Source organism: Diadema setosum, chromosome 16 (assembly GCF_964275005.1).
Source record: "Diadema setosum chromosome 16, eeDiaSeto1, whole genome shotgun sequence".
Lineage (NCBI taxonomy): Eukaryota > Metazoa > Echinodermata > Echinoidea > Diadematoida > Diadematidae > Diadema > Diadema setosum.
The window spans coordinates 5,370,259-5,514,437 of NC_092700.1; the positions used below are offsets into that span (position 1 = coordinate 5,370,259).

The 144,179-nt window shown below is 38.1% G+C and overlaps 2 protein-coding genes across 2 annotated transcripts; one reads left to right on the top strand and one right to left on the bottom strand.

Annotated features, from left to right (window-relative positions):
• Positions 1-1,878: 1,878 nt before the first annotated feature.
• On the bottom strand, positions 1,879-13,795 carry LOC140239909 (exosome complex component MTR3-like). Its single transcript, XM_072319725.1, has 7 exons — positions 13,590-13,795; positions 10,983-11,040; positions 9,925-10,178; positions 9,268-9,328; positions 8,315-8,400; positions 5,037-5,207; positions 1,879-2,944 (listed from the first exon to the last, which is right to left on the bottom strand). The coding sequence occupies exons 1-7, from the start codon at positions 13,674-13,676 to the stop codon at positions 2,810-2,812; spliced, it is 852 nt and encodes a 283-aa protein (XP_072175826.1). The 5' UTR covers positions 13,677-13,795; the 3' UTR covers positions 1,879-2,809.
• Positions 13,796-24,250: 10,455 nt separating this feature from the next.
• LOC140240223 (glutamate--cysteine ligase catalytic subunit-like) lies at positions 24,251-66,497 on the top strand. Its single transcript, XM_072320016.1, has 16 exons — positions 24,251-24,360; positions 26,092-26,283; positions 27,049-27,158; positions 33,137-33,256; positions 35,982-36,053; positions 37,467-37,583; positions 38,709-38,767; positions 40,000-40,214; positions 41,233-41,349; positions 46,322-46,460; positions 57,189-57,301; positions 59,483-59,575; positions 60,413-60,517; positions 62,213-62,294; positions 63,888-64,124; positions 66,262-66,497. The coding sequence occupies exons 2-16, from the start codon at positions 26,134-26,136 to the stop codon at positions 66,495-66,497; spliced, it is 1,965 nt and encodes a 654-aa protein (XP_072176117.1). The 5' UTR covers positions 24,251-24,360; positions 26,092-26,133.
• Positions 66,498-144,179: the final 77,682 nt, after the last annotated feature.

The window sequence follows — 144,179 nt, forward strand, 5'->3', positions numbered from 1 at the left end:
GAAGCTTTTTCTACAACTTGTCATATGATTCCATGCGGGCAGAGTCAAGTTACTGGTGAAACAATCTTTTTATATCTACTCCCCTAAATTATGGAAGAAACTGCTGTTTACATTGTTAAAAAAAAATAGTAGAAAAAAATAAATGGTATTAGGGAAAAAATATACAGGAAGGACTATACAGAGTCTGAATGATTAGACTAAATTGTCAGTTACTGCTTTCTTCCGTGGGCTTTGTTAGTTACTGCTTTCTTCCGTGGGGAAACTTGCAAAGTTGAATCAACTGGATGCAGTTACTGCTTTTTGCAAAAGTGAAAAATTGCATTTTTGGTCACTTTCATTTTTTTTTTTTGCAAAACTGACCTATTAACATTGGAGAGCATTGGGTAAACTATTCATTTTTGCAAAAAAGTAACATTGATAAAAATGTCAGTTACTGCTTTTTTCCGTGGGGGGGCAGATATATATATATGAGTAGCTTTATTGCAAAACGAGCTAACTCCACTCTTGTTCAGTTGAGATATTTGTTATCAAAGCTGCCAAAAGACAAAGAAAATAATAAGAAAATCCAGGATATTTTCAATCATAACTTCTAGAATATTCCTTGTTATGTTACAAGAGGGGTATTACTGGAAAGGTTTAATTTCGCTCTAGTGATGACGGACTTGCTTTGAGATGTTCCAAAATGGCGCTCAGCTCATTTTGCAATAAAACTCTTCATATATTATTATGTTTGTATATGTACATATATATACTTATTATACATAGTGAAGTAAATTACTTGAGGCAGATTTTGCTCTCCTGTTCTCCCTTTTAATCGAGCTTTCGGCCTTTCATGGCCTTCATTAGGATCTGAGGTGTACAGTGTATATAATTTGATTGTGATGACCTGCATCACAGCAATGTGCTCATCTTCTTATTTGGCTACATATTGTCCTGTGTGGTCATGGCTGAGTATTCTGCTCTGAGTCTGAAGTCATATATATATATATATATATATATATATACTCCTAGATGGGTCATTTGGAAGACATTTCCATTTGTTTTATATGCAAATTTATTATATACATGTTCAATGGCAGTTTACGCAATGGAGACACGAAAATTGTCTCCTTAATGACCAGTTGTCTCCCTAATGAAGACACTTCCCCCCAATATGTCTCCCTAAGGTGCCAACTAGGGATATATATATATATATATATATACATGTATATATATATATATATATATATATATATATATATATATATATATAAATATAAATATAAACACACACACACACACACACACATTATTGTTATTACTATTATCATCATCATTGTGTAGTAGTAGTAGTAGTAGTAGTAGTATTAGCAGTATTTACATACACACACATGTATGTCTATATTAACATATATCCCCGGATTGGCCTTGTTTTCGAAAGCATGCCCGATTCATAACACTAATATAATTCTTTTGGCAACTAACGAAGAGAGGGGGGCCTAAACAGGTTTGGCTAACTCCTGCTGGGTGTCGGATGAATAATTTAAAAACAATTTGTAGAACTACATTGTGGTGCATTCAGATGAAAATAAAAACTTTGCCGTTGTTATGACACATTTTGAATAATTGTGCATACAATGCACTCCCGTTATAACGAACATGGCTATAAGGAAATTCCGGTTACAAGGAAGTAAAAAATCAGGTCGCAATATTATACGCTCTATGTTTTTTATTATTTGTTCAGTTAATAATGAAATTTCGCCATAACGAAAAAAAAAATGCCTATAACAAGAACTTTGTTATAATAGAAGTCCATTGTACACAACACACACACACACACCCCAAACACATGCTTTTGAGTCATAGGGATTTAAATAGGGATACCTGGTGATGAGGTAGTACTGTTGTACTAGGTCTGCTTTATTCCTTTTTCATATTCAGAGACATTTCTCGTAATGGGAGGTGGTAATGATTACAAATCTATAGGTATGTTGTCATGACAGCATTGGTTGTCTCAAGCGATAAATGGTTTGGGGATGCCATCACTTTTCCATGGCTGGCGCAACGTGGCACCAGAAGAACATGGAAAATTGCGGTGAATGAAGCCTCTTTTTTTTTTTTTTTTGCTTGTCAGGTGATGAAACCTAGAAGTGGCACCCGAAAAGTAAGTAAATAGCTGCCTACAAGTCCTTTGTTTGTTTCTTTGTTTGATTGCTTGTCAGGTAAGTAAATAGGGCCTATTTAAGTGAATCCTTTTTTTCTTGCTTGTCATTACTTTTATTTTTATCATTTTTTTTTTCTTTTTGCCTGTCAGGTGATTAAACCAAGAAGTGGCACCAGAAATATAAACTGGGCCCCCTAACTTTCAAAAAACGTGGCACCGGCCCTGTTTTTAGGATGGATGTGAAAAAATACTTTGAGGAATTCAGAGTCTGAAGTTTTCCACCTAAAAGCTAATAATGGAAATCAACTTTAGAGTTGTGCCATTCACATCCACTTAACCCGTTGAGGACGGTTTGATTTTGCTACAACACGCATTTTCCATAGACACCTGCCCAAGCGTGCTCCGGACTCATCCTAAACAGGTTTACTGCAGGTCTTATTATGACAGTAATCCTTCTATGGCACAGATGGAAACTAAGTTGCAAGTATGAATAGGGTCTCCATGAAACACATCACATCTCAGCTCATTTGATCTATCGAAAGGGAAATTTCCACGAAGCTGTCCTTTGTTGGAAGATTGAATCTCAGAAGCTGTTCCCTTTCCAATGTCCACACCAGGAATGTCTTTGTCACGGGTCCATGACGTAGGACCAAACTTGGGACCAAGTCATGTTGGGCTCGCTAGGCTGTCACTACTGCTGTCAGGAGTCGGCGGAGGTTTCAGTTTCTTGATGGATTTCTTGAGACACTCGTAGACGACTGGATACATTCTCTGGCTCCCGTCCACACACTGCTGTAAAGCCTGGAGAGTGCATTATATTCCCACAAGTACATAGAAAAGAGAATTGGAACCAAAGGAGAAAAGTTAGGAGAAACCCTTTTTCTCATTACTGAGAAACACATTACATTAATACTATATTATTAAACACAATTGACACCTACTATAACCATGGGGGGATGACAGCTTAAACCCCCAAAAAATTAACAATGTGGGATATTTCAAGTAATCTATGTGATGTGTCAGTGCCAGTGGTACAAATATCCAAACCTCCAAATATTTTGTTGAACAGATTTGGGTAATTGATATTACACTGTTTTAAGTACATGACATTATGCCAACTATCAGTAATATCAATATCATTCTTACTTACCCTGTGAATGACAGATTTCTCGAAGATGTACATTTTTTGGTGATGTTTTTACAGCACTTCTCTGCCTCAATGTGATGGTCAAAGTACCTTGCAATGTAGTACAAGCCTGTTCACTGGAATCAGCCTATAACTAAAGTGTACACACATCCCCCTTCCTACAGATTGTTCAAGCCAGGCTTTCAACTCTCAGTGCAAACAGAAATACATCCCTCCATAGTAACGTGCTGCTGTCTTTGAGGGAAATGTCTACTGTAAAACAAGGAATGTTCGCGTGCATTTTAATTTCGCGAATTTCGCGAGCGCCGAGATTAGCGAAGTTAAAATGCACACGAAAGTTCTTGTCCACACTATATGCATTGAATGCCAGTGGTAGTTCGCGAAAATTTCATGCCGCAAAAAAGGCCGTCAGCTCCAATTTGCTAAAAATTCATGTCGCGAATATATCATGTTTTACAGTATACCTTAGGTCAATAAAAAAAAATTACAATGAGACTCCACGCAATGATAACTTTAAAAATAGTGAATCAGTCCAAATACCATTTCAGGATATATAAACTACAACTTATTACAAACGTTTTGCAGAAAACCCCATCTGATTTGCTTCAGTGGTTAAAAAGAAATGAGGATTTTGTAGAGCATGTCAGGAATCCCTTCCCTCCAAGTTCTGACTATTGTGCTGACACATTATTATGCAGTTCCAAGAGCATCCACGTGCTAAACTTGGAAGAATCACATCCACGACATGCTTCACAAAGATCCACATTTCCCTGTGACCACTAATAACCAAATTGAATGGGGTATTCTGCAAAACGTAGGTAAGAGGTTATATTTTTAGACCCTGAAATAGCATTCAGACAGTTTAATCATATTGGAAGTTATCAATGCAAAAATCCTATTGCAATCTTTTTTTCTTTTTCTTTTCTTTTTTGACTGTACATCTGGGTAGATAATTGTAACTGATGCAGGCCTCAATTACTGTAGTACACAGAGTAGCCTCTTTAGTTTAATATGAATGAAGCATCCTGCTTAATCCTTTGTTGCCTTGAGTGCAGTTTCACACAAAAAACCCCACAAGTGTTGTTCACATTATTCAAAGTCTGTGGCACAGAGAGGGTTTACAGTTAAGCAGTGTGGCAGGGCTTGAACCTTGACCCTTCTCACTGAAAGTGTGCGGTGTGCACTTTGATAGACCACAGCACCTCCAGTAATAATTGTTCCTTACAATATAGTGACTCCTAAATACGACTAATGGCATGTGATTGGTCATCATATGCGACATGTTTATCAAAAAATTCTGAAGGAAAGAAATCATCAGAGTGACAGTCTGCATCCATGACTTGAAATACCCACCAGCCATCGGCCAGCCAGCCATCGGCAATTTGCTGCCATGGCAGCAAATTGCCGAATGCTGGTGGGTATTTCAAGTCATGGATGCAGACTGTCACTCTGATGATTTCTTTCCTTCAGAATTTTTTGATAAACATGTCGCATATGATGACCAATGGATGACCAATGGAATGCCCCTTTGAAAATCAAACCCTCCATGGCCGCAATTTTTTACTCACTTGTGCCCATTTGAGCGGATCTGTGTCCCCTCAAAAATGTGGTCTTGACCCAAATGGATGAAATTTAAGGCTTGTGCATCTAAATGCTAGCTAACTATTAAGCCCAGGAAAAAGGAAAAGAAAACCACAAGATGCAAAGCCAATCCCATCGCTTGGACAGATTGGATTGTCCACAAACCTTGATGGAATCGTCACATTTCAGCTGCCCTTTCTGCACAAGACCAGAAACTTGATTCAGAGATGGCAAGACGCCGGCAGTGACCGACGCATGACTTGGTTCCTTCTCACAGAGGCCGTGATACTCCTCCACCTCCGTCGGATCCAGCAAGATGCTCTTTCCGGCTTGCCTCTGGTGGGGAAAAGGGAAGAGGAACAGAAGGAGGGAGTAACAAGGAAAAGTAGAAATTACGCGGTGCGTAAAATATGTCCCCGCCGGAAGTAGCATTTAGTAGCAAAATGTACAATATCGGTAAAAAATCAAGGTCAAAGGTCAAAGAAGTCAAAGGTCAAAATTCTGTGTAGAAGTTTTGAAGCCCTCACCTAGTGCCATCACAAAAAGCAAACGGAATCGAAATCGGGTTTTGATAAAAATGGCGAAGGAGTAGCATTTTGTAGCCAATGTACAATATGGGTCAAAAATCAAGGTCAAAGGTCAAAGAAGTCAAAGGCCAAAATTCTGTGTAGAAGTTTTGAAGCCCTCACCTAGTGCCATCACATAAAGAAAACGGAATCGAAATCTGGTTAGAAATGGCAAAGGAGGAGCATTTTGTAGCCAATGTACAATATAGGTAAACAAGGAAAAGTAGAAATTACGCGGTGCGTAATATATGTCCCCGCCGGAAGTAGCATTTAGTAGCAAAATGTACAATATAGGTAAAAAGATCAAGGTCAAGGTCAAAGAAGTCAAAGGTCAAAATTCTATGTAGAAGTTTTGAAGCCCTCACCTAGTGCCATCACATAAAGCAAACGGAATCGAAATCGGGTTAGAAATGGCGAAGGAGTAGCATTTTGTAGCCAATGTACAATATAGGTAAAAAATCAAGGTCAAAGGTCAAAGAAGTCAAAGGACAAAATTCTGTGTAGAAGTTTTGAAGCCCTCACCTAGTGCCATCACATAAAGAAAACGGAATCGAAATCGGGTTAGAAATGGCGAAGGAGTAGCATTTAATAGCAAAATGTACAATACAGGTCAAAAATCAAGGTCAGAGGTCAAAGAAGTCAAAGGTCAAAATTCTGTGTAGAAGTTTTGAAGCCCTCACCAAGTGCCATCACTTAAAGCAAACGGAATTGAAATCGGGTTACAAATGGCGGAGTAGCATTTTGTAGCAAAATGTACAATTTAGGTCAAAAATCAAGGTCAAAGGTCAAAGAAGTCAAAGGTCAAAATTCTGTGTAGAAGTTTTGAAGCCCTCACCTAGTGCCATCATATAAAGCAAACGGAATCGAAATCGGGTTAGAAATGGCGAAGGAGTAGCATTTTGTAGCCAATGTACAATATAGGCAAAAAATCAAGGTCAAAGGTCAAAGAAGTCAAAGGTCAAAATTCTGTGTAGAAGTTTTGAAGCCCTCACCTAGTGCCATCATATAAAGCAAACGGAATCAAAATCGGGTTAGAAATGGCGAAGGAGTAGCATTTTGAAGCAAAATGTACAATATAGGTCAAAGGTCAAGGTCAAAGGTCACAACTGAAATTCTTTATAGAAGTTTCAAAGCTCCCATGTAGTGCTATCATATAAAGCAAACAGAATCAAAATCGGGTTAGAAATGGCGAAGGAGTAGCATTTTGAACATTTTGATCACACACGGATGCACGGACGGACGCACGGACGTACACACAGACGCACGGACGCACGGACGGACACACGGACACACGGACACACACACGTACGGAGCCCGTTTCATAGTCCCCTGCTCGAACTCGTTCGGCGGGGACAAAAATCGAGGTCAAAGGTCAAAGAAGTCCAGGGTCAAAATTCTGTGTAGAAGTTTTGAAGCCCTCACCTACAGACTGTAGTGCCATCATAAAGCAAACGGAAATGAAATTGGGTTAGAAATGGCAAAGGAGTAGCATTTTGTAGCAAAATGCACAATGCAGGTCAAAAATCAAGGTCAAAGGTCAAAGAAGTCAAAGGTCAAAATTCTGTGTAGAAGTTTTGAAGCCCTCACCTAGTAACATCACATAAAGCACACGGAATGGAAATCGGGTTAGAAATGGCAAAGGAGTAGCATTTTGTCGCAAAATGTACAATATAGGTCAAAAATCAAGGTCAAAGGTCAAAATTCTGTGTAGAAGTTTCGAAGCCCTCACCTAGTGCCATCACATAAAGCAAACGGAATCGAAATCGGGTTAGAAATGGCGAAGGAGTAGCATTTTGTAGCCAATGTACAATATAGGTCAAAAATCAAGGTCAAAGGTCAAAGAAGTCAAAGGTCAAAATTCTGTGTAGAAGTTTTGAAGCCCTCACCTAGTGCCATCACATAAAGCAAACGGAATCAAAATCGGGTTAGAAATGGCGAAGGAGTAGCATTTTGAAGCAAAATGTACAATATAGGTCAAAGGTCAAGGTCAAAGGTCACAACTGAAATTCTGTGTAGAAGTTTCAAAGCTCCCATGTAGTGCTATCATATAAAGCAAACAGAATCAAAATTGGCTCATAAATGACAGAGAAGTAGCAAATTGAACATTTTGATCACACACGGACGCACAGACAGACAGACAGACAGACGGACGGACGGACAGACGGACACACGGACACACACATGTACGGAGCCCGTTTCATAGTCCCCTGCTCGAACTCGTTCGGCGGGGACAATAAAACTGCATCAAAAAAAGTAGTTATCAGTGAAGTGGCTTACTTCAGAAGGTTTACTTCAGAAGGCTTACTTCAGAAGGTTTTGATTTTTACTGATTCACACTCACCCTGAGCCATGTGTCCTGTAAAGTCTGAACGCATTGCTCAAGCCTTGTATAGTGTTGTATAGTGTACCGGACGTATGTTGGGGAAAAATTTTGAATTTCATGAATTTACGGGCTCATTTCATAAAACAAATAATGCAGAGGCCAATTTTGTTGATCAGTGAGATTTGGATGCTCTCAATTAACTTTGGAAACAGTCTAAAACCCACTTGTCCTCTAAATTGTCATTGAAGATTGACAAATGACTGGAGATGATGAAAGAAACATAGTAATTCTTTCCATGTTTTCTCTCCAATCATTTGTCAAGCTTTCATGACAATTTAGAGGATCAATTCGATGCATATGTAGTAAAGCACCAATCTATTTATTTGGCATACAGTATGAGGGAGTACTATCAAGCAATGTTTTTAACATGAATTGTACATGTAGCTTTCATGTCATCTTGTTCCCTTCATGCATACACAGTATTTCTTCTTCTTTTTTCACATGAAAATAAAAAAATAAATATTGAAGGATGAAAATACTAGAACTGCCCTTACCACCGTACAGCCAATGACGATGTCATACATCTCTATGCCTGCATTGGCCACTGCAACTGAAGCACATGTGATGGCAGCAGCTAAAGCTGAAGAAGGGGTGAAGAGATGAATACAAAAGAGGAACTCCATGATGTAAACATACATCATTATCATTGAAATGAATATTAATGATGGTTAGATGAATATAGTATCAGCAGAAATGGTGATAATCATGGCATTATCATTGTTGTTATCAGCATTATTGTAATTATAATCAGAATTATAAGAATCTATTATCCTTTTACACTGTTTTAGTCAGAAATGTGGATCAACCATATACACATACCATTGAAATGACAACGATTTGAAGGGTCCAGATGGAAATTACATAATAAATCTCTTCTACATCATTCTACAGTTTGGAATCATGAAATGAATGGGAAATTGCATTTTTAGCAGTTTTTCTAGAACACTTATTTTGGGGCATAGCGTGACTAGGTATGTCTTAGAGACCCCTTTTCAATTCTTACAAATCTTTTACACACTCTTCACTTTCAACCTCAAAACTTTTGAAAAGATAATGCCACTTCTTTGAAAGTGTACTCAATTTGAGTTTAATCTGATAAGCCCTTCCTGGTTGTTGATATGTTCTTTTACATCCTGTTTTTTGTCCCATCTACTGCACAGTTACCAGGGCTTGGTATCAAATATTAAGCGCTTGAGTAGACCCTATACTTCTGAGCCTCTTTTCTCTGTGCACACTTTTCCAGAGTATGTCCTTTTCTTTTTTTCAAGATTTAGATAGGATCGGAGAGTCCATTCGAATTGAGTTATACATCACTTTAAAGCTGAAAGTTTGCTCTTTCAGAATCTGCCCTTAACTAAACATCCATGTTTAGTGACTTTTTGTTGCTTTTGTGATGCAGGGTCACATATAACCTCTCTTTTTTTTACTGGCGATTTCAAACACTTACCACTGCCATCATTTTCCAGTACTGTAACAAAGACGTCCACTTGAGATTTTGGAATTTTGTGCTGGGAGAACAAGACACAAAGACAAAATAATACAGAAGGAATCTTGCAAATGTGGCAAACAGCTGCCACCTGCAAAAGTAACCATATACTTCGCACTCAATGAATTTTATGCAAGCAAATACTTTGGATGGCACTATCATCTAAAAGCATAATAATAGTGGAATGACATATAATGTAACAAAAATATCATTACACATTCACAAACCACCAAATATGAATGAAAAGTATTGTTTCTATTAGCTAAAAACTCATGGCTATGCTGGTGTTAAAATAACAGGACATACTTGAAATGGAAAAAAAAATGTCCAATGTACAGTTGTAATACACATCACACTTTAAGTACTTAATTTCCATTTACAGTTTCCCTCATAAACGAAAACAATAATAAACCACGACATCAGAAAGTGTTAAAAAAGAAAGTGACCTCAACTCTTCTACACATTAGCAGATATTTTAACAATGTATCAACTCAGCATCCTGCTTTGGAATTGTGATGGTAGGTTTTTGTTTTTATTTTTATAGTCATTTTTGTAACACTGTTTATAAAAAAAAAAATAATAAAAATGACAGAACAAAAGTTGACGAGAGAGACTCACAAGACATACAGCTGGCTCCAGGGCCTGCTGAACTTGCAGACCCAGTTCCCTCTCAGCACTGTCGGTGACGTGGCTGCGCCTGTAACGGCAGGAGAATGAGGCGAACTTGAACTCGCAGCGGAGCTGGCCGCTCATGCTGAACCCCTCGCGACGTGGAACCTCGCGCGGTCCGTAGACGGCGCATATAACTTTGGTGTTCCTGGCTTCTATGTAGGCAGAGCCCCTCGCCTGGCTCACTACGCCAGCCTTTAGGACTTTGTTTCAATGACAAAAGAGAAGAAAATGTTTTACAGACACTTTTCAGCATTTACAAGGTGTAGGTGACTCAGTTTTTAAAATTTTTGACCTTTTCAGACAGAACTTTAGGATAATGTTCATACGCATGAAACAAGACTCCAGTATACAAAAGCTCGACAAACAAGGCGCACTGCTGAGGTATCTATTATTATGCACAGCCGTATCAGTAAAAAGTGTACTATACAATTCATTCTAGCACAAATGTCTACGCAATTTGGTGAGTACATGGCGAATCCTTTCACTCACAAATGTTCCTTTTTAGAAGTATTTAATATTTTGGGCTTTTATTTAACCATTTTCTTTTTTTTTTTAATTACATAGAAATTATAGCAGAGACTCGGTCAGATAGCATGTAGAACCATCTAGATATTCTATTTAAAATGTTCAACAGTGCCTTGATAGGTACACAGATGCTCAAACACACAGATACAATGGCAGCACACATACATTGTACAGCACCCACACTCACACACAGCACACACACATCAAACTTAATGTTCATCTTCTCTCTTTAATCTTTTTCCTTTCTTTTCTTCATGATTTCTGTTATTAGTTTCACAAGAGTGCAAAGAATCATATGTTATCTACATGACACCTGAAGGTATAAAGCATGAAATATAATTCCAATGCAATTAAATAAAAGGCCCAACTGGCACAATATTTTTCCATATAAATATCCTTTGATATTCAGCAACAGAAACAGAACACAAAATTGCAATCAGAAGAGACATCAAGAAAAGAATGAAAGATGTTGCACTCACAAACAGGGCGAATTTCCTGTGGGGTTCTTCCATCATGTCTTTTGCCTGTTTTAGCAATCTGCAAGAGATGCATTAAAGAGAAATAAAACCAAAATGATGTACAGCTGTACATACATTGTACATGGGCAATACTGCAGGTAGTAACATTATACATGATGTACTTACCGGTACCGGTACTAAAATTTTCATATTTTCTTTTACCACTACAGCCTGTATGTCACCATCTACATGTATTTAAAATCATGTTATAACATGTTCACCCTTCCCAGGATTATGACACAGAAAAGAATGAATACAATAAAACAAATAGAGATGCCATGGTAAATTAAAGGGTTGATTAGTAACGTTACAACAACAAAAGAAGGACTTTGAATGAGGAAAAAAAATCAGTCTTACGGCAAAAAGTTTGCAAAAGTGAATGTAACTTACATGTTCTACACTTTAAAGTGTTACATTTATATCACTTATACAATCATAGCAAACGTTCCAGCAAATATTTTTAGCAGTTTGACCTATAATTTTTTAGTTAGATCCCCAAACGCATTGTTAGTAACAATTACATGTATCATTAGTAACGTTAGATTGTCCACAGCAACTCTGCGGTTCATTAAGCACTTTTCAATTGATTACAGACTGTAAATGTCACATGACCTGTGGAATACTTTAAAAGTGACATCTGTATTCATCTTTTTCCCTTTAGCAAAATTTGGAGGAAAATATCATGGGAACCCACTGTAATTTGCTTTAAGTTAATCCAATTGTTTCCAGTCCCACATGTACAATAGGTCCGAGTACCTACAATGTGTACATGTACATTTTATGGTTTGAGATCTCGCAAAAATTAATGAAAATGAAAAATACATTTAACGTTATTTGAGAGATATTTAAGATTTCTGAAAATCCATGGCATTTATTAGGCGATACCATAATCAAAGACTGACATTGTACAGTGTGTAGAGGCACATTTCTTTTTACAGTTTGGTAGGATTAAGTGCTTGAATAGACCCACCCTATTTATACTTCACCGAGCGTGGCTTTCTTTCCAATATTGATAGATTGTAAGTGATCTACATTGTAAAATAGGAGTCCATTTGGTTGGTTAGAGTAGACAAACACAACATTGCACACTCTATCGTCTTGGCGAGTATTGAGCTATCTACAGTAGGGCCCAAAGTAAAACCACCAGTTTTCAGACACTGAAACATTTCTGCAATAGAATATTTGACCATAGCACAGGGAGGTCGAACCTTCGCATCTTTGGCTTTGCTTTAATGCCTTAGGCCTATGTGAAATTATGTCATATGCGTGTGTTGTGACAGTAGAATTTGCTGGCTTGCAGCAAGCGATGCCGACAATTGTCCGGATTCTGGAGGCCGGCCGTACACCAGATTAACAGTCATTAGAGAAAAAACTGGGCTGGGGGCTTTACTCATGTCACCACACTGACATCATTTTGTAATTTAGGCCTTCTCCTCTTTCAGAATCTGCCCAGCTTTAAAATTAGAGCTTTATTTAATATTTGTGTACATTTCACTGTACTTAGAGTAAAATATCCCGTTTGCGGCAGTTTAAGCATTGTTAAGAGTTTTTCCAACTTGTAAACAAATAAGGCAAATTATTTTCAACCATTTCATATATCATAGACAAGATTATTCATTAACGCAATTGTTTTCATGAAAGAAATTTACCATTGACCAACGCAGTTTTCATGATTTACCAGGGCAAAACCCGGCACAATTTTCGCCGATAAGGGCGATATGCGACGTAGTATTTCTGCTTGCGGCACGATGTACAATCCCTATGCAATACGCGCGTCCTCCGCGATCTTTAGCTGAACGCCTTCACACGTCTCGCGAACATTGCGTAAGCGCCAATTCCCATTGCGAAAGCACGTGAAAATAGCATGTGCACATGCATTGGCCGCAAACAAGATCGCACTTCTGGCGGTGTTGTTGATGTCTTTCTCGTGTTTTTCTCATTTTTTTCGATGGTAACATCCACTTTCTGAAAAAAATGGCGGCCCACATCGGCTCGCGAAAATTCTATTTTACGTGAGGATATGTTTTCAATATCCATGAACATCGAGAAAACGAAAAAAAATCCAGTTTCTTGGACCATTGTTTCTTAACTGTTATGTTAAGAAGTACTGAAAATTTCATTTTGGATGCGATATGTTGTCATTTAGGTGAGAAAATTTCACTTTCGTCAGAGATCGTGCCCATTTTATCAGTTGGTTTTTGTTGATTGCTAGTGTGTTAGTATATGTGTAGTGTGCATGTAACAGTGCAATGCTGTGTTTAGCTGTATATTACCGTGTATGTTGTACCTGCCGCGAACGGCTGCACGGCCGCGTACTGACGCAGTTACTCTAACAAATTTAACAATAATAGAAAAAACACAAAATCAATGTCGTCTGGCGACTTTGGTTGGTTTTGTGATGCAGGTTCACATACTTTGCTAGAAATGCCGGTTAAATTTTAGTCCACATTGGTCTATTAAATTTTACTGTCAAACATTAGACGCCTATTTTTTTTCTTTCTTCTCTGCCACCACTAGGCTAGCAACGCTAACACATATCACTGCATATGGGACTGAGCTCTCCCTTACCAACGGTACTTTCTCCTCTGCTTCTCTGTAAAGGAGTGGACTTTGAGATATTTCAGGTCCCTGAATTCGCTTCGTATCAACTGGCATTGTACCTTCAATTCATCCAGTACAGGAGCAAGAATTAGGATAATAATATCGTTAGGCCAGGTGGATACTGGATAGTTCACAGTACACGAGAGGTGAGTTTATCACAAACATGCCTCTCAGCTAGGTGTGCTTGTGGTCCATGAACGTAGAGGACAGCAAACACAGAAATGACTTCCAACCAAAGAGATTTTCCCCAGTGTGGGGGAGGAGAAAATCTCTTTGCTTCCAACCTACTGACAGAGAGAGATCATACAAATTTGTAGTTTACTTTGTGAATTCCCTCGATATTAAATATAAAAACAATAATTATGATACACTCTCGTGAAATCTCAGGATAAAAGAAGACACTCAATCAGTTTTGCCTTGAATGTGATTGTGTTGTTACTAGTTGCTGTCATTGATTTTGCTGTATTTTGTTCTTCTTGTTCTTCGAACTTCTTTTCTTCTTCTGCTTCTTTTACTACTACTTCTTTTTTCATCATATTCTTCTTCTTTCTCTTCAATCCCATGTCTACCATTCCATTCATCCACATGCGTTATTCGTTCATGAATCATATTCATTCATCCATTCATTCCAACAGAGGCTGTCTATGCATGTACAAAATATGGCATACAATCATTAATCTATACATAGCATTTTACATATCGAAATATAGGTACTGTAGTATTTATAGCAATAAATTGGGACTAAATTTAAGTACATAAATTCTTAACCAAGCTCTTCCTATATCTTTTCCAGTTTTTTCTTAGACTATTGTTTTCTTTTGTTTCAACATGATGCACAAATTCACCACTATTATAGTACTACGGTAATAAGATGATTCGGGAATAATTCAATTCAATTCAATTCAATTCAATTCAATAATGGTTTTATTTCGATCGCATTGCAGTCAGAGACTGAATTGCACGATGTTACAAAAGTATAACACATACACAATATAAATAAGATAATGATAAAATTACAAAGAGCATTTCCATTATGAACACATCATATTATATTCAGTCGGATATGGACTCGAAAGGAAGTGAGGAAGGGAAGAAAGACAAACAGACTGATAGGGATTATGGTGGCAGAAATGAGGGTGGGAGAAAAAGAGGAACGGGAGTCCGCGTAAGAAAAAAAAACAAACCTATACATCATCAGTTAAGATACATAAGTTCAATCATTTGTATGCAACTGTTCATTACTTCAAAATGCTGGAGCATTAAAAGTAAATTAACAATTCCATAAAATGAATCATATCATAATAAAGATATAAACAGTCCGCGGAAGAAAAAAATGGAATTGATGAAAATAATTATCAAGTGTACAAAAAACTAGAACAATTAACAGAATTACAAATATACATATTTTCATAAAATGAATCAAATTCCTTTATAAAATTTACACTCTTTCATATCAAATAAAATATTTCGCATTATATCGAAATCATCGTTAAAAAAATAAACAAAAACAAAAAAAAAAAACCACACACACACATTGGAACCCATAAGCCCAATTGAAACAGTAACCGTACCATCCTCTTGGAAACAAAAGATACAACCGTAATTGAATTCAGAAAGAAGAGAGAGAAAGAGAGAGCGCGCAAAAGAACGAAGGGATAACTATGCAGGGGAGAAAGAAGGTGAGAAGAAGAGGAGTGTTACATAGTCTAGTGAAGAGTAAGAGGAATCAATGTAACCAAAAACTATAGCGGATGCGAGGGAAGATATGTGAGACTTGGAAAAAAAATACCCCGAAAACAGAAACATAGCGGTATTGACATAGGGGAAAAACAACAACAACAACAACAACAACAGCAACAACAACAACAACAACGGACCGTGCATATCTGGAATAATAAAAAAAAATACCACGTATACACACATATGCATTACATATTTAAACGGACGTATTGCTCAAAAGACATTGATAAACCTCAAATGAGAGCACTCGGTTATTGCAAAAGTGTTGGAGGTTAAGTACAATGTACAATAAGTACAAGTATTAATAGTCACGAAAGAAAAGAAGGAGAGAGAGTGAGAGAGAGTGAAGAAAAAGAAATAACAGCTTGGTTATAGACGATTCCATGTTGGAACCGCACGTAAATACAATGCAATAGAGCACAATACAATACAATGTAAAGCTTAGAAAATGAATATTGCACATTTTGCATCCAGAAAGAAAGAAAGAAAGAAAAAATACATAAAGAGAGTGTGACCAATAAACCATTAGGATTGATATGCTAAAGCTTAACTGTGATTTTGTATAACCGGACCATGTAGGGAGGAAGGGAGAAGAAGGAGAGGGAAGAGAAGAGAAAGAAATAAAGAAACAAACAAGACGGCCACTTGGCACACACACAAAGAAGCGAATTATTGAAATCCATACTATATTAAGAAAAAAAAAATATTGCACATCTGCTTTTTAGAATAGATAAACATGAGCAAGGTCGTAGTATTAAGACCAAACAATGAATATAAATGGAGCTTTACTGAGAGTTGTATAGCCGAACCAGGTATGGAATAGGACTTCATTCTATTGGTTTTGCATCGTATCTCCTGAAAACTACGAGTGTGTCGTAACTGACGTTCAGTTTGACGATAATATTATGTTACCAGGTTTTATACGTTCAGTGAGGTTTGCTTTCCCTATCTGGAAGTCCATCTCCAGCTCGAAACAACTCAGCATCACTGTCTCAACGGACGCGGGGGGGGGGGGGAGTGGACAAGTGAAAAGTTACAGGTCAACGAGTACGGACAAGACTAGTCCACTTCCTGGACTGTATTCGTAGTGTGCCCGCGTGTGTACGGACGTACGTTGATGGTGTCTGTATGTACACTGTATTACACAATTCACCCCTCGGGAGTACCAATTGGTGGAGTGTCGCAATCAGCGGTTGGGCGCATTGGGTGGGTGCCGAGTGTGTGGGGACTACGGATGATAAAAATCGTCCAGTATCTGGACTAGGACAAGACAGGAGGAGTGAAATGGTGGAAAAATCAGTGTTAGCAGCAAAATAAGAATAACATTATTTCTTGAACAAAAAATCAACTTCAACGGAAGACATTACAAGACTCAAATTGTAATCATGACTCTTGTCCTACATTATTCCTTAGTTCATTAACCATTATTCGTTTTCTTATTGTGTTTTCTGAGGGTCCCATGATCGTACAAGATTTGGTAGGTGTCTTAGGTCACTCATTGTCTATTCAATATAGCAAGTTACAATGATCAGTCTGCTATTATGTAGATTATAGCCACTGATATCTTCTGACATTTGAACAGGGTATATAGGGCCTTTGTTCTAATGTTTCATATTCCTATTCATTATGTATCATGGCGTTCAATGCCTAGAGACGAAGATACTCTGCTAGGATCGAACGTGCAGGCGCCATGATACTCAGTTTTACCTCATTTTGATTCCATTGGCTGGATTCAATTACTGAATATTTAGCAGTCTTCAGCAGGTTTTTGTCTCAATCACTTTGTGCAGTTGTCTGTAGGCTCAAGGAGGCAGGCCTATTGAATAGGCTATCTCCTCGGTACAGTTAATGTAGCTCGATCAGTCCTATACCCCAGTAGGTGCGTCTGTTAAAAATCTGTAGGGCCTATTAGTAAGGAGATCAATGCTTGTTTCATTCGGCAAGTTTATGCCTACAATGTACAAGGACATATTGGCGATGCCGCGGTGGTCCTGTGACATAATAGGTCATTGGTTGCATTATTATGAAGAGATTCATTGCAAAACGAGGTGAGGATTTTTTTTTTTTAAATAATGTTATTGAAAAGCAAGTTCATCATCAGATAGAGCAAAGATAAACCTTTCCAGTAATGCCTCACTTGTGACATAACAAGGAATCTCGTCAGTAAGTTATGATTAAAACATCCTGTATTTTCTTATTATTTTCTTGTTTTTTTAGTAGCTTCAATCACAAATATCACAACTTAACAAGAATGAAGTTAGCTGGTTTTGCGATAAAACTCTTCACACACTCCTTAATTCTTAAAGGGCCCCTGAAAACCATATGCATGTTGATTTGTGTTGACTTATGATTATACCCTCAACATCCGGTGACTTTTGCGGGGAAACGAATGTCTAGAAACATTCCATATATCTTTAACGATTTTTTTTTCTATTTTTTTTTTTCAGATTACTTGGGAACGCTCACAAAAAAAAAAATCCTTCCAAACCAATATTCCTCAGATGACCTCATCTGTCAATCATTGCTAAAGTACTCATGTTTAACAAAAGACATTGGAATGCACCTTCCCCTCGACTCAGCGGGTGCTGTTCGTTATTCCGAAGGTTCGATATTCCGAAGGTTCGTTATTCCGAAGGTTCGTTAATCCGAAACACGCAAATTCCCTAAACCTAGAGGTTCGTTAATCCGAAAATGAAAAAAGGGCTCGTTAATCCGAACATTTGTGGCGTTATTCCGAAGGTTCGTTATTCCAAAGATTTGTTCATCCGAAAATGAAATTCGGAAAAACGAACCTTCGGAATAAGGAATCTTTGGACTGAAGAGCGTTCGGAATAACGAACCTTCGGAATAACGAGTTGTAACCGACTCAGCATAACTTGCATTTTCCCTCGCCATGTCTTTTGTTAGTCACATTAATATCACAGAAACGTGCAAGTTATGCTGAGTCGAGGGGAAGGCGCATTCCAATGTCTTTTGTTAAACATTAGCAATGATTGACAGATGAGTTCATCTGAGGAATATTGGTTTGGAAGGATTTTTTGTGGGCGTTCCCAAGTAATCTGAAGAAAAATAGAAGAAAAATCGTTAAAAGTATATGGAATGTTTCTAAATATTCGTTTCACCGCAAAAGTGATGTTGAGAACACAAATCAACATGCATTTGGATTTCAGGGGCCCTTCAAAAGAAAAAAAAAAAATGCCTGTGATACAGTTACTGTCAAGGAGCACTTGTTTGGGGGTTTAAAAATACGTCACCGCTCAATTATTTCTGTATTCTCTCCCCTGAGACTAGCAATGACTCGACAGTATACGCAATTGTTTATCGTCGACGAACGATCGACCATTGATCGATCGCTTTGACCGAGGAATCGCTTTTGACAAAACACTAGAAACACGCCGCACCGTGACTTTGCGATTTCGATTTGAGAACGCCATATGCATCGCTCGAACGGAGGGAGGACCTTACAGTACTCAGATTCGCATGGCCGGCGGAAGGGGGGGGGGGGGTGTTGCAGGGGTGGGCAGCCCCCCACTTTTTGTGCTCCATACAAAGGAATTATGCATAAGATGTCATCACTTTGGCTCCCCTCCATTTTTTTTTTTTTAACCCGGAAGTACGTAAGTGGCACTAAAAAGAAATAGGTAGAGATCTTGAAAGCTGAAGAAGTCCAAAAGGGGAAGGAGAAAGATGAGATGAAGACCTTTTTTTTTAAATTTATTTATTTATTTATTTTTTGCTTGTTAGCTCATGAAACCCGGAAGTCCCCCCCCTCTCCCACACACACACACACACACACACTTTTGAAATCGCTCCTCCGGCCCTGATTCGAGCACGACGAAGGACTGATGACCCGCCTTGGAGCCGGACTCCGGCCTCCTGCCCTGATGTGGACAGGTGCGTAGGGGTGTCTTCGGGTGGTCAGAGCAGAGCGTGTAGTCTTAGGATGGTGCACATGATTCCGGCTGCCATCACTCTGAATAAATAATAATTCACGACTATAAAAAGAATTGGAATGTTTACATACTATATAGCATTTTTTTCAAGGTAAACTTAATAGTCCATCGGATGCATGGATGGGCAACCAGCAGAGGTTAACATACCACCAAAAAAAAAAAAAAAAAAAAAAATGACAGAAAAGTCTGCTGACTCATCCTTCGATGATTAAAGGGGATGGCTAGTAACTGATCAGTGGGAATCAGTGGGAATGCTGGAGGATGATTGTTCCAATCCTTGTGGGTTATATTATAATATATCTACTGTTGTGTGAAAATTATTTGCTTCAGAATGGTCTCATATTCAAGTAATGTGCAGTTTAATGTTTCCAGGTTAGCGTGCCTGGTCAGTGACGGGGCATTAATCTGCACAATACTTGAATATGAGACCGTTCTGAAGCAAATAATTTTCACACAACAGTATAGATAATTATATGAATGTACTCTTAAATGAATCCCACACGGATTGGAACAATCATCCCTCAGCATTCTCACTGATTCCCACTGATCGGTTACTAGCCAGTAGCCATCCTCTTTAAACGTCAAAGCAAAGTATTAAAATTAAAAGATAATATACCTGTTGAAATGGTCTCTCTCTCTCTCTCTTCTGTCTTTGTCTTTTGTCGTTCAAATATGACGGGCCTCATCGGATACATGACACAACTCATGACAATGTGATTAACGAAAGAGAAAAGGTAACATAATAACTATACTCTTCAAAGCTGGAACCAACTCAAACGGTCCCTTTGCAGGGGGTTCTATAAATGGTTCCCGTGTGGATGAACGTCAAGGTAAAAAGATAATAGGCAAATGTCATTACAAGGTAATTATGATGTGGTGGGTTTTTTTTTGTTTTTTTCTTTGTTTCTTGTCTTTGCGTGTGTTCTTGCGATGTGTTCTTTGTTCAACATCATATAACATATAATATTCTTATTCTATATAAATAGATGGACATCATGGTTCTTTATTAGGCTCTGTGGGCCTTGATAGGCCTACTTTTTATATAACAGTTTGTTATACAGACATTGACCATTGAAACAGTTTGTGTGTGTGTGTGTCCTCTCTCGTTAAATTATTATTATTATTATTTTTTGTTTTGCATTGTCGTGCTGTATGATTTGGCTTGTAAAATTCTTCTGTTAAACCATGGGATTATAAGAATCCACACATCTTTTCAAATTCAAGCAATACTGACAGTGTAAGCCTTGAGGACCTAATAATTGGTGTGCTCATAGTAAAATTCTGAGATCTATATGCCTTTTATGGCCCCATGGATGGTCTTCATCCCCTAACCAGTGGCGGATCTCCGGCGGGTAGTGCACGGGGCAGATTGTGTAGCAAAAATTGGTCGAGATGCTCACTGACATCCGGCGGAAAGTATGAAAATTTGCATATGGGTATTTGGTTGCGCTGATCTGAACACGGGGTCGACGGCCATTTTGCATTACAATATGGCTGCCATCCCTATCTTCAGTTCTAAATTACTTGTGGCACCAAAATTTGGTACACAAGAGCGTTTTGACGTGTTGACTTTGATGACAGATTATTTGAAGTGCATGTCTGACAAACATCGAATGGCCGCCATTTTGAATTCCTATATGGCCGCCTCGACGAAATATGCAAAATGTTCAATGTTTGTGATGGCGGCCATATTAGAATTCAAAATGGCCGCCAACCAAGTGGTCAGATCTCTCGGATCCGGCAATTTTTTTGAAATAAGCCCTCCAAATACCCCTCAACTACATGCAAAATTTCATACTTTCCGCCGGATATGCATCTTTTTCACTTATCTGCTCCACTATTGGGGGGGGGGGTGGGGTTCACAGGGCGTGCGTCCCTTTAATTTTTGTTAAAACAAGAGAAATGAAAAAAAAAGAAAACAAATGGGAGCGCATGTGTGCCCCCTTTGATTTTTAAACAAGCGCCCCTGCCTCCAGTATATACGGAATTCCTAGATCCTCCCCTGTAAAGACATCATAACATAATTAATTATGTACATTCTGAAAAAGAACACCAATTTGTAGTGGTATTCAGTAAAATACCAAAACCAAACAACAACAACAACAAACATGTATACAAGCAAACCATGATATGATTTTCCTTTATGGGGGAGGGGGTCAAAACATTTTGACCCAACCAACCTTGAGCATTTGTTTATAGGCCTTACCCCCTGCCGGATGACCCCTCCCCCCCCCCCAAAAAAAACCCCAAAAACAAACAACAAAACAACAACAACAACAACAACAACAAACAAACAAGCAAACATAACAAAACAAAACAAAACACACACACACACACACAAAACAAACAAATAGAGGAGACAAAAAAAAAAATAAACACGCTCACTGAAACTATTTAGGCCTCCTGGACCTCGAATTATAGGCCGGATATCATGCATCCTCGGTGTTATCAAATGGTACATGCTCAGAGTTCGAGCCTATTAAAGGATGAAAAATTCAAACAAATTTGATTTTTTTTTTCATTCATATAAAAAAAAAAACAACAACACACACAAACAAATCAGAAACCACGGTACGTTTTGTCGCCATTCACCGGCGCCATAGATCATGTGATAATACAAATGCAACGGGATCCCCAAAACAAACGAACAACTGTAAATAACAAATAAACAAACAAACAAAAAAACACAACGGAAATTGAGGCTATTACCGGCCAAGACAGAAAAAAAAAAAAATCGCCAGGGGTTGTGGAGACTTTATTATGATAGGTGACCTACTTCTTTACCGGATAATAAGTAAGGGGGGGGGGGGGCACATCTAGACCAATCTCTATCACCCGCACCTTCCCTGTCCACGACTCCCCCCCCCCCCCCCCCCCCGGAAAAAAAGATACAAAACAAAAACAAAAACCAAACCAAGACCAAGTGTTTTCTCTTCTTTCTTTTTTAATACTGTAACTGACGCTATATAGTGTAGTGGCTGATTCTATTTACTATAGGCACACACGGAGATATTATTGTTTGAAATGTCATACCACTATTGGTCTTGGTCAGTTTCATTTCACTGTCAGCAACCTCTCTTGTGTACTGTATTCAGGGAGGTTGAATTATCACCGCCTTGGACCAGAATACTGTATACGCTATATATTTCACGTGGGTTTTATTTTCGCGAATTTCGCGAGTCGGGAGCTATTCGCGAAATTAACAACCGCGAAAATATTACCTTCTAAAATGAATCCGTTGCCTTGATGATATGAACATTTCAGTACTAGTATACCATGTCATGGCTTTCCGAACAGACCATACTGGCCAAGCTTGTTTACGTACATATAGCACGTCCATGTCTAACTACTAACTAATCTACACAGCCCAGTCGCTGTAAGTAGCACTCGCATAGCACAGCGTATATTAACAGCGTCTGGGGTGGTAGGGCTAGTCCACGTCTACTTACGATGTACGAATACTGTAGAGCCAATCCATTATCGCAACCCCTCGTACCACTCATCAGAAATCTAATTCTAACTTACTAGTTCGCAGAGTTTGGTAAGTTTTTTTTTTCATGCAGTGTATAACTAGTACCATTCTTATTTGCTAGTAAGTTGAAAATTCACACTTTCTTTGCCACTTCGTATTTTCTCTGGTCCCCCAATCGCGAATTTAACCACTCGCGAAAATGTGTGACAGAGGCAATTTGCGAAAATTTATGTACGCGAAAATTATAGCGTATACAGTATCTACCGACCATGATTCAGCAGAATCAGACTCCCTCCGAGCTCCCTTGGCCTTTTGACGCGATAACAACAACAACTACAGCTAAGGCAAAACAATCTTCGCCGCCCGTACCAGCAATGACGTAGTCTTTTGATTCAGGCCAAATTATGGGATGATATCGATAGAATTTCAGAATACTGTGAGAAATAGTGTATGACTGTATGCAGTGGCGATATTAGAGGGGGACGCACCGGGCGCGCGCCCCATCTTTATTTTTGGTTAAAACAAAAGAAATAAAAAGAAAAATTCCTTTATCATCAAACAATGATAAGGAATTTTGTTTCGTAGACATAGTATAGTTACAAAGATTTTCTCTCTCTCCCTCCCTCTCTCCCTTTGTTTCGTTTTGTTTTGTTGTTGTTTTGCTGGATACTCGCAGTGAAAAAAAAAAAAATCATTATACACTACAACTCTGTCCTGTCATGAGTCAGCTTATGACAGGGGCATGATAATGTAATCTTTCATTATCTAATATTAATCTATTATGGTATCATCCCCAGTAAGGATAAGGATCGAGGGATTACAATAATTATATTTGTATAATCTAAATAAAAGTTGAAGAGACTATACCCATGCACCCACTTCCTGGGACCTTCATTTGTCTATTGATGAAGTTAATTCAGGATTATATCAAAATAATAAGTAAATCAGACTCAATCAACATTGAGTGCATTTTGTTTACATTGTGTCCAGAGTATACTTGAAATGGGTCTAAAATATTCTGTCAACGTTGACGTTCATGAATCCGCACATGTCCAAGTACAGTGTAATGTACTTGGTCAGTCGACACACACACACACACCCACACACACACACACATACGCACACACACACACACACACACACACGCACACACACACACACACACACAACACACACACACACACACACTCAGGACTACGTACCTACGATGCGCTCGCTCTATGGATATGGCCGCAGCCAACGGCTGCCTTCGTAAGTGCTGCCAAGGAGGTACTAGGCGAGCTCGCCTAGTTAAGTACCTCCTTGGTGCTGCTAGCTGGTGGTGTACCGTACGTAAAATACGTGTGCGTTCCTTCTTTACACACACAATACACACACACAGCTGACAGTTAGAAAAAAAGCTAGCTCGAGCTACACGGTGGCTTCCTAAAAGCTCGCTCGGAAATCGGCTTGAAATTGTGTAAATTACGAAGATATTCGTGTCCTCAGGAAAGGTCTACGGCAGGAGTGGACCCTGTTGGCTGAAAGACTACTTGCGACTGAGCAACACCCTTATAGCCGTCAGAACCCTTTGGTGAGCATGTGAAATACTAATAGTAGGTTGTATTGAGATGGTTGTGAGATACGACTGTGTTACATAAACACGTGCAGGTTGTGTTACGTGTGTTCAACTTCATCAGGGCCAGGGACGTCTACTGATCCGCGGTGTTACGGGGGCTCGCTCAGCTCCGAGCAGCGGCAGCTCGATCGCGCCGCCCGGTGCCGTGCTCGCATGCAAGCAATACAAAGTGTGCAGTGTATGTAAAATGAGCGAGTTCCAAGCCGGGCAGCCGCGTAGAGGGCTGGGCCCCGGGTGAGGTCGCCGGTCTTTGGTGGTGTACCCCCGGAGTTCTGGCGAGCTCGAAAGCATGCCTTGCCCTTGTTTGGCTTGTGTTTTCTGCAAGCACCAAGTGTAGGTGAAAAAGCATGTGTGTGTTTACTCTTGAAAATGTTCATCGTGACATTGTTGAAGCTGAAGCGAAATAATGCAATGAAATTCCTTTATTATGGATATCTAATTTGTTTGTAGAAATTTGTTGTTTACCTAACAATGTTACTATTGTTAGTCGTTAATAGTGTGTAGTAAATTTAGACCCTACCTTGTACCTAGTCTAGACATCATATACTATATGTAATTTATATGTGACCCTGCACCACAAAACAAACAAAAAGTCGCCAGACATGAATTTTTAGTTAAGACCATATTCTGAAAGAGCAGACTTTATATTAAGCTTTAAAATGATGTATATTACTCAAATCAAATGGACTCTCCTAACCTATTTAAATATTGGAAAGAAAGCACAAACTCAGGAAAAGTGTGAACTGAGAAAAGAGGCTCTGAAGTATACAGTGTCTATTCAAGCACTTAATCTGTACCAAGCCGTGCTGGCTGTGCGATGAATGGGACAAAAAACAGGAAGTAAACCATCGGAGTAACAACAAAAAGAATTATCAAATTAAACTGAAATTAAGCATGCCTCATTAACACATTCTGTCCATAATTAGTATTAACTTTCAAAGCAGTAGCATTTTCCTTTCAAAAGTTATTAAGAGTTGAAAATGAAGAGTGTGTACAAGGTTTTTCAGAAATGAAAGGGGACTCTAAAGTCGCACCTAATCACACAGATACCAGAAATGTTCGAGATAAATTGTTGAAAAACACACTTTCCTGCCAGTTTTATGATCCCAAATTTTACCATAAAGTAAAAGAAGACTTGCTCTTTCAGTAAATATGAAAAAGTCGAGATCGGCCATGTTGACCCATTATTATTATTGTTGAAGGGTGTAATTTCTATAGATTTAAACCAATTTCAAAGCTGTAGACACTGGGTGACTATTTCATATTTTTTTTTGTTTTTTGTTAAGCTATCTAAAGGTTTCATATGCATGTAATAAAACAATTTGTGTGTGTGTGTGTGTGTGTGTTTGTGTTTGTATTGGTAATCTAAAAATATACCACTTTATTTATTTATTTATTTTAAATTTATCTATTTATTTTTTTCAGTAGGGTACAATGTAGCTCTGTCCTGTCAATGGCTACAGACACTGTTATTTTTAGAGGCTGTACACATACAAATTACAATGAGTACTGTACATCACAAAATGCAAACACATTGTACATTGTAGACACATTAAAGGAAAATAACATACAATTACGGTACACTTACAACATGGCCAGGTAGTTGAGTATTGGGGAGGTGTACCATGTTCTCTTAGGTCTAGATGCAGTAGATGCATTTCTTCTTTTTGTCTGTTTTGATTTCAGAAGTTCTAGAAAGGAGGTACATTGTATCAATTACCAGGAGTGATGGGTCTTCTCTCTCAAGGCACCCCCTTGACTTGGGAAGAGACCAAGAAGTACACAGACCACGTTCGCAAGCATGGCATCCAGCAGTTCATCAACCTCTACCACCGGCTCAAGGATCGTCCCTGTGACACCCTCAAGTGGGGAGATGAGGTACTGGTGGTACATGTACTGTTAAAGGGGAAATCCAGTTCAAATAAAAGTTAGTCTGATAAAGAAGAGTAAAATATTACGAGTTCAACGGTGAAAATTTGAATTAAATTGGATGAAAAGTAGGGAAGTTATGAAGTTTTGATAATTTCTCCAAAACTGTTCTTGTTCAGTGCTGGGTAGGAATATGCAAGTGAGTGAGCTGACCATGTCATACCCTCACAATTTTCCATTGATCATGTAAAAAAAAAAATGACAAAAATTGAATGTTTCTGTCAATGAAGTCTGAAATGTGACTTTTTCCTGGTTGAATAACTTGAGAATATGTGATCAGTAATGAGGATTTGAGCCTCGACATTTTTTCGTTTGAATGAAAAACTGGAAATTTTAAAATTTTATGTACAAACTATATATACCATGGTAAGTTGTGAGGGAATGACATGCTCACTTTGCCATTTGCATATATCATATTGACTGTTCAAGTACTGTTTTCCCCAAAGTAGCGAAATTTCAGAATATCATAACTTCCTTATAAATTTCTCATCTGATTGTGATCTAATTTATACTGTTGAACTTGTAATATTTTACTCTTTCTTATCAGACTAACTTATATTTGGACTGAAGTAATATTATGCAAATGACAACTTAAATAGGTGAAAAGGGAATTGAACGATATCCACACAGTTACTCTATGCATGTACATGTATAGACATGATGGGCAAGCTGCTAAGTTACGACATTGTGTCTGCTCTCTTTGCATTCTCATAGATTGAGTACATCCTTGTAAAGCTGGACCACGAGGAAAAGAAGGCTCGAGTTCTTCTTGCTGCCGAACGTCTCCTCCCAATCCTGCAGGAGAAAGAGAAACAGCAACCAAGGTAGGTGTCTTAATATACCTCTCTGTTTCCATGGTGATGCTCATTTTATCCTGATCAATATTTAAAAAGGTGTGCTTGCATCAAATGTTGGAGCTGGACAGTTTCCCTGATGAACCATCATCCTATGGAGTTTCATGATTCTCTGCGTGTTGCAAAAAGCAGAATGTGTGGATGCCTACATATCGCAATTTTAGGGCAAATAGATACTGAATTCTACATCTATGCCTACTTTTGAGTCAAAATCATTCATACTTTTCAGTCAGAAGGGTTGGGAGGCCTGCAGAAATTGTTTCCACGCCCCAACACCCTACATGGGTGTAAATGCGTGCATGTACACTGTAAAGGCCACTTGCAGCCAGCTCCAGTGGTTTTCAAGAGGGATGGCTATGGATGGTTTTAATAGGAGCTGAAGGGCTGAAGTAGTTCAAATTATCTCCTTCAGGGTTGCGGGAATTTAACCCTGGAATTTGACAGGCTTTGTGATTTTGTCTTGCTTGAACAAACTAATTTTTTGACTTTATGTCAAAACTGTTTTTCATCCTCTGTGCAGTCCTACATGTACAAAGGGTAATGAAGCACAGCGTAGGAGAGCGCTGAATGCTAGCATTCATTCATTTTATGCCATTTTGAAAGTTATTACAATTAGGCTGTTTCTTTCAACCAGAAAGCTTTGGAGCTTGCTCATCACAACAAATTTACCCATTCCATACTGAATTCTGAAATTTCCATTTATACATAAATCACCAGGTTCCCGTTTGAAATGGGTTATAGCCTGTTGCTCCTGCAGTTCTCTGAGAATCTTCCATGCCTCCAAACAAGATTCTAAATCTTGTTCCTGGGTCCTAAGCATAGAAAGTAAAGAAAGTCAAGAGTTTCAATACGTTTCTTCATCATTATTGTAGCGCTTTTGTTTCATTTTGAAGATATAATGTATTTAGCGAATGTTAGTAGAAAAAAAAAGCACAAAAACAGCCAGCTTTACAGTGTGCAGTGTCATGTCATATTGTATACTGTGAAATTGAAGGAAGTACTTTGATCCCACCTACAATTTTTACTTGCTGATCATCAGTGAAAAAGACATAGTGCATGTTTATAGATTGATGTAATCCATTTCTCACAAAGGGGTTTGGATGTAAACAAACAGAAATCAGCATTTTTCCCGGTGTTGTCAACCATTAAGTGCATTATACTGTGTCAATGGTAGGAATCAAATGGATCATGAATCAGCAAAATTCCGGGTATAAAAAGTCAGACCCATTCCCCCCCCCCCCCTTTTTTTTTTTTGTCTGCCAGCTCTCAGCAAGGTGTGACATTGTTGTTTCCTTAGAATAGTTTGCTGCATGCTATTTGAATGTTTTCATGGGTATACATGTGCATCATGTTCATTGTAATTGTCCATTAGACCCCTACACTGTTTACATGTTTGTTCAGTCAGTCGAAAAGTACATGGTACATGTACAATGTATATTGTTTGCTGTTGTTGTTGTGACGTGTGTTTTCCATCTATTTTTAATGTATGAGATACTTCTATATTGTATCACAGGTCTTTTGAAGGAATTGAATATGTTCAGATTTGCAAACATCTAGATACATGCATTGCATACATGTACTTGTAGGATTTTAGATCTACACATTTGTATCATCATATTTGTTGTGGGCATTACACCAGTAGACTGTGCTATAGAAACATTGTTGACTCTTGGCTGTCTTTCTACACATGCAATGAGTGTTGTTAATTTTTTGCCGAGTCATGAGTTCTGCATTGTAGTGGTAGTGAAGGATCTGTTTACTGTGCAAATTTCAAGAATTTACTGCACATTGGCAACACTAGTCCTTCTCATCAGTTTAAATAGCAATACCACAGAGCTTTATCTACAAAGCTTTGCTTGACATGATGCATAGTTTACTAACCCTACCTGCACTTTGTTCGCCAATTAGCACACATGCTCTCTTCACTGATTGGCATAAATTTTCAGTAGATGTCAGGAAACTACTGTAGTAGTGATTATGAATTACAAAAAAAAAAAAAATACCTGTGGAATTCCCTTAATCCCTTCTACATCACCACATGGCCTTCCTGTTGGACTACACCCAAGTGGGCTTTGCTAGCATTACAACTAAAATCATGTTGGTCAGATTTAGATGGATTACACTGTACTTTACTGCTGATGATATAAAGAACAAACAAACAAACAAACAAAACAAACGCTTGGCATGATAAGCTACACAAGTTCCTGGGAGCACAGGTTGCAAACTTGTGTGTGTACCTGGATGGGATGAAATACAATACTGCATCTTGTGCTTTAAATGCCACTTTATCAGAGATGATTTGTATACATGTACCAGGGAGGTGATTCTCTCACCTCCCTGGTTTACTTGTGTTTGGGGTGCAAAGCAGTCATGGATTTGGGGAAAGTGAAACAGACTGTATACAGAGGTACAGTGTAATATCAAAGGCCTTGACATAACAGTTGTATTATAGTTTTATAAAGACTAATCCCCTTTTGTAGACGAGTCCCAAGTATACTCGGGCAGGTGTCTATGGAAAATGCGTTTTGTAGCAAAATCAGCCTGTCCTCTATGGGTTGAAGCTACATGCGTGTATGTTTGGTAAAGATTTGTAAAAAAAAAAAAAAAAAAAAAATGATACTGTATTGTGTACATGTATGTTATATGGTGTAAGTAATGATTTTATAGTTAAAAAAGAAAAATTGAGGAGTTGTTGTTGCTCAGTTGATATGACCACAAACTCGGTCAGGAGGTCTCTGAATTGTTCAATCCCGTTAGGAGTGCAGTTGACAGTCGTATGCCTTCTGCAAGATACTCTCACCACATTGCCTTGAAAAGAGCCATCAGTTCCGTGCTTGCATGCTTTCAGTATCAGTACTGTAGTACAACAAGCATCCGCTGCTTCTCATTGGGTCGTTTGAAGCAGATTCTAAATCCTATTAACATAAAGTTAAGAAAGAAAAAAAAGCAAAGAAAATGGGACTTAATCGGAAATTAGATCAGAAAGCAAACCTTGATTCACTACATTACATCCTGCAGATTGTACCTCCTACAGTAGTTTGTACTGGCAGTGATTCATTCTTACTGCTCTACTTTTTAACAGACTATACATTGTAGATGTCCTCACAGAAGAATGCTTTCAGGTTTTGCTAACATTACATAACCACTGTTTGCTTTGTCCGCCACCCATGCCGAACCTCAAAGGGAGTGGATGAGGGTGGAACCTGCTTTGTGCTCTCAGGACAGTCCAGCCGTGACTTGGCACATTCTGTTAATTGGCAAAATACTCAGTACCGTTACAGGGTGCTACATATGTTAAGCACTTGCCTGATTGCCCGGGGCAAGTGAAAATCAAATTCGGGCAAGTGTTTTTGAACAATGAGAACAAAATGCTTGCCCAAATTGGGCAAGCAAAAAGTTTTGAAGCCACCTTTTTTTTCACTTTAATATTCCCCCAACAAACCCACAAAGTCATTATACAGTACCCCTTTGGTGATGCAATGTACTTTATATTTCATTTCAGCAACTTTCCAAAACTTTTTTGAAGAAACCCCAATGTAATGCAATGGCAACACTTGATTGGACAGAGTTTGTTACTCTATTGTGTGTCAGTGTATGAATCAATGTATGCTGTCCATATTCAAATGGTTGTGTTTTATCAAGGAGGTTCTAGAGAATGGAGTCACAACCGCCTTATTTACTTTACTTGATGTTCGAAGCCGCTGCTCAGAAATATTTGAAGCAGGTGCCAAACAGGATCTGCCCGGCAGATACAGTAGGAAGACAATTGACTTGTGTCTCATTGCATAATCACCAGCCACTTTCAAAGGAAGATATGTCTTTGTGATGGTGATTTCTTTTCGCTAGCCCTTCTTATGAAAGGTACATTGTAGGTGGTACAGACACGAGGATGCGCGAATAGAAATTGAGCAAAAAATGCTGAAATAAAGATGAAAATTACTCGACTGGGCATACCCGGGCACTAATCTGATATATCTATCAATATAGAATTATACTTGAAGATTATTCCATATTAGTTTCATTTGTGGAAATTAAGTGGAAAAGTGATAAAACCAGCTTTCCAGGATGGTACAGTTGTAAACATTTTCACATGATACAGCTCTGATTTACACTTTTGCACAAATTTCTGGACGGAATTGACTTTTGTTTTACATGCTTTATCATTATGTGAAATTTCATTTCATTTAATAAATAAATAAGCAAAATATGGCCAACATTATGATAACGTTCAAAATGAATCTTCAGATTGCTCAGCAAGACGGTGGCTTGGAACATCGATCATCAAAGGCACAAGTGCACCTGTGGAATTCTTTTGTACATCAATAGAAATCTGACAACTGTTTGAATAATTACAGCCAGTTGGAACTCCATTTATAAAACCTCCTTGGTTTTATTAAGCCCTATAGACTTTACACATGATTTTTTATATTTATTTCCATATATCTTGGACTTTCTTTTTCGGGCAAGTAAAATTAATATTCGGGCAAGTGTTTTGCAGTGCTCAAATTTGAAAATCTGCTTGCCCATTCAGGCAAAAGGTAGAATAAAGTTATGTAGCACCCTACCGTTTAGTTCCTAAAATGCAATTCAGAATTGGTCTGCTGTTGAACCACTTTAAGATTATGAAGTAGACTATCCTCTTTTATATACAAATAATGTTGGTTGCAACTTGAAGAAGTTTGTGGACTGCAATGTGTATCATACAAACCATATTTTCTCTGTATGCTTGTATTAAATTTTTACTTGTTCCAACTGTGGTGTGTAATAAAATACATGTTATTGTAAAGCTTTCCCACCACTTGCACTAAAAGAAAAGAGAAGGGAATTTTAGAATTTAGCATTGGTGTGAACTTGGTAAAAATTTATATCATACATGCTATGTATGTGGATCGATATCCATGCACTCGTCAATAGGAGTGCACTGACAGCAGTTAATACACATTAACTTGTACGCTATGTAGTACACAAACATCCCCACATTAATGGTCCTTTAACAGGAAATACCAGACTTACGGTGTGTGTAGTGATCACATCTCATTTGATTATTTTCCAGGTCAGTAAACATTCATTTTTTGGCAAGGAAATTTGTGTTGAGTGAAGTACAGATATTTGGTTTGATGATTACCAAAAAAAGTCTATTGAAATCATACCAGTGTTCTTTGTAGATTTTTTTTTCTTCAAACCTTCCAAACAAACCAAAAAAAAAAAAAAAAAAGAAAAAGGAAAGAAAAGAAAAGAAAAAATCTTGAGTTTGCCCTTTGTACTACATTATGGAGCTAGAAAACAAAACATGTTGTATTTGTGAAAGGAAGAAAGAGAAAAAACAAAACAAAACTGGAGGGGAAATAAGGCTCAAGGTTACTGCATAGACCTGACCCACAATTCTTCCATGACAAGGCAGATCAGCGAGGTGAGAATAGAGATCTCTTCCCACCTCCGTGGGCAGGTTCTTCATTGTTTGCCACAGTACGTTTTGGGCTGTTTTCATTTGTGCTAATTTCACAAGTCACTGGCCACAAATACACAAGCAAAATTTGGAGGTACTTTCGCTATTTAAAATCAGAATTGCCTCTCATGACAAAAATACAAAAAATAGAATGTGTTCTGGTCTGTTGTCTCCATGGGGAATTTTTTTTTTCTTCTTGAAAAAGTGGTCTGTATTGTTCTGAATTAAGCAGATGTTTTGATTCTGCTTTGGGGACATAGTTTATGTATTTTGCATGTAACTAAGAAAAACATTTTTTTTTTTGTTCATATTAGTAAAAGTACAGAGATATTCATGTCAGATATAGATATTTTCATTGTGAGATTTCATTTTTTCAACCATAGTCTTCAACAAAACATGCCAGTATAAAAAAAGTTTTACAGACCTTGATAACACTTGGTCTGACTTCTACATGTACATTGTATATCACTGGATCCATTTTCTTTGCCACCTGTCCCTGCAGTGAAACAAAAACAACATGGGCCCCAGAATATGCCAGCTACATGGTGGAAGGCGTGCCAGGCAAGCCATACGGCGGGCTGATGGCGCACTTTAATACGGTCGAGGCGAATATGCGACTGCGGTAAGTCTGATTATAGGGTTCCTTTTGTGCAGTAGAAATATGCAAACCTGTCTAATGTGTGACCCTGCATCACAAAACAAACAAAAAGTCGCCAGACATGGATTTTTAGTTAAGGGCAGAATCTGAAAGAGCAGACTCTAAGCCTTAAAATCATGTAAAGCTCAATTGGAATGGACTCCACCAACCTATCTAAATATTAGAAAGAATGCTATCTAAATATTAGAAAGAATGCACACAAATATTAGAAAGTATGAACTGAGAAAAGAGGCTCTGAAGTACAGGGTCTATCGGTCTATTCAAGCGCATAATCTTTACCAAACCGTGCTACCTGTGGGATGAATGGGACAAAAAACAGGATGTAAACCACTGAGGCAACAACAATGGAGGGATTATAAGATTAGGTTGAAATTTAGCATGCTCTATTTACACATTCTGTCCATGATTAATATCAACTTTCAAAGCAGTAGCCATATCCCTTCAAATGTTATCAGACTTGAAAGTGAAGAGTGTGCAAAGGATCAGAGAAATGAAAAGGGGCCTCTATTAAAGACATACCTGTTCTCACTACTCTACAAGAAAAGTTGTAGAAAAACTGTTGAAAATGCACTTTCCCATTCATTTTATGATCCAAATCTTAAGAACATTGTAGAAGAAGGGTAGTTCTTTTAGAAAATATGAAAAACGCAATATTGACGTGGTTGACCCATTTCACCTTTTTTGAGTTCTCGCGTAGAATCAAGGGGTGCGACTTTTTGTTCGTTTCGTGATGCACGGTCACATATGTAGTCATCCATTATACTTGTCAACAGAAGGAGATGAAAATGTAATTTGTGATAATCCACGTCAAGCATAGAGAGAAGTCTTTCATTCTTTTCTTCTCGTGTTCAATGCGGTGGCACTTGAACAATCGATGTGTTAAAAGTTACTGTGGCAATGACCTAGTGGTGTCTAGACAGATATCTGCCAGATGGTACTGCTGTATAAAAAAATTTGTATTTGAACAGTTAACCCTTTAGCAAGTGAAGATTCTGTACATAATTGCCTATGGTTTCCCGGAAGGTACAGCATTATTGCTCTCATTTCGGCAAATTTTCTAAATGATATGAAATAGCTCGCTGCATGTTTATTTCTGTTATCAATGTTTATTTTAAAGCCTCATAAGACTTTACTATTAAGAGAATGGTGTGTCACAGAAATAATTCTGACATACTTTTCTTGACCTTTGACCTCTTTCAAATTACATGATAATACTGTATATTCTGTATGAAAAAAACAAAAAACAAAACAACAACAACATAGAGCCTAAAACTATCCTAAAAGTGGACTGGCGATTTTTGGTGGTTTAGGGAGCATTATAAGATGGGCGATTTCGGGCATTTCAGTATACTAATGGGCTATAGTAAAACTGGTCTGGTATGTGACAAAAGAAAATATGGACACAAAAGGGTTTTAACTGAATATTAGGCCCGTTCACAAACAACGAAAATCGAAATTTCAATCGCGATCCAAATTTCGATTTTTTTTTCGAAGGTTCATACACAGGGAAAAATCGCACTTTGCAGCAAGGGAAGAACGATCAGTGGCCAAACTGCGCATGCGCGAATCTTGCATGACCGAAGACTGACCCCGCCGCAGTCCCAATAGAGTTTCGCACGCGCTACGAACGATGGGATTAAAAATACCGATTTCCGAATCTCGATCGCGCTCACACACACGACGCTTGGCAAAATAATCGCGATTATTCTGAAAAATCGCACTAATAGTGCGAGTTGGATCGCGATAAGGATCGCGGTAATTAGTGAGATTTTTCTGTCCACACTGGAAAAAATTTCGAAATTTTGATCGCGATAAGAAAATCGATTTTTAAATCGCACTTTTTCCCTTGTGTGTGAACGGGCCTATTGTCAGGAATTAATGAAAGTACAGAGTAAAAAGTGGATGTTATGTCATCTGTTACTGCTGTAATAGTGAAATAAAAGAAATGTTTTGAAACTGCTATATTGAATTACACACCCACACACTGACACAAGCACACACCCACACAAATTCTATCATAAACCATATGATATACCCGGCCGGTACATGGTTGTACATGTTGCAGCAAGTGATATGCAATGTGTATGGACTTCTTCGGAGCATATTTTTATGGCTGCACCATTTCTGCTGGTTCTGTGCATTCATTTTGTAACACTGAACATTATGTGTTTATCTAACCATTATTTAGAATGTAGTTTGCTGTCTCTTTGTTTAAAACAGATATCTTTAGAAACCACAAATTTCTGAATCTTTTGTCTGTTTTCTATGAAGCTTCCACTGTCCTTGGTGGCTTGCTCCCCCTTTGTTTTAAAAGTTCTATAGACTTTTTTTTTTTCAAGCATTATATACCTGTAGCACCCCCCCCCCCCCATGACTGCTGCAGTGGTTGTAAGCATATCATTTCGATCATCTCAGCTGGCTACAAATTTTGCTTGTTTTCATCTCATTTTTAAACTAAAAAATTTTCGCGTGCATGGAACTATATGTGATATTCGTGAGGAGCCAAGATTCACAAAAGTGAAACAGACTCAAAAGTTTATATCTTCACAATGCATTGAATGCCAATGGCAGTTTGCGAAGTTTAATGCAGCAAATAAGGCCGTCAGCTCCAGTTCACACAAGACTTTTATGCTACAAATGTTTCTAGTTTCTCAATGTCTCATTTTCTTTTTTTTTTTAATCTCCCAAGGAGGCAGCAAGTTCTGAGCACCTTGGACAGCGCCAATGGGGAATCGTGTCTTAGCATCACTGTCTTTCCCAGGTATGTATCATATTCTTCACTGGATGCAGCCAAGTCGCTGAGCTGCTAGATGTGCCTCCTCCTCCCTCCCTCACCCTTGAAGCAGATAAGACACACAAAGAGTGCAAGGGAAAACCTTTTTATGATTTCATGACTGTACGGCGCTATGTGTATTTGGTATAGGTCTGTAACTACCACTTTCCTGAACTCGTTGATATAGTTTTCTGAGTTACAATATGTGCAGATGACATGGCATTTTCAGAACATGAGGAATGTTTCTGATTTATGTCAAACTTCATTTTTTTTTTTTTTTATGTGTGTACAATGTATGTGCTTTACATATAGTGTACGTCTATATAAATGGTGGATACTGCCTACATGTATAAAGAGTTGCGAAGGACACAGCTTAGATCTGATTCTAAAAGAGGATATTCTCAGCTTTAAAATGATTATTTAATAACTCCTCGAAATTGTGTTCCTCTCAACTGCCATTTTTCTTTCTTTGATCTCTCTTAATTCACATCATAAATGAACGTTGAAAAATACAATGTACCTTTTGATATGGCAGTTGGTAATGCACAAGCATACAGAATGCTCACACATAAATGCAGTGATTATGCTATGATCACGGCCGGTGCTACGTTGTGAAAAGTGGGAGGGGGGTGTGGGTATAAAAAGTGAGGGCCCCAAGTGGTCAGATCCTATGCATTCTCTTGTATTATGCCAAAAAGGGGGGGGGGGGGCTGATGATAGAAAATGCAGAACATATAATCTTAATAAAAAGCAAACAAACAAACACACGCACACTCACATGCACTTGGTTATGGCCTCAATTTTATGGGTATGTATGATAATGATGCTATATTTGTAGTTATATATATTATTTTTCCCCGATTTGATGCGCTTAGAAACATCAGTATTAAGCGCTATATAAATGTTATTCATTATCATTATCATTATCATTAAAAAGAAAAAGAAAATATTCATGTTACGGTCTATTAAGATACATACTGTATTTGCTGATGATGTTTACAGCCGACAATATTTTTTTATACATATACTGTATAGTGCGGCCTTATTGCTGGCAAATACGGTATTTAGAGAGGCACTGACAATTGCAAGCACAAAGCATTGAGTACACGGTATGTCATTGCAATCTTCTGTGGCATATTCAGTGACTCTGGCCCATATTTGCAATTATCTATGAAACGTGTAAGTTTTTTTTTACTTTGTTGTGCTTTATACCTATTATTCTCTTTTCATTGTGAGAAAATTACTTTTACCATGATTTATTCTCACTTTCCTCCTACCACTCCTCCTTGCAACAGACCTATCTTTAGTTTTTCTTTTTCTTTTTTTTCCCAGTACTAATTAAAAGTAATTTTGTTTCATGTTTAATAGCTCTTTGTCTGCCTTTATTCCTGTGTGAATTAGACTTGGCTGCCCAGACTTTTCGGTGCCGCCTCACATTCCCAACCCAGTGGATGAAGGAGTGAGTAAGAGTATATTTCTTCCCGATGAAGTCATCCATAATTCTCATCCAAGATTCAGGTAAGCAGTGATGATGTCATCTAGTTTTCCTTTTTTTCTTTTTTTTTTTCAAAGGATTTTTTAGTGTTGGTGATAATACAAAGCTGTTCAGATTCATGAAATTCTTCCGTCGAGATGTTTTCATTGCAACTGATTGACAATTCAGTGCATAATTACGTCAATGTCGGGCAATTTGTCAAGAACAAGAATTTCATGAATCTGAATAACAAAGCAGTACCCGCTGCATGCTATAAGGATTAGAACCAGCACTTGCTGTCGGGCGAAAGCTCGGTGGTCTAGTGGAGATGACGCCTGTCCGGCGATCAGGAGGTCGTAGGTTCGAATCCTGCTCGAGTATGTACGCCCATGATTTTTTATCATGGCTACTACTAAAACACTGATCAATTCAGTGCATAATTACGTCGATGTAGGGCAATTTGTCAATCAGTTGGAACGATACAGAGCTGTTTTATATTTTTCCACTTGTATTGTCAATATTTATTTTAGTTCTCTCTCTCTCTCTCTCTTTAGAGAGATATTTTGTATTTCATATAGATCTACAATAATCAGACAATCATATCTATGACCTAACATACATTGCAGTGGTAAAACATCAACCATTTCCTGAGGATTCCCTGCAAGATATAAAGGTTCCCCTCTCCCGGGCAGGGGTCGCACTTAACTTGACTAGCCAGGCGGATTACTTAGAATCAATTTTGACACTGAAGCAATATTTTGGCTGGCCAGACGGACTAGTAACTTCAGAATTTTTCGATTTTTAGCTAGTCCGACGTGATTTCGGGTGTCCAATGGCCAGCGGACCATCGCCAATTTCAAACCCTGCTCCGGGTTCTCAATAGTTGTAATTGGAACAAAGAGTTATTGATGTAGGTGACATACAGAGAAAGTGAACAGATGTATTAAAGCAAAGTGTAAAACATTGGCATTATGATAGTATGATGGTGATAAATATTCTTGTGATTATTGTACATTGACTGTGCATCAAAGTGAAAGAAATAATCTAGAAACATTGTGGCCAACAACCACGTACCTGTTGTGTTGTTGAATCTCAAAGTGGTATAATACACGTGTGATGGATTTAGAAGATAAAACATGTTTTGATAAATGCTGCCTGTCTTCTTACAGAACACTGACAAAGAATATCAGGAAGCGAAAAGGAGAGAAAGTGGCAATCAATGTTCCAAGTAAGTCAGCAGCTGACAAGGTAAAAGATTACCAGTCTCGCGGTCAATGAATAGTCACGCATAAATATAACAAATATTCCTTACATTTATCACAGTATTACACAAGTTCAGGGAGTTGATGAAGTCAGAAAGATTTTGTCTTCATATTCTAATCTCTAGATGTTTGATCATGGGAATTGCCGTCAACTTTGTTTGCTTAGCTTACTGATGCTTACAATAGACTGAAAATACTGTATTTTTGTGCAAGGTTGCCAAGATTTTGTCGATGTACTTCAACCTGACACTTTTCAATCTGTGTTGACCCCTTCGTCAAGTCTAAATGTCTACTTGTTTAATAGTAGATCAAAGGAAGCTGAGGTGAGAACTAAATTTTTGGTGGTGACTGACCAAAAGAAAGTACTAGACAACAATAAGTGAAGCCTGTGGAAGACGAGATGCCACTTAGAGGAAGATGAATATTGTCCAGAATTTTGTCAGTTTGAATATCATATATCGTCGCTGGGGTGACAAGACCGTGTATCTGCAATTTTGGTGAATATGACTCTTTTAGATTAATGGTCACATAATTGATTAAGTGATGTCCTGCCCAAATCCTACATGTCTTACCCCCAAAATGAAGCCACCATGGCATGTGAAAGGAATGTCTATCCCATTGAATACAGTGATTTGGCTGCCATGTTTTTTTGCTCTCCTGAACATTTGACATTTTGTAGAAACGAGGTCTTATCACCCCAGCGACGATATGCCTTTAGCAAACGTCATAAAATATTACATGGTTTAAGAATAATGTCTCCGAACATCTTGCGTGGACTCTTACAGTATGGAAGTCACCTCAGTTTTTCAAGAAGGAATGAAAACCTGTTTAACTCCATGTCACTTCAGAATCTGCCCCCCTGTTGTACCTAAAATAATGGTTGGAATTTTTTCAGGGTCCAAATAAATTTACTGGAAATCTATAGTATTGTTTCACCTCCATCATAAAGAAGTGTCCAGTTTTATAATTCTGAGAAAAGGTCATACTATATAATCCTTTACAATCATACCAGCTTATGAAAGGAATCTAATTTTCAGGGTTGTGAAAAGGATACATGAACTTCAGCCCTGATGGGTAGAAATCAATTTCTAATTGATGAAAGCTACTCAAACATTTTTTAGAGTAAGTGACGCCTCTACAAAAGTTGTTGCCGGCAAATGGACCAGCTCACGTAAGTTCTGTTTCCTTAAACCTGCAGTCTACATAGACAAGAACACGCCGAGCCCGTTTGTGGAGACGTTCGGCAACGATCACGACGGCGAGTCGGCACGGGCGGCCAAGGAAGACCACATCTACATGGACTGCATGGGGTTTGGGATAGGTAACTGTTGCCTACAGACCACCTTCCAAGCCTGTAACATCAAGGAGGCCAGAGAGCTCTACGACCAGCTGACACCACTCACACCCATCATAGTAAGACGCCTGAACACTTAACACCCCTCGTAGTATTAAAGACACTGGTGAAACACCCCTCACGTCTTAATCCCTCATAGCAACACGCCTCAACACTTTACACCTATCTTTAATAGTAAGACACATCAAGACTTTACACCCATCTGAAGACACTTGACTGCATTGCACCTGTCACACTAAGACAGTGAAACACTTTAATAACAACCCTCATAAAGAGACACTTGAACACTTTACACCCTCATAGGTTAATACCTTAATACGTAACACCCTTCTTGAATAGTAGATTCTAGAACTTTAAATGCCCATCATAGTATATATATATTATGACACCTCAACACTTTGCACCCCTCATAGTAAGACACCCGCACACTTATTACCTCTCATATTGAGGCACTTGAAACTATACACTCATCATAGTATTCAGACACATGAACACTTAACACCCTTCATTTAGAAGACACTTGAACACTTTACACCCCTCAATAGCTATTTTGACATTTCTCACTCCCATTATGATTGAACACAATGCACCCTATATTCCACTGTAGGACACTTGGAATACTTTTACACCTTATACTCTTAATACAGTAAAACTCTTGAACAACTACGTAACACCCCCACTGACAACATTGGACACCATGAACGGCACATATACAACCTGTACTAACACCACTATAAGACACAAAGAACACTCTACACCCTACACTCAAAACACATTATGACCCTTGAACACCTAACACCCCTCGCTGTCTAATTGGACTCAATACACCCTGTACGTACTCCCACTACTATAGGACACTTGAAACACTTTACCCCTGCAGTCTTATTAACACAGTATTGACTCTTGAATGTCTAACACCATCACAATCATAATTGGACACCAATACACTCCATCCATACTCTCACAACTACAGGACACTTGGAATACTTTTTACATTTTACACAGTTATGTTTTCTCATGCCAGAGTGATGCACATAAATTTGTAAGCAATTACCATGGCAATCTTTCCCATTTCAGATGGCACTTAGCGCTGCATCTCCCATCTTCCGTGGCTACCTCGCAGATGTCGATTGTCGCTGGAACGTCATCTCAGCTTCCGTGGACGACCGGACCAGAGAAGAGCGGGGTCTTGAGGTACAGTTCTACTTCTGGTCACAAATGAAATGTTTGGGTGCACAATAATATGACCCGCCACAACAAAAGGATCCGAAAGTCAGGGGAGGATGATTTTCTGAAAATTACATGGCATTATTCCCTTACTCTTCCACTTAAATTTCATATATAACATGACTCATATTTTAAAAGTACTCGATTGTGGAGATATCAATGATTTTATTAGCGCATGTTGAGCGGTTTGGGAAATTAGCATTTCGAAAAAACCGCCTACAAAGCTTTCCATCCGATGCTATCATGATTAAGGGGAGGCAAGACAGTTTTCACCTCATGACAATGGAAGGTATACTCCTAACAACCTCCGTGATGTTCATTCAAGCTTAGTGCCAGCAGTCTACGCACGACCAATCAGTAACCAGAATGCCACGCACTGACTAATAAGATCACTCCCTCGTTGCTAGGGGTGGAGTCTAGCTGCGGCGCTAAATCCAAATCTTCGGACGCATTTCTGTTCCGTTGAAAGTCAGAAAATCATGGCCTCAGGCTCAGCCATCAGCGACTTACTCTGGCAAATCAGCAGATATTCTGATTCTTTTATTGAATTGATCTTCATTCACTGCCTACGGCAGCACTTTGAAAACCATGACTATCACAGGCCTGTTAGAATAGAATTGCCCATCAGCGTATGTGTTCACATAAGCAAATTACATTATGAATCCAAAGCATAGACAAGGAGGTTCGTCAAAAAAAAAAAAAAAAAACGGTCAGTAACCATGAGATATTCTTCTCCAAAAAGAGCCTGTCGAATGAGCATTGTTCAGAAGTGTTTTCAGAATATCTTCTGAGTCTTGCCAGCCTTCACAATACAGTAGTATTCCCACAATACAATTTTTTTTTTTTGATTCATGCAGATGAAAGCTTATCTTGTTATGCGTTTGGTAAGATAAAGCAGACTAGATTCAATGGACCCATCCAATTCATTACATCTACTTGACAAATTGCCCTTCATTGGCATAAATACACGTATCATTCAATGATTTTTTAATAATAGATACAATAAAAATCATAGGCATACCCTTACATACTCCAGTTGGAATTTGAACCTATGTACCCCCTAACCATACGTAAGACGCAGGAAAAGATAATTTGCCTGATTCTCACTATAGTATCTTAGTGGCCTTCTTGGAGAACTACAATTGTAGCACCACATGACACCGGAGCTGGCGTATCTTATTTTAACCCATTAAAGACTAGTCCTGAATATTCTTGGGTAGGTGTCTATGTGCGTGTTTATACAGGAGCCTCTTGCATCGGCACGCATGAGCCGGTATTTTACGTCCCGCATGAGCGCTTATTTCTCGTGTTTATACAGAAGTCAAAATACCGGCTCATGCGAGCCGATGCGAGCCGATGCGAGCAGACCTCAGCTGAACCGGACCTCTCGAATTTTGGGGTGAAGCATTGGTCACGTTCGCAGTGCAGTTTATTGCATGATGGGAAAAAATGAAAACAATCAAGATGGCACCGGCAAAGTCATCAGGACCACCAAGCTTGAAGGTCATTCTTGTAACGTTCCTCTTGACAACCACCCGGCCAAAAAGAGATATTTACACATACCTCTGCCAAGACATTTATATTTTTGTTGTTGTTTGTTTATTTGTCTGTTTATTTATTTATTTGTTTGTTTGCAAAATAACTCAAAAAAAAAAAAAAATGTGAATGGATTTAGATGACTCTTCCAGAAAGAGTTGATAATGATACATAACATGGGACAGAGGAATACATTTTTATAGTGATCTTAAATTTTATGAATTTTTGAAGGACTTTTTATCTCTTGACAAATAGGGTCAATGAACTTGGGAGTTCAAGCTGCGCATATTTGAGGTTTGCACGCGCACTAAGGCGCGTGCTTTGCTTGAGGCGCTGCGCAGCAGGAAGCTGATGAGGTAAACACAAGGCTTCTTTATCATTGGAAAATTAGGCAATTTTCAGCATGCGTGTTTGGGTAGATAGGAGCTGCTCGGCGGAGTTCTGCGCTCGTCGAGTGCTTTTGCATTTTATTCTGTGTTTTAAATGTCGTACTTTTCTAATCCATGACTCACCCTTAATGTTTGATGTTATTTACTGACATGGAACTGATGTAGATAGGAATGTTTTCAGTATCTTTCACATTTTTGAAAGGTTTATGCTGCTTAGTCACATTGATTTTTCAAATGCACGAGTAATGACAAACTCTGGTCAGTGACATAATGAATCTACATTGGACAGCAAAAGAAAGTACCCACCCCTGTCAAAGGCTGCACACAAATATTCACCGCCTAGAAATAAACAATTTTTGTACACAGGTATGCTGCAATATCATTAGTAATCACATACCCAATAGCAAGTGATTATCTTTATTACAAAGAAAAAAAAAATGACATGCACAGCATCTTGGTCACTGAATCAAAAGTCACAAAATGTATTAATGAGCCTTACAAGCCTTACAAGACGTGGCATAATTTTCCTGATGGAAGCTTGCTTAGAGCAGAGTAGAATGTCCAGTCTGAAGAACTAACTGATTTTATTCTGAGAATTAGCCAAATCAGGAAGGATAGCATCCCTAAATACAGAATGCACTCATTAACATCATTTTGACAAAACAGGTGTTCACTTTGTCATATTGGTTGTTTAAAAATGTTATCCATTCAGTGGCCATTTTTGCATGGTGGAAAGTGCTGTTGTGTGGGACTTTTGATTCAATGACCAAGATGTTGTGCATGTCAAGTTCTTCCTTGTTATGAAGACATTCACGTGCTTATGTGCATGTGATAAATAAGGGGCATTGTAGCACACCTGTGTACAAAAATTGTAGATTTCTAGGGGGTGAATTTTTGTGTGCGGCTTTTGACAGAAGTGTGTACTTTCTTTTGCTGTCCAGTGTATTAAAAATCTGAAGAACAGCTAGAAATATTATACATCTTTGAAGGGATGTTATGGGGTTTTTTTGAGATTGGGATTCATGTTTTAACTTTATGCAAAATAATTGTGAAATACTTTATATATGAATATACAATTCCAATAGGAATTAAAAGTTTACTTGATGAAAATCACTTGTGAAGTGACTGAGATGTCTAAAAATAAAGCAAAACAAAGCTCAGGACTGTAAAGAGTGGATCCCAGTTTTTATTAAGACTCCTTTGTTTTGGTGTATCTCAACCATTTCAAAACTGATTTTCATTAAACTTGAATTCCTCTTAGAAGTGTATGTTTTGTAATATTTCATATGAATAATTGAAGGGGTCTGTGCAATATAGTGCTAACCCACACTTTTGTCAAAATTGAGTTACGTGCATTTTCATAATCCTTATCCTTCACTCTAACCTCCGTGAAAACATCATATTTGAATTCAACCAATAAGATGGTAAAAAATGCATCCATTCATGTTTTATTAATGTACAATGTATGGACTTTCCAGAGATTCAACAGCAATTATCTCAAAATGACTATTGTGTGGGTTAGCACTATACTGCACCGACCCCTTCAATTCCTACATTTCTGTAACCATTTCACCAAAAGTTGAAACCTAAATCCCAACCTGAACCAAAACTGTACCATCCCTTTAATACTGTGATACTCTCCATAAACTAGATTGTCTGCTCAATCTTTTCATTATGAAAGCCAAGTAAAAAGGAGAAACTAGCGTGGGATTTGAATCCGCACCACCACCTGCTTACCGAGCAGTGAACTACATTTGTATCACTGATTTATCCACTTCATGGCAGTGATATGATTAAGTTGAAGCATACCCAATGCATCACCTCTCCTAGTCTTATTCATTGTTTGTTTCAATTTTACTGACATTGTATTTCAAAGTGCCATTTTGTGTTTTTGAATCACTTTGGGGTTTTTTTGAGGTTTTTTTTTCCCAGGGGGGGGGGGGGGGGTTGTTGTTGTTGTTTTTTTTTTTGGGGGGGGGGTCAGGTTTTTTTTCTTTTTTCTTTTTTAAAAAAAATATGAATTTTGGATTGGGGGTGTTTTGTGGGTTGAGAGAATTCTAACTGGTATATTGTGATGTTTTACTGGTTATTGATAAATGATTTGGAAGTATGGTGAATGTAATGAATTGTGTGTGGGGGAGGGGGTTAAAGACACATATCCAGGTTTTGGGTGTTTTTTTTTTTTTAAATGAATAGATATTTTGTGAGGTAATAATTATGATGGGGGACGGGTGGTTAATTTTTTTTTTTTTTGTGATTGGATTTTTAATTGGGGAGTGAGTGAGAGGAGGGTTGGGAAAGTAAAGGGATCTGTTTTATAATTATATCACCCTTTTATTGGTGTGATCATGAGTTTGTACATTGTGATTTGATATTGTCGGAAAATATACAAACTGTACAAGGATTTTTACAAAGTTTGTATTTTTATGCAAGAGATTTTAAACGGTATAGTTATGAATATTTTATTATGATAATCAGTGGCACATAAATCTGTAACACTGGATGCGCCTGGAAGGGATATAGGTTAGGGCGGTCCGCGGACTACAGTTATTTAGTTAACTTTGCCCAATGCCTGGCACCCCTTCAGGTGCATCCAGTGTTTAGGTATTTTTGTGTTATTGTATTGATTGATTATTTTGAGTTTTGTAATTGATTGTGTATTGTATGTTTTCTGCCAAATAAAAATGATGATAAATAATAATAATTCTTTCGTGGTCCATATTCGTTATTTGTTAGCCTCCAGAAAGGAAAGTTGACATGAAGGAACTGAATTGTCAATTGTGGAGGGAATATAGAGGTAAATCGTAAAATGGAATATTTTCGTGTTCGTAATTTTTTGTGCTCGGCAGGGTAAGAATTTCATGTTTTTAGTTCCACGGAATCAGGACCTTTACAACTGTAAGTATTGGAATATATGGCATGCTTTTATTATATATTGTATATTTTATAGTAAGCGAATTGCCTTCATGCCAGCTAAAAAAATGTGTTTTTCCGCACTCTCTTGGATCAAACAGGATCTGAAGACGAATCGCTTCAAGATACCAAAGTCACGTTACGACAGCGTGGACAGTTACCTGTCGCCACAGGGCGAACGGTACAACGACACTGATCTCGTTCTGGACGAGGAGCTCTTACAAGATATGCTTGATGCAGGTGAGAGTAATTCGAAAAATGTGTCTTTTGTGTGGAGCCAGTTTGTATGTTTGTTACAATGTAGATCAGCAGTTGCGATCTTACAAATAAATTCGTACAGAGGGTGACCATTAATTTGAAAAAAAAAAAAAAAAAAAATCTCAGCCATAGCACATCTTAACTCCTCTGCATGAGTATACTCGGGCATGCACTGATTTTGTGTGAGAGCTGAAAATAGGTGAAATAGGTCAACCTAGCCAATCTTGACTTTTTCATATTTTCTGAAAGAGCAAGTCTTCTTCTACATTATACTAAAATTTGGGATCATAAAACGAAAAGGAAATTCGGTTTTTATCAGTTTTCTGGAACACTTTTTAGTAGAATAGTGTGATTAGGTGATTCTCAAAGAGTCCTCTTTTTATTTCTTAAAAACTCTGTCCATGCTCATCATTTTCAACTCCAATAACTTTAGAAGGGATGACACTACTGCTTTGAAAGTTGGCATTGATGATCAACAGAATGTGTTAATGAAACATGCCTAAACTCAGCTTATGCCTAAACTCAGCTTAATCCGATAATCCCTTCATTGTTGTTGCTCTGGTGGTTATCATCCTGTTATTTGTTCCATTCATCGCACAGCTAGCGCAGCTTGAAAGATTAAGCGCTTGAATAGACCCTGTTCTTCAGAGCCTCTTTTCTCAGTTCACACTTATCCAGAGTGTGTAGTTTCTTTCCAATATTTAGATAGGTTAGGAGAGTCCATTTGGATTGAGTTATATGTCATTTTAACCCTAACTTACCTGGGCTATTTGGCGAGCTTGAATTCCTGGGGGGAGGGGGGCATTATGGCCCCCCCTTCAGATCTCGGCTGTTGATCGCGCGATCGCCGCAAAATTTTGCATGAACAAAAAAACCTGGATGTAATCTACAAGACTGTTAAGTTAAATTTTCAAAAAATTGGCATTTTCTATTTTAAATCAATTAATTATGCAAATATATGCAAAAAACTAATTTTCGTCTGTAATTGGCTTATAAAAGCTTTATGGAATGCTGATTTTTGGTGTAAATATTCCTAGTGACATTCTGAACATTTGTGCGTAAAAAAAATTTCAGTATCAAAAGTAATTTCTTATGTTTTTTATTGTTTTATCAATTCTTTATGTATTTCTCTGTTTTTTCGAACTTTTGTTTTTGTTGTTTTTTCAGCAGAATTTGTCACACACATTTTTTGAAGCATAATTATACTAAAATGATTTCAGCCATTAAAATTACAAATATGAATCTTCATTATGAATTAATTGAAAAAACACAATTTGTATTGACTTTGTACACAAAATCACGTTTTTGAGCAATTTTGGGGTTGACGGAAGTTTTTTGAAGGGGCGTGGCTTCGGAACGGTATGCCCGGGCCAACAAATTTTGTCTCGAAAGTTGAGCGAGACTTGCAATGAAAAAGTCAGCGAATGGCGCTGTCAAAAAATTTTGCGCGCCGGAATGGTCGCGGAATTCATGAGGGGGGGGGGGGGGCCATTATGCCCCCCCCCCCGGTAAGTTAGGTTAAAGCTTAGAGTCTGCACTTTCAGAATATGAGCTTAACTAAAAACCCATGTCTGGCGACTTTTTGTTGGTTTTGTAGTATTCAAAAGAAAATGTTTCAAAAAGGGAACTTTAATCAGTTGGGGAAAGACTGTATTAAACTACGTATATCTCTACAAAATTAGGCTGCCACCAGCTTAACTTTGCTAGCTTGTGTCTGCTACAGTAGAATTTGCCAAGCTTAGTGATTTCCACACCACCTTCCCTGCCCCTCTGGTGATGCTTTAAGGATCAGTGAAGCATACACTGTAGATGTTGGATTAGGAAGAGTAATTTTACTTTGAAAAGGGACTCTGGATACACATTGTCAGCTGTGTACTCTTGTAATCCCAAAGCATTTTATTGTTTTGTGTGTATGTGTGGTTTATATATTTTCCTACTTTAATATGTAAGAAATAAAGAGCTTTAAGAACGTGCTTTGTCTTATGTAAAAAGTACCATATGATTGCTACAGTGACACAACACGACAATGGTATGCTGACTTCCATTGGATACAAGTTTTCTCTTCGTTTGCTTGCTTGTTTTTTTAAGACTGTGCAAGATTTGTATGTCAGGTTATAGGGGAGACATATTTAAAGGGTGATACTATTGTCAACACTTCTGCTTTACATATTTATATGTTGTAGAAACTAACATTGAATTACTCACTTTTGAAAACGTTTGAATCTGAAGTAAAGGGATGGCTCTCGTTGGTTTCTTTGACTTGCACTTATCTGATCATTGTCTGAAGCCTACTCGTTCATCAAAATTGGACAGAGCATTTTTTTTTGTGCTTAATGCAGTCCTGGGGAACCATCTGGCAAAGAGCTTTGAAGGGGATGGCTAGTAACCAATCAGTGGGAATCAGTGGGAATGCTGAGGGATGATTGTTCCAATCCTTGTGGGATTCATTTAAGAGTACATTATATATCTACTGTTGTGTGAAAATTATTTACTTCAGAACGGTCTCATATTCAAGTAATGTGCAGATTAATGCCCCGTCACTGTACAGGCATGCTAACCTGGAAACAAACTGCACATTACTTGAATATGAGACCATTCTGAAGCAAATAATTTTTACACAACAATAGATACATAATGTACTCTTAAGTGAATCCCACAAGGATTGGAACAATCATCCCCCAGCATTCCCACTGATTCCCACTGATCGGTTACTAGCCATCCCCTTTAAGTTCATGTACAATTAAATCTCAGACAGGTGGGGCATTTTGGCCACCCCCCTCGACGTTTTGCCTGATTATTCCGCAACGTGTGATGCTCTCGCAGCGACATTTTATGACTTTTTTCTGTCAAGTATTGCACAACTTTTTAGACCAAATTTATCGCTCCCGGGCATACCCTTTTGAAGCCACGCCCCTTTGAAAAAAATTTGTAGACCCAAAAATTGCTCAAAAACATGAATTTGTGTACAAATCCAATGTAAACTGTGTTTTAGCAATTAAAATTAATTCATATGAAAATAAATATTCTTACTTTCAATGGCTGATAATGATTCATTTTGGCCTGATTATGCTTTAAAAAGTTTCTGCAACAAATTTTGATGAAAAAAACAAAAACAAAAACAAAAAGTAAAAAACAACGAGATACATAAGAAATTCAATAAACAATAAAATACATAAGAAATAATTATGAAGCTAAATTTTTGCTTCAATATTATTGCTGAGGATATTAAAAGGAATATGTTTACCAAATATTAGAAGTCTTGGAGCTTTTTTTTTTGATTTATAAGCAAAATTTTTTTTTTTGTGCATAAATTACATGGAGCATAAATTAATTAATATAAAATACATTAATTAAAATTTGAAAAATCTAACCATACAGTCTTGTAGATTACATTGGCCTCTACGTTAGTGCCAATTTCCGATGGTTTCAAGTCCCTCAAAAAACCTGGTGGGATTAAGGTTAAGGTGAAGACAAGTGCCCAGGCACTCAGCTTAACATGTAATTTTTTTTTTGTGTGTGTGTGTGTGTGTGTATAATCAATAATGGCCCTTTTTCAGTGATCCACCCAAACTTAACACAAAATGCAGTGTCACTGTATTGGCTGATTATTATTTTGGCAAATTTTGTGAATTACTGTTGGATTGAAAATGTATTAAACAACATGCAAAAATGTGGCCATGCTCTAGGGTGATTATGGTCACATAGGTACTATGAAATAAATTTGTCATATTATTATTTTTACCCTATTATTATTCCTAATTACCGATGACAAAGATTGGTGAGTCAAGATAGTGTACATTTGTGTGCCAGGGCAAGTGAAGGGATGATTTGAGTAAAACTACTGTATCAATGAAGGGAGTAAAAAGAAAAACATAGCGACAGAGCTGGAGCACTTTGTATTGTTGGGAGATAAAGAACATCAATCAGTCTGCCCTTCTCGTCTGTATCTTTACATAATGAGATATTTCTATACCATGTTGACAAGGTGCGGACAAAGGTTTTTGTCATTCCCGTCAGACTTTTTTTTTGTCAATTCATCCGAGACGACCAGGGTCATTAGCTGCTAAAAGTGGCACCGAGGCGGTGCAGAGTCCAAACATATAGCTTCAGAAACAGTCGGAATGGGAATGATACAATATGATATGATGCAGGTTTGCGTCGTAGTTTGTAGTATTAAAATTGAATGTAGCAAACAGACCCACTGTTTTGTATGGGTATGTGTTTACAATAGGCTTGTGTTAACAGCATTGCTGTAACCCTTTTAGTGTGCTTTTTATTGTAATAATAGGCTCTTGGGTTAAAGGGATGGTGCAATTTCGGTTGAGGTGGGGTTTGAGGTTTGTAACGTTTTGATGATTTTTTTTTTTTTTTTTTAGATAATGAGAAACCTCATGAAATATGAACGAGCATCAATTCTTAGAGGAATGCAAAGTTTATTTGATGAAATGTGGTTTCAGAATGGCTGAGATATCCAAAAAAAGGCAATCCTAATAAAAGATGGGACCCACCCTTAATGGGATTGCTTTTACTCTTTGGATATCTCAACCATTTAAAAACTGATTTTTGTCAAATAAACATTGAATTCCTCTGAGAATTATAACATTTTTAACATTTTTAAAATTTTAGAAAGTGGTTTCTAAGTATACTGTGCAAAGTTTAAAAGCTGAATTCTCACCTCAACCAATACTACTACACCATCCCTTTACACTTTCAAAGCTTCTTCATCAAAATTCAGTAATTCTATGTTGTAGGAACCCACTCAGGTGTAGGATTGCACCTCATTCCAGCATTGAACCATGGTGACACAATAGAGATATGGGGATTAGGTTATCTCTGTTCATTGACAGAACTTAATGTTGCCAGATATCTGTGCCAAATGGGGAAGAATTCACCGGGCGTGCGTGCCAAAGGGTAAACAAAGCACAGTGTGGGTTGATACAATGCTCTTTGTAACCTTTACAGAGCCCACAGAGAAACGCAGTGTCATGATTATTTGTGATCAGATTCTTATTTCTGAGTGCCTCCAACCTTCTCATGGTGACATGCAGTTTTCAAAGAGTTATCTCATAAAGTGAAATACATGAAAAGTACAAACAAGTGTGATGCCTCGGTGCTCGGAGAAAATAAGAAACCAAACCTGCTATGTTTGCAGCAGTGCCGTATATTAAGAGAGTCTGGCCAACTCATAAATTGGACGCCATGTCGTTACCCAGCGTACAGTGCGCTTATGGTTTTAGCGTGTGCGCTTGGAGGGTTAAGTGTGTACGCGCAGGCGTCCCAAAGGCACGGTGTTACTTGACTTTTCTTTCTCTTAGAGAGACTAGAGAGAGAGAGAAAAGGGGTAGCATTCCATCCATGTTGAACAAAGCCAACAATCAATCATTTTTACACATTCAAATAGACACAAGCACACAGGTATATACACTGTACTGTATAAATAATAGGGAAGCTGTCTAAAGGACATAATTCCTTAATATATGATGAATTATTGCTGTGAAAATAAAAGAAGAATTCACAGTAAGTCGTATCGTAAACTTTCACAGTATGCTTTGTATATTGTATTTAGCAAGTTGTCCAGGGAACAAGAATATCGTATAACAACATGATATATAAATTTACAATTCTAGCTGTGCAGAGGATAGACGAATTCCACAGTTATTACTGTTTCGCACGTAAATACATTGCAATCATCAATTACCATCCTATTTAGTCCCATATAATATGAAACTGACATGAAGGCCGATTAGTATGCAATTCAAAAGGAATACACCTATGTACAATGTACAACATGAAAAAGTGACGTCACCGATATTAAGGTATGTAAAATGATCTAAAATTGTTTAAAAATAATATTTTAAAAAAGACATGTTGAACGAAAGCACAAGTACTTTACCTGGATAACATAATATGAGGGATATCCTCAGTGACATCTGTACCAAATAATAATAATAATAACAAAAAAAAACACACAAATAAAGATGTCCTAATGGCGACCGGTATTCCTCCGCCATATTACATTGTTCTCTTAGCAGGTGTAGAGTACGTCTTGAGTTGTACTCTTGACAATGTTACACGACAGTTTCACATAATTGGCAGAAAAAATGGCAAATTTGTCACTAAATTTAATGCGTCGAATGTTTACTCTCCTTGAACTAGGTATGAATGGATGTCTTTTATTGTTTAAGAGAGCAAGTATTAAGGAATTTGAGCATTTTTACTTTTGCTTACTTCTTCTCACTACTTTTTACTTACTACTATTTTCATGGCAATACTTTCAACGGTTATTTTAAAAATATATAGAAAATTCTGTCATTTCAGTATTTTCACCTACCTTTGACCATCATGGCCGAAGTCTTTCCCTATCACGCGTCATTGTGTAGTAATGATGGCATGCAAATACGTGTACCATATTTGGTTTTAAGTTTGTGAATTTGGTAATTTCCAAGGTATTTAGGAACTGCATGGGTAATAGTATTTCAACAATAGAGAGTAGAATTTGAACATTACATTTTACCTGACATTGATCCTTGACCCTTACCCCCCTCCCATACCCCCGCCCCCCCCCCCAAAAAAAAAAAAAAAGATAAATAAATAAAATCACGAGAAAATCACGGTCAGGCAGTAAGTTTCGTTTGGAAATACCTGTACTTATACCTCCAGATATTGCATATAGATATGGGGGAAATAGTGATATTTTAAGAATTTAACCATTATATACATGATTTTGACCTTTCACTTTGAGCGTGTTTACACAAAAGTTTAGGCCCTATAAGCTAAAAACAAAACTTCGTCCACTCACACAAGCATACATGTCAAGTTTCATTACCTCAAATGGTGTCCACAATATTGATTGCGATATGAAGGACGGACGGACGGACGACCAAAACAAATGCCTCAGGCGACACTTTCGTATGTTATGGCGGAGACATACAAATGTGAATCAAAACTTGGATAGTCTGAAAGACACCGCGAGGAATTAAAAAAAGAACAAAAACAAAAACAAAACAAATTTCTCAAAATTCCCTGACTATTCTATACAATGCATTGATCTTTCCACATATCACATACTGCAATATCGTTTGGGGAAACTGTGGCTCAACTAAAATTAATCCAATTCTTACCCTCCAAAAACGTGCTGTACGTTTGATTACCAATTCCCGTTACTTATCCCCATCCAATCCCCTATTTCGTCAACTAAAAACATTGAAAATTGAGGATCTTCACACCTTTCAAACTGCTGTTTTTATGTATAAATATACATTTAATTGTCTTCCAAAAATTTTTGATGGCTTCTTCACTCCAAATTCCACCGTTCATTCATATCCAACACGTCAGTCGTCCGATTACCATCTCGAAAACCCCAGAATCATTTTAGCTCAAAAATCATTAAAACATAATGGACCAGATATTTGGAATTCTTTACCCCCTCATTTAAAACAATGTACGTCGTTGAACATTTTCAAACGAGAACTAAAAAACACCCTCATAATCCAGTATACTTCTGACACATAAATATTCATACCACCTGGTCAACAAACACCCTAAACAGAAGTAACATTCACCTCATCACACTCTTAGCTTATGATGATGGTCCCCTGCATTTCATTTTTATCATTTCCTATTGCTTCCTTTCATATATATGATATTCGTTCTTGAAAAAAAAAAGAAAAGAAAATGTATGTAAGATCCAAACGTTACGAATATTAGCTGTGTAAATGACTGTATAAGTATTTTGTTGATTTGTTGATTTGTATTGATTTTGAAATGCAGAAATAAAAACTGAACTGAACTGAACTGAACTGAAATCAGATATTTTCCCGTCGCACTCTGATTTCCCGCCTTTTCCTATGTTTTGGATCTGTCGGAAAGCGGTGCATCATTACACTAAGAGCCAGGTCGGTTCGCGCAACGCCATGCTGCGCAGGAAGGCATGACGAATCTTCAGTTTATGGCAATAAGATATCAAAATATCTTTCGTGTTGTACCTTCTACTTCAATAAAGTTGACAACCTTACGGCAATATATCCCCACTGCACCATGACTGATATTCAGGGGAAATCCCCAAGGCAAGCAATATTAGCGCGTAGCTGCGCGTAATGAATAATGGGCACTGCGTATGAGCTCTGCTCGCGCCCGCGTGATTGACTTTGGTAACGACATGGCGCCTGTAGGTCACGGGACCAGCTTTTGACCAATCACAGGCTTCAAAACACCTAAGCCGAAAACCGAGTTGGCCAGACTCTCTTAATATACGGCACTGGTTTGCAGTAATCATTACTAAAATTTTGTGGTGTGCATGAACACTGCATGCATGCAGTGTATCACTTTTGTTAAGTTATTTAAATCATTACTACCATGATTCCTGAATAATCGGACTAGTTCACAGATATCAAACAAATGAAAAATTACATTGCTTTTCCACTTTGGTCAGAAATTATGCCAGTCTTTTGAAAAATCCCTTTATATGTGACAAGAAGTTTTTTTGATACTATGATACGTACAATGTAGCAGCTGTATGAATGCATAGATGTACAGTCTTGCATGGATCAGTATACACATTGTGCACAGGTTTAAGTGCACCAGTAGGAATTGTGTGTATATTGTAATTATGGAATTGTTAATCCACGAGGCAAACCTATCAGAAAGTGTGTGTGTGTTGTTTTATTTAACAGAAATTCTGTAGTTACTGCAAACATACATTTCATACTGATGCACAAAACAACACTGACATTAATAATTTCATATCTAATGGTGGGAAAAACAAAATTGCCAGAAATCAATTGTTTGTAATTGTTTGTCCAATAATTGCTAGAACTTGGCAAAATTACTGTAAAAGTGGAAATTTTCGCGGTGTTGAAATTTTCGCGCATTTCGCGCAACCAGAAACTAGCGCGAAAATAAAAACACGCGAATATTTTTGCTTGCCATACGTTCCTGTGCGTGATGTCTTGATTCCGCGGAATTAAAAACACGCGAAACTCTTCTGAACCGGCCTAGCGCGAAAAATTAGTCCCGCGAAAATATCCACTTTTACAGTACTAGATGTTTTTCCTTCTTGCTTGCTGTACATGCAACTGTGCATAAAGTACAGTTTGACCTCGATTATCCGGCCATGTCGGGTCCCGCTCATCCGGATAAGAGAATTGGCCGGATATGGGAGTCACAATGTTAATGTATATAGCTGCTGTCCAAGCTGCCTTCCCAGTGCACTGGCAGCTAGGCAGGTAGCGTACCCTGCAACGGTGGTATAATCTACAGTATGTTAGCCTGCGCAAAATTGTAGTCCCTTCTTCACAAAAATAAAGTATATCTTTATGTGAAAATCACACATGTTTTACCTCATTAGATATTGAGAAACCTATCATGCACTATCTTATGAAATTAGTGAAATAGATCCATGAAAAGATGTTAAACTCACTGCTTTTTGTCAATTTTTGGATGAAAAAAAAAGTCCTTCACTGCGTGAACGCGGCCGGATAATAGAGATTTCTGGATAAAAGGAGGCCGGATAATTGAGGTCGAACTGTACGTAATACTGGATGCACCTATTAATTGACAGAATGGGTAATGCAAAGACGCATGGCTAGCCCTCTCTTGATAAGTGTGTGAACTCTTGGTGCTTTATATTACTAGATGTGGGAACTCTTTAATGCTGCGACTGTGCGATAGCATGTTTTAATACAGTGTCTATCGCCACTGATTGCAAGGATTATTTGCTATCATTCTCTAATATGATGCTAATCTCTGACTTGTTCTGACAGATTGCAGAGGCATCAACTTCCTGACTGCTACTCATGGGATTATATTTTCTAATAGTATTCAAGCTGCTTAATACTGCAGGCTGTATATACTTCCAAAGATACTTTTAATTTGTAGTAACAGATGGAGAAGAAGTAGGAAAATTGTACTTCAGATAATATAAAATTCATCTTTGACTTGGTTTAGGAAGTTGAGATGTCTGGAAATTTAGCCAGTGATAGTTCATTGCATGTAATATCATTGAATGAATATACTTGTATGCATGATGGCATACCAGACCCAACATAAAGTCATTTAACAGTTTTGATCGTAGTCTGAAAAAAAGAATTCTCTGCTTTATGATGGTATGAAACTCATTAAAATTTGACTTCAAAACCATTAGAAAAGAATAAATAAAAGCATACATGTACCTTGTATCTGCTTTGACCTCCCAGCAAAATGGCCTGTGTGACTCTGTGCTTATTGTGATGCCAGGTCACAGATAAAATTGTAGGCTTGCCTTTGAGGGACATTGGAGTATATTGCCTGAGCTCAGGCAAAATGGCGCAAGTAGAAGATGAGTGCACTATGGGTAAAATGAGGGCGAAGCAATATTTATATCATACAAGTAGCAGATGAGTGCAATATGGGTAAAATGAGGGCAATGCAATATCTATATCATACAAGTAGCAGATGAGTGCAATATGGGTAAAATGAGGGCAATGCAATATTTATATCGTTCAAAAAATGGCCAACTTTTATCTGATTCATAAATTGTATATTTTCATACGTGTACATGTATGATGCCCAAATAAAGTGTAGATGTATGCACACTTTGGGATTATTAGTTTGTACAAAACTACTTATAGGTATTTTGTTTTTCCTCAAGTCAGTATTCAGGCCAAAAAGATACAACTGTACTCTGTAAACTGACCATGCTGTTGATGACCGTCAATTATATCCCATGTCCAGGTATTGACCGCCAGCTGGCCAGACACATAGCCCATCTGTTCATCAGGGACCCGGTCTCTCTTTTCAGCGAGAGGATCAACCAGGATGACCGCAACGACTCGGACCATTTTGAGGTAAGAACACTTGACCCCCCCATGGCAACATTCTGGCCTCAAAAATGTCATTCGTTTGCAAACTATGATTTTATATTATATGTTTGAGCAATGTCAATACACTAGTTGCACTGTGGCATAGTGGATAAGACTCCTAGGCCCGAATTCACGAAGGTGGTACAAATGAAACCATGGTTTAAACCATGGACAAAAACCATGGAGCGCCAAGTGTTGCATGGAATATTTCGTTACGAAATTGGTCATTTCGTCGATGAAATGATTATTTTGTAACGAAATGACACCATTTTGTAACTAAATGAACATTTCGTCCACGAAATGATAATTTTGTTAACGAAACGGTCATTTTGTTGACGAAATGACCAATTTCGTAATGAAATATTCCGTGCGACACTTGGCGCTCCATGGTTTTTGTCCATGGTTTAAACCATGGTTTCTTTTGTACCACCTTCGTGAATTCGGGCCCTAGCGTTCAATTAAAGGTCTCGAGTTCAAATCCTGTCAAGTACCTATCCTTGGACAAAACATCCTTTATGTACATTTGTACCATGTCCCTCTTGACCCAGGTGTGTAAATGGGTACCTGACAATGCTAAGATAATGATATTGGCAGGGCCCTTGGGTCTATAAGTGGCCACTCTGATGGGGCTACCCTAGATAAAGAAGGCCATATCATCATTATTATTATGCGTGTCATATTTTACTATGAACCAGTGAACCTGTCTATCAAAGATCAAATCCTGGGAGGAGTTGACTTGTACCATGTCCGTCTTGACCCAGGTGTATACAATATAAATGGGTACCTGACAACACTAAGATAATGATATTGGCAGGGCCCTCTGGTCTATAAGTGGCCACTCTGAAGAGGCTACCCTAGATAAAGATGACCATATCATTATTATTATGTGTGTCATATTTTACTATGAACAAGTGAAACTCTCTATTAAAGATTAAATCCTGGGAGAAGTTGACTTGTACCATGTCCCTCTTGACCCAGGTGTATAAATGGGTACCTGACAATGCTAAGATAATGATATTAGCAGGGCCCTTGGGTCTATAAGTGGCCACTCTGAAGGGGCTACCCTAGATAGAGAAGACCATTTATATCATCATTATTATTGTGTGTCATATTTCACTATGAACCAGTGAAGCTCTATTAAAGATCAAATCCGGGGAGAAGTTGGGTTGGATGAATAGAGTATTAAAAATTATACAGACACAATGACAGAGGTTTCATCCTGCCTTGATAACATTCCATCTTCTGCTCATTTTCTTGTGTGTTTCCTGCCAATACCTTCATTTGTTGAAAACATTTTAATACTTCAAAATCCCATGATAATTTTCTTTTGTCGAATTTCATTGAAACTCCTACATGTCTTCTGACTGATTTCAGTTTGTGTTGTAGTCAGTATGAATATCATATTTGAATTGTGCCTCAGAGCTATTAAAAAAAAAAAAAGAATTCCCAGCAAGAATCACATCTTTAATGGGTTTTATCAATTATATAAAGGAAAGTCTTATGATTTTTTTTAATATACTCTCAATCGTTATGCATTTTATGTGGTTGATGCACATTATGCCCTCATCTTTAAATCTGTATTTTGACCTGTTTGATATCTCCATAACGTTTAGAACCACCAGAGAATGCATGACCTGACAGTCTACTGAATTTTACCATCTAGAAAATTATAGCCAATGATGTACTAGATTTTGAAAAAGTGTTGATATAATGAAGATCTTGTATGTGTGATGTTCTGTCCCTCTCTCTTCCTCACTCTCTTTCTCTATAGGCGCGGTCAGACTGGCAAAAGATCGAGAAGTTTAAGATCGCAATCTTTAAGATTGTGAAGTTTTGCCAGTGAGACCGCAAACTTCCCGCAAAACTTCCTGCGAAACTTCTCGGTCTGTTTGCGGGTGGTGTCTCCGAAGCGCGAGGCCATTGTCATGTACAGATGTTCATTGTTACGTCACAATCACTGGCCATCGGACGGCGCACTCTTTCTTGTACCAATGGCCCAAACTTTGCGATCTTAAACTTCTCAATCTTTTGCCAGTCTGACCGCACCTTATGTCTCTCTCTAATAATAATATCTAACTTTGATATGAATCCTTCATCCTTTTGCTTGTGTCAAAATTTGAGCTTTAAATCCAGCGCCTCTCTCCCAAATTTTCCGATACATGACAGAACATCCAGTCAACCAATTGGCAATCCATGAGATTCAAGCCGCCACCAGTCAACTCCAAGATTGGCTGGAGAGTGGAGTTCAGACCCATCGAGGTGAGAATGAAGACGTGTCTCAGATGTGACCCTGCATCACAAAACCCAAACATAAAGTCACCAGACATAGATTTTTCGTTAAGGGTAGATTCTCAGCGAGCAGACTCTAAGCTTTAAAATGATGTATAACTAAAAACAAATGGAGTTTCCTAATCCATCTGAATAATAGAAAGAAAGCACACAATCTAGAAAACTGTTAACTGAGAAGAGAGAAGAGAAGATTGTCTTGGTTGACCCATGTCATCTATTTTGAGTCTTCATGTAAAATGTGGGCATGTTCTTTTTTGTTCTTTTTGTGATGTGCAGTCACATATCAGCTACAAGCTCTGATAAACTGTGTTTCCAGTTTTAACCCATTACAAAATTGAGTTATGTAAGTAGGCATGACAGGTAGACAAGTATTTCATTGAAGAAAAAAAGTGTTCATTCTTTGAACTAATGATCTCATGTAGTAGATCTATGGTGCAAGACAAAGAGTTGCCTAGTCTTGGATTTCATCGTGGTGTTCCGTACAGGTGACTCCCGTAATAACGAAGTCTTCGGGACCTGCAGCTTTTTTCGCTATTAAAGCAATATCAAAATTTTGTTATAACTGATCACAAATAAAGTCTGTAGTGATGTATTGATACTGGTAATCATTTCAGAATCAGAATTTTTTGACTTTGTTGTAATGAAATTTTGTTTAAGTTTGTTTTCTATATTAACCTGTCGAGGACAGTTTGATTTTGCTACGACACGCATTTCCTATAGACACTTGCCCGAGTATTAATACTCGGGACTCGTCGTCAACGGGTTAACAGGAATGCATTGTGTTTTCATATCTTCCTATGATGACAGGTGCAACTGACTGACTTTGAGAATGCAGCGTTTGTGGTATTCCTCGTTCTCCTCACCCGTGCAATCTTGACATTCAAGCTCAATTTCCTCATTCCTATCTCAAAGGTACGTGAAGAGCGAGTGAGCTTTATCAGCTCGCCAAGAATATGTGACCCGCTACAACAAAAGGATCCAAAAGTCGAGGGAGGTCAATTTTCTGAAAATGACATGGAAATATTCCCTTACTCTCCCACTTTAATTTCATATATAACATAACTCACAAAAATATATATAATTTGCGGAGATATTGATGATTTTATTACCGCATGTCAAGTGGTCTAGGAAATCAGCATTTCGAGAAAACCGCCTTCAAAGTTTTCTTTCCGACGCAGTTTTGATCAAGGAGAGGTATATAAAGACAGTTTTCACCTCTTGACAATAGAAGGCCCGCTCATAGCAACCTCTGCGGTGTTCATTCAAGCTTAGCGCCAGCAGTTTTCACTGACCAATCAGTAACCAGGATGCCACGCACTGGCCAATAAGATCACTCCCTCATTGTTAGAGGTGGAATCTATCTGCAGCGCTAAATCCAAATCTACGGACACATTTCAGTTCTGTTGATAGTTGGAAAATCATGGCCCAGAAAAAAACGCTAATTTCTTGCCTTTCCTTTGATCATTTAGCTTTGAAATTTTGGTAGATGATAGATGAAATATTTTACTACAACATTATGCCAACAACAGAAATTTGATGATTTTGACCAATTTTGATGATCTGACTTCAGACTTGATTTTCTCAGTTCAGCTGTCGGTGATGTTTGGATCCTTTTGTTGTGGCAAGTCATATATTGTCAATCTTTCTGAAGATGTGTGTGATTGAAAGTGTTGATATTGTGCCAACAGGTTGGTAAAAATTTTAAGGGACAGATAGCAAATTTGCTCAAATAACACGAGTAAAACTCAAGTGGTAGCACAGTGTTGGGACAGTGATATTGCTGTCATCCAAAGAAGATTTCTCTGTGTCCATCCTCTAACAAATGTGACGCCCCATCACCACGCAACCCTTACTAGAATTACAAACTTTGAAGCCAAGGAATCTACAGAACGACGAATGTGGCCAAAAAGAAAACACATGTGAAATCCAACATTCATTGAAAGTTAAATTTTGAAAGCTTAACCATGTCTTGTCTTGATGTCAAAGTTTATCAATGTTTTCAATCTATTGTTTGTTGTCCCTTTTTTTTTTATGGTTATCATTATGATACATGTCAGTAGGGGATTTTCAGTGGACTTTAAAAAAATAACCAGTTCCATGATTGTGTTGCTTACAAGCATTCATTTCCTTTGTAAGTGGTCATGTAAAACAGATCAGCAAAAGTCAGTTTCAAGCTAGGAGAGTTTTTTTTTTTTTTTTTTGATTGTGAGCAATGTGGTCAGAGTTTAGGATGTACACTCTAGTTCTGCGGGTACGTAGTGTTGATTAGATCTCATGTCCTCCTTTCCTTATTGAGCGTGTGATACAGTGGTTCACTTGGGCACAAGCTTAATACATATGAGCGTTGTTTCTGTTTATCATACCTTTTGTGCATTTTACATATGCATATCGTACCTGTGGTAAATTTGACAAGAAGTTTGTTTCAATATCTTATACAGTATTTATGTTGATGTAGGGCAATTTGTCAACCAGTTGCTATAAAAGTGCCTCGACGGAAGAATTTCATGAATTTGAATAATGTATTATATGTTTAGTAATGTGCATATTTTGTTTGAAGAAGATTGCATGCAGGTAACAAGCCTGTGTCCATTCTCACTCTACCTTTAGGTCGATGAAAACATGAAAAGGGCTCAGAAGAAAGATGCAGTCCTGAACGAAAAATTCTACTTCAGAAAAGACATCCATTCATGTGAGTATGACCAAACAGTTACTCGGTAGTCATATCTTGCAGAATCATTGAAAGTGAAATGCCACTTCATGTGCAAATTGACCAAACAAATGAAATCATACGTAGAAGTAAAATTCAGTCATGTGTAAAACAAGATATAAAGACTTATCTGTGTTTGTGACAGGGTACATGTACCTGTTTGCGGCAGGGGCAGTTTCATTCTTCAATGAAACAGCTATAGAGCATCAAGTGTGGGTAGTCCCACTGATAGAACAAAAGTGGGAGTTACTCGCACATCTTGTTTAATGGGAAGTGAGATTACTCTTGCACCTGTTTGGGCATTTTCATCAACAGATGAAACTGCCCCTGCCACAAGTGTATCTCTTGCCGCAAACAGGGATAATGAGTCTATTTGATGTCAAAATTTTGCTGGAAGTTTTCATGAAGCAATGATTTCATACAAAATGGTCATGAGTGCGAAATCTTGTTCCATTGCATATCAGAGTAAACACCTTGTACCATTTGTTTTATGCAACACTTCGGGCATCAACAGAGTTTATGGTCCACAGCAAACTTCCATTTGCCATATGAGAAGATTGCTGGATAGCCCACATTCAGTTGTAAATAGCTGGTCTTCTATGGGGTTCAGTTGGATGTGAGGTGGGACTAATTCACTGGGTTCTGCATTCTGCTGTTTGATACAAAATCTAGACATTTTTTTTTCATTGATAATTCTCACTGCACAATTTCACATCTTTTTGCCAAAACTTGCACAAGTTTGTGCAACTTGAGGTGCGACCCAAATTTTGCAGAAATACATGCAACCCCCCACCCCCCCCCAAAAAAAAAACAACAACAAACAAACAAAACAATGTGCAACTACAGCCTTCAACTTTTGCCTATCACAGTATTTAGTGTATGGGACTGACTGAAAACAAAAACTGCTGAGTAATGAAATGACAAAAGAAGTTATTGTATGCCGGGTAAGTAGGACAGCATTGTATGAAAGTGATGGACCAATTATGGGCATGAAAGAGTGAGACCAAGCTCAGCCCATTGATGGAGTGTAGGAACAATAAATATGGCAGCTTTTAAAGAATGTTTACAAACAGAGAAAGATGTCTCATTATTAGGAATAAAAAGTACTGGAATATAATAGGAATAAGATCTGCAAAATTGCCTCATTATATCAGGTATCTCAACTTCCTTATATGCCATCCTTTTATAATGAGATTCCACTGTGAATGAAAGAAAGATATTATTCAGAGGGGTGAAGGTTCAGGTGCGAGTTTCTTCACTTTGTCTCCCTCTACAAATTAAATTTGTTAAGATCGCAACTGCTGATCTGTAAATTAACAAACATGTCGGAAAAAAGGAACCAGTGGGACTCGAACCTGTCATCTACTGCTTTCTGGGCAGCGACACTACCACCAGGCTGTCCCTGGTTGCCGGCAGTGATGCGATGAACGTGGAACAAATACCCAAGCTCCAAAATTCCGACATTGTTATGTTAAGTAGCCCAAGGCGGACAAGGCATATTAAATGAAAGAAAGATATTATTCAGAAAGAAAGAATAAATATTATTCATTCCACTGTATTTTCATTTCAATCTAGTCAGCGACACTGAGATAACAACAAACGTTGGGACGTGCACAGACATGAAGGAGTACTATGGCTGTATGGACATCAATACCATCATCAATGGTGGACAGTACCCAGAATGCCCGCAGGCCAATTTCCCCGGACTGGTGCCACTGGTCCGCCAGTACCTCAACACGCAAGAAGGCGTAGATGTAGACACACGATGCACGATTATCCACTACCTCAAACTCATTTCTGACCGGGCGGCAGGTATCAATCAAATCAGTCCTTCAATCACGCCAAAGCTTTGAATCAGATGCATGTATTATTATTTTTTGTTTTGTTAATCCTTTTGTGGGCTGCACCTAGCTTTAAACTTCATATCTTGCTCTCCTCTTTTCTTTGAAAGTATCCAGTCTGCAACTGATTGTCAAATTACCCTACATCGACGTAAATAAGCACTGAATTGATCAGTGTTTTAGTAGTAGCCATGATAAAAAAAAATCAAAGGGTGTACATAGTCTAGTGGAGATGACGCATGTCCGGAGATCAGGAGGTCGTAGGTTCAAATCCTTCTCGAGTATGTATGCCCATGATTTTTTATCATGGCTACTACTAAAACACTGATCAATTCAGTGCTTATTTACATCAATGTAGGGCAATTTGTCAATCAGTTGCAATGAAAACATCTCGACGGAGGAATTTCATGAATTTGAAGTGTCCAGTTTACCTACCATTGAGAAATAACCATAACTTATTCTCCCAAACATTGTTTGTTGTAGTTGGTGTTGTTGCTGTTTGGACAGAAACTCTATGGCCCGAATTCACGAAGGTGGTACAAACAAAACCATGGTCTAAACCATGGACAAAAACCATGGAGCGCCAAGTGTCAAACGGAATATTTGTGACCCGCTACAACAAAATGGTCCTAAAGTCGCGCACGGTCGAAGCCGTGAAAATCGAGTTTGAAGTTAGAGCATCAAAATTGGTCAAAACTTACGATTTTCTGAATTTGACATATTATTAGAGTCCGACATGTCTTCTATCATCTGTCGAAATTTTGAAGCAAAATGATGAAAAGAAAGACCAAAAAATAGCGTTTTTCTGGGCCATGTTTTTTTAGCGTTTCAACGAAGCAGAAACTGGTTCGAACATTTGGATTGAGCGCCACACATGGGCTCCGCCCCTAACAACAACCAGAGTGATCTCATTGGTCAGTTTGCTGCTTGCCGCTAACTGAAGCATGAAGCTCGCACACTGCCCAGTCGACTGGTGCGTGCGGGCGGGTTGCGCTATGCCTAGCCGCTTCTCCTGACATCCTGGTCACTGATTGGTCGGTGAGGAGACCGCCGATGCTGTGTTTGAATGAGCATTTCGGGGGTTGCTAGGGCTTAACTTCTATTGTCCGGAGGTGAACTGACTTGCGTGTCTCTTGATTGTGATTGCGTCGCAAGGAGAACTTTTAGGGCGCTTTTCTCGAAACAGTGATTTCCCAGACGTCTTGACATGCTCTCTTTTAAACATCGATATCTCCGCAGCCGATTATTTTTACAAGACGTGTTATATATCAATTTAAAGCAGAAAGATTAGGGAATTGTGTCATGCAATTTTCAAATAATCGACCTCGCCCGACTTTAGGATCATTTTGTTGTAGCGGGTCACATTTCGTTACGAAATTGGTCATTTCGTCGACAAAATGACTGTTTCGTTAACGAAATTATCATTTCGTGGACGAAATGTTCATTTAGTTACAAAATGTTGTCATTTCTTTACAAAATAATCATTTCATCGACGAAATGACTGATTTCGTAACGAAATACATGTATTTCATGCGACACTTGGCGCTCCATGGTTTTTGTCCATGGTTTAAACCATGGTTTCATTTGTACCACCTTCGTGAATTCGGGCCTATGTGTATACAGTAGGCAACATGCATACTAGTGGCTTTTGTACAAAAAGCAGGTGCAGTATCGTGATATGAAAAACTTCTAATGCCCTTTCAGTCAGTGCTAAATACTAAATGAATGTCTTGGGAAATGCAGGTGAATAAGACTATTACGTTGATTTCTGTGTAATGTGTACAAGATATAGCTGATTGTGAATCCTTGCAGGGTGTATTGGGAAGTTATCCCCCCCCCCCCCCCTTTTTCGGCAGTCTTTATCCAGAAAACAAAAAGTGATGATAAAATGATTACTGTTTCTGCTAGGATTCTCTGGTGCTACCAAAATCTGTGTTGTGATCCAAAATGAGCTCACTTTTTGAGTGAATTGTTCCATAGATATGGTTAAAAAAAAAGAAAATACATGAAGGACAGGAAAAACTTCGTGGGCAAGAAATCTTGTTGCATTGGTGCTTGTTTCATCAGGGTTCTCCTAAAACCTGCCTTTTTGCCTTCTTTGTATGTAGGTCGGCTGAAGACAACAGCACGATGGATACGTGATTTCGTTCTCAGTCACCCCGACTACAAGCAGGACTCGGTCGTCTCTGAACTGATCAACTACGACCTCATCCGAGAGTTTGATCTCATCTCGAGAGGAGAGACGGAAGCGCCCGATCTCGTCAATACACAGATCTCCCGCTCATCTGGCGACATTCCGGAATCCATTCAGACGGTGGAATTCCAGAAGGATACCAACGTGTGAGACGAGCTTACACGTCATAAAAATCTGGACTTGTAGCCAATTCCTTCACTTTTTTTTAGCAGAACTGGAAGAAGGTAAAGATGAAGAGATCTCATCATTTGAGCTTTAAAACTTCCCGGCAGCCCACAGGGCAGTGGCCAACAAATTTTCTTGAGGACAGTAGAAACAATCATGGGTAATGGTTCATTGGTGAAAATGTAACAGAAATCAGTAGCTTTGACTTCTCATTGCCACAATTCCGTGTATGTCCATCTATGACAGAAAATATGAATCAGCTATATGAATATGTTGTTGCCGAATGGGTCAGCGGTGACACTGGACATTTTGAAATAGATGTACACATGATATATTAATTTTTGTATGCATCTGACGACTGTGTTACATACATGCATTGTACACCTGGGTATGTAAATTGTGATTTCTGTGATATAAAAGCTATTTGGTACTGTACGTTTCGTCACCTCCTGAATACAATGCTAGTGAAATTGTATTTGTAATTTAGAGCTATTCACGATGTGATTCCAGTATATAAGAAATACATCTTCCAAACGAAGTGGGTAACGATTGTGAAATTGAAGATATTGTGCCCTCCACGACACTTTCGTGTACTTTAACATTCAATAGATATAATTATATTTCCTTATGTGTACAAAGAGAAATGAGAGAGGTAGGGAATTGAAAACTCAATGTCTTAATTAATTTATTCATGTATGTATGTGTAAGTATGTAATGTATAAACAAAATTATTTTTAGTGAAGTACATGTATGCTGTGCGTGCAGGGGTTATGTTTTCTTTTCTGTTAGGAAAATGTGCCTTTACCGTATGTCAGAAGAATCTAATTCACTGCATAAATCTTATACGAATGTGATTATAAATCATGGAAATGTTTCTAAGGTCATTTTTTTAATGATCTCTTGAGTCAAACTGTGTAATGTCTATGTCATAATCAATTGCAGTATTGAACAGCTTAACAGTATGTATGTTGAGGATGATAAATTCTTAGAAAAACAGAAAATGTGTATTTTGAAGTAATTGTGTTACCTTACTAATTTTCCCAACTGTATGACAGTTAAACAGTGATGGCACTGTTGTTAGTTTTATGTTTGGGTCCCTCCCCCCCCCCCCACCCCTTGCGGATTTGAGTCATTTAAAACAGTTTCCCTAGTTCCATTATTTATGAATCAATCTCACACCCTTTAATTCCTGAAATTCCACCTTCCATCCCCAACCTAAAAAATAAAATATATGTACAAATATAATATGGTATGTCCCAAAGAAAAATTACAGTTGGGTTTTTGCATTGATAACTTTTAGTATGACTAAACGGTCTGAAAATAATAACATCTTACCTATGTTTTGCAGAAAACCATTCATTTTGGTTAAAAGTGGTCACCAAGAAATGTGGATCATTGTAAAGCATGTCATGGGTCTGTTTCTTCCAAGTGTAGCACTTGGTGATGCTCTTGGACCTGCATATTAACGTGTGAACGCAATGGACAGAACTTGGAGGGAAGGGATTCCTGACTCATTTCTCTTTGACCACTGAAGCAAATCGGATGGGGTTTTCTGTAAGATGTGGGCAATACATTATTCATTATACAAATGATGTGCTTGACGGTGTGGATCTGTGAGAATTGGATGCGTGAGTTTAACTTTGGAACTGTTTAATAAACCCACAAGCGCAGCGAGTGGGTTTTAGACTGTTCCGAAGTTAAATGAGAGCATCCAATTGAAGGGGTCGGTGCAATATAGTGCTAACCCACACAATGTTCATTCTGAGATAATCGCTGTTGAATGTTTGGAAAGTCCATACATTGTACATTGATAAAACATGAATGCATGAATTTTTTACCATCTTATTGGTTGAATTCAAATATGATATTTTCACGGAGGTTAGAGTGAAGGATAAGGATTATGAAAATGCATGTAACTCAATTTTGACAGAAGTGTGGGTTAGCACTATATTGCACCGACCCCTTCAATTCTTTACTGATCCATGAAATAGGCCCGTGCATCATTTGTGTTATAAAATGGGCCCATAAATTCACGAAACACAACCATTTTCCCCATCATGCATCCGGTACACCTACAACACTATACAAGACTTGAGCCATGCGTTCGGAGTTTACGGGGCGCATGGCTCAGCGTGGATCAGTAAAAAGCAATGCATGACAATTGACCAATGAGATTGGAGAGATTCCAAAGCCCATTTTATAAAGTTGTCATACCCTGAAATTGTATTTGGATTGATTCATTATTTTAAAAGTTACCATTGTGGAAAGTCCTGTTGTAATTTTGTAAGGGACATATGGTATATGCAAGGGTAGAAAAGCATTCGGGAGAGCACAGACCTTGGCCAAGCCTCTTATTTCCAAATGACAAAGAAGCCCTCTATTATATCTCATTTGCACAGTCTATCTCATCGGGAGCTTATGGCACGCTGCACCTCTGGTGTGCGCTCAAGCTCAAGTGTGCCCTTGCTCACCTCAAATACCGTCAGCTTCAGCTCTCTCGTTTGTTACTCCATTTTGTGGATGACAATCCTTTAAGACAATACATAAAAAAAGTTTCTTGGATCCAGACTGTTTTCTGGATCGCTACCAAAACTTTATCATTAGTTTGTTCCTTGTGTCTTTATCATATCAAGTTTTCCTGTAAGTTTTACCCAAATCCTTTTATAACATTTTTAGTTATTTTGTGAACAGACAGACAGGCAGACAGACAAAGCAATTACCTACTTGGTGGAGGTAAATATCAAAACGGAACAGACAAATTGATAGGGGTTTGTAGCAGTCATGGTAGCTGATCCTTTGTGTATTGTTATGGTTTTTTTTTTTTTCTGAGGAAACAGAGTTAACATGTAACTCTGATTGCTATGGTTCAATATTTGTTTTACCTATCTTTTTAAAGTAGATTAAATGTCTGATTATTTGGTATAACAGTGTGTTATACATGTTAGTAGGTGTATCAAAAGCAGACAGTGCATAGCACAGGAACTCCATTATCTTAAATATGTAGTATTTAGTGTGAAATGAAATATTTAGAATGTATTGCCCCAAGAAATTCTTCAATTTTACTGTTGTCATAGAAAGGGTAAGTATCGAATACGCATAGATTTTGTAAGAGAAATATTTTGACAAGAGTATTAAACTTTGAATGTAAACTTTAAGATTTCCTACAACTCTCCGTAGCTCTTTTTGCTCTATATGTAAACAGTCTTTCTCAAACTATGTCAAGTTATATCAATTTATTCATTCTTTATTGATATCATGGACCTCAACAGCTGATCCTTGTGCCATTGTGGTCCCATTTTAGACACGTTTGTTATACTGTAAACTAAACCATAATATCATGCATGATTATTTTTAAAATCATTTAGAGAGAGAACCTTAAAAAAGGGGTCTCTGTGAGGTCATACTACTGCCAGTCTACTAAAGTTTTTTATAGATGATGATTGCAGCTGTCTTTGCAAAATATTGAGGGACCATGTTGGGGGAGTCCTGCCATTTGACACCAGAATTCGTGCAATTCCACATTTGCTGTATACTCCTGGGCGCTATCATTAAAAGGGATTGTATAGTTTTGGTTGACACCTAACTTCAGGTTTCTTACATTTTTTGGTGAGTTAATGAGAAATCTCTTATGAAATAAGAAAGAGTAATTTCAAATTGCTGAGATATCCAAAACAGAGCAATCCTAATAAAAGGTTGAACGCATCTTTTATTTAATAGAATTGCTTTGTTTTACTTTGTTTTTGGATGTCTCCGCCATTCCAAAACTGATTTTCACCTGATAAACTTTGAATTCTTCTTAGAATGGTATGCTCTGTATTATTTCATAAGTGGTTTCTTGGTATCGTGCCGCAAAGTTAAAAAGCCCAATCTTCATTAACCATCCCTTTAATGCTCACAGTCACTGTCCCCTCCAAAATTTTGTCCCTGATCAGACCGACAAGTTTTGTATAGGCACACCACGGGATATCCCAGTGAGCGTCCGGCCCTCTATGGTTTAGAAGAAAGTCCTATAAAGGACAAGGTGTTGGACTCTCCCCATGATGTGGGACCTGGTGTGAATGTGGGGTATTATATTTTTGCCTTTTTTGTTCACGGTAAAATGTTCAATATGACATTGGACAGATTCGAAGCTACGTATGGAGCAACCACCATAGTCAGCTGCTCTGTATATTCAAAGTTCTTAGTGGAAAGTATTAAGCTGCTTGATCCTAAAGCCTACCTGTGGCTTTGGTGGTTCCATGACATTTGCTTCTGCGACAGTAATTGCTCCTATGAAATATCTGCACACTAAGCCAAACATAGATTCTATCCACAAAGATAACTGTAATCCTAATCCTCACATCAAACTATTACCTAAATGTTTAAAACCCCATCACAAACCTATCAAAGCCCAAAGTCCTTGGAGAAAAGGGAGTACATGTTGCAGGAGCAAATGTCACCGTCTTTGGTATTGGTCTTTCAAAAAATGATAATGCAACAAATCAAAACAAAATCTTGTTGAAAATTACCTAAATTTCTGCAAGAAAATATAAATTTGAGTGATTGAATTTGATACTATGCAGAATTTTTCCCCTCATCATACAGTATAACCTTTGGAGAACTCAGTATGCTCTGTAAATGTTATATAGCATGGACACACATTTGTCCATAGGTAATTGTCCAAACTTCTGTGTGATTGAGTGTTTCTGCATTCATTTCTCAGCTGCACCACAGAGGTCAGTCAACAGAATATGAAATAAAGTGGTTCTGAGAATTCCACAGTTTCGTCTCTAAAGAGTTCTAATGACTAAGTATCTTTATATGAACAATTATATATGATTGATTGAAATGATATACCAGTCTGTGGGCAAACTGGGAAATCAATACATGTATTATCATGCAAATGAATAAATATATGAAGGGTTTGTTTGCAAAAACCGATAAGTCCATTTTTGAAGATTTTGAAGTACGATCTTTGTCGTAAAGTACAAAATAATACCTTTTAAATGATATATTAATCACTTCATATAAAGGTATATTTTTTAAGTTATGGTCAAAAGAAGCAAAAAAATTCTTATTATTCTCTTTATTTTTCTTGACCTTTAATCGCAAATATCTCCATTTGGCAAATATGGACTTATCGGTTTTTGCAAACAAACTCTTCATTATGATTCAATCAACTGTCAAAGTTTCTGGTGATCCGCACATGGTTTCAATCAAAAGGAAATATACAACATGCCAACACTCGTATCTCGATATGATTATTATGTATGTGTATATATACATGTAGAGCGTATTATGTATGTATATATATATATATATATGTATATTATATATAAATATAAATATATATATATATATATATATATATATATATATATATATATATATGAGAGATTAAGACGAAAATCTTAAGTTCAATTCTTAAGTTCAATTCTTATTCTGTTTCATTCATTCACGCTCTTAACATAGTCAACATAATTTTATATGGAATGGCATTGCTGATGACAAGTTAACGTTGCCCAATCCAGTTGTTATCCTCACGCGAATGCTGTTCTGATATCCTGAATTTGAAAAAAAAAAATGGGAAAAGTTAAGTGGAATATGAACAGTTAATTGGAAATTCATTTGATTTGCGAAGGCCAGTGGCCATGCGTACTCGTGACAATTTCCATGCATAAAGATAGGGCCTATTGTATGCATGCATCAGCAAGTAGATACATAATACCAGATGAGGGAAAAATATTATTTATTTTGAGTAAGAATGGGCGAGTCGACGAGGCAGCATGCAGATATCTAGCAACGGACAATGTGGAAATGGATCGTACAGTTTTTGGTTGAGACCTAATTTCAGGTTTCTAACATTTTTTTTTGTGTGTGTGTATTTGAGATAATGAGAAACCTCTTATGGAATATGAAAGAGCATGTAATTCTATGAGGAATTCAACATTTATTTGATGAAAATTGGTTTTGAAATGGCTGAGATATCCCAAAAGAGCGATTCTAATGAAGTGTGGGTCCCACACTTTATTACTATCGTTTTGTTTTACTTTGTTTATGGATGTTTCAGTCATTCTAAACCTGATTTTCATCAAATAAACTTTGAATTCCTATTAAAACGGTATGCTCTGTACTTATCATTAGTGTTTTCTTGGTATCTTGCAAAAAGTTAAAAGCCCAATTCTCATCTCCACCAATACTGTACTGTCCCTTTAATTTTAGATGATTATTTTTGGTGAAATAATTGTGCATCATTGTGACTGATTAAAAAATGTGCGTTCATGAAAGCGTTTTATACTAATGGTTTTGTGTATGTTACGACGATATTACCGAGTAACGGCTCGATTGAGGGCATTCAGGAATGTAGATAGGGCCTATAACACGTATTATAAGCATGACTGTTTCGTCATCTCTCAGGCAGAAGCGGGTGAATTGCACGTAATGGAGGAAAGAACTTGACATACCATTTTTTATTGCACTGAGTGATGCACTCTATCACAGCATGCAGGTGTGATAAGGATGTCTGCAATAATCTTCAGAAGTGAAGGACGTGTCAGGGGATGTGGGCAAATTTAAAGAAGAAGAAGAAGCAGAAGAAGAAGAAGAAAAAGAAGAAGAAGAAGAAGAAGACAAAATGTGACCCTGCATCATAAAACCAACAAAAAGCCTCCAGACGTGGATTTTTAGTTAAGAGCAGAATCTGAAAAAGCAGACTTTAAGCTTTAATATGATCTGTAACTCAAATGGACTCTCCCAACCTATATCTAAATATTGGAAAAAAGCACACACTCCAGAAAAGTGTGAACTGAGAAAAGAGGCTCTGAAGCATTATACAGGGTCTATTCAAACGCTTAATCTTTACCAAGCCGTGCTATAGCTGTACGAGGAATGGGACAAAAAAATAGGACGTAGTGAGAGAGAGAGAGAGAGAGAGAGAGAGAGAGAGAGAGAGAGAGAGAGAGAGAAAGGATAACTGTACAAATGCCACTCAACGCATCCTAGAAAAGAGTTACATATATCAAAGGGACATTTATACAAAGTGAAAGTAGGGGCAGGGGTCGTGTGCGAAACCACCGGAAGAAGAAGAAGAAGAAGGCGACAAACTTGAACACTGAGTTAATAAAACAATTTAAGATACACCGTTGTACATTTTTCCTTGAAAAAGAAATCTTCATCAAGGGGCTTTAAAGGGATGTTACAGTATTGGTGGAGATGAGAATTGGGCTTTTAACTTTTTGCAAGATACCAAGAAAACACTTATGAAATAGTACAGAGTATACCATTCTATTAAATTCAAAATTTATTTGATGAAAACGGCCAAAAACAAAGTAAAACAAAGCGATCATAAAAAAAGTGTGGGTCCCATACTTTATTAGAATCACTCTGTTTTGGATATCTCGGCCATTTCAAAACCAATTTTCATCAAATAAACGTTGAATTTCTCATGGAATTACATGCTCTTTCATATTTCATAGGAGGTTTCTCATTATCTCACCAAAAAAAAAAAAAAAACGTTAGAAACCTGAAATTAGGTCTCGACCAAAACTATACGATCCCTTTAATATATAAAATGTAGGATGTGATAGGGGGCGTGAGAAACCAGAAGAAAAGAGTTGAATGAAAATGAAGGAAATAAGATACATGTTTGTACAATATACAACTGGTTTCCAATCAACTACAGAACAACTTTTAAGGACCATGCAAATGGCGTTCCCACCATACATGTAGTTGATTTTTTTTCCTGTCGGAGAACGATTTTTGTTTCGATGATTTCAAAAAATATGCTATAAAAAAAATGACGACAGTAAATAAGAACGGGGCAAATCATAAATCATGAAGCTGTCACCAATGTACTTCACTTCACCTCTTATAGGCTACAATTAGATACAATGGTCGGGGAGATTTTAGCACTTGAGGTTCATGACCACTGTCCAGCGCTTTAAACTCGTATTCATACTTTCGCTTTTATTTCTCTCTAAGAAGTCTAATGTACGACGAAAACCTCAATTGTCGACACATTATCAACCTCCTCGATTCGGCTTTCTTATCTAATTAAAAATCATACTACTTTAGATTCTGAACAACAGTAACAACAACATTACACACAGAACCCCCTCCCCCCCCCCCCACAAAAAAAAACCACAACAACAACACAAAAACAAAACAAAACAAAACGAAACGAATGGATATATCGCGTCACGCCTACTTCAGGCCGAAGAACACTTCGGACACTAGTTTCTTTACAGTTATGCGGACAATGCCTAACTTCTCGCTACTATGTAAGACGTCCCTCTGATATCTCGCGTATGTCTGCTTCTAAACAGTGTGGAACTGCACATTCCTGTGAATTGTGATTCTGTGTTTGACGACCAGTGAGTCTCTTGAATACCTGCATAAGGATTCCGATTTAGTTTTTCATCTTCATCTTCTTCTTCTTGTTTGTTTCTCTTTTTTTTTCTGGTCTCAAATGGGCATCCGAAATCATATCTTCCAGGCACTATTTGTCACTTTGATGGTAACTGCCTGGATAACGTGTAGCCATGGCGAGGGAGCAACATGTACTCGAAGAGTTGCGTAAGTACCTCCAGCAAAGCATCAAACATACTTCCTCGGTTATATCCTTCCTTCATTACTTAACCTAGATACTAGTATTTCATTAAATCATGAATGTCTTATAAAGTGAAATTTTGTAGTTGTTAGACGAGTGAAAAAGTAGTGAATAAGTACACCTACTGTGTTGTATTCCAGGTATTATGAGCCTCATGGTATCATGGTATAAAAATGGTGCTGAATATTACACTGGTAGTATATCGAAGAGTAAAAGTTTTGCATGTTACATAGAGGTGTAGGTCTAATAAGTCTGAGTAACAATATTGAAGACTTGTTGCATGTAGGTTGCCCCTTTATCAACAAAGTTTTGAACATAGTAGCCCACCAGCTTAGAAAGTGGTATTATGCATCAAGAATTATTACTGTGTTTTGTTTATTTTTTTTATGATGACAATAAGTATTGATACAAGAAAACATTTCGAAGTATACTAGCGCTTTTTTTTTTTTTTACCTCCAATTATTTCCAGGCATTGACATTGAATTAAGATTAACAATAAAAAAAAAACCCTATATAAGTCAAATAAGTCATTTCACTCATGTGTTGCTTAATCATCAATATTGTTTTTGAAATAGTTGAGTTTCACCTACGAATCTAACCGTTAGATCCCTATATGCTCTGATTTATGCTCTTACAAAGGCCTATTGTTGTTGTTGTTTTAGGCCTTCCATCGTATTTTATATTGTGATCATACAAAAATATTTTTCAAGTAAAAGTTTTTTTTTTTCTTTTAAAATGCAATGTTCTTTCCTTTTTTTGATTTATTGCTTTCTGATATTTAAAAAATATTTTCTATTGTAATAGGCATTAGAACGAGCAAACAAGGCGAACAATTAATTTCTCATTCTCTGTTTAGTTTTCTTTTGTTTTAAGGACGTGACTGTAAAAACATGTATTTAACATAGTAAGTGTTTTGGGGGATTTATTTGCGTGGTCACGAAGGAAGAAAGTTACTCCGGAGCAGACGGATGTGAGCCCTCTCCAAGTGACTGCCCAATGAGGGTAAAATGCCTTAAAGGGGAAGGCTAGTAACTGATCAGTGGGAATCAGTAGAAATACTGGGAGATGATTGTTCCAATCCTTATGGGATTCATTCAAGAGTTCATTGTATATCTATTGTTGTGTGAAAATGATTTGCTTCAGAATGGTCTCATATTCAAGTAATGTGCAGTTTAATGCTTCCAGGTTAGCGTCCCTGGTCAGTGACGGAGCATTAATATGCACATTACTTGAATATGAGACCCTTCTGAAGCAAATCATTTTCACACAACAATAGATATACAATGAACTCTTGAATGAATCCCATAAGGATTGGAACAATCATCTCCCAGCATTTCCACTGATTCCCACTGATCAGTTACTAGCCTTCCCCTTTTCCCGTGGGGAGCATTCCGCTGCTTCCAGCGTACTCTAACCTGGGACGTCACGATCAATAGCCCGTGGTTATCCATATACGGCCGGTACTCAAATAATTTCTCGGACTCCTCGGCTTTCCCTATTCATTTAACATTCAGTATGATGATGATGATGATGATGATAAGGTCTTATCTACCCTGGGTAGCCTCTTCAGTGTTACCACTGCTCTACCAGAACACCCTGCCATTATCATTACCTTAGTGTTGCCAGGTGCCCATTTATACACCTGGGTCGAGAAGGACATAGTGGGTAAAAGCATCTTGTCCAAGGACGTAAGCAATGGGCGGGATTCGAACTCGGGTCCTCCGATCGGGAGTCGGGAGTCTTATCCACTATGCCACAACGCCCCCACAATATAACATAACGTCGTGCATCGTTCAAAATTAAGTTGAATTGAACTGAAATCAACTATCATCATCACCCCAAAACAAAGAGGTCCTAATAAACGGTGGGTCCCGCCTTTCATTAGGACCACTCTGTTTTACTTTGTTTTGAATTTCTCAGCCATCTCAAACCAAATTTCATCGATAATAAACTTTAAATTCCTCATAGAATTTATGCTCCGTCATAATAAATGCCGTATAAGTGAGTTTTATCTCGTAAAAAGATAAAACCTAAATCGACATCTCTACCAAAACTATACCATCCTTTTAGGACACATTGTATGAAATCTAAGTATAATGTTCACATATAGGTATGTTCTGGTATATTACTATAATCAATAAATGCACTATTGAAAAGTGAAACAAAACACGTCAATGACACTGCTCGATCAATACAGAAACAATTCGCGCATATACTTTATATTGTATAAAAAAAAACTGTCCTTATCAGATGAATGAAAGACAAATCGACAACTTGTACCGCTTTGAATCATGTTTTCTTTTTCTTTTTCTTTTTGATGATGGAAATCAACAAACTATTGAATTGAATTGAAAACAAGAAAATCCAAAATGTCATCATCGTAGGTACGGCATGAACGACCACCCCCCCCCCCCCCCCCCATCAGCATGCAGGTTTGGGGAACGCTAATTCATATCTCTGTACTGAGCCATGGGGTTGCGAAGCTCATCTGTAATAGCCAGAAACATTTTTTTTTTTTAATTAGGTTAATTGTGTGTGTGTGTGTGTGTGTGTGTGTGTATACAACATTTTTTTTTTTGTGTGTGTGGAAATATTAAGTGATGTATGTTTTGATTGTCTTCTAGTCCATTATAGATGTTCCATAAAATTATTGCGTATGTTTAGATCGGTTTTAACATATTCGAATTGTATGCTCATACGTTTTACACTAAGTTTGTTCCTGACTATCTATACTGGAAGAAAAAGCACAGGAAGAAGTACAAGAAAACGAACATGCAACGATAAGAAAAGAACAAAAAGAGAAAAACGATCAATAAAGATATAAAAGAAATGACAAGAAAAGAAAATGACAGTAAATTATATGTATGTCTGTGTATGTACATCAGTCACAAGAAAAACGTTTATTGTTTGTACGCTGATCCATCGTACAAGATTATTTTAAATTGAATAAATGCAGCAAAAAAAAAAAAAAGAGAAGAAAATAGATTACAGTACAAACAAATTCGATGTTCCAAGTACGCTCATCAGCAGAATTTTGAAATGCCATGGAAACTGTCTTCCTGTATCATTCAATAACGAAACTGATTGTGTTTGTGTTAATGTGAATGACCGATAGACATGATAAAACAAGAATTGTTTAATTCAAATCCCCATTTGACGAAATTGATTGGCAAGAGTTTGATAATGACTGGGAAATCATAAATTATAACATATTATTTTAAATGCTCCCGCTATCACCACCAACTGCTATGATATAAATAGTTATTGTTACGATCAATTATCATGATGATGATTAGTATTAGACTACAGGCTCGTGTATTAATGATGATAATTGCAATGAGCGTTGTTACAATGATTTTAATCCGAATAAGTTATTTCTTAAAATGTATTCAATATCGACTGTCTCCGTTGTTTCTATTGTAGGCGAGTACATTTGGAGCCGACTGTGATTAGCAAAACAGTTTCAAAGGGTGCAAGGTAAAACATATCATAGATAAAATCGGCATCTTGAAAAATCGCTCAGTACTATCAAAAGGGGTCATCCCACGAGGCCCACACCCAGAGTCATACAGCCCACGAGTTCGACACTGGGCAAATGAGGCCCATGAGTTCGACAGATACAACACAGGGCTTAAAAAGGGATGGTACAGTATGGTGGAGATGAGAATTGGGCTTTTAACGTTTTGCAAGATACCAAGAAAACACATGATATAGTGCAGGACATACCATTTTAAGAGGAATTCAAAGTTTATTTGATGAACATCGGGTTTGGAATGACTTAAACATCCAAAAACAAAGTAAAACAAAGCGATCGTAATGAAGTGTGGGTCCCACACTTAATTAGAATCGCTCTTTTTTTTTTGATATCTTGGTACTTGGTACTTGGTACTTGGTTGAGGTCCTCCTGAATACTCCTACTGGAGTTTTGACTGGAGGTGCCGGAGGGTGGACATTTAAACAATTATTCCATTTAATAACATCTCCTTAAATTTAGTAGAATCAGTTTGTGTGATTACGGAAGAAGGAAGTTCATTCCATGCTTTAATTGTGCGGGGAAAAAATGAGTTTCTGTGGACTTCCAGTCTGGAGGATGGTACTTCAAACTGATGAGAATGTCCGCGTCTACTTCGAATAAGCTTGGGTTTAGTGTGTGATAAATAATCAATATCCAATCTATTATTCAACATTTTGTGAAAACAAGTCAGGCGATGTGCTTCTCGTCTTGTTTGGAGTGACTTCCATCCAAGGGAGTTCAGGAGTTGAGTGACGCTAGATTCCTTACTGTAGGTGTTGGTGACAAAACGTGCAGCTTGTCTCTGGATTCTCTCGATGGATGAAATATTTTTGTCAGTGTAAGGATCCCATACGGCAACAGCGTATTCCAAGTGTGGTCTTACTAAGGTAGAATATAATTTTTGCTTGACAGTGGATGAACAATGATGAAAATTACGCCGGAGGAAGTTCAATACACTCGCAGCTTTAGAGGTTGAGTAGTGAGTATGGCAATTCCAGCGTAGGTCGTTTTGGATTTTGATGCCTAAGTACTTGATCTCCTTAGTTCCTTGGAGAGTAACGCCACTGATGTTGTAGGATGCTTTACCTGGAGACCTCTGTCTAGTGACTCGCATAAATTCACATTTGGTAGGATTAAACTGCATGCCCCATCTGTGAGACCATTTGACCATTACATCGAGGTCCTTTTGGAGATCACTCATGTCATTCGGTGATTTAATTGGGCGATATAATAAACAATCATCAGCGAAGAGCCTAGTGGTACTGGAGACTTCTTGCTGGATGTCATTAATATACAGTAAAAACAGATGAGGGCCAAGCACTGTACCTTGTGGCGTACCACTCAAGACTGGATACCATTCAGAGCTCTTCCCATTTACACATACACGTTGAACACGCTTGGTAAGGAAATTTGTAATCCATCGCAAAATGTTAGAGCGAACTCCATAAAAATTCAACTTCTGGATTAGTTTTTTGTGTGGGATGACATCAAAAGCTTTTGAGAGATCCAGTGCAAGAACATCTGTTGAGATGTTACTATCCAAGTTCTTTGCGAGGTCATTCACAGTGAGTATAAGCTGTGACTCGCAGGATCTGTGCTTCCGAAACGCATGTTGGTTGTCGGAGAGAATGTTTTGTTCACTTAAATGATTCATTAATTGACTGTCGATTATATGTTCTAATAGTTTGCAGCATGTGCAGGTGAGAGAAATCGGACGATAATTTGCAGGGTCAGTGATAGAGCCCTTTTTGAAAAGGGGGGCAACATTAGCACTTTTCCAGTCAAGCGGGAGTTCCCCTGAGTCAAGGGACTGTTAAAAGATGAACTGTAAAACAGGAGCCAATTCATCAGCAGCTATTTTAAGGGCTTGGTTCTGAATTTGATCAGGACCGATGGCTTTTGCTGTATTAATATTAAGCAGCAGTTTACGTACACCATCAACACTGATCTTAATAGGAGGCATTTCGGGGAAAGGACTAGTTTGTAACTCAGGCAAAGGAGAACATTCATCTTCAGCTTCAGTAGAGAAGACGCTCTGGAAATGAGTGGCAAAAGTTTCTGCTTTCTCCTGATCAGTTGTAATCAGAACATCATTAACTTTAAGTGTCTGGATACCTGTATTATCTGTTCGTCTAGATTTAATATATCTCCAAAAATCCTTGGGCCGATCATCTTCAAGGATTGAAGAGACATACTGTCTGTGAGCAGTGCGTATGGCACGATCAACTTGCTTCCGTACCGAGACGAATTTATCCCAATCAGACTTAATACCACTTTTCTTAGCACGAATATAAAATTTTTCTTTTTTACTACAAAAGCGTTTCAATTTAGATGAAAACCAAGGAGGACGAGCTCGTCCCTTGGTAAGCTTATGAGGAACATTATTTAATACAATGTTGTTTAGGGAATTCTTGAACCAGGTCCAGTTCTCATCAAAAGAACGAGTATCAGGTTTCATTTTGAAAAAGTCTTGCCCTAATTCCTTGGCCGACTTTGCGAAATCTTCACTATTCACTTTCCTCCACAAGGAGATTTTACGTTGTGGTTTCATTGGAAGTTCAATTTTAGTGAGCAGTTTGGCCAGGACAATAAAATGATCACTTATTCCAGCACGAGGGGAAACCTCTGGAATTAAATCAGGATGAGAGGTTAATAAAAGATCCAAAGTGTTTTCAGTCCCGGTAGTGTAATCATGTCGTGTAGGAAACGAAACCTTCTGTGTCAGGTGATTATTTATGATGAGGTCAGACAAAGATTCTTGTAGTGCACCTTTGGGTATGCTATGAGAGAGATCTGACCAATCTAAACCAGGCACATTAAAATCACCCCCTAAAACAATTATTGAAGAACTTGCTGAAGCAGTAAGTGTGGCAAGGTTAGAATCCAATTCCAGAAGAGGAGCTATATTCTTATCAGGCGGCCGATAAAAACAGCCAAATTGAAAAGTGCGGCCTTGTATTGAGGCCTGACACCAAATTTGTTCAGTACTACTTTCCAGATCCGTGCGTTGGAAACATGGAATAGAGTTCTTTACCCCTATAAAAACACCACCTCCATGAGCGTTCCGATCCTTTCTAAATACCTGGAAATATGATGGAAAAATTTCTGCAGACTTAATTGAGGGATCAAGCAGGACTCTGTCCCAAGGATAATATCAATGTCTTCTGAATCAATAAAAGAGCCCAGGATAGCTGCTTTGCCCTTTACACTGCAGCAATTAATAACAGCAATTTTAATACCATCAGTGTTTGGTTTACGAGGTGTACTTGAACCAGACCTATGTGGGTTATCCATAGGGGTTTTTGGGTGTGGACTTGAAGAGTTATTACTAATAAGTTCAGATTTGAATAGGTGCACAGATGGGTTTCGGCTCTTCCCATTCTTCCCAATGACAGTCCAACCGTCATTAGTTCTCACACATTTCAGTGGGGAAGGATTCTTCATAAAAACTGTCTTGTTCACTGGTGTAGATCTAGGTGGGGTTGCACAACGCCAGCCGGTAGAGGATTTGCGTAGTATAACTTTTGGTACATTATCTGACCTTGGAGGAATTGGACTGGATAATCTAGAAACTTTATCTTTGTAGTTTCCGTGATCACAATCAGAGTCGGAGCTATCACTCAGATATGACAGGCAATCAAAAGAGTTGCTAAGGTCCAAACTGTTGTTTGAAGACTCAAATGAACTAATAAAATTTATATCGTCACATAAAAGACATAACCAGATGGCATCAGGATTCTTGGAGTGGAAATCCACAGTACAATTGGAGACATCTGAGCAGTTCAAGCGAAACCAGTTTTTGCACACTGAACATTGTATGCCAGAGTCTTTTACGGCATATTGGCATAGACCACATGGATGCTTGGGTTTTCGTCCGCGGCGTCGATGCCTGGGCTGTGAGATTAAACTCTTGCTAGTTTTAATACAATCAGATCCTAAAGGGCCAGGGTTTAAGTTTATATCACCAGCCAGAAGATTTGTAATAATCAACAAAGGGAGATGACCTCTGGGGTAACCTAGGAATGGGGCAGAAGACACGTTCAAGCCATTTCCACAAGGCTTTTTGGCAGCAGAGTATGATAACAAATACGAGGAGCAGAAATCAACTTCTTCCTGGCAATTCCTTGCTCCTGGTTCTAAATTGTACATTTCTTTATGTGGCGTTAAGTAAGAGTCGAAAAAAGGAACGATCCTACCGTATAACTTGTGAGTACTCGGGCTAGGCAGACCAGCGTCAGTTTTGTGGGAGATTTTCAGCCCAATCTGCAGGATGGCGAAGAACAGTAGCATGTACAGTGTTGGAGGTGAAACAGCACGCTGGTATTGGTTGTTGTGGCGCCGACGGATGTGTCCGACGGAGGGAGCAGTATGGTGAAACATGGCTTGGCTTATAGTAGACAATATTTCTCACACAAAATGAAGAGCTGAAATTCCGTCAACAATCAATACACTAATGTAAAAAACACTAAACTCTAGATATGCACTTAACAAAATCCAGAATGTTAAAAACTTCACGAATTTAATTCACGGTTGCGGCGATAAAAATCCAGCTGGATCCAGAATGCAGAGCGGCAATAAAAATCCAGAGGGTGATAAACACACATAAAAAGGATTCCAGCGTGGTTGTAGCGTGGAAATAAAAACGAAAATTTGAAGGTTCAGAGGAAAAAGAAAAAGAAAAACAGCATTGACTCAGAGATCCAACATGGCGCTGGTGTGGCATGCGGTCACACAGTCACAGTCAAGTCCACGGTCACGCGTATGTATTGTACGCGTTACGGTGCAGACGAGACGCTATTTGTATTGTACACGAAGCTGAAGGCAACCATGTGGCGGGAAAAATCCACAGGATAAGGCACGTCTAAAACGAATGTTTTTTCCACTGAAATCACACACAGTCGAACTCAAAACTATACTTCAATAAATGCTGCATCCATTAAAAATCTACAGTGAAATCTTCAGACTAAAATTGTTGAATATCAGGTAAAAATCAGGCAAAAATAAATTGCAAATGCAACGGCGTAAATCCGTACTGTGGAGTGGGGGGGATGATTGGCGATAGTCACCATCACCACGATTACAAGCCCATAACCGGACCGGCGCAGCCCCTGGGGGGGGGGGGGGGGGGTGGAGAAGCTTGCCCCCCCCCCCCACCCCCCCACATACACATACTTTACAGGGATCAAATGTCCCACTCTTTTCCATGCAAAGTGGGAGGGAAGTGGTAGCAAAAATATGAAGACTTTTTCTTCTTGTTTTTTGTTTGTTTGTTTGTTTTTTGCTTGTCAGCCGACTTTCGGCGGAAAATAGACCTTAAAAGTATGAAGACTTTTTGTTGTTGTTTCTCTTGTCTTTTGATGTTCTTTCTTGTTGACTGACAGGCGATTTTGACACCCCCCCCCCTTTCAAAAACGTAGCGCAGCCCTGAATAATGCCCAAATATAAATTCAATAAAATGCTAATAAGGATATCCATTTCTTTGTATGTAATAACGTAGAAGATATTTTCCTGTAGCTATTTATTGTATTCTTCAATTTTCTTGATTTAAGTCAGTAAAGCAATCATCCCAGGGGCATCGCTCCGTTTTAATGACGGGGGGTAGGGGAGGGACTTTGAGTTTGAATATCTGTGCGAGGGAGCGGAGCGGCCTAGCGGGGGGAGGGTGTGGGGGTATCCCCCTCCCACACGAGGAAAATTTGGCATTTTCAGACCTGAAATTTAGCGATCTGGTGCACACTTTTGGTGAAATTTGGGGGTTTTTTCCTATCAAAAAACAAGTAAGAAAAAGAAATATTCATAGATAATTGAATGACTACATCGTGGTATTTCAGCTCTTGCTCCGCCTGTGCGACATCACTGTGAAGGCTTACTAAATAGTGGAGCCTATCACCGGCGTAGCCAGGATTTGATCTTAGGGGGAGCGGTTAGATGCGAGGGAGTGATGCGAGCGAGGGGGGGGGGGGGGGGGTCAAGTGGGAGGGGGGTTTCCCCCTGCCACAGTGAGAACTTTTTGCATATTGATGTTGTAAATGGTGCAATTTGATGCATTTTTTTTTTTGCTTGTTTTATCGACTTGAAACAGTCCAATATGTTTAAGTTAGCAGTACATTTTATGTAGATTACTATTGAACAATTTTGCCTATAAAATGGTATCATTTAGAGAAACTTCTTGTATTAATTCTCACACTGAAGATCATGAACGCGATCATGAATTTTGACATTGTGCAGTCCAAAAACGGCCGTTTGTAGCTATATTTTTTTTCGCTTGGGAAATTAAGGGGGGGGGGCGCACCGGGCGCAACTGCTGGCAATTACCCGGCAGCAACATCAGGAGAATGACATGACGATTAAATGCAAGCGAGCTTAAAAAAATTGACATTGTACAGTCCCAAAACGGCTGTTTGTAGCTAAATTTATTTGCTTTGGAAATTAAGGGGGGTGGGGGAGCGCACCGGGAGCAACTGCTGGCAATTACTGGCAGCAACATCAGGAGAATGACATAACGATTAAATGCGAGCGAGCGAAGCGAGCGAGCTTGAAAATTTTGACATTAGACAGTCCAAAAACTGCCGTTTGTAGCTATATTTTTTCGCTTTGAAAATTAAGGGGGGGGGGGGGGGCACCGGGCGCAACTGCTGGCAATTACCCGGCAGCAACATCAGGAGAATGGCATGACGATTAAATGCGAGCGAGTGAAGCGAGCGAGCTTGAAAATTTTGACATTGTACAGTCCAAAAACGGCTGTTTGTAGCCAAATTTTTTTGCTTTGGAAATTAAGGGGGTGGGGGCGCACCGGGCGCAACTGCTGGCAATTACTGGCAGCAACATCAGGAGAATGACATAATGATTAAATGCGAGCGAGCGAAGCGAGCGAGCTTGAAAATTTTGACATTTTACAGTCCAAAAACTGCCGTTTGTAGCTATATTTTTTTCGCTTTGAAAATTATGGGGGCGGGGCACCGGGCGTAAACTGCTGGCAATTACCCGGCAGCAACATCAGGAGAATGGCATGACGATTAAATGCGAGCGAGTGAAGCGAGCGAGCTTGAAAATTTTGACATTGTACAGTCCACAAACGGCCGTTTGTAGCTGTATTTTTTCGCTTAGGAAATTAAGGGGGTGGGGGCGCACCGGGCGCAACTGCTGGCAATTACTGGCAGCAACATCAGGAGAATGACATAACGATTAAATGCGAGCGAGCGGAGCGAGCGAGCTTGAAAATTTTGACATTTTACAGTCCAAAAAGTGCCGTTTGTAGGTATATTTTTTCCGCTTTGTAAAATAAAGGGGGGGGGGGGGGCGCACCGGGCGCAGCTGCTGGCAATTACCCGGCAGCAACATCAGGAGAATGACATGACGATTAAATGCGAGCGAGCTTGAAAATTTTGACATTGTACAGTCCCAAAAGGGCTGTTTGTAGCCAATTTTTTTTTTTGCTTTGGAAATTAAGGGGGTGTGGGGCGCACCGGGCGCAACTGCTGGCAATCACTGGCAGCAACATCAGGAGAATGACATATTGATTAAATGCGAGCGAGCGAAGCGAGCGAGCTTGAAAATTTTGACATTTTACAGTCCAAAAACTGCCGTTTGTAGCTATATTTTTTTCGCTTTGAAAATTATGGGGGCGGGGCACCGGGCGAAAACTGCTGGCAATTACCCGGCAGCAACATCAGGAGAATGGCATGACGATTAGATGCGAGCGAGCGAAGCAAGCGAGCTTGAAAATTTTGACATTGTACAGTCCACAAACGGCCGTTTGTAGCTATATTTTTTTGCTTAGGAAATTAAGGGGGTAGGGGCGCACCGGGCGCAACTGCTGGCAATTACTGGCAGCAACATCAGGAGAATGACATAACGATTAAATGCGAACGAGCGGAGCGAGCGAGCTTGAAAATTTTACAGTCCAAAAACTGCCGTTTGTAGCTATATTTTTTTTTTTCGCTTTGAATAATAAGGGGGGGGGGCGCACCGGGCGCAACTGCTGGCAATTACCCGGCAGCGACATCAGGAGAATGGCATGACGATTAAATGCGAGCGAGCTTGAAAATTTTGACATTTTACAATTCAAAAACTGCCGTTTGTAGCTGTACTTTTTTTTCGCTTCGGAAATTAAGGGATGGGGGCGTACCGGGCGCAACTGCTGGCAATTACTGGCAGCAACAAATATCTCGTAAACACATTTATGATGTAATCTGGGGAAATTTCAATCACAGAAGTGTATACTATTTTTTTTTTTAGGGAGGGGGGAACCCTCCGTTAATTGAAAGTATACCTCCTCCCATCCAAGGAACATTTGCATTTCTTTAAACTGAAGTAACAATCCTGGTGCACACTTTAGATGAAACATTTTGAAATCTGTCAATCTAAAGTGTATTAAGTAGAAATGACTGAACGAGGAGGGTATGGGAGGGGTTAGGCCTATCCCCCTCTTACGCGAGGGAGATTTTGTATTTTCAGAATTGAAATTCAGCCATCTTTGGGTGAAATATTTAGACAGTTTTCTATCAAAAAAGTAAGAACATTTCCACATCTCGGGAGTTACGAGGAGGAGCAAAATGATCTGTTTGTCCCCAATACTTCTACGGGGGAACCATCTCCCTCCCCCTCCATCGACGCCTCTGCATATGAGGGAGCTTTTGTAAGTGAAAGATCTGCTGCACACTCTTTGATAAATATAAGGAAATAAAACGTCAATCTCAAAAGTGTACAAAGTCTATCGAAAGGGACCCAGTAGCGGAGCTTTTGCATATTTATGACTGCAATTCAGCGATCCGGTGCATAATTCTGGCGGTAGTTGTCCAATTTTCCATAAAGAAAGTTCGAGATTTGTCCTCATCTCGGGAATTGCTTGGGGGACAAAAGATTTGTCTGCCCCCAACATTTCCGTAGGGGCGGGGCAAATGCCCCTCCCCCCCCCCCCCCGAGATAGATTCGACGCCCCACATCATCCCTGGGTATGCCCATAGATGTATCAGAGTCATCATCGTTTTAGGAATGATTCAGGAAATGGAGGGGGGGGGGGTCAATTATGGCGGTATAGTTTTTGTTATTGTTTGTTTGTTTTCGTACATAATTTGCAGATGGTCCCGAGTTGCTCGCTTCATAGCATGTTTACATGTAAGCCTATGCTACATGTATTTGACGTTGTCAACGTCTGGACCATACCTTATGTCGATATTACTTTCTTCGCGAGCGAGCGAAGCGAGCGAGCGCTTGAGAAAATTATGTATACATTATCCTACAAGATAAAATACTGTTCAGCTCTGTAACCGGTCTGAAGGCGGGCGTACGAACGTCATGCAATATGCCAAAATTGATACAATCACATTTCTGCTTCCTCCATTTTTTTCTCAAATTTCAGGGGGGGGGGGATGATTGTACAGGCCATCCCCCCCTCCTCCATTTCAGGGGGGGGGGATATATCCCCCCCCCCATCCCCCCCCCGGGATTTACGCCCATGTGCAAATGAAGAGCGAAGTAAAAACACGTCCACCCTCGGCAACGGCGCGCGTCAGTCTTAATCCATCCATTTAATCTCATCCATTTCAAAACCAATTTTCATCAAATAAACATTGAATTCCTCATAGAATTACATGCTCTTTCATATTTCATTAGAGGTTTCTCATTATCTCACCAAATAATGTTAGAAATCTGAAATTAGGTCTCAACCAAAACTATACGATCCCTTTAATGTGTCGGTCTCGTGGGCCTTGCATGTTTGCTTAATGTCGAACTCATAGGCTGTATGACTCGTGGGTGTTGGCGTCGTGGCGTACATCCAATAATACAAGCGGACTCCATTATAACGAACAAGAAAGATTTTGTTGTAACGTTTGAAAGACAAAGGTATATCAAATTTCTCATTATAAGTGAGTTTGGCTGCATACTTCGTTTTGATTGATCAGTGCATGAAAAATATAATTTGCATATCTACTGCATTGTTGTAATAGCAGCATGACATTCCTAAATTCTATTGAATATGTACGATGTGAATTCATAGTTATGATAACATGGTTTCATGATTGTAATAAAACAGTGATGAGAGGAAAAATAAAAACTAAACTAAGCAGTAATATAAGATGTTCTCATCGTCCTCTTCGTCGTCATTTGCATGTTTATCTTTTTTGTTGCTTTGTTTGAGGATAATATTGTTATCTTCACATGTAACGCTGTTGCCTATATAAAATGTTTTTCAAAGAACAAGAGTTGTGTACAGCCGCGAGTACGTGTCCCGACTTCGTTACAGCATTCAATCTGTGTGCTGTCCGGGCTTCCGCCGGGGAACCAAGAATGACTGTGTTCCCATCCCGACAACACATGTACCAGGTATCCATTCTATTTTCCTTCACTTAAGGGAAATCCAGTCCAAATATAATTTAGTCTGATAAGAGAGAGTAAAATATCAAGAGTTCAACGGTGTAATTTTCATCGAAATCGGATGAAAAATAAGAAAGTTATGCCATTATTTTTGAAATTTCGCTATTTTTCCGGGAAACGTGCAGTTCTTGAACGGTCAATGAATATGCAAATGACAAAGTGAGCATGTCATCCCCTTACAACTTGCCATATAGTTTGTACATAAAATTTTGAAATTTCCAGTATATCTAACTGATCACTATTCTGAAGTTATTCAACCAGGAATAACATCAGGTTTCAGATTCAAAAACAGAAACATTGAATTTTCGTCATTTTTTGTACACGATCAATGGAAAATTGTGAAGGTGTGACATGGTTAGCTCACTCATTTGCATATTCATATCCACTGTGCAAGAGCTGTTTTGCAGAAATTAGCAAAACTTCAAAATGACACAACTTCCTTATTTTTCATCCGATTTCAGTCAAATTTTTACCATTGAACTCATAAGATTTTACTCTTTTTCATCAGACTAACTTATCTTTGGACTGGATTTCACCCTTTAACTCGACTTCACATCCACTTTTCTTTCTTAAATGGTCCCTCATCTCTTTGACGATATCTCTTTCTCTCTTTGCTGTTTGTTTTGTTTTGATCAATAAGTTGTTTGCTTGTTTTGTTTTGGTCACGTTGTATATAAAATGAATGTTTAGTAAAGAGTATTTAAAATGTTTGTTGATTGACTCTTCAACCATCAAAAGAACATTCTGGTTTAGATTCTGTTGGACACGATCGCCCTCGTCCTAGTACTTTTAGCCCACATTGTACCTCTTGAATAAAAGATGTAGAAAAAGGTACCGGGCAAAAATGCTGTGGTATATAATGACAATGATAGGCCTCATATGGGAGAAAAGAGCAAACAGTGAAGAAGGCTATACACGGGTGTGAATAACACGTGATTATTAAACCGTATTTCCATTTTCATTGAAATGATTGAATTTGCAACGTTTCTCTGTTTGTCCTTGTGCAAGATAGTGATAAAAAGTAAACAAAAGAGCGAAAAACCGAGCGAAAAAGAGCGAAGAAATCCCGGAACAAAAGAAGCAACAAGCCACCATGTTCATAATGTGGTTTGTTGATTATTTTGTTGATTGCAAAAGAAAGAAAATAATCCTCGATGATCAGACAAAAACAAACGGTCTGCTTTATCACAAGGATGTTTGAACCCGACTAAAAATCAAGCCTTTAAAGACATATTGGTCTCTTAGTTGCTGACAAGTATTGTCAACCTGAGTTTTACCAGTGTTTACCCCAAATCTTAGAGAAACAAGGATAACAATACAAAAGCATAGGGGCAAACCCATGCATATCAATAAGCTTCTTATTCATGATGACTCTTTCCCCCTTATATGCGTTCATGCTGTTTTTACTCTTCTTACACTCCACACAGCCAGGAAGATAATTATCATATAAACACGTACAATATAAACCCGCACACACGCATACATGGATCATGATTAAAATGCATAAACCCCAAATCACAGACACTCTTACACACACACACACACACACACAAACACAGACATGCACACATGATTGTTTAATATCCTCACTTTAAGTACGGATATACAAAACTAGATATCTGCTATGTTCTGTATAATTAGGTGGGGTTTTTTTTTTCTTTCTCTCTCTCTCTTTTAGACGATCAAGAAATTGAGTCGACAGTGAGAGGAGCCGTGGATTCAGAAATCACGACAAGTTTGGTGAAAATGCCTCTGCACAACTCTGGTAATATTTCATCACTGTCGTTTCATGAATATTCATTAGGATGTTGATACTCGTGCTGGTATACGAAAATACAAATGAAACAGGACGAAAAACAAATAACAAGACTTCTGCACAATGATATGCAAGTTAAATGATGACATCTCAAGTGATAATATTTCATGATAGCATATATTGATCTTCATAACACTTTGATTTCCTAGATAATCTATTATTATGATCTCCATTGTCTGCCTCAACCACGCATTGCTATGTACAGCTAAGATTTTAATGTGTTGCTTTTGAACAAGACTTGTTTTTAACCACATCGAAACTGGCGAAGTTCTTTCAGTCTGTGTGGAGTACTTTATGTTAATAAGCCCAGGGATCCCCTAAGCCACTTAGCCGAATCCAAAGTAAAAGAGCTATATCATGTACTTTCGTTTCCACTTTTGCTCCTTGAATCATGAATAGGGTCTGGCAATACTTGCAGTGTAAGTCTCTGTCATGGTCAATAATATTTTGACGACGAGTGGTAATTAAACTGAATTTAGATACAGTACATTATTATATGTGATATGTGATATATTTTTATTTTCATATTTCTCAATAAATAATTGAAAAAATACATCAAATGTAACAAAATTGAATAATACATGATATCCAGCTAGGAGGCGTAATATTACAAAATGAAATAGGGCCTGTACATAATATCCAGCTAGGAGACTTACGTAGAATACTGCAAACATAATTATGCAAACATAGTGGTCGATCTATAAAAGTTGAAATACAGGAATGATGCTTAAGATGTATGAAGGAACCTACTAAAAAGCAAGCATGTGGAGCGTAGGTCCCAATTAAAATCGAGCTACAGATTGAGATGAGGAGCACGGGTACAACAAATGACCGAAACATAAAGAAAAAAATTAAAAAAATACAAATATACAGGGATATTGTAAATTCTTCTCTCATGCAGGTCTGGCGCTCGGATATTGCCGTAAGCCACATGTTATAAGCTTGAAATGGAATGATATTAGATAATGAAAAAGGATAGGAAGAAGCGATTAATACATGAAGTTAAATTAGTTGCAGGGACGACCCACCAATGGGATCTAGGTCCTCCAACTTCGAAAGAGGCGGGACATACCACAATTGCTGCAGCTGTAGAGGATGAGACCACGCCTTCGGTATCTCTTCGCCCCTGGTCAGGTTCCCCTATTTCCCCGAGGGGCGTTGTTTTGCTCTGCACTTCCTTGGTGGTCACCATCGCCTCATGCATAGCTTTGGTGTCTATCTGTTGGCTGTGGCGCCGGAACAAGCTCCAAAGATGCCTCGTAAAGTAAGCTAATGCACACGCCTAGTAAAGTGTAGCAGTTGTGACTAAAGTGAATGTATAGTGAGAGACATGAAGGTCGTATTATCGATGACCCTTGTGCAAACATCACGAAAGTTTGCATGATTGAAGAATAATGTCGCCCACATCATGTTTGAAACCGTACAAACACACACCACAGAGTTTCTATAAAAAAAGCAAAACTAAATACATGTCACTAGAGAATACCCTGTCCTTTTGTACAGAGAATAATGCTTGACTTTTTAAGGAGTCTTGATAAATTCAATGCAAATCTAGTATTGTTTCGCCCTCCAACATAAAGAAGTTTCCAGCTTTAGTTTTCGGAGGAGAGGTCTTAATCAACTATCTCTACAATATTATACCATCTTATGAAAGGAATCTAATTTCAGGGTTGCAAAAGGGACACACGAAATTATAATCAAACAATCAACTTACCATCTATACACATAAATATAAAAAAAAAGTGGACGCGCTTTTCGATAATAAAGGGGGAAACATAGTAAAGCGCAGTAAAAGGTAATCACACTAACAATCAAACACACACAGACGCACACAAAGACAGAAACACACTGAATAACTAAAATTTGTTCTGAGAACAAAACAACTCCCTCGGGATATTGGTTAGGTTTACGGAAATAATCCTTTCATAAGTTTGGCATACATGTGTAGGACCTAGTACGTGTTATTTCTGATTACTAGCAACACTACTCTGCCCTACTTTGGCAAAAGGAAGCAAGTGACATACCATCTGAATTTGAGTTATTGATGTTTTCATAATTCACATAATGAGCTCTTCTTCCAGGCCAAATTTCATGCAGAAACACTCATCCTACTAAGAGATATGTTAGATAAGACATCATAATAGTTCATTGACGTCAGTGTAAATGACAGACACATTTTGCTCTTTTACGAGAAATGTCACTTTTGTCACTTGCTTCCTTTTGCCAAAGTAGGGCAGTACGGCAGTGAGCATACTGCAATTCTACGCTTATTATTATTTTTTTTTTTGCGGATAAATAAAGAAATACATTAAACATTACAATTATTTTACCGCACAAAACACTAAGAAATGAAAGCAGTCTTGACTTATTTGTCTTGTTTTGCTTTTTGTGCACACGAATTGAAGGAAAAGATCACAAATAGGGCCTACTAACGTCAGTTGCAATTGATAAAAATTAAATTGTGCGATGAAAATTTAGACGAACCCGTCTATTTTCATGACTATCAGCTCAGGACATTGTTTTAAGAAGTGAATATATTTGAATACACTCACTTTCCAACCATGTAAAAATTGAATATTCTGAACTTTCTTCAGACGTCAATAGCAAACATTCTGAATTATGGCAGTTACGTCATCTAAAGATATGATGCACACATTGTTCTCTTATACAAAATATTGTAAAGATACGTATTTTCCAGTATTTTTCTTTATTGTTTCAACGTTTTCAATTTCAATTTCAATTTCAATTTATTTTCATAATTCTCGATGAAAAAATACATCAAATATAACAAAATTAAATGAAGTACATGATATCAAGCTGGAGACATACATAAAATATTGCAAATATATAAAACATATAGTGGTCGATCTATGAGGTTTGGAATCTGTGAAAGAATGCTAAAGAAATATGAAGGAACCTACTTAAAAGCGAGCTTGTTGAGCGTAGGTCCCAATTAAAATCGAGTTAAAGATTAAGATGGGGACCACGGGTACAACAATGACCGAAACATAGAGAAAAAAGTACTATTATACAGTTATACAGCAAATTCTTCTCTAAAGCAGATTTGGGGTCGGATAAGCCACATGATGTAGGAGGATGAACCATTGTCGTTCTGGCAATAATAACAATATGACTCAATATAATTATAATAACAATGATACGGTTTAGAAAGTGTTAGAATTTATACATTGCGTGTATTAAGGAGGGAACACATGCACCTGCAAATTCCCCTCCCCCCCCCCCCCCCAAAAAAAAAAAAGACATTCAACACAACAGCCAGTTACAGGGCAGAGAAAATTAAAATACCAGCTGTTACCTCGAGGAAGAATATACAATAGGTCATAAACACAGTGACAGAATTTGAGGGCACAAACAGCTGGTTTACATGACAACTACTCTGGAGTACAGTACAGCGGGATAGTCCTGTACAGCACGAAACAGATTTCAATGATCTGAATTAATGTAATTATTCAATAAATACTGTCTTAATTTGCATTTAAAGGATGATAGTGAAAAACAACCTGTGAGTTCAGAGGGGAGATCGTTCCAGTATTTCGGTCCCGCATACATAATTGTTTTCATCGCGAAAATTGTTCGAGTACGTGGAAGGTGATAAGCGTCCCGTTGGCGGGTGGGATAATTGTGAACTGAGTAGTTTCTTTTGAACATGTGAAGAAAAACATCAGGAAGATCATTCGTGGAGTATTTATACATAAAAATACCTAGGTTGTAATCAAACAAGTCAGTTAATTTCAAAATTTTATTCTTGTGAAAAAAAATTAATTAGTATGAGATAGATATCCGGCGTTATTGATAATTCTGATGGCGCGTTTTTGGAGAAGAAAAAGCGAATCAAGCAAAAATCTGGACGAATGACCCCATGCAAGAATTCCATAGTTGAGGTAAGGGGAAATCATTGTTGAGTATATAATTTGTAATATATGTATGGGGAAAAATATTTCAGCTTATTCAAAATCCCTATGTTTCTGGACAAAATTTTACTTAGATAAATAATATTAGTTTTCCAGGATAGATCACTATCAATATAAAGTCCTAGAAACTTGATACTATCTACCTGTTTTAAATTGATACCATTGATCTTAACATAATCAGAAACAGAGTGCAGAGAATTGCTGAACAGCATATAATGCGTCTTATCAATATTTTAATAGTGACAACTTGTTTGCGTAGATCCAGGACTGAACAAGTTTCAGTTCATTGTTTAACATATGTATAAGCGTGTTAGAGTTATGATGTGAAAGAAATAAATTTGTGTCATCAGCAAAGCATATGAAAGAAAGAATCTGAGACGAACTTTGGAGGTCGTTTATGTACAAAATAAATAATAATGGGCCAAGTAGGGAACCCTGGGGGACACCACAAGAAGTTGTTTTCAAGAGAGACTCATGACCGTTTAAATAAACATATTGCTTTCTATTAGTAAGGTAGTCTTTAAACCAATCTAGAGCTTTCCCACGAATGCCGTAATGGCTTAACTTATAAAGCAAAATATCATGGTCTATCGTATCGAACGCTTTCGAGAAGTCGAGAAAAACACCGATGGTATGGGAAGCGTTGTCTAGGGCATGTGCTACTTTATCAATGAAAGCTAACAAAGCGTGGGTTGTGCTATGCTGTTTTCTGAATCCAAACTGAAAATTTGAAAGAATATTGCAATTGATAAGGAATCTAAGAGTTCGTTTGTGAACAAGCTTCTCCAAAATTTTTGAAATTGAAGTTATAAGAGATATTGGACGGTAATTGCTTACCGATTCTTTAGCACCCTTTTTAAATATTGGAACATATTATATTGAAAATATAAGTAAGGAGAGTCATTATTTCAGTTATTATATTTTTTAAAAGAAAAACTGATATTCCGTCATCACCTGTACTTTTCTTGTTATTTAGTTTGCGAACAATTTCTTTGATTTCTTCCTCGATAATAGGAACAAAAAACAAAGTTTGTGCATTCCTATCCCTTAGAAACGAATGAAAAGGTGTCCCGGAGCGAGGTATTTTCTTGGCAAGATCTGGCCCAAGGTTAACGAAGAAGTCATTGAATACATCTGCCATCTCCCCTGGATTGTCTATCACGCGACCCTCTTTCAGAATACGATTTGGGGAATTCGCCTCAGTGCTGGATTTTAAAGCTGTGTTGATCACCTTCCACGTACTCTTTATGTCAGATTTGCATCTATCGAACTGTCGGTAAAAATACTGTTGCTTAGCTAAGCGTAACGTAGAGGTCAGCGTATTTCGATAACGAACATAACGAGATTTAGTTGAAACATTTGGGGATTTACGGTATCTACAAAATAATCTGTTTTTCTTATTAATAGACCTAAGAAGAGATTTCGTGATCCAAGGCTGTCTTGGTATCTTTTTATAATTAGATTTAGATCGTTTACACAAGGGTATATAATTATCACAAGTTTCTATCAAGATTTTCATAAAAACCTCAAAGGATGAGTTTACATTTCCTGCGTTGTAGACAGGAGACCAGTCAACGGACCCAAATCCCTCCCTGAGCCTATCTAGATTGCGTTCGGACGTGTCACGAGTACCATGGTTAGATGTTGGAGTTTTTCTGGTTGTGGACTGAGGTACAAGGGTATAAATCGGGAAGTGATCAGAAATGTCAGAAACTACGATACCAGATGTGACGTCAAGAGATGAATTATTAACAAATATAAGTTATTATCGATGAGAGTTGAAGTGACATCTTAAATTCGAATAGGTTTTCTTATAAAAGGGATGAAGGATTTGGACAGCATAAGGTTGAGAAAATCTTGACAGACTGCAGTATCATTATAATTAAGGAGATTGCAAAGTCTCCCATAATAATGCATGTCTTGTTATCAAAATATTTATCAGAGAGGAGATCATGAAGCAACCCAATAAACTCAGTAGGGTTAAAATACGGTTTTGAAAGGTTTTAAGGACGTTCATCAGTTAAAGTGAGGTCCATGTCATTTTCTACAAACTTTCCATACCGTAACTTTGACCCATCCGAAGCCCAAATATGTAAATAAAACCATTGGTTCATGTGCTTGTTTTTCTTTTACGGGACTTTGAAGAATATGACTAATCTGCTGTCCTGTACCAAAATAATAGCGTTACAGGATCAAAACCATGATTGGCAACAAAATCTGCAATGACAAACTTAAATCCCCTTAATTCTTTCAAAATCCACGTTATTTTCTACAAATTTGCAAGAATGGCAGAAAAAGGTACCCTAAACGAGGAAAAGGTTTTAAAGTTTAATAGGGTTTATACTCTCATTCTTGAGCGAGCAGCGCCCTCACGCGGCAGAAATCACCGAAATATCTCAAATCCTTCTCATCGACGTTTTCTGTTAGGGGTGAGCAAGAGGACAAGGTTCATAAAACCTATGCTGTACATTCAAAACCCATGTCATTTTCACGAAACTTGACCAAATTGTAGAAGAAGGCTTACTAATTCAAGAGAAATAATAAAAAGTGGGGGTTCATGTGCTCGTTTTTGTGCTAGCAGCGCCCCAATGCGACATATCATATTATTAAATCCCCTAAATCTGGTCAGGAACCTATGCAGGGATGCCCTGACAAGGTGGATTAAGACTTATGCTGTTCATTCAAAACCCATGTCATTTTCACCAATCTTTACCAAATTGTAGACGAAGGCTTACTAATTCCAGAAAAATAATTAAAAGTGGGGGTTTATTTTTTTTTGACGCTTTTTATAGCCTTTATTCAGACCAATCAACATTGTTACATTGTAGTGACACAAAATATCTATATTACACTGTTTGACGGACAACAAAAAGGTTTTTGCAAAATATAGATTGAACATTAATAAATTGTACACACTTGACATGATTCAGTCACCAGTCTGAATAAAGATTTCATCTAAAACAAATACACTGTACAAGAAACATGAGAGGTGATGGAATTACAAAATCTTTAAAATGTAATCTATTCACCAGTTATAAACATCATGAGAACTAATATCTCTCTGGGTCATAGGCAAGTGGAGATTCATAACCAGATAATTAAGCTTTAATAATGACGATCAGAGAAAAGGAACCAGTATATGGAGCGGGCAAAGCAAAACACAGGATATTCCATTCATTTTAAATAGATTGACTGAGATAAATACAAAAGATATGTCTTAAACGGGATGCAATAATTAAACCCGTTATTTCATGAAGTATAATTTTCCCATTTCGCGTAATGTAATGTCAATTTATCCTTTAAAGTTGCTTTTTCATATTCAGACTGTTTTGAGGTGGCAATTGCCTTAGATATTTCTTTACAGGTTGGAACTCTTCCACTTTTACGGTTAGCAAAAATCATATGCTTAATCAAAATTAACACATGATTCAACAAAGCATCGAGTTTGATATTTTCCCTGAATCCAAGTAAAACGTCAAGCCAATTTATATTAACAAACTGAGGAAATTTTAGTTTATTTCCTACCTCGTTCCATATTCGATAAACTAAAGGACAGTCATAAAATATATGATAATATGTTTCAACCTCTTCCCTACAAAAGGAGCACAGATTTGATTGTGTTATTCCAAACTGGTGAAGTTTATCATTACAAAAAATAACATTGTGCAGAAGCTTATATTGGAATTCTCTCAGCTTCCAGTCTAGTGTCGAAATTCTAGGAATAGAAAAACAAACTGCAGTAGCCGATCTATCCATGTTTAATGCTAATACTTCTGGGTGTTTTGAAAGAAAAGAATCTTCAATGGTACCAATAAAAATATTGTATATCATTTTTGAAGATACTGACAATAAGGGGTACACTTTTTTGTTTATATTAAGACTAATTTCAAAAACATCAGCAGGGTTATCACTCAAAATATGATCCCTCACGTTACCTTTTCTCGCCACCTTCCATTCTGCTGGAAATTTATCATACAATTCATAAAGAGAGATTAAATCGTCTGCATTTAGGCCCTTTCTAATAAAATAAGCCCCTGGTCTAATTTTTCCACCAGCGTCAATGACATGTTTAACTTGAAAAACATTAGCTTTAAATAATTTTTCATTAAAGGGAAAATTCCTACCTGAAATAAAAAAATTATTAAAAATTATTTGATTTTCATTATACGTTTCTTTAACAATTACATTTTTTCCTTTCAAATAATCCCAGATATCTAAAAATTCTAAATACAACTTCGGCGCTTTAATATTTAATAACCGGGGATCATAATTACAATGAAAAATTAGTCTCCCTCCTACTTTGTTAAATACATGTTCAAAAAACTGTTTCCATTTCATATTCTTATCACCTCTAAAAAGTCTCTTAATCCACATTATGCGCTGGGCATACACCATGTACCTAAAATTCAGCATTTTCATTCCCCCTTTATCATAATTCAAATACAATAAATTTCTCTTTATTTTGTCACGACCGTTCCAAATAAAATTAAAACAAATCGTTTCCACCTCTCTGAAAACCCATCGAGGTACTGACATTATGGAAGAAACGTATAATAGCTTAGATATAGCAAATACTTTAACCAGTTGAATTTTCCCAAAAAGGGTCAAATCCCTTTGCTTCCACCATCCCAGCAATTTTTTTATTTTACTCAAAATTTCTTTATAATTCATTTCTTCTTTAACATTAATATCTAAAGAAAAATATATTCCTAGCACTTTAACTGTTTGAACCAATTTGCCCAGCGTTATTCCAGTCAAGTTATCATTATTCTGACTAGAAGACCCCAATTTCATAATATATGTCTTATCCCTGTTTATCTTTAATCCCGATGTATAATAAAAAGAATCCAATATGTTATCTAATCTTTCTATATCACGTTTTTCTTTCACAAAAATTGAACAATCATCTGCATACATTACTATCTTTGTCTCCATATCACCAATCAAGATACCCTTTAAATCTTTTTCATTTCGAATAAACAATGCTAGTGTTTCTATAATCAACAGAAAGAGGTATGGAGACAAGGGATCCCCTTGCCTTACTCCCCTACCTATTTCGAAGTATCCCGTGGAGAAGCCTCCATTCATAACACAACTAATTGCATTGTTGTATAAGACTTCTATCCATCTACAAAAATATGGACCAAAGCCATATTTTGTCATTAATAATTTCATGTAAGAGTGTGAGACGGTGTCAAAAGCTTTCTCAAAGTCGACTGTCATGCGCTCGTTTTTGTGCTAGCAGCGCCCCCATGCGACATATATCATCGTAAGTCCCCAAAATCTGGTAAAGAACCTATGCAGGAATACCCTGACAAGGTGGGTTCATAAAACTTATGCTGTTCATTCAAAACCCATGTCATTTTCGCGACACTTGGCGAATTAATAGAAGAAGGCTTAATAATTCCAGAAAAACAATAAAAAGTGGGGGTTCATGTCCTAGTTTTTGTGCTGGCAGCACCCCAGATGATAGAAATCACCCTAGGACCCGCAAAATCTGGTTATAAACCTATTGTGGGTGCCCTGATGGAGGTGTTCATGAATATCATATTGTACATTCAAAACTCATATCATTTTTACGAAACTTTATCAAATTGTAGAAGAAGGGTTACTTACTGCAGAACTATATTGTAAAAATGGGGGGAGGGGGGTTCATGTGCTCGTTTTAGTGCTAGCAGAGCCTCCTTGCGACAGAAATCATCGTACGACCCCCAAATCTGGTCAGGAACCAATGCAGGCATATACACTGCTAGGATGCATGAATCTCAAGCGGTTCACTCGAAACCCCATTTTCATTTAAAAAAAAAAGCAAAAAAAAAAAAAAAAAGAAGAAGCAAAAAACGTGTTAAGATTGCAGTGATATGGTGAAAATTAATATTCGAAAAGGAAGGTCAGTGTGCGTTTTTGTTATTATTTCCCTTACACAGCCATGTGAACGCAAGTGTGGAAAACTCCATATTGACATGTTTGTTTGTTTGTTTGTTTGTTTTACCCACTTGCTGTAACCATGTGCAGAAAGTGATAATGGAGAAAGAAGAATGAATAATTATATAAGGAAATGGGAGGTTTGGCATTAGTCTGACGGTCCTCCAAAGGAACACAAATCTTAATACAATGACGTTGATTGTAGATTGCATGTGTTGGTTGTTGCAGTGGTTGGTATAGTGCGTGTTGTAAGCTGTGGAGATGTACCCCCCCCCCAAAAAAAAAAAAAACAAAAAAAAAAAACAAACAAACAAACAAACAAAAAAAACCAAAAAAACAAAACTTGGATTCTCCTTTTGTTAAACCAGATTTGGCAATCAAAAATTAATATCTGAATGGTGAAAGTGATGAATACTTGTTTGATAATACTTTCGTGACCTTGTATTTTGTAAACACACACGCAACCCCCACCCCAATATTCAGTATTAGTAATGACAAGTTAAGATCTAATTTAGATTTTAACAGAGATACTCAGATTGTTTTAGTTGTAAACCTAAAGATGAAATGTGTGTCATATGTTTGTTTTGTTGTTGTTATTGTTGTTGTTGTTGTTTTTCACACCTAGTCTAGTAGACTAGTAGTCCCCGACTGGGGCCTATAGGCCCTTTGTATACCTTAGCACTCGACTTGACCATGTTGATGAACAGGTGATAATGAACTGCATGTCACAAAACAGACTTATGGATTGAAAATGGAAACAGCTCTGTTCCACTTCCAAGCTTCCCGATTCCGTCGAGCAGTGTTGTGCTTCCATGTATCCAGTGGAAAAGGAGCTCTAAAAATGTCTACCATTATTATTATTAGTGAGGTTCACACCTAGGTCCCTTTACCTTAAGGTTTTCTAAACCTCGAGGTTTTGTAAACTACGAGGCACTAAACTCCAAGTTAGCGTAGATGTAGACGCATGCAGTTTAGAAAACCACGACAAAACCTTAAGGCGAAGACACCACGACAGCACCACAAGATTTCTTAGGGTGTTGTCGTGGTTTAAGCGCGTAGTCTAAGCGCGCTGTGGCAGCGCGCTTAAACTATGACAGATGTGAACGGAGTTTTGTTAACCACGACGCTCAGTTTTTTCCACAATAGTGCGCAACCCTATGTGCAAACTAGGCGCCCTTTATTTTCTATCGTAGTTATCTTTACCTCGAGGTTTTGCTAACTGCATGTAGGTGTGAACGGCATCGAAGTTTTGTCGTGGTTAGGGGAACGCATTTTTGGGCTCGTAGTTAGTATAACTACAAGTTTTTGGATAGGTGTAGACATGGCTATTATATGCGGCTCGGACCGCTGAACTTTGCGTAGTACGTACAGGTTGTAACGCGTACAGTACAGACGCGAGCAGAGCGAGGCCGCCCAGCGCGGCCGCGGTGGGGAGCTGTCGGGTATCCGCACGTACCACACTCTAGCTCGATCTACAAGCAGCCAGTCAGTCAGACCGCAACGCTGCTGTTAATGAGCTCAAATCAAAAATTTATCGTACGCGCAGGTTTTTGCGCATGTCCTTCTCAACACCCGAGATTCTGCGAGATAATTCAGAGACAAAGTGCATGGTCTACGAGATTCATTTATTGACGACATGAAGATCTACTCTCCGTGACTAATTGACATGATTTGTGAATATTTGATATTAATCAGACCTTTTAATGCTTACATCATGTGAAATGAACTTATGATACCGTTATTCTTATCACCGCATCCTACTGACATTTTTTAAAACGATCCTAGAACATATTATGACAAGGCTTTCTATTTATTGATCACCCGACCCGTTCCAAAGTTGAATCAACTCATTACTGATATCCAACGTTCTAGAGATTCTTGTTATGATAGCACAGTAAGAACTGAATTGGTCCCTCGCTTAGAAAACTATAAAAATTGAAAGTCTCGTCGAGTGAAAATCGTGGAGTGGCAATTTGAGATACATGCATGATCATGTGCTCTCAGGGTATCATTAGTTAAATTACTCAGCGATGTATACAGTGGAATTAGATGGAATAATTATTGTAATTCACAATAGAGATCCCCAAAGAACTATGTGTGCACAATAAGTTTTAGATCTTTTATTATTGATTAATAATGAGCCGTTCATTAATGCAACAGTTACTGCTAGCTGAGTAAACAAAGTCCTAGCCAAAGTTGAGCTGTCGATCAGAGTGGAGTGTTGTTCTTGTTGTTGACGTGGAGATCTTAGCCCGAGCGCGTATATATACATCGTGCGCGCGCGCACACACACTCATAGGGTCCTACACTTTTATCTACACACAGAGTATTACTGTATGTACAGCACACGTTTACTGTCCTTCCGCGCTGACCAACTGTTTCAACTCTCCACTCAGAGGGAATTAACCAATCAGAAACGCGTATTCGCGGCAAACTGAAATCTCGTCAAAAATTAACTGTACAACGCAATGATTTATTCGATCACCTGACCCGTTCCAATAATCAGTCCACATGAAGTCATCATATTTCCATAGTATGATATTTCCTCTTTCATTTCATACCTCTTCGATTTTGGTCCACGTTTATTTCATTGTTCTAATGTACCCCCTAAGAAAAATGAAAAATATGCAAATTTTATGTTTTATAATTTCCTTGTTCAGCATATTTTATATGTCACAACCTTTCAAGTAGTCGGATTTCATCAAAGTACAACTTTTCAGCTTTTTATCGATGTATTAATCAGGAAGATTGGTAATGTCGTTTAGATTTACAGGGACTCTAAAAATATGGTCTTCCAGCTCATTACGTATTCATGTCCGCAAGGTCCATGCATACGCGTACGATAAATCAGAAGGCTTTTCAGGGTGTTGCGGTCTGACTGCAGTGCCGTATATAAAGAGAGTCTGGCCGACTCGGTTTTCGGCTGGTGTGTTTTGAAGCCTGTGATTGGTCAAAAGCTGGTCCCGTGATCTACAGCGCCATGTCGTTACCAAAGTCAATCACGCGGGCGCGAGCAGAGCTCAAACGCAGTGCCCATTGTTCATATCATATCAGCTACGCGCTAATATTGCTTGCCTTCGGGGCATCCCCGAATTGTATTTAGACAGTAACTTCACAAAAAGGCCCAATACTTTCAAAATGGAAAAATTATGAAACACAACCAACTTAGGCACTCTTTTAGATCTGGTTAAATATTGCAATACCATTTACATGTGATCAATCAATAAAGCTTGACTAATCTCAAGCAGTTGTTTTTTTAACTACTTTGTCGTGTTTATAATGTACAAAATTTTACAATTATTGTTAATTTTCGTTTTCTGTTACTGCTGGTGCCTTGTTACGCATCACTGTTTTACTGTTAAAGTTCTCCTTTAAATGTATTAACATTCCAAATGATTTCACTTTATTTCTTATCTAAGGCTATGAAAATTGATCTTTAATATACAGATTTCTTTTTCCTGTGTAAATATGTGTTTTCATTTGTAAACATGCATCATACAGTGTAAATAAGTTTCATACTGGATTAAGTGTAAATATGTGTAAAAGCGTAAAAGTGTTTTTAAAAAAGTCTTTAAAAAATCTGCATCAAAGTGTAAATTATTATATTTCCTGTTATGTCGAAATTGAGTTCTCCAATACCCTAATAGGGTGACATGAAAATGAATTACTGTCATTACTGTCATCCCAAATATTAGTCACGGTGCAGTGGGGACAATGAATTGTCATTGTCTACTTTATTGATGTAGAAGGTATACGAAAGATATTTTGATATCTTGCTGCGATAAACTGAAGATTCGTCATGCCTTAATTCCTGCGCAACATGACGTTGCGCGAACCGACCTGGCTCAAGTGCAATGATGCATCGCTTTCCTACAGATCAAAACGAAGGAAACAAGTGGGAAATCAGAGTGTGACGGGAAAACAATATGATTTGTTTTCTTTGAATTCCCCTTCACGGTGTCTTTCAGACTATCCAGGTTTTTATTCACATTTGTATGTCACCGACATAACGTACGAAGTGTCCCTGAAGCATTTTGTTTTGGTCGTCCGTCCTTCCTTCCTTCCGTCTGGGTCCATCATTCCGTTATCAATTTTGTGGACACCGTTTGTAATGAAACTTGACATGTAAGCCTATGCACGTGTGAGTGGACGAAGTGTTCTTTCTAGCTAATAAACTTTTGTGTAAACACGCTCAAAGTGAAAGGTCAAAATCATGTATAATGGCTAAATTCTTAAGATATTACTATTCCCCCATAATGCAATTTCTGAAGGTGAGTACATGACTGTATTTCCAGACGAAAATTACTGCCCGACCGTGATTCTCTTGTGATTTTTTTTTTTTTTTTGGGGGGGGGGGGGGTGGGGTGGGGTGGTGGGGTTGGGGAGTGGGGTCATGGGGGGGGGGGGCAAGAGTCAAGGATCAATGTTAGGTATAATGTAAAATTCTACTATCTATTGTTAAAATATTATTACCCAGTTCCTTCATACCTTGGAGATTACCCAATGCACAAACTCAAAACCAAACACGGTATTTGCATGATTGTATTTATCATTACTACTCAATGACGCATAGGGGAAGATTTTGGCCTTGATGACCAAAGGTAAGTGAAAATACTAAAAGGACAGGATTTTCCACATATCTTTAAAATAACCGCTCTAAGTATTGCCATGAAAATAGGTTGTCAACTTACGGGTAAAAATGCTCAAATTTCTTAATACTTGCTCTCTTAAACAATAAAAGCCAACAATTCACACCTAGTTCAAGGAAAGGAACACTCAACGCATTAAATTTTTTGTGACGAACATGCCATTTTTTTTTTCTTCCAACTTATGTGAAACTGTCGGGTAACATTGTCAAGACGTACTCTGCACTGGTAAGAGAACAGTGTAATAATGGCGAGGTATACCGGTCGCCATTTGGACATTTTTATTTGTTTTTAAAACTTATTTCATAATCTTCTATTCAATGGTCCTGATCATAGTTTATATCCGGTACGGATGTCACTGAGGATATCCCTCAAATTATGTTATCCAGGTACTTGTGCTTTCGTTCAATTACAGGTCGTAAAAAATATTTTTACACAATATGTGATCATTTCACATATAGACCGGGGGCCCAGAGCATTTATTCAGCTGAAAAGGGTCACACTTTTTGATGGTCTCATCATGTAAGGATGTGGCCAAGGGTCAATAAAATGAATTGCTGGCAAGTCACATCCTGTACCGTAAGCCTAGGGACCACAAAAAGGGACCCCGAAAAATGGATTTATTCAGCCGAAGGGGGTCACGGACAAAAGTTGGTGGATATTGTTCTTTGGGTGTACTTATCATGAAAACAACAATGCCAGCTATTTTATCCTGTACGGGGCCCCAGACAGTAGCCCCAAAGGGCCCCAGAAATATGGTGTTATTCAGCTGAAAAGGGTCACGGCTAATTTCTTTTGCAATGGAAGTAGTTCCCATCAGAGATATCCAAAACACCAATGCCAGCTATTTTATCCTGTACGGGGCCCTAGACAGTAGCCCAAAGGGCCCCACCCCCCATAGGCCTACGTATAAACACACACAAACATTGATTTTATTCAATTAAAAAGAGTCAGGTCTAATTTCTTTGTAATGGAAGGAGTACCAATCAGAGATATCCAAAACACCAAAGCCAGCTATTTTATCCTGCACGGGTCCCCAGACAGTAGCCCCAAAGTGCCCACCCCCTATAAGCCCTACGTACAAACACACACACACATTGACTTTATTCAGCTGATAAGAGTAACGGCTAATTTCATTTGCAATGGAAGTAGTACCCATCAGAGACATACAAAACACCAAAGCCAGTTATTTTGTCCTGTACGGGGCCCTAGACAGTAGCCCCAAAGTCCCCCCCCCCCCCCCCACACACATACTCACACAATAGTTTCATTCAGCTGAAAAAGGGTCACGGCTAATTTCTTTTGCAATGGAATTAGTACCCATCAGAGAATCCAAAATACCGAAGCCAGTTATTTTATCCTGCATGGGGCCCCAGACAGTAGCCCCAGACAGTAGCCCAAAATTGCCCCCTTACCCCCTCCCCCTCCCCCCCCCCTCACACACACACATTGATTTTATTCAGCTGAAAAGGGTCACGACTACTTGCTTTTGCAATCGGAAGTAGTACTCATCAGAGATATCCAAAGCACTAAAGCCAGTTATTTCATCCTGTACGGGGCCCCAGACAGTAGCCCCAAAGTGCCCCCTACCACACACACACACACACGCACACACACACACACACACACACACACACACACACACACACACATATATATATTGGTTTCATTCAGCCGAAAAGGGTCACGGCTAATTTCTTTTGCAATGGAATTAGTACCCATCAGAGAAATCCGAAATACCAAAGCCAGTTATCTTATCCTGCATGGGCCCCAGACAGTAGCCCCAAATTGTCCCCTTACCCCCTCCCCCTCCCCCTCCCCCACACACACACATTGATTTTGTTCAGCTAAAAAGGTCACGGCTACTTTCTTTGCAATCGGAAGTAGTACTCATCAGAGATATCCAAAGCACTAAAGCCAGTTATATGTTATCCTGTACGGGGCCCCAGACAGTAGCCCCAAAGAGCCCCCTACACGCACACACACACACACACACACACACACACACACACACACATGTTGGTTTCATTCAGCCGAAAAGAGTCACGGCTAATTTCTTTTGCAATGGAAGTAGTATCCATCGGATATCAAAATACCAAAGTCAGATATCTCATCCTGCACGGGGTCCCGTACAGTAGCTCCAAATTGTTTTGCTTTATTCTCTCTATTGTGTGCATCTCTTCTTCTTAAATATGCGCTCCTTCGTCTTCATTTTCGCGACAATGACAACGCGCCCTCCTCATCATCATCAGTTTTGCTGTTCTGGCAAACATTTTCCAGCGTATCGGCTACGTTCGATTTTAGAGCGGCGAGAGCGGAAGACGTGCATAATTGAGTCTGGGAAAGCGTAGGAACAGCGTAGCTAAAGCGGCCAACAACGTTATCGAAGCAGGAATGAAGCGTCGTAGGAACAGGCCTTGATTTTATACGAGAGTAGAGAACTTAGTGAGAGCGTCGTTAAAGGGGGAAGGTCGTGCTTTGATCAAGAAAGCGGCGCAGCAGCGGGACCATGTCGTCGGTGTCTAGTTTAGACTATATTTCTCGTTCTTGTGCCGCTGTTACTACGGTCAGAAAACCTGGAATTGTTACGCTCATCCCGCGGTATTTACACTGTCACTGCTCTCTCCCCGTTTGAGCTACGATTCAAAATAGGTCAATCTTGATGGGGAGATGAGGAAGAAATTTTGAACCAGTTCAAAATTTCTTCCCTATCTGTAAAATTGCCAGATCCAACCCCATCACCCAAACGCTGCTGCTACGATGCTCCCGGTCCCCGTACACTTTTGCCGCTCTCTCCCGATCTGACAGATTGAATAGATCGGGATGCAGATCTTGATAGTGGAATTACATGTGGGGACACTTTAGGAACACTCCGTGGGGCCCCGTACAGCTATATAACTGGTTTCGGTGTTTTTGATACCTCCTTGAGTACTACTTCCTTTGCAAAAGAAATTATAGCAGTGATTCTTTTACACACACATTGACTTTATTCAGCTGATAAGAGTAACGGCTAATTCCATTTGCAATGGAAGTAGTACCCATCAGAGACATACAAAACACCAAAGCCAGTTATTTGTCCTGTACGGGGCCCTAGACAGTAGCCCCAAAGTGCCCCCCCCCCCAACACACATACCCACACAATAGTTTCATTCAGCTGAAAAAGGGTCACGGCTAATTTCTTTTGCAATGGAATTAGTACCCATCAGAGAAATCCAAAATACCAAGCCAGTTATCTTATCCTGCATGGGGCCCCAGACAGTAGCCCCAAATTGTCCCCTTACCCCCTCCCCCTCCCCCCCCCCCCTCACACACACATTGATTTTGTTCAGCTAAAAAGGGTCACGGCTACTTTCTTTGCAATCGGAAGTAGTACTCATCAGAGATATCCAAAGCACTAAAGCCAGTTATATGTTATCCTGTATACGGGGCCCCAGACAGTAGCCCCAAAGAGCCCCCTACACGCACACACACACACACACACACACACACACACACACACATATATATTGGTTTCATTCAGCCGAAAAGGGTCACGGCTAATTTCTTTTGCAATGGAAGTAGTATCCATCGGATATCAAAATACCAAAGTCAGATATCTCATCCTGCACGGGGTCCCGTACAGTAGCTCCAAAGTGTTTTGCTTTATTCTCTTTATTGTGTACATCTCTTCTTCTTAAATATGCGCTCCTTCGTCTTCATTTTCGCGACAATGACAACGCGCCCTCCTCATCATCATCAGTTTTGCTGTTCTGGCAAACATTTTCCAGCGTATCGGCTACGTTCGATTTTAGAGCGGCGAGAGCGGAAGACGTGCATAATTGAGTCTGGGAAAGCGTAGGAACAGCGTAGCTAAAGCGGCCAACAGCGTTATCGAAGCAGGAATGAAGCGTCTTATACGAGAGTAGAGAACTTAGTGAGAGCGTCGTTAAAGGGGGAAGGTCGTGCTTTGATCAAGAAAGCGGCGCAGCAGCGGGACCATGTCGTCGGTGTCTAGTTTAGACTATATTTCCCGTTCTTGTGCCGCTGTTACTACGGTCAGAAAAACCTGGAATTGTTACGCTCATCCCGCGGTATTTACACTGTCACTGCTCTCTCCCCGTTTGAGCTACGATTCAAAATAGGTCAATCTTGATGGGAGATGAGGAAAAAATTTTGAACCAGTTCAAAATTTCTTCCCGATCTGTAAAATTGCCAGATCCAACCCCATCACCAAACGCTGCTGCTACGATGCTCCCGGTCCCCGTACACTTTTGCCGCTCTCTCCCGATCTGACAGATTGAATAGATCGGGATGCAGATCTTGATAGTGGAATTACATGTGGGGACACTTTAGGAACACTCCGTGGGGCCCCGTACAGCTATATAACTGATTTCGGTGTTTTTGATACCTCCTTGAGTACTACTTCCATTGCAAAGAAATTATAGCAGTGATTCTTTTACACACACATTGACTTTATTCAGCTGATAAGAGTAACGGCTAATTCCATTTGCAATGGAAGTAGTACCCATCAGAGACATACAAAACACCAAAGCCGTTATTTTGTCCTGTACGGGGCCCCAGACAGTAGCCCCAAAGTGCCCCCCCCCCCCCACACACATACCCACACAATAGTTTCATTCAGCTGAAAAAGGGTCACGGCTAATTTCTTTTGCAATGGAATTAGTACCCATCAGAGAAATCCAAAATACCAACCAGATCCAACCCCATCACCAAACGCTGCTGCTACGATGCTCCCGGTCCCCGTACACTTTTGCCGCTCTCTCCCGATCTGACAGATTGAATAGATCGGGATGCAGATCTTGATAGTGGAATTACATGTGGGGACACTTTAGGAACACTCCGTGGGGCCCCGTACAGCTATTATAACTGATTTCGGTGTTTTTGATACCTCCTTGAGTACTACTTCCATTGCAGAAGAAATTATAGCAATGATTCTTTTCACTTAGAATAAAATAATACGGGAGCACTTTCCAGGTACTGGCTGGGGGCCCCTTAACTGGATGGGTTTGTGTTTTACGTATCTCAGCTGTTAATTCCACTGCCAAGGAAAATAGGCATACATGACTGTTTTCACCTAAAAACAATTAATTTATATGGGGTGGGAATACCTTGGGGCTATACCTGTCAAGGGCCCTGCATCCGGGCCAATATCGCACCTCTTTTAATCGAATTCTTTAATGTTGAATTAAATTTAGCAAAAATTTCGCCTAGATGACATGGTAGTTCAATGTCATATCAATCTCTTCATTCAAATTTATTTTGAAACATTCACATTACCTCTAACCTTATTCTAAATAACACTTTTTCAACTGAAATCCATATATAAGACAAGTACCATTCCACTATCCGTTCATTCATAAATTCATAATGATATAGTCACGTGATTACATGCCGCGCTCGTTCATTCAAATTGATTTTTGGCCATCTAATTTAACATGTTCTGCAGTCAATTAAACAGATATGTTCATGCTTGGCCTCTTTCCTTATTTTCTTTCGTCGTAGTTATTGTTTTGTAAGCATCATAGCATTTCATGTTTTCGTATTCGTTTAAAAGACTTTGACACCATTTTTTAACGTGCTTTTTGAATCCAAAGAAGTAAGAAGCCACAAATTATCTGGCCGTTACGAGCGCTTTATTACGAGCGGTCGGCCAGTTACAAGAAGTCAAGGTTATGATCCTCAAATGTTTGTTTTTTTTCATAATTCTTTCTATGTCTTCTAGAGATATACGTCTGTATATATTGTGCTGTCATGACTATGAAAAATGAAGTTAAGCTGCATTACTGGTACACGTATAGGCCTATAATGACATGTATATGGAAGAGAAGGAGCGTTACCAGTCTGGTTACAGAACAACCAAATCTAGTTATACTAGATAAGAAATATGACACTTTTACTGCTTTATAACAGTAATTTATAGATGAAACGAAAACACACATAGAAAGACATGTTAAAAAGATCTGAAACAAAGACATAGCATGATTTGAATTTGAATGAACACGTTTGGAATTTGACTGTCTTTCGCGAAATTTAATGACTGAAATACACTTTTCGGCAAGTCAAGGCGAATTTGAATGAACGTAGGGTACCAGCCAATTTGAATACCCATTTTACGAATTCGAACCTTCTATCAAAATTAATGAACCAACAAAAGTGCGAAATTGGCTGGGAAAACCTAACTGGCTTTGATGTTTTGGGTATCTATGATGTTAACTAAGGCCTACTTCGATTGTAAAAGAAAAACAACTATGACTCTTTTCAGCTAAATGATGTCATAATAATTATGTGGGGGAGGGGCACTTTATGGCTACTGTAACCTGGGCCCAGTACAAGATGAAATGACTGGTTTTCGTAATATGGTCATCTTGGTTGTGCACTATACAGAAGTATGCTTCCTTTGCAAATTTCTTGAGTGTTTTGCTACTGTAACCTATGGGACCCCGTATACAGGATAAGATGACTTGCTTTAGTGTTTGTGATATCTCTGTTCAGTAGGCCCTGATATTAACGTTACAAAAGAATTTGTAAGACCATTTTCAGCTGATTCACAGTACATGTATAATGGATGGGACACTGTGGAGCTACTGTCTAGGGCTCTGTGCAGGATGAAATAACTAGCCTTGGTGTGTTGAATATCTCTGATAGGTACTTCTTCCAGTGTAAAAGAAATTACCCGTGTTTGGGGCTATACTGTGCGGGGCCCCATACAGGATAAAATAACTGGCTTTGTATTTTGGATATCTCTGATGGGTACTACTTCCATTGCAAAAGAAATTAGCCGTGACCCTTTTCAGCTGAATGAAACTAGTGTGTGTGTGTGTGTGTGTGTGTGTGTGTGTGTGTGTGTGTGTGTGTGTTTGTATGTGTGTGTATGTGGAGAGGGGGGGGGGCACTTTGGGGCTACTGTCTGGGGCCCCGTTCAGGATAAAATAACTGGCTTTGGTGCTTTGGATATCTTTGATGGGTATACTTCCATTGCAAAAGAAATTAGCCGTGACCCATTTTGGCTGAATGAAACTAATGTGTGTGTGTGTGTGTGTGTGTGTGTGTGTGTGTGTGTGTGTGTGTGTGTGTGTGTGTGTGTGTGTGTGTGTGTGTGTGTGTGTGTGTGTGTGTGTGTGTGTGTGTGTGTGTGTGTGTGTTGGGGGGGTGCACTTCGGGCTACTGTATGGGACCCCGTACAGGATAAAATAACTGCCTTTAGTGTTTTGGATATCTCTGATGAGTATGCCTACTACCAATTGCAAAAGAAAGTAGCCATGACCCTTTTCAGCTGAACCAAATCAATGTGTGTGTGTGTGGGGGGGGGGGAGGGAGCAATTTGGGGCTACTGACTGGAGCCCCGTGCAGGATAAAATAGCTGGCTTTGGTATTTTGGATATCTCTGATGGGTACTACTTCCATTGCAAAAGAAATTAGCCGTGACTCTTTTCAGCTGAATGAAACTAGTGTGGGTGTGTGTGTGTGTGGGGGGGGGGGGGGGAGCTCCTTTGGGGCTACTGTCCGGGGCCCCGTACTGGATAACATAGCTGACTTTGGTGTTTTTGATATCTCCGATGGGTACTCCTTCCATTGCAAATGAAATTAGCCGTGACTCTTCTCAGCTGCACGAATGAAATCAATGTTTGTGTGTGTTTGTACGTATGGCCTATGGGGGGTGGGGCACTTTGGGGCTACTGTCTGGGGCCCCGTACAGGATAAAATAGCTGGTATTGGTGTTTTGAATATCTCTGATGGGAACTACTTTAATTGCAAAAAAATTAGCCGTGACTCTTTTCAACTGAATAAAATCAATGTTTGTGTGTGTTTGTACGTAGGCCTATGGGGGGTGGGGCCCTTTGGGGCTACTGTCTAGGGCCCCGTACAGGATAAAATAGCTGGCATTGGTGTTTTTGGATATCTCTGATGGGAAGTACTTCCATTGCAAAAGAAATTAGCCGTGACCCTTTTCAGCTGAATAACACCATATTTCTGGGGCCCTTTGGGGCTACTGTCTGGGGCCCCGTACAGGATAAAATAGCTGGCATTGCTGTTTTCATGATAAGTACACCCAAAGGAACAATATCCACCAACTTTTGTCCGTGACCCCCTTCGGCTGAATAAATCCATTTTTCGGGGTCCCTTTTTGTGGTCCCTAGGCTTACGGTACAGGATGTGACTTGCCAGCAATGCATTTTATTGACCCTTGGACACATCCCTATATGATGAGACCATTAAAAAGTGTGACCCTTTTCAGCTGAATAAATCTTCTGGGCCCCCGGTCTAATACCTTAATACGCACTTGCCGATGACGTCTCATGTTGTACACTGGCAGTAAAATTACAGCGCCCTCTACGTGCAAACTCACTAAACCAGTCTTTCTTTTGAATTATATACTAGTAGGCTTTCATGTCAGTTTCATACATATATCAGGCGCGGTGGAGCACCCCAATTTGCATCTCATTATCGCTCCGTTCTATTTGAATTTCCAGCGGGCATCCACGGCTTCCCGAAACTGTGTGCATGAAAAAGTCAAATCTTTACCTTCTCCTTGTGCCGCTATGCGTGCCGCTTTTCGCTTGGTTCCACCTGTACTTTTTGAGAAATCAACTTGTTTCTACAGGGTTTGGAATAGAAAATTGTAGTCAGCGAAACAATTGAAAATGACGTCATTTCTTTTCCCGTAATATTGGGCATGCGTGGTACGTGCGTGAGATTCAGGATTTCGTGCTCATTGTTGGTTTGCATGTGACGCAGTCAATTTTGCTGAGTGTCGCACGGCGGTGACTGCTGAGCTGCAGCTGCTGCCGCGCACGCTGCATGCAGCAATGCGTTGTGTGTGCTGTGACATGCAACGCTACAGTGACGCGCGATTATAATACATGGGACCGACCTGTACGCTTTGCGTTCGTGTCATTTTTGACATCACCTTCTGTTTTTTTCCGACACAACCATAGCCGGGAATATTACGGTATGAAATTTAAAATGCAAGCTGATAAATAAATTTCGGTGTACTTTGTTGGAATGGCGCTTTGGTTCCGCAATCACACTTCGTGAATTTTAGGATGACTTTCGAGGCATATTTTTGGTAATTTTGCTCGCCAGGTTTTCGCTAAAATTTCACATTTTATCATTTTCAAATCCTTTAATATGTTATATGTGCATATTCGGACATGTTTTCAAATTCAAACTAACTCAATTTTAATCCGAAAATAGGTTTCCTTAAATTGTTATTAGCTTGAGAAGTTGTTTGCTTTTTCTCAACTACGCGAGTACATGTTGTTTACTTTATGCAAATGAGGCTCGGCTGCCGATAGATTTCTGCGAGATAATTGGGGTGCTCCACCGCGCCTGATATGGTACTAAATAGGATGGTAATAAGCCAGTTCGGAGTTAGCTCATGGGCACATTGGTACGAATGACCTTTCTTTTTTCTCAGTTGGTTAGGGGCACTTCACTCGTTTTCAGAGCGACATAATGCATAAACTTTACGTAACAATTTATGGGATTCATCAATCCCGTTCAAACAAAGAATGAACTTGCGTAGACCAGATGAGCAGAATGATCTGTCAATTCACACTTGAGAAAGCATCCATTTCATTATTTTGCATTGGATGTATTGACAATCTCTTTCTATTGATATTGCCAAATACCACTTTTGCTGTCAGGTGGATGTGCTGGCAAGCGGCATTTATAAGGATTACATGAATAATCATGACATGACAGATGTTATCCCAGTAAATTTAAAAACCAACATGCCTGTTGGTCCGAATGACCTTCTTTCTGCTCATGCGCAAAGTGGAACTCCGAACTGGCTTATTGATGGTTCTTTAGGTGCAAAACAGCAATAACTATGGAATTCACCTATCGTCTGGGCACAGCTAGATTTGTAGTTTGTTATACAATGCTCTTGTTCCCTGGACAACTTGCTTATTACAATAATAGCATACAGTCTGATAGTGAAAGTTGAAAGGAGACAGGCTTAACCAGGAGAAGAAGAAGAAGAAGAATAAGAAGAACTTTTACGACACGGCATACTATGAAATCTTCTTTTATTTTGACAGCAATAATTTATCATATCTATATTCATGAAATATGTCCTTTAGACAGCTTCCCCACTATTTATATACCTGTGTGCTTGTGTCTATTTGAATGTGTAGAAATGATTGATTGTTGGTTTTGTTCAACATGGATGGAATGAAAGAATGTCCCTCCCCCAACCTCACTGGCGTAGCCCGGGGGGGGGGGGGGATGGGGGCGGTCGCCCCCCCCCCCACCCCCTTCATAAGATTTGGACCGGGGATTTGGGAGGCGGAAAAAAAATGCGTGTATACTGTATGCGTGCACATGAAGCGGTTCTCCTTTGCAACCTTTCATCAAATAAGATCATTTTTTTTTCAATATTTCACTCAAAGTGTGCACCAGATCGTTGAATTTCAATTCAAAATATGCAAAATCTCTCGTGCTTGGGAGGGGGATACCCCCTCCCAGACCCTCCCCCTCTGTGCCTCTTTCCCTAGCTTAGTACACTTTTTAGATTTACCAAAAATTATGAATAATTCTGAGTGCACAAGACTTATCACTTATATTCCGAAAACTCAAAGTTCCATCAGTATTGTGCAAGAGGAATTTCCCCTTTTGATCGACCCTTTCCTCCCTCAGTCTCCGCCCCCCATCATTTTTTTTTTGTGATTTCCCAAATATTCCATCAAATATACGTATACGAGATATCTCAAAAGCTCCATCGTAAGGGAAGGACGGAGATAACACTCGCCCTCGCCTTCTCCCTGCTCGCCCGCCCCTCCCCCCCCCCCCGGCCATGCATAAAGAAGTAGACTGTGGCTACACTTTGAACATAAACAGTTTTCCAAATATGACACAAAATGTGCGCACCAAAACGTTAAACTGCAATCAGAAAATTATACAGAATCTCCTTCCACAGACTTGCTACACTTCTCATGTGATTGACAAATTTCCAGATATTCCAACAAAAGTGTGTGCCAGATTGTTGAATTTCAGTTCTAAAAGCTTAAAACTGAAAAAAGAGGTCCCTTGAATATGGGAGAGGTATCTTGCCACCCATTCATTGCTTGTTACCCACTATAGACTTGGTACATTTTTGGGAATGACAATTTCCGAATTTTCCACAAAAAGTGTGCCCCAGATCGCTTTAGTTCAATTCTAAAAACGCAAAAGCTCCGCGAGCGGGAGGGGGAATCCCTCTTCCCCTAAGCTCTACCTCACTAGACTTATTGTACATACACACAGATGATGCACATTCGGAATAGGAGCTAAATTCCGTGGTTTTAACATTCCGATGAAAAAGTATTGCACCAAAAAATTTCACCAGATCGCTGAATTCCAGGTCTGAAAACGCAAAAATCATCTTCGTGTGGGAGGGGATATGCCCCTATCTACACCCTCGTGTGCATGCTTTTTCTGTTTGATTGCTGAACAGACAGCGTTCATGATATTCAGTGTAAGAATTAATACAAGAAGATAATTTGAATGATACCATTTTATAGGCAAATTGTTCAATAATAATCTACAATAAAATATACTGCAACCTTAAACAAGTGGGACTGTTTCAACTCGTTAAAGCACGCAAAAATATGCGTCAAATTGCATCATTTGCAACATCAAAATGCTGAAACAATTTCACCGTGGAAGGGGGGACACCCCCCTCCAACACCCTCCCCTCCCCCCTCGCTCGCTCCGCTCGCTCGGGTTCAGTCTCGTTCATGATATTCAGTGAAAAGTATTAATACAAGAAGTGTATTTAAATTGTACCATTTTATAAACAAATTGTTCAATAATAATCTACATCGAAATATACTGCTACCATAAACAAATGTGACTGTTTCACGTCGATAAAACGCGCAAAAACATGCATCAAATTGCAACATTTACAACATCAAAATGCAAAAAGCTCTTACCGTGGGAGGGGGGACACCCCCTCCCACACCCTCCCCTTCCCCTCGCTCGCTCTGCTCGCTCGGGTTCAGTCTCGTTCATGATATTTAGTGAAAAGAATTCATACAAGAAGTGTATTTAAATTATACCATATTGTAGGCAAATTGTTCAATGATAATCTACATCAAAATATACTGCAACCTTAAACAAGTGGGACTGTTTCACGTCGTTAAAACACGCAAAAACATGCATAAAATTGCACCATTTGCAACGTCAAAATGCAAAAAGTTTTCACCGTGGGAGGGGGGACACCCCCCTCCAAAATCTTCCCCTTCCCTTCGCTCGCCCCGCTCGCTCGGGTTCAGTCGCGTTCATGATATTCAGTGAAAAGAATTAATACAAGAAGTGTATATTAATTATACCATTTTTATGGGCAAATTGTTCAAAAATAATCTACATCAAAATATACTGCAACCTTAAACAAGTGGGACTGTTTCACGTCGATAAAACGCGCAAAACATGCATCAAATTGCACCATTTGCAACGTCAAAATGCAAAAAGTTCTCACCGTGGGAGGGGGACACCCCCCCTCCCACACCCTCCCCTCCCCCCTCGCTCGCTCCGCTCGCTCGGGTTCAGTCCGTTCATGATATTCAGTGAAAAGAATTAATACAAGAAGTGTATTTAAATTATACCATTTTATAGGCAAAATGGTCAATAATAATCTACATCAAAATATACTGCTACATTAAACAAGTGGGACTATCGATAAAACGCGCAAAAACATGCATCAAATTGCACCATTTATAACATCAAAATGTAAAAAGTTCTTACCGTGGGAGTTGGGACACCCCACTCCCACACCCTCCCCCCCCCCCCCCCCCAGCTCAGCTAGCTCAGCTCATCACTCGTGCGTGCGCTTATACGCTCTTTGTTACGTCACTGAAACCTGCGCAGCTAGGATGCGCACAAACTCAACTGAGGAACGTCCTTAAAACACGAAATATTTGTAAGGCTTATTAGTTTGGACTAGGTCCTAATCTTTAAACTGCCGATTGAAACTCTAACTGTCTGATGGCAGTATAGTAATTTTAATACTATTATGATAAGTCTTTGCACCATGGTGTGCGATTATACAGTATACTTGTTCTAAATAATGTTTAATGAGATTGTTGAACTAAAACAACTTTACATAACACGTTTAACATGCTCGCATCTGAGCTCCTCGTGGAAGTGATACACTTCTTTATTCTTTTGCTTTTCTTTCCCATGTTATGATACATCAATTTCTTTGTTATCTGTTATGGCGAAAACGGATACAGCATTCAAGTACAGCATTTTGAGTTCATGCAGAATTGCACAAAATAGTAAAAAACAACAACAACAACAACAACAACAACATACCCGGTACATAGAATATCAACAAATTAATGAGCAATCAAACCACCACTGAACCACTCCAACTGTCTTGTCCCAAATAACTGTGACGTTGTATTCAAATTTCAGCCGATGTTGATAATATAATAATCATTGTTATCTTGATACACTGTATATCCCTCAGATCAGATGGACGGGAAAGACAAGTAGTGTCAGACTTAAGTTACCAGGCACCCTACCAACCAACCCGGGAAGGCGGTGCAAGTGCATATACGGCCTTGACTTTAAACACACGCACAGGGTCTAACGCACTTGTGATATTCAACGATGATCGACACACGTCAAGTGACGAAGATAAGCCAAATACCTATATGACTTGTAAGGGTGGAGTCTGTACCAGCGCTTCTCCTCCCACGTCCCCATCTGGTGGTGACTGCTTTTACGCGACCAGCCAGACGCCGTCTGAAATCATGTACGAAAACTGTTGATCACTCTTTAAAGGGATCGTATAATTTTGTAGTTTTGGTTGAGACCTATCTTCTCTTTTCTAACATTTTTGGTGAGATAGTGAAGAAAACTTCTCTTGAAATGTGAAAGAGTGTAAAATTCCAAGAGGAATTCAACGTTTATTTCATAAAAATTGGTTTTGAAATGGCCAGGAAATCCAAAAAGAGCACCCCTAGTAATAAGTGGGACCCATCTTTTTTTTTTTTTTTTTTACTTCATTTGTTTTGTCTACTTTGTTTTGGATGTCTCAGCCATTCCAAAACTGATTTTCATCAAATAAACTTTGAACTCCTCTAAGAATGGATTGCTCTGTACTATTTGTGACCGTGCACCTCAAAACGAACATAAAGTCGCACGCACTGATTTTGCGTGAGGACTGAAAATAAGTGAAATGGGTCAACCTAGCCGAACTTGACTTTTTCATATTTTCTGAAAGAGCGGGTCTTCTTTTACATTATGCTAAAATTTGGTATCATGAGACGGGTAGGACAGTGTGTTTTTTTAGCAGTTTATCTCAAACATTTTTTTTTTTTTTTTGGTAGAATAGTGTGATTAGGTGTGTCTTTAGAATCCCTTTTTCATTTCTGAAAAACCTTGTCCACACTCTTCACTTTCAACTCTAATAACTTCCGAAAGGATAGTGCTACTGCTTTGAAAGTTGGCACTGATTATGGACAGAATGTGTTAATGAGGCATGCTCAATTTCAGTTTAATCTGATAATCCCTTCATTGTTGTTACTCTGGTGGTTTACTTCCTGTTTTTTTTTTTTTGTCCCATTCATCGCACAGCCACCACGGTTTGGTAAAGATTAAGCGCTTGATTAGACACTGTACTTCAGAGCCTCTTTTCTCAGTTCACACTTTTCCTGAGTTTGTGCTTTCTTTCCAATATTTAGATAGGTTAGGAGAGTCCATTTGATTTGAGTTATACATCATTGTAAAGCTTAAAGTCTGCTCTTTTAGAATATGGTCTTAACTAAAAATTCATGTCTGGCGACTTTTTGTTTGTTTTGAGGAGCAGGGTCACATTTCATAAGTGGTTTCTTGGAATCTCGCAAAAAGTTAAAAGCCCAATCTTTTTAAAAGTTAAAAACTCAGTCTCCACCAATACTATACTGACTCAACAAGAAAGGGGAAAAACAAAAGGCATATAGTCTTCAGTATAATTCATGGGAAGCATGCATTAGAAGAAATGTAACGACAAGCAAGAATGCTTGCCTATGATGTCATGTGACAATTAATCATCACCATGACAACGAATACGTGCTGTCTTAAAAAAATTCAGGACAATTGGTTTCCTCTACTTTGTTATTTTTTATGGATTGGAAAAGGTGGAAATATGACAAAAACTATTGTAAAATAAAACAAAATCAAAGCATTTTGATTTAGAAAATTAGAGTAGGCCTAAATGCTGGGGATCAGAATCCAATTGGTGATTGGAGACATTCTAATTACTGTTTCATTTCACTTTGCCGATAGCTAATCATCTTTATCAAAGGAAAAAAAAAATAATATGACTAGTTTAAAAATAGAGTTGGATTTTTCATTTCTAGCATGCTCAAGCCATTTTGTGATATATCAGGCATTAGAATTGGTGCAATCTGTGAGTAGCCATGAAGTATAAAAGCGAAATTCTGTTTGTACTTATCACAATCCCATGAAGGAAAGATGAAATCTCACTTAATGGATGAGATCTGCCAATGAAAGTGACCAAATAAACAGGCCAGTCTGTGCGAATGCATGGTTTGTGTTTATAGTTTCTTCTTATATTTTATGGTCCATAACTTTTAATATGGCCACCTGTCCGACAACATGGTCACTCCTACTAGGCCAGCCCACACAGCCCATCTTCTCTGTTCATATTCAACATATAGCTTGCAGCGACTTGAATATGAAGAGAGAAAATGGATGATGGGTTAGCCTTTGTGGGAGTGACCAAGGTATCAACAACGGTGGCCATTAAAGTTATGAACCGTAAAAAGGTTAGAAGAAACCCTAAACACAAAACTGCAGTCACGCAGATCCCATCTATCAAGTGAGACATTCATTGTTCCTTTATGTGACACTCAAACTTGGAAAATGACAATTTGTCATTGTTGTCTTTAAAGTTCATGTGCTCAGTCATGTATGACATTCGTCAATATAATCAGGTATCAATGGATAGAGGAAGAGTTCTTACTCACAACCCACATTGCACTCTCGATAGCTGACAATTATTATGAAATGGTCCGGTAGCCCTCTAAATTTGGATTACTTTTGTTTTTGATACGCTATGTATCAAAAAGATTTTCATAAATGAAAAAAAATGAAATATTAGGATTCTTATCTGAGGACTTTCGTCGTAAAATCAAAGCGAACAACAAATTCACGAATCATTTCAGAAAAAAAAAGAGTTTTACATATTGGACCAAAGTGAAGTAGTAGCATTGCGAATTTTGAAATCTCATAACAAAAAAGAATGAATAGTTGGAGAGGTACTTGTTTTTTCGTGTTAAATTTGCATAATTCAAATTAATTTCCAGTTTGTCTCATCCCACTTTGTTTAATGCCAATTAAGGACTATTGTGTAAGACCTGTGTAAACCAAATGAATTTAGCTAGATAGTGTTTGATGATTCTATCGGCAATAATAGAAACGCCTGAATTAACAAGACCATGAGCGAAGTGGCGCCTGAGGCACTGGCGCCACTCGGTCAATGGCCTCCTTCATTCAGACGTTTCCAGCAATAAATATGATGAGCACCACATACAAAGCACTTCGGAAGTATGGATGAATATGACTTTGCTGGTAGCGAAACACTACCGTAGGCATACTTTCTCTTCACGTATTCTATTATGCACGCCGATCGTCATGGGTTGCTCATATATCTCTGTGCTCAAATCACATGTTGTTGGTGTGGTGACAGTACCAGCTGTACTAAGCGTACAAAAACCTCTTTAACAACTTGTCACTTAAACTGTAATGCGAAAATTACAATGTAAACGAAGTATATCGCTTAGCTATTCTATGCCCATGTTTGTTGTTAACTTTCATTAAATAACAATTAAAGAGACAGAGCATTACTTGACTGAAAAAAAAAAGATGTACACACGTCGATGCGATCGTTGTAGAAATAAAAATCTATATGATTTCCCTATTGAAGGCTTGTGCCATAGTAATATTATGCACCCGCGTTATTATGTGCGTGGATGTGTTCACGCGTACATTGTCCAAAGTCCATTGTACAAAGTCTAGTTGGAGACAGTTTTGTTTAAGTTAAGGATACAATTAAGCGGGGTAAAAGGAAGGTTATCAGTTACAACATTTTGATTTCGTTTTAGGCTGAGGTGGCTGATGGAGATCACTTTGATTGAGAAGGGATTATGAAGATGCCTTATACTCAAACATATCTCTTATTATATTCACTCAATATCTTATACGCACATGCATGATAACAAATGAATCCGTTGTCTTCTGGATATTAAGCATTTCAATTCACACTGTGGTCAATGTGATTTGTAGTGCAAGTATAAGACCATGGCTTAATCAACATTTGAAAGTTTTATTTTGGTTTCGTTTTCATCTTGAGAGAGAAAGAGAGAGAGAGAGAGTATACAATTTACCTTATTACTTGTACATGTTTTTTTGTTTGTTTGCTTTTCTTTATCTTTAATGTCACTCACAGATCTTACATACAGATCTAGCGCACGATCTTTCTTACGAAGAGTAGAACAATAAAAACAAAAACCTCAAAAAGAAAGCTCTGGTGTCCAAAAGTTTTCAAGTTTCTTGATAAGATTTTTTGCTAATCTAATCTGAGCTAACCTCCGTTGTTGTTGTTTTTTTTGTTTTTTTTTTGTTTGTTTTTTTTTTTTTTTTTACAAACAAAGACAACAGCATCATCATCATCAGTTACAACAACACATTATCTGGTAAAATACTACTTTGATTGATTGATATACCAGGTCAAGATACTACGTTGGAGAAATATTCTGCCGGTGGACCAAACTATCCACATGACTGCCCCATCAGAGCAGGCCGAAATCCCGGAAAGTGGGTGACTGAAAAAGAAATGAACTTGACCAGGGAGATAAAATTGAACCTGGTTGAGTGTGTCAGGGAAAGTCCATCCCGTAGGCTGTTTTCATCATTTTACATCATGTAATATGACTACATAAATCGATAGCTCCATGTATAGATTTGTGGAATTAATTGTTGGCCTTGAGTAGGGAAACCAATACTTTGAAACACCCAAAACAAATAACACTGAACGAGGATGATGACATAGCTCACCATAAGTATGCCTGAGTAGGAGGCGCACATTATATTTCAGAAATGTAGCGAATGTAATTCCGTTACAATACCGCTCGCGTAACAAGTTCACCTGTGTAGTATACATGCTTTCTCCTTTTGTGCTGCTTCCTTGAGCCCCTACTTATGCATTTTCGTACAAGTGCAATTGTAGTGAAGCTGCTATGTCATGATTCTTGTTCATTGTGATCTGTTATAAATTTTATAAACATTCTTGTTCCATAGCCCAATTACATAAATCCTGAAACTCTGTACGGAGTATAAACCAATTCATAGTTGTTCAAATGCAAAAGTCTGAAAATCATCAGAAATTTTCCTTTAAGGGTGTACTATTTTGTACTCCCATAGACCGTTTCTATAATGCATTAAAATCCGTGGAATTTTTTTCCTACAGCCGAGTAACGAAACATTAAATTCTCCTGCTCCATCCAATTGAGTTCCATAGCCAGGAATTTACTTCATAGTTGTTGCTATTAGGTACATTGTGTCAAGCCTCCGGCAAGCATTGTTCAGAGCAACTTTTCTCAACAAAGCATGCAAAATCTGAATACATAACATTTTCCCACTGAGAAGGCGTAGATTCACATGCCTCGTTTGCTCACGATAGTGATAGTGATTTGAAATTCAAAAGGCAAACTCAGCAATGGACGGGAAATAACGGGAATTCCCCACAAGTGAGCATTGACACATCTGACGCCATTGGACCATTGTCATAAATCTTGCCTACACACAGCTGTGGTATGATCCACATCTAGTTGTCTAAATTAGAAATGACGTACTGCATACTCACCAGCGGCATGATGTGTTTTGTCAACTAGGGAGGTACATACAATGTATATTTTTTCTCGCCTCTTTGTTAAACCCAGTTGAAAAGGAAGAGATCGGAATAGGCCCGTACAGTAATACATTTGCATAAGGCATTGCGAGCATTTCATGTGTTCTATAGATGATACGAGACCAACGTATTAACTTTCATGTGGAAGTAACCTTCAAAGAGTAATTTCACTGAATGCAGACAAAAACAACAGCAGAACACTTAGCAGGAGAAAATTTCGTCAAAATTATTATCATTTTTTTTTATAATATATTCTAAGTTAGCTAAAGCTATGTGCCAGCATCGCTGGAAGAGAAGACTACCAAAACCCCATGGTGCCATGATTGCTCATGAAGAAACTAAAAAAAAAAATATATATATATAATAATAATAATAACAAAAAGAAAAAAAATCTCAACAGAAACGACAAATTCTCTTGAAGGTCGATATACTTCTCGATTGCTTCGTAGAATATTATCTTGACATTAAAATATAGTTACCAAATAACTTACACTAATAAAGTATATGAAAAATAGGTTGAAACAAAATTCTTAAACCGACCTGCTATTATCTAATGTCGTCGTTTGCAATGTCCTTTTTCTGTTCTGGTATGTTTTGTTTTGTTTTGTTTTGTGTTGTTTTAGGGGAGAATAGCAGTTTTACAGAATTTCCGGCATCAACACCGTCACACTTGGTATATTAGTTTTACATTCATTGCCTATCACGAGATTTGCATGACCACAAGACGAGACCAATAGTTGATTTTTTTTTTTTCGGCTAAATTCTTTCTCAAGTCATTTCCGTATAGGTATTATCAGTGCTTGTTGTGGCTACAACGCGGAATAATTTGTATAACGTTGCTGAACGTAAGGTCAAGCGGAAGGACGCAAAATCAAAACAGGGCGGAGAGGAACAATAAAAAAGAAAGGAAAAAGTGCCGCACAGCACACAGCTTCGCATACCTGTTGTACATTGGAAAACTCAGAATTGGGATGCTGACCTCAAACTCAGATACAATGCAACTTCAAATTCAAATTCAAATTTGTTTTCACTTCTATCAAATAAGCAGAGAAATTCATCTACAACGTATAAGCAGAACATATTTCTAATCATTGTAAAAACGTAAGTTAACAATACATGTGATGAGTGACAAAATAAAAAAAAGTAATTGTATTTTCATAAACATATACATTACTTTGCAAGCTATAAGATACGAGTTATGCTGTGCAATTCGAATTGTAGGATTCAGAGTTCGTCTCTCTTTTCATGATCGAAATGAAGGTTTCAGGGCATTCCATTTTTCATGTGTCTGTGAATCAGCTTGTTTCACTTCAGACCTTATGCTCCCTCCTGTTGTTATCTAGCTTTTAACGGCCATTTGCAAAACTAAGAAAAAAACTGGATATGTCGCTATGGCGATTGATATGTCTCTGCCGTAATGCCCGGTTCTACCAATTCATCTAAATATACAGTATTGTGTCTTGACAATGAGACGAGCGTTTCACATCATTGGCAAAAGTGAAAAATGACATGCTTGTCACAAATCTAATGTGTTGACTGTTTTATTTGGATGGATGGCTAGGTTTGATATTGTTAAACAGAGCAGGTATTCAGCGATTTGAGCATTTTCATTTGACCTATGATCCTTGACCTTCGACCAGAAGGCCCAACATTCTTTAAATAATCACTTACTGGAAACATCCACTTTCATAACAATTTTGAAGCTATGAATATCGGAAAAATTGTAATTTGAACATTGGATTTTTTCCTCAACTTGCGGCCCCATGGCCAAAATCCTTCCTTACAGAATCACCGTGCAGTACAATGTATGTATATGCCTGCTTTTATCAAATCTATGCATTGAGTAATCTCTAGGGTATGGTGAAAAGGTGTAATTTTGGCATTTAATAATAGAATAGTAGAATTTTAAAGGGTATTGGTTGAGATGAGTATTCAGCTTTTAACTTTTTCGAGATATAGAAAAAAACTTTCTGAAATGTTAAAGAGCATACAATTCTAAAAGGAATTCAAAGTATATTTGATGAAAATCGGTTTTGAAATGGCTAAAAAATATAAAAAAAAAACAGAGTAAAACAAAACGATCCGTACAACAAAAGGGTCGCATATTTCATTATTATTGCGTTGTTTTGGATAGCTCAGCCCTTTCAAAATCAATTTATACCTAACTCACTTTGAATTCCTCTTAGAATTCTATGCCTTTTTCATATTTCATGAGATGTCTCTCATGATCTAAAAATAATTTCCACTGAAACTATACTATCCATTTAACCTGACTTTTGACCCTTGACCTTTGACCAAATGACCCCCGTATTTCCAAGAGAGCCATTGTCATGCAGTTTATGCCTAAATCTCATTACAATAAGATATCTTGAACCATTTCAAGGATATGGAGAAAAAAAAGTGAAATCACAATATTCTTTTTTTCCCCGTTATTTTCAAGCAGTACATGCAAGTTCCATGAAGACACCTTGAATAATATCCGAGATACAGCGAAAAAGTTTTTTTTTTGGGGCCTTTTTACTTGACCTTTGATCTTTGACCTTATGGCATAAAACTTCCCGTAGAGAATTTTTATTGAGTTACAGATGTATAAATTAAATGAAATAAATACCTTTAGGCATTGGAGGAAAATTAACAGTGAAACTTTGAGAATTTGACCTTTATCTTTGACCCTTGACCTTGCGCATGTGCGCCCAAAAGTTGATAGGCACAACTTCGTCCACACATGAATACACAAGCTAAGTTTCAATGGGCTACTCTTAACGGTTTATAAGTTACGCTGTATACAAAATTTATTACGGACGGACAAACCGAAAACTAAAGTCTCCTTTAGGCATAAAAAGGTCTTGTTCATGTTATTGTACTCGGAAATGATTATTCCGTCAACATTCGAAAGAAAAGCAAGGTAAGCCTGCAAAGAAACAAACGATATACTGCAGCCTTCAAAACCGATAGCGGATTTAAGATTCAAGTGCACTCATTAATTGGTCAGTTGAGACAATCAAATAAAAATGAATTCTGACATGCGTTCTGAGTCAAGGTTTCATTAAAGTTGACAGTGGAAAGAAAGTTGTAGAGTTTCAAAGTTTCTTCTGCATGACGTTGTAATCACGACACAGTGGTGTTGGGGAAAACTACAAAAATGCAGTTCAACAGTTCACGGGAACCTTGTGTCCTGTGTATTAAAGGGATTGTACAGCATTGGTGGAGATGAGAATTGGGCTTTTAACTTTTTGCGAGATACCAAGAAAACACTTATGAAATAGTACAGAGCATACCATTCAAAGTTTATTTGATGAAAATCGGGTTTGGCATGACTGAAACATCCAAAAACAAAGTAAAACAAAGCGATCGTAAAAAAGTGTGGGTCCCACACTTATCAGAATTGCTCTGTTTTGGATATCTCAGCCATTTCAAAAACAATTTTCATCAAATAAACGGTGAATTCATCATGGAATTACATGCTCTTTCATATTTCATAAGAGGTTTCTCATTATCTCACCAAAAAAATGTTAGAAACCTGAAATTACAAAGGTCTCAACCAAAACTATACGGTTCCTTTAAGTCTATGGGGATTTCAGAATTCAGTAAGGAACGAGTTAATTTTTTCGCGTGTTATTCATTATTCCGAACATATATATATATTGTTTGTTGTTTTTTTTTTTTTTTGGGGGGGGGGGGAGGGGCGGTGCATGGGGAGGGGAGTTGTGGCTGGTTGATATCGACCAATTGTGTTTATCATATTTTGTGTGTGTGTGTATATATATGTACGAGCCAATATACAGATGTTGAGCTAATGCGGTTATTACCTATTTCTATTGGCATGATTGGACTGTGTATCATAGTTGAATTCTAAACCAATGACAACGTCGTAACTTCCCACCAAGGACTTTAAATAGCGCCAGATGATTGTAACTTTGATACGATAGACAGGAGCTATATACTTGTACTCTACTCTGTCACAAGATTTCACACATTTGAAAGGAGGAGGAAGTTGGACGGTAAAATCAAGCACAATGCAATCAGCGAAGCATTTCACAGCAGAATCCGTTTAGAACGTAATAGACTTTATCAATACAAAACGTCCGAGTGCCAATTGCATGAATACATGAAGGTGGTACTCTGCATGTGTATGTGTGCGTGTCAGTGATAGTGATCAGACGCTCTTGACATCAGGACTGGTTAAGAATATAATGGATTCAGAAAAACGTAAGAGAATATCAGAAAAAGATGAAGAAGATAAGAAGGAGACTGAGAAGGAATGTCAGAAAAGAAAAAAATGAGAAGATACAAAATAAGATGGCAGAAAATAAGGCGAGTGAAAATAATAAGAGATAGAGAGAGAGAGGGAGGAAGAGGAAAAACTTATACAAGAAAATTTACTGACGAATAGAAGGAAGAAATGAATGAAATGCGACTGTTGGCAATTAAATTCATATCAATTCAGTTTCATTGATAATGACCTCACGAAAAAACAAACAAACAGTTTATACATTCATACATCCACATGTGAAGGTTTGCAATAACAGTTATAAGCTTTAGAAAATCGGTATCATTGTGCCAGCTGTGATACAATAATGTTCCATTTCATGAGTGCTGTTGGTTAGGCAGGAAGTATTTACCAGCACCTCATAACCTGCGACTTGGCGTAACGAAGTAAAGATAAATAACTAGTATTGATATATAATTGTCAAACGTGTTAAGGCCTTGGAAACTGGGCCAAGAAGTAAGAGATTACAAACGGGACACGTCATCTGATAGTCCTTTTTGTTCTAAATCCCTCTATTTTTTTTTTTTTTTGAAGCCACTGTGTGGTTTGTCAGGTTTGCTTAGTTTTACTATCCTCATAGTCGTACGGGGACACTTTGATGACTACTACACAGTTCCTCCAGACCAAATGTGTCGCATCAATATAATAACATGATCAGCTGAATTTTTCACTGTCATTTCCGCTTGCTCTTTGTGGAAAAAACATATTAGATATTATTTATTAGACGTCAGTTTTGTAAAGATCATGTCCTGATTGGCTGTCTATGTCCGGTTTGTTGGCACGCCCACATGACGTAGTGTCCCACTTGCGACATATTACTGGGCATGATAACCAGTCCTCAGCAGTCGCAACGCACCACTTCATTGATCCGGACCCAACGCAAAAGTCCCACAGTTTTGGAGGAGGAAGATTAAAAAAGTCCGAGTATCCGTACAACTACCTAGCATTCCTATAACATGGCGAGAGTTTTGCTGACAACATCATTCTTCCTGGTTTGGGCAGCTCTAACTCAAGGTATGTTAAGTACCTTAACAATCTGCATTTTTTCTTTGAGTGTGTGTGTTGTTTATCCAAAGATACATTTTTTTTTAACCTGTAATGACTTAAAAACTAAAACATTAGATATTGGCTAGTGCTCCTGAAAGAATCTTGGGGAATCACTGAATAGTGAGTATTCTGAATTCAGTGAGATCCGTCCTTATTCCATAAAGTTGCGGGTTTCCTTTTCCTTTTTTTTTTTCTATTTTTAAACCCAATCGTGTACGAAATCAAATTTTGACCAGGAATTATGCAGTGATTGTGTGTGTGTGTGTGTGTGTGTGTGAGTGTGTGTGTGTGTGTGCGTGCGTGTGTGTGTGCGCGCCCTTCATCCCTTTGAAAAATTAATAGCTGCTTTTTTTTTTTTTTTTTTGCTTCAGAGTACTGAAACCATACAATCAGGCTGATACAATAAACAAAGCTATACAATAAACCGATGTCCTAACGCTGTGAATGGAAATAGAAAATCTGACCGTTGACAAGTTTGCTTGACTTTCCCTTTTTTTTTATTGGGTTATGAATTACATTTTTTCTTGATTGCACTATATCTCGTGACGATGCATCCGGTAATCTGGCAACACGGCAAACAGATTATTCATTTCATACTCTGTGTTGTTGACAATGTTTGTTTGTTTGTTTGTTTGTTTTTTTTTTTCCTATGAAGGAAGTTACAATGAATGTCCGATGGAAATGGGTATGTACGGACCGACAAGCGAAAACATCCCGATCATCACAAGCTTCATTTCAGCGGAGGCTGAGGGGAACGGTTCGGCGTTTTGTCGGCTGCAGTACGGCGTACCGGAGAACGCCACCCTGTGGCAAGGGATGCTTGCAGCGTCACAGCAGCATGGCATGAATTTCACGTAAGCTGGACATTATCCCCAGACCGTCAATATCATGCCATTGGCAACATGTCTGTATGCAATATGATTTCTTTTTTATGATAGTGGTCTACAGAGGGGTAAAGTGATATATGCCCTACTCCCCGAGTCCTTATCATTATCATACCGTCAGTGATTCTAGAGCTAATTGGGGAAATATCCTTCAAAGTTTAGGAATAACCGGTTGGCAAGAAATGACTGGGTAACTGCTGACGTTTATGATTGTGACCGCACTCTTATCATGCTTATACAAAGGAAACGATTTATTTCCTTTCCGAGTTGGGTTAGGAAAGCGCGCATAGACACACACAATGTTTCCACTCTATATTCTCCATTAACTCTCTCACGGATATGATGGCGGTACGACACTTGCGGGAAAATAACGTCATTTCAGTTTAAAAAAAAAAAGAAGAAGCAGCATTTAATGATTACGTTGATACCGCCATAATCACTGTTCGTGAAATACAGTGGAATCCGATTATAACGAAGTCCTCGAGACCGGCAGTTTTCTTTCGTTATATTGAAATTTCGTTATAACCCAACAAATAAACAATAAAGATTTATAGAGCTGAAAATGTTGCGGCCTAAATGCTACTTCGTTGTAACCGGAATTTCGCTATAACCGTGTTCGTTATAACGGGAGTGCACTGTACCAAAAGAAAACATATAAAACTGCAGATTGCTTATCCATTTCAATTATACCTGAATGTCACAGAACTGGTACAACTTCGTTTGGATGAAAACATGGCGTTCCATTGCATGTACGACACTTAAAAATAAGAAATGAAATAGAGCGTGTAGCTTTAATTGACTTTTCCGCAGCTTTGAGGCTCAACTTTATGCTATGTACGGACATTTCGTTACAACTATCAACGGTCTGATGGGCAACAGCGACTATTTCTGGGGTTTATACGACGAAATGGGTGCTATGACGCCAGTGGGTGAGCAATCCCTGCTGGAAAAAACACAGTGTCCCACAGTGTGTTCACAATGTGGTCACATAGACGACTATGTGAAAACACTCGAATTTAACAGTGTGAAGATGAATTCACACTGTTTGACTGTGGTGTGGTTTTCAGAGAATTCACAAATCAAGGATTTGTTCCACACTGCATGTAAATTGATGATTCGCAAGCAATGTATTCACATTGTTAAAACACTCGAACTTAATAATGTGAAGAGATTTCCTACTGTGTTCACAATGTGTTCACACTGTGGGACACTGTGTTCTTTCCAGCCCAACAACACAACTTAAATTGTACCAGAATATTTATGATTTTCATGAAATATAATATGCTGTACCACTGCTCATTTCCTTTGATGATTCCATTTGCTGTCTGATGTGCTTATCAATCATTCAAATTGTGACGTTTGAATTACACTGAATTGTGTCATTTTCATTTTCGTTTCTATTTTTCCCCACCAAATTTACTCAACAACATTGTAGATATTTTTGTTCTGGCTTTATAACGGGTTCGTAAAGTTTTGGTTAAGACCTAATTTCACGTTTCCAACATTTTTGGTGAGATAACGAGAAACCTCTAATGAATTATAAAAGAACATGCAATTCCCAGAGGTATTCACCATTGATGAAAAATGGTTTTGAAATGGCTGAGATATCCAAAACAAAGCAATCCTACAAGGTTGGATCCACCTTTTATTAGGATCGCTTTGTTTTACTTTGTTTTTAGGTGTCTCAGCCATTCCAAAACAGATCGTCATCAAATAAATTGTGAATTCCTCTTAGAATGGTATATGCTATTTACTATTTCATAAGTGGTTTCATGGTATCTCGCAAAAAGTTAAAAGCCCAATCCTCATCTCCACCAATTGACTATCCCTTTAACAACATGATAACATAGCAAACCGATGCTTCACACACTATGGTTAGAGTCTTTACAGCAAGACTTTTAGAAAAAAAAAAGAAAAAAAAAAACTTCGATGTGTTAGTCGCTATTTAGGACACGTTTAGCATTTGGGTAATCTGTATCTGTAGCTACGTTTGGATTGTGTCTTTACCCTTTACATTCACTCGCCCTTCGACCTTTCCGAGAAAGGTCATTGAATGTTGAAGTTCAACAACCATTTTTCATCCTGCCGTCCACCAGGTGTTGACTTCCTGTATCCCGTAGAGGGCTCTGCTTATATATGGAGTTTTACCGAAATGATGTCCAGCGGCAATCATAATCGGACTTACGACGGTGAGTCAACCGTATTTGTGGCAGAAATTATCATCTCATCCAAGGGAAGTTGAATGTTTATCATTTTTAGCTTATAGTTGTTGTTGTTTTTTTTTTCGGGGGGGGGGGGGGGGGGGGACAGGACCAGTCCTTCTGAAAGTCATTGGTGTTGTTTTTTTCCGCCATTTTTTTTCGCTATATTTTTTTTCAAGACCCAAAAGGGAGGGGATGAGAAGCCCAACCCCTCCCCATCTCCCTCCCCCCCCCCTTCAGCGGTCATCCTCATCAAATCAGTGACTCTGAATTTTATTGTGTACTCTGCACGGAACTGGTTAAACGCAACTGGTTTTTAAAATTAAAAAAGGCATATTCTAAGAATTCATCTATATATTCAATTATACATACATATCACATATACGTATCAATTGATTCATGAAGTCAAATCAACGTGTATGATTTTTCTTTTGAGCTTTTCATTTATTTCGTTAGTTATTTACTTTGCTTATTCTTTATTTTTGCTCGAAAGGTGCAAGTTTGCGATCAAAGAGTCAGTGGCAAAGGACCGACTCCATCAAAGATTAACTAATTCGACATTCCAGTCGGCAGCTTTTTTGGCTATACTGTTATCTATTGCGCTTTCTCGTATTCCACAATGCTCCAGGTGTATGTCTGGGTGCACCCGATATTCAACCGAACATGCCGTTGACGTATGGCGTGTTTTACCTCACCGTGTCGTCGGAAAACACCAAGAATTTCACAAACGGCACCAGTTTCCAGCCAGTCTGTAAGCAACTAGTCCTGTCTAGCGTCTCCCAAGAATCGCTCCTTGATGCCGTCATGACAGCAAGCGAACAAGTTCCCACAAAAATCAGGTAAAGCTACACGTACAGGAACACTTTTAAAATGAAATGGTAAATCGAAATTTCTAATGCTTTAACTCCTCCAACCTTTCTGTAAGGGACATTTTTTGTAATATTTAATTATCATACTTGCATATTACAAGAATTATCATTATTAATTGATTATAGTATAATTATTCCTTGTTACACATTATTGTTCTCATGTAATTTTTGTATTGTGGAAACTTTGAATAAACTTGAAACTACATTCTTCATGTTGGATATACATTTTTTCTTTTGAAATGGTAGTTTAACATGTTGAGGGTTAAACATAACCTGTTTAGTGTGAGATTTAACATTTAGCAAAAAGGCTAGAGAAGAGACAACATTTAGAATGTTTATTTAGCATTTAATTTCGCAGAGTGTAGAGAAAACATGAAAGAGAAAGAGATAGATCGGAAAAGAGACGGAAAGAAAGAGAAAGAGAAAGAGAAAGTAGTTTGATATAGTTATAACCTTCAGTTGGTAGGTTGTTTGTAAAGGTCATGTCGACAAGCAAAGAATGTGCACGAGTTCGTTCTGTTTTAATGTTTACTCACTCCTCTTTTTTTTCTTTTTTTTTTGTTTCCAAGCTCGGAAATACAGAATGACCAGGTTACAATTCTCAACGCTCTCCCGAACCCAAACGGCTACATGTGGACCCCGTACAACGCCACCAATGGCGAAAGATTGCCTCTTGGTGAGTCCCCATGCTTTCTGGAACCTGTCGTTTACTTGTCACTATTTGCTTGCATCATTCGTTTTTGGTACAGTTTTCTTTAGAGAAATGGCTCATCCATGAGCATCCGTAGTATTTGAGGGAGGAACTCCGGATTACTCCGTGAAAAACTTTCAACGATTCAGTTTCAGCATGCATGATTCAGGAATCTGACCTCGGAAAGTTTCCGAATTTTTCGTAAATGAATAACAATAAACCACTTTTATAGAAAGCAAATTACATTTACGTCTCCAAGCGCTTTCTACGAAACGTGAAAACACTTCAGATACATGTATAAGAACACACAAAAACAAAAGAGAAAAAAATAATATATCAACCTAAAACACTTCATTAAAGTAATAGTTTAGAAAACAGTGAAAATTACTTCACAAACAGATGAAACTTCAATGAAGACTTGAAGTAAGTACTAGTGGTAAACATGCTCTCATAATATCATCATCAGGGAGTTGATTCCAAAGATGAGGTATTGGATATTGAAAAGATCGTTGACCATACTACTAATAGTCTTAAGGGGTATCTCACTGAGCGGCAAATGTTTTTCGAGCGCAGCGAATTCTATAGGGACTTTCAGAGTTTGTTAACAGTTGTAATCAAGTTCGTAAACAATTGCAATTAAATTCTCAAACTCTTTACCACAGTGAAACGTGTATGCGAATTTGACTGCAATTGTTTACGAATCTGATTACAACACTGGTAAGGAACCCTGGCAAAAAAAAAAGATAAATAAAAATGAATAAATGGGAAAAATTTATCACAAAGTATCCCTTCATCTAATAAAGTGTTTTATGATTTTTTAGATATACCTAATCCTAAAACTATATTTTTGGACCCTACGTATAATGAAGAAGTTATTGATATTATTCATAATTTCAAAGAAGGGAAAAGCCCAGGTTGTGATGGAATCGATAATTATTTGTTGAAAAATATAATTTTTCAAATAATAGATCCTTTAGTATATATTATTAATTTATCACTTAGTACTGGGCTTGTACCAAGTCAAATGAAGACTGCCAAAGTTATACCTATATATAAGAAAGGGGAGAAAAATGAGGTCAATAATTACAGACCAATATCGTTATTAACCTCAATTTCTAAAATTTTGGAAAGAATAGTATATATCCGAACTGTAAAATTTTTCAATATGAGTAATATATTTACGAATTTTCAATTTGGATTCAGAGAAAATCAGAACACCACCCACGCTTTACTTACCTTTGTGGAAAAGATTACACATGCACTTGATACATTTTCCCATACAATAGGCATCTTCCTGGACTTTTCAAAGGCTTTTGATACGATTAATCACGGTATACTTCTTTCTAAGTTATCCCATTATGGTATTCGCGGAAAAGCCTTGCAATGGTTTACGAGTTATTTATCTGACAGATTTCAATATGTACATGTCACCAGTTTTGATTCTTCTATGAAGAAAATAGAATGTGGTGTTCCGCAAGGAAGTTTGTTAGGCCCACTGTTATTTATAGTTTACATTAATGATTTTTATAGATCTTCAGATAAACTCTCTTTCATATTATTCGCGGATGATTCCAATCTTTTTTATTCCCACCCTGACCCTAATACTTTGATTAGTACAGTGAATGATGAATTGAAGAATGTCTCACAATGGATATATGCAAATAAATTGTCACTGAATATTGAGAAGACAAAGTATATGTTTTTCAGTAATTCTTTAGATAGATTACCAGGTAATGTTATATTTGACACTACTCCTCTAGAAGAGGTTTCGTCTATTAAATTCTTAGGTGTTTGTGTTGATAATAAGTTATCATGGAAGTGTCACATAAACAATATTTGTAAAGTGATTGCACGTAACATAGGCATAATGAATAGATTGAAATATTATCTTCCTTCTTCGGCTTTGATTACGCTTTATTCAAGTTTGGTATTGCCGTACTTGAATTACGGAATTCTTGCTTGGGGGAATACATATTCGACATTGTTAGATAAACTATTTCTTCTGCAAAAGATGGCGCTCAGAATCGTTTTTAACCTTCATATCCGAGCACATACTGACAAGCTTTTCCTTGAGCACAAAATTCTGAAAATAAATGAGTTGTATTTGTTACAACTTGGTCAACTTATGTTTAATTACAACTGCAATCATCTACCCAAAATATTTTATTCTTTATTTCACCGTAACAGCCACGTACATAATTATCCCACTAGACAATCTAAAGAATTTCATCTTCCCTTAGTTAGAACTGTACACACTCAAAATACATTTGTTTATACCGGACCCAGATTTTGGAATAGCTTGGATAATGATCTAAAAGAATCTGTGAAGTTAATTACATTTAAGTATAAACTCAAAAAATATTTGTTTTCTAAATATACCAGTTAATTCTGTTCAATGGAAAAACCCGTCATGTTTCACTTTTCCTTGAGATTTTGTAGTGTGTCCACAGACCTTTTCCATCCCTCTCCTTTTCCTTCTCTATTCTTCCCTGCTACTTTTTCCTCGTTCTTCGTTGTCCAGTATCTGTCCGAGTGCATTTCCTCAAATTTTGTTATTTCTGTGTATTGTGTTATTGTTGTCGTCGTTATGTCTTTTTTGTGGCCGATTGCATATCTTTTTCCATTCAATTTTCCTGGCCCCATAGTGTCTGTGCCACAAATGTGATATGTTATATAGTTTATACGATTGCATCCTAAAATCCTAGTAAGTATTGTTCATAGTATCAACATCATTATATCAATTAGTAAAATGTACAATAGTATATAGAAGAATTTAAATGAATATGTCTATTTGGTATAACAAATTGGTGCTGTTGTTGTTTTGTTCCAGTGTTCCACGTTTTACAAGCGTGGCTTTTTTAGTGGAACACTGTTTTCCATCATTGTGATTATTTACTATTTTTGTTGCCATGACAAAGTGCATTGTTTCTTTTTTACGACACCATTCGTGTATAATATACTTTATATTGTAATGAAAAAATCCTTTATCGGACGAGTGTAAGAGAAATGAAAAAAAAAATTGTATCACTTTGGATTATGTCAACTTTTTCTTTTCTTTCTTTGTGATGATGGAAATAAATAAACTATTGAATTGAATTGAATAAATAAATCAAAATTCCCTAGAATTCTTTAAGCCCGAAAACATTTGCCGATCAGTGAGATACCCCCTTTAGTTACTACATAGGGGCCTAGTACGGTGTAATAATAATGGTTTGGGGCTTGATCGAAGTTGTCTGGAAGGTTGATATTCCTGGAGGAGCTGTTGCAAATAATGAGGAGCTAAATGATGTTGACATGGCGTATGCATAGTTTATAAGCTAACCTACAATGTACATGTTTGACAGGCAACCAGTGCAACATGTGTCGTATTGAAGAAATAGAATTCGTCAACAATAGTATACACTTTGCATTGAAGATATCTGGACACCACATAAAACAAAATGAATATCGTGGTTTGCTCCTAATCTCGACAGATCTGACGGAAACGCGTATCGCGGACGGCGACCACATCCGGTTCCAACTCATGCCCATGGACTCCATGGATGACGATGTTACCATGGAGATGGAAATGACCACGAGCAGCAGCGCTCCGGAAGCTCTTGTGGCATTCTTTACCAAGCTGCTCGCTCTGCTCCCCATAGCTGTTTACATGGGGTATTGAGTGACCTTTGACACGTAGCAGTACAGGTTGATGCTGTCATGGAAACGCGTCTTCTCAACCTATAGTCCTTTATTTCTTTATTTCCCGACGCAAGCAAACGAGAAGATTACGATTGAGTTTGTCTCAACGACGGAACAGTTGAAAATGCGACTGTACCTCTGTCTTTCAGATGCTTTATTATCATTATTACTATTATCATTATTATCATTATCATTATTATCATTTTCGATCTATAGTTGCTGCTTCTGTCCCGTTTGTCTTTCGGTCTTCTGCCCTCCCTCCTGGTGTGTTAATCATTATTTTGATTGGACGTCACCTTTCCAGTCAAACTTTGCTAATTGGTATATTGAAGGCCGCCTCTTGCACATTTTCTTTGTTTGATCTGTGTTTGACAAATAATCCTTGATTATGGAAAAATATCAAAGAATGCACCGTATGAATTAAAATACATTGTATGGATACTATCCAATGAAAAGAAAATTGATTTTAATATAACTCTTCAGAGAAATATCAATTTATATGCCATTTTGTAATATGTTGTGTCCGACTTCTAGTTATTTACAATAATGAAACGAATAAACAAAGAATAAGTTATGAAACTGGATAATATCCACATAGCTTTCACTATTGTTTTTGCTTGTAGAGGCCAAGTAGTTACGATTATAACGTAAAGGTATAATTACTTTCAATTTGATTTTATCCAATGCAAATCCAGATATTGTTACTTTGTCCAGGAAAAAAAAAAATGTATATCTAAATAAGTCGTTTTGGGTACCATCTTGACATAATAATTATCAAAAACGATTTATCAATCGTTGAGAAGCCAATTAAAAGGACACGTGCGCACAAGAAAACATGGTTTACTACGGGCAAAGAACATTCCCCCCTTTTTTTTAATGTGTCTCCCAATGCTACAATAATTTGTACTTGAGTGTAGGGTCGTATACAACCAATCCCTGGAAAACTAGCCTTAGAGTCACAACACATCGTTTGTTTTTAAGTTCATTTCTGTATCTAAACGTGTTGAAAACAAACTTACACACACTATACAGTATAAGCGTTTTACTGGAGACAGTATTCTGTCTCCAGTAATGGCACGATTTTGTGTCTGAACATGACGGCTGTACTAGATTACATCAATCAGTGTCGATGCATACACACAGGGCTGGCATCCTTCAGCGTGTGTTATTCTCCTCTTCAGTACCGAATCACCAAGTGACCCTTATTTTCACGATTCTAGTTTAGGCCACACGAATTCCCAATAATATACATGAATGTTATTGAATCTATTTACATACTGTAAATATATATGCATACATAATTTATGTATGTATATGTACATTAAACACCTCAAAAAAGTTTGGAAATTTGACTTCAGTCGTAAATTTCTCCAGTTTGTAAGCACTATACAATACATGCTTGATATCAATGGAAAGATGTTTAAATTCTCTTTAATATGATATCCTACTCACTATATATGATTATGCTATCAAGTAAAGGGCTGTACTCGAAAGTGTCTGATAAGGTCTGCATTGAAAAGTTGCAAAATGAACAAGAACAGTCCTTTAAATATGAATGAGAATGTTTGTGAAGAGTAAATAGAGGACATGTTCTTTTATGTTAGGTCTTTTGTTCTCAACTGGTTAGCCATGAAGGCAAATTTCAGTAGACATCTTAACTTCACATTCAAGTTTTCAGTAGTGCCATGCCAGGCAATTTTGATAGCTCATGAAGTTTTATGGTTGTACATCATGCCACGTGTAACCAATGTTCAAAAAGCCCGCACCATAGGGCAAATTGAAGCTGAGTTGCTTCAAAAAGATGACAACGCAAGACCACATAGGGCGAAACTTGCGCGCAACTTTCTCGAGAGAGAGAGGGCATCACTAGAATGGACTGGCCTGCATGTAGCTCCGACCTCAACCCCATAGAACATCTTTGGGATCAACTTGGCCGAGCTGTGGGGAAGAGTAAATGCAACGACATTGGCAGGACTCCGTCAGATACTGGTTGACGAGTGAAACGCCATTCCTCAGCAGCGAATCACGAAGCTAATCAACAGCTGCGATACGGTGCCAGGCGGTGGTGCGAGCACTTGGGTCGTCCACCAGATACTGAGCCCCGATCATGTTCATTGACAATATAAAGACAAAGTAAACATAAAGTAAAGACAAAATAACGACAAAATGAAGACAAAATAAAGATGAAACTCCAATAAAATCAAGACCGTGCCATTTCACATCTTTATGTCTTTGTTGTGGTTAATGTGGCGAGGTTCTGTGAGATAAAATGGTTTTGAGTCATGATCGTTTGTGTTTGTTTGTTTGTGTGTGTGTGTGTGTATGTTGTTTATCTGTTTGGTTGAACGCATACATGTTTCACTCCATAAAAATGCTGATGTTACAGTAAATGAACACCAAAGAAACAATGGGGAACTCACTCATAACGAGGAAACTCCATTAGGGACGTCAAAAATTGGGCAATTTTGCAGCTTTTCAATTCTGACTTTACCTCATATTTGTAAGCACTGCACCTCCATGTAAATGAAAATCATAACAAGTATGGTATCATTTTAAAGAGAATTAAACAATGTTTTTGTGGTAAGCACAAATAAATTATTTCTAAGGAAAAATGAGAAATGATTGATTAAACTCAGATTTCCAAACTTTTTTGAGGGGTTTATCTAATATATATATATATATATATATATATATATATATGTGTGTGTGTGTGTGTGTGTGTGCGTGTGTATGTGTATTTATATCACATACATACTGTAAGCATTCATGGGATATACACACATGTTTGAAGTTTGAAGTTTGAAGTTTGATTTATTACTCAACGACCCTCATGGGGTATGGGAGTACAATGTCAATTGAAAATACACAAAATAGAAAATGTCAAACAAGAATGAACATAATTATATACAAATATAATACAAATATATACAAGATATAACATACTTATCAAATAAAATTTGCATAAAAGTATGTTATAAATAATATACTATACAAATGTAAATCTATAACATGAATTACGCACAATGCAGGCACTGCCTGATGCAAATAATCACGCAAAGGGTATATAAAATAAACTAAATCCAACGAAATAATAAAGTGCAGTAACTAACTAAAAAAGGACATTATTACCTTGCAAAACCTCGAAATGTTTGACAAAGTCTTTTTCTTAGTGGAATTAAACAATTGATCATATTTGAATGTGTTAGGATACTTCCTATAATACTTTTCGAGAAATCTTTTACGTTCTGACATAAAGAAGGGACATACAAACATAATCTAACGAGTCGTAGTAAAAGAAAAATAAAAACTCATTCAAAACCTTTGGTCTTTCATACAAAACAAACTAGAGCAAGAGAATGGCTATTGCTTGATTGACTGAATTTATTTTGACATCATAGATTGCAGCTCCCTGTTCAGCAGAGGTGATTTGCGTACGGTCCCACATACATGCATAAATCACAATAAAATGCAAAGAATGTTACACACTTGATATACAAAGAAATGTCATATATAGATAAAAATACAATCATATAAAGTACAATACCAATGAAGTAAACGTAGATTCAAAATAAGAATATCACATCCATGGCAATTAGATATGACAACTACACCTTAAACTAAAAAAAAAAAAAAAAAAAAAAAAATCCTCTTAAGATCCAACTGCACATCATGTAAAGTCGTTAAATCAAGTAGTGCAGTATACATTGTACAGTAAAACATATCTTACTTCCCCTTCCAGTGCAGTTCCACTGTTAGATTCGTATGTTCGTTTTGTAGTTGATAATCATTATATTATACTTAGAGATAAAATTAAAAGCTATTCTTGTAATTCATTGTACTTGCCGATGTAAAAAAAAAGAAATGATAATCATATTTCAAATGTGTGGCACAGTTGAATTTGTTAATTTGAATTCTATGTACAAGGAGTATTCAGCAAACTGGAATTTCTAATCCTTATTGAATAATGATCTAAATGACAATAAAATGTATAGCACAATATATCTATATACTGAATCAGTTTGAACTAATATAACATAATCTTTGCTTGTGAATATAGCTTGTAAGTAAGCCTACTCTAGTACATCTACATATTTTATAGTTTAATGGACATTAAGTACATTTTCTGCAAACTTCTTCGATTTGATCGAAGTAAAGGAGTTCTTCCTGCATGTCATGTATCTTGCGTTTCCATAATGTATTGCTTATTTTTTGAGAAAAACGTAAGATTTCAGTTTCACAGAGTATGGAAACCAAACAACAAACAAAAAAACAAGAAGAAATCAAGCTGTATTTCAGATATATTGTTATACGTTACACACACACACACACACACACACACACACAAACACACACACACAAATCCATTCATATTCCTTCGGACCTTCTCGATATCAATACCCAGGACTAAAAACGATATCAACTGAATTAACACAAGGAAACTATTGACAGAAATCAGCAAATCAGAAAATTCCACTGTTCAGCACAAAGGACGCACATCAAATTTACTCTCTCTCTCTCATTCCTATGACAGCAGTTTGTTTAATATAATGCTGGGCGTCGATCCGTTTTCACCATCGGGAGGCAAAACTGTGATTGGAAGGTAATAATAGCAAGCGAAGTGACACTCGCAAAACGCACTCACAATGTACGTACTACGTTTATATATATATATATATATATATATATATATATATATATATATAATTATATCTAATTACATATATAAACTAGACTCGGAATTTGTCAAGACTGACAAATTAGGTGATCCGATTTTTTTTTTTTTAATCAATGATTCGAGTCCTGATCGCAATAGGCATGACCATATAGGTTTCATCTGTGTTTAGAGACATTGGCCGTGTGATATTTGGATTCTCATTTACAAAAGAGAGTCAGGTCTACCATCTTTGGTACCAAATTCGGTATAAACCAGGGAGGTACCTCCCTGGTATAAACTATAACGAAGATACAGAATGAAGTACATTTGACCATTGACCCAACTTTGCACAGCCAAGATGGCATCTGAGCAAAAAGTGGTTATTTTGTGAAATGATTCTTGTAACATGGTCTTTGCGTGTGCAAAATATTGGAAAGATAGGACATGTATTCACCAAGATACAGGTTGAAACATTTATGACCTTTGACCCTAATTTACATACCCAAGATGGTGTCTGATCAAGTAGTTGTTATTTTATGAAATAATGTACGTGACATAAACTAAACATGTGCAAAATATGGGGGTGATAGGGGCTGTTTTTCTAGAGTTATTGCAAAGAAAGTTGCAGAAAGAAAGAAATATCTCAATACATCGAAGATAAGTTTGATTTCAACCAAGTTTTTTGACGTGATCTCGGCGTCGTATGAAAAGATGGAGCGAATACCGACGATAGCCCAAAGTCTCAGCTACAACATATTAAAATCTGGGAGAAATTCACCGAGGAGTAAGTGAGCTAGTGCTCGATAAAGACCGTCATGTCAATTTTCATTTCCAGAAAAATTCCCTCCCATAGAGATAACACGTAAACTGGTTAAATTTGACAAGGTTACATTATATCCATTTTCACGAGGTGAAGACATCATCCGATTAAAATTTTGATGAACAAAACTTAAAGAGTATTAAATTGGCTACAACATACTAAAATCTGGAAGAAATTCACCGAAGGGTAAGTGAGCTAGTCGTCGATAAAGACAATCATGTCAATTTTCACATCTAGAAAAATTCCCTCCCATACAGATAACACGTCATAACGAAGATACAGGAAGAAGTACATATGACCTTTGACCCCACTTTGCACAGCCAAGATGGCATCTGAGCAAAAAGTAACATGGTCTTTGCGTGTGCAAAATATTGGAAAGATAGGACATGTATTCACCAAGATACAGGTTGAAACATTTATGACCTTTGACCCTAATTTACATACCCAAGATGGTGTCTGATCAAGTAACAGATAACACGTCATAACGAAGATACAGGAAGAAGTACATATGACCTTTGACCCCACTTTGCACAGCCAAGATGGCATCTGAGCAAAAAGTAACATGGTCTTTGCGTGTGCAAAATATTGGAAAGATAGGACATGTATTCACCAAGATACAGGTTGAAACACTTTGCACAGCCAAGATGGCATCTGAGCAAAAAGTGGTTATTTTGTGAAATGATCCTTGTAACATGGTCTTTACGTGTGCAAAATATGGTAAAGATAGGACATGTATTCACCAAGATACAGGATGAAACATTTATGACCTTTGACCCTAATTTACATACCCAAGATGGTGTCCGATCAAGAAGTTGTTATTTTATGAAATAATGTACGTGACATGAACTAAAC

What these genes read in the sequence shown, in the direction of transcription:
- LOC140240223 (XM_072320016.1), top strand. Translation starts at nt 26,134, where the DNA reads ATGGGTCTTCTCTCTCAAGGCACCCCCTTGACTTGGGAAGAGACCAAG. An exon ending in AATTCTCATCCAAGATTCAG is followed by an intron (nt 37,584 to 38,708) that starts GTAAGCAGTGAT and finishes GTCTTCTTACAG; the next exon opens with AACACTGACAAAGAATATCA. An exon ending in CAGAAAAGACATCCATTCAT is followed by an intron (nt 62,295 to 63,887) that starts GTGAGTATGACC and finishes ATTTCAATCTAG; the next exon opens with TCAGCGACACTGAGATAACA.
- LOC140239909 (XM_072319725.1), bottom strand. Translation starts at nt 13,676, where the DNA reads ATGCCAGTTGATACGAAGCGAATTCAGGGACCTGAAATATCTCAAAGT. An exon ending in TGGAGCCAGCTGTATGTCTT is followed by an intron (nt 9,329 to 9,924) that starts GTGAGTCTCTCT and finishes TTGTTCTCCCAG; the next exon opens with CACAAAATTCCAAAATCTCA. An exon ending in AATGTGACGATTCCATCAAG is followed by an intron (nt 2,945 to 5,036) that starts GTTTGTGGACAA and finishes TGCACTCTCCAG; the next exon opens with GCTTTACAGCAGTGTGTGGA.